The sequence below is a fragment of the Chiloscyllium plagiosum genome, unplaced genomic scaffold (assembly GCF_037043375.1).
Source record: "Chiloscyllium plagiosum isolate Xiang-an unplaced genomic scaffold, Cpla_swu_hap1 HiC_scaffold_3, whole genome shotgun sequence".
Classification (NCBI taxonomy): domain Eukaryota; kingdom Metazoa; phylum Chordata; class Chondrichthyes; order Orectolobiformes; family Hemiscylliidae; genus Chiloscyllium; species Chiloscyllium plagiosum.
In genome coordinates, this window is record NW_028270141.1 from 44,545,647 (window position 1) to 44,677,037 (window position 131,391).

General features: G+C 40.7%; 2 protein-coding genes across 3 annotated transcripts; one reads left to right on the forward strand and one right to left on the reverse strand.

Annotated features, from left to right (window-relative positions):
• Nucleotides 1-1,550: 1,550 nt before the first annotated feature.
• spast (spastin) lies at nucleotides 1,551-87,229 on the reverse strand. 2 transcript variants are annotated; one of them, XM_043680713.2, is made up of 17 exons: nucleotides 86,782-87,229; nucleotides 76,669-76,752; nucleotides 56,109-56,192; nucleotides 47,533-47,628; nucleotides 39,040-39,230; nucleotides 31,416-31,555; nucleotides 30,577-30,670; nucleotides 28,997-29,071; nucleotides 19,196-19,267; nucleotides 18,292-18,367; nucleotides 18,057-18,148; nucleotides 13,145-13,224; nucleotides 11,654-11,696; nucleotides 10,969-11,048; nucleotides 5,535-5,605; nucleotides 4,535-4,575; nucleotides 1,551-4,244 (listed from the first exon to the last, which is right to left on the reverse strand). In XM_043680713.2, exons 1-17 carry the CDS (start codon nucleotides 87,101-87,103, stop codon nucleotides 4,116-4,118), a joined length of 1,770 nt encoding a protein of 589 aa, XP_043536648.1. In that variant the 5' UTR covers nucleotides 87,104-87,229; the 3' UTR covers nucleotides 1,551-4,115. The 2 variants fall into 2 exon arrangements, with proteins under 2 accessions (XP_043536648.1, XP_043536657.1); XM_043680722.2 differs by lacking the exon at nucleotides 47,533-47,628 and having other exon boundaries at nucleotides 86,782-87,222.
• A 23,681-nt stretch (nucleotides 87,230-110,910) lies between these two features.
• Nucleotides 110,911-122,932, forward strand: dpy30 (dpy-30 histone methyltransferase complex regulatory subunit). Its single transcript, XM_043680732.2, has 5 exons — nucleotides 110,911-110,943; nucleotides 118,633-118,679; nucleotides 118,784-118,831; nucleotides 120,184-120,326; nucleotides 122,625-122,932. The coding sequence occupies exons 1-5, from the start codon at nucleotides 110,934-110,936 to the stop codon at nucleotides 122,695-122,697; spliced, it is 321 nt and encodes a 106-aa protein (XP_043536667.1). The 5' UTR covers nucleotides 110,911-110,933; the 3' UTR covers nucleotides 122,698-122,932.
• Nucleotides 122,933-131,391: the final 8,459 nt, after the last annotated feature.

Consider the following 131,391-nt stretch of genomic DNA (forward strand, 5'->3'; position numbering starts at 1 on the left):
GTTTTGATTGGAGCTCTCAAGACTGAGGTCGTTAAATTTGAGCTGGGTATGGGCATCAAGAAAAGGTGGGCAAATAAAATTCTGCTACAGATAATCCTTACTTTGGATGCATGTAATTTGATTGATAATACAGGCTCAAGGGGCTGAACATCTCTTCCTGTGGTACAGCTTCACCAGATGTTTAGGAGGCATATTGAGTGCATACTAGCAATCACACGGGGCACTGTTGGAGACAGGATTTGTGCAAGTGCTGGAAGTAACTGAAGAGTGGCAGTCAAGAGTGGGGTGCTGGAAAAGCACAGCAGGTCAGGCAGCATCTGAGGAGCAGGAAAATCAACATTTTAGGCAAAAACCCTTCATCAGGAATGAAGAAGAGTGGCAACTGCTTTGCAACATTAAGCTGAATGTTAACGGTGAGTATCCAGACAATAATTTGAAGCGGACTAAGGGAATGTCAAAGGTGAGAGACTATTCGGGACTTCATAGGAGGCACAGCCAAGAGTGTTAGGAGATCGAGGGAAGGGTCAGTGCAAGCAAAGAGGTAAGCAGCTATTTGCAAGAAAGAGCACTTGAGAGAATGGACTGCATTCAACTTAACTTTGCCAACATTCATTAACAAAGACAGATCAGGTTAACATGAATAAAGAAGGAAATGAGCAAGTGAAGATGGCCTTGTCTGTGAACAAGAGCCAGAGTTTACAGAGACAGCACTGAATAAGTTGGAGTGAAGACAGCAGTATATTAATCAGTGCACACAGCAGCATTTCATAGCCAACAGAATTCAAGGAGGGAATACTACCTAGTTCAGGCTCAGTGAAGATCATTCATCCAATGCTAGCTCTTCAAGTAGCTTGCTCTCATCTTACTTGCTCTAACTTTTCCCCTCTTTTGTATATCTTTCATTTTCAAACTATTTATCCCATTCACTTCAAAATGATGTTTTTAGCATCTGTTTTGTGGCAAAGCATTAGATGTTCATACATCTCAAGGTCAAAATGTTTTCATGCTTTCTGTTCGAATCCTCCATCTAAATCCCATCATGGGATCAACAGGCTGTGGAGAGGTACAAGAGTAGGGGGAAGGGAAGGGATATTAAAGCAACAGCTCAGATGCTTCCACTCCATTCAAATCAATGTCTTCCTTCACTTTGATAATGAAGGAACAATGACACCTGCAGGAGCATTTATGGCAGTACAGATCGTTTTAATATTTTAAGAGTGAAAACTGATGTTTGTAAAGTTTGAAGTTGCAGTTTGTGTCACTGGAGTGTCAGCAAACACTTCAGTTGTATTAGCTTAACTCATTTCCTCTGCATCACCATGATGATCTAATTTTGTTCAACAGCTCTTCAGTGTGAATTTTTACAAGATTAAAGGCACAGTAAATGCTGTTGTTCAAACACTGGGCCATTTCCTCTTGTTTACAATAGTTCAATGCTACTTGCATTATCAGTCTAACTGGTGCAGACATTTCATGAACTGTAGCAGTTCTCATGTCTGACAGGCCACTTCAGTTGTACAATAAAAAAAAAACAAATCTCACAACTTCCAAACATTGAACCAAAACTTTTTATTTCTCAATATATTAGACATAAAGAAACAATGGATCAAAATAAATTGATCATGCACATGAATACAAAAAATAAAAGTAAAATTGCCAAAATACCACATTTACAAATTGGGACATATCACTTTTCCCTATACTGGTTTCAGCAGTACCAGGGCACTGAAATGACAAGTGCTTAAATAAAACAAACTGAATTTTTGCCTACTACTGAACACCACACTCACATTTAAACTCCTCACTCATCAAATTTAATTCAATGATGTACAAATCTGTTAAAACGTCATCAAAAAATTATCAAAGTTAGAAAGAACCCACAAGTTAGTTAATTGCTTTTTGCGAGTTATTGACAAGAACTCCAGCAGTGTAGGGTTGCAGTTTGTAAGCTCACTGCTGCACAAATTTTCAATGGAAGAGAGTTACAGTTTCAAACCACAGATTAAACTGAATAGTAAGTACAGGGTGTTTACCTTCAGGCTGTTTAATATTTCAGTGTTCTGAATTCTAGGACACTTTTCATCTCAGCTCAGCATTCACTCTCAGTGCCTTTGGGTCCTGCATTCAAACAGTCTGCAGCACAAGAGCTTTCAATGCTTATAAAAAGGGCCCTTGAAATTGTTTGGTCTGATGTTACACAGTAAAGGGACCAACTGAGCACTGCATAAATTAAGGTACAAGCGAATAGTTGATCATTTAAGAAATACACAGACATTTTGCAAGGTAGAATTGGTACAAAGGTCATTTAAACCTGTAAGCCTACTCAAGAAAAATTCACAAACCTTCCAGCTTAGCTCAGATATAATCTCTATCATGATCCCCAACCATTCACAGGTGCAACTTAATTTGCAGAATTAATATTTTTCCGCTTATTAACTACTTTTGTCATACTAATATTTAAGGGAAGGCCATAGTGGTTTCTGATAATCTCATTAATGCTTCACTACAGGATCACTAAGGGATGTTCAAGAATGAAGTAGATAGCCTGCTAAATGGTCAAACCCAGGGAACTGTCATATGACTAGGCATGCATATTTTAGGCTTAAGGGTAATGCCTCCCTCTAGGAGAGAAAGCCTCCAGTTTATAATACCTTTCACTACCTCAGGACAACCCAAAGCAAAGCAATCTCCAGTCAATGAAGTGCTTTTTGAAGTATGCTTACTATCAAAAGACAAGCACAATGTAATTTCTATTAACAAAGTGTAATAGCTGGAGCATTACATTCAGCAAGACTGAACAGAAAGGCTGTTATTTGATGAGGGGCATTGACCAAGTGACCTTCATGGTAATATAAACATAATGGCTTGCAAATAAGTAGTCTTCAGAATACTTATTTAAAAACAAGACAAGACTGATTCATTCTGAAATAGTTTAAAGGAAACGGACAATTTTTCTGGTGGTTTCTTTATATACGCTTTTTTAAGCCAAATTGAGACAGCAATTTGAACACGGCACAGAAATGCAATGGGCAGGAAATACACATTGTGTGTTTTTTTTTTAAAAGAATGACTGCCAAATTTCCTGTGGAATTGCTCACTGCAAATTACAAGATAGTCATATCAAGCTTTGTATTTACATAAAAGATAGAGACAGTGTCTTTGCCTCAAGATTGCAAAAATCTGTTAGGATCATTTAACTCACTCAAGTCCTGGATTCACTTGTGTGAAGAAAAGAGTTATTCAGAAGACTAAGTGAATTATTAGTTTGAATATACTGATTTTATCAATAACACTGTTCATCACACATGATAGGCAAGTGACACACTAAACTGGAAGTTCAAACACATCCATATTTTAATATTCCTCAAAAAACCTGTTTGGCTTTTGTACCAAGACTACCATAAAAGGCTGCACTGAAATATTTAACCACTGAAGCAAAATGATTGGCGGATTTGTTTTAAAATCAAGAGACCAGCTACTTGATATTAGGGGGAAGAAACATTACCAACATCTGGCAAGCACTGCAAATGGTCTTCTTTCAAAGAATCCATTTCCAAGTGCACAACTATCAACTTATTTGGCACTGCTGAACAGGTTGAATAATGTCAGGAACAAATTATGCTGACATGCCTAACAGAACAGATTAGGCATGGAGAGCTAAAGGACCAAACACGCTAGGGCAAGCAAATGTACTGCAAACTTAAGGCACAAATCTTCCTACTGTTGTGCTTCTACCATGTATACTCTGAACAGGGACCGACTTGTTTACACCAGAAACAAAATATACAAAATCATTAAATATTTTTATCCATTGCTAGAGCCTAAATTCCACCTTCACTGACAACCAGCTGGTCCCAGATCCAGAGGTACAAAGTTTCCTGAAACTCAATTTTAAAAAGGATATAGCACGTTGATAGAAAGGATTTCATTTTGTAAACTTGTCCCATCAGTTTTAGCATTCCTGATTCTGCATTAGAATCTGTGATGAAACAACTCTGGATGCCCTGTGGAAGGCCGGAGGTGGTGCATGCCAGTTGGTATTGACAACTGATGTAGCACTCTGATCAAGGAGAGTTCCTTACAGCAGTGATCAGAGCCTGTCCTGGTTTGACACGTCACGAATTAACAGCAGTGTCTCCGTATTCCTCATTCCAGCGTTTGTACCCCTCTAGAGTCTGAGGGCCGACACTGCGCTTGATCTTCCTACGTGAATCTTCAAAGTCTGACAGTCTGATCTTTCTCACCTTGACAGACAAACAATACAAGGTACAAAGTCACATTTGGTTAAGGAGCAAGTAACCATACACAACATTCGCTTTCCGCTCAAAATTACTGCACGCCATTCTTATCTTTTGCTTTGCCTCCTTAAAAACACATTGTAAACCATCAGTTAATGACGGTTCTTATTAGCAAAACAGCTAAATGTTCAAAATCCCCATCTCCAAAACGCTTCTAGTATACAAAAATATATGATACTAATACCAAAGATTTTACACATGGAAGTGTTTTAATCTAGGGATTGATGTGAACTTACCTCACTAGCAGCCATATTTCTCACTTCTTCTGGCTTTAGCTCTGAAAGGAAAATAAAAACCCATCAACTCTTACTTCAAACCAGAGTAAGTGAAACAAAAAATAAAAAGCACTGACAAATTGATCTCTGAAGTGGTCCCAGTTGCAAACAACTATTACCTTTCAATAGCAATAATGGATGAACAATAAACACTTGCTTTGTCACACCCATAATTCACAAAATTAATTTGAAAAAGAATGGATATTGACATCCGTACATCAGCTGAGTAGGAGGTATGCCAGGATTGAAGATTTCAATGTCATGGCAGAAACAATAGCAAATGAAGCCTCCCATGTACTGCAGAGTTGATTCTCCAGTAAAATACAATTCAATGGGAAACAGTTACACAATACAAGTTAACAGGTAAAATCTTAGTCATTTCTAACAGTTTCAGGTATCAGAATTGGAGGATAAAGTGCTTTTTAAAAGGCAGACATGGATCAACTGAAGTAGTAATGTATCCGATTCTGGGCACTATACTATTGGAAGTCAGTCAAGACCTTTACAATGATGCAGAACACGTTTACTAGAATGGTACCACAATAAAATGATTATAATATGCACAGAAACTGGGAAATAGGGGAGTTGAGTGCCTTAGAGTAGAGGAAACAAAGGAAACTTCAGTGTTCAAAATTATGAATGGTTTTAATGTAACAGATGAGGAGAAATGTTCCCAGAGGCAGAAGTATCACAGATCAAGATAATCAGCATACAAACCAAAAGAAGAAGAGGAAGATTTTTTTTAAAAAATGCTGTCAATCATGATCCTCTAGAATGCGTTATCTGGATACAGATTTATTAATAAATTTCCAAAGGCAACCAGAGAAACATGCAAACGTTGAGAGATTAAAGCACAGGAATGGTATTGATGGGAACAGGGAAGAGCCAACACGGGTATCTTAGGTAGAATGAACGACCACTTACTATGGTGTAGCTTTCTAGCCTGTAACACATCACATACCTCGAATTGGACCCAGTGCTGCATCCTTTGCTAATGCAGTCAGGTCACTCCCTGAATACCCTTCTGTTTGCCTGTAAAGAGGAGTGCGTCAATAAAATATACATTCACATATGCATGGAGCCCCTGTTGAAAATATTCAGTGTTTTGCATTAAACAGAGATCAGAAAATACATTACTAAAGAACATTAGAGGATTTAAAAGGAATAATACAGAACTGTGTTCTAGCACAAACTATCGCATGTCAGTCAAAAGCAAAATACTGTAAATGTTGGAAATCTGAAACAAAGATTTGCTCAAGAACCTAGCAGTCTGGCAGAAAAGTCACACCAGACTTGAAATGTTAACACTGTTCCTCTGTCCACAGATGCTGCCAGACCAGAGGTTCTCCAGCATTTTCTGTTCAGTTTGATCTTCAATCAAGCTGCTCCAACAATATAAAACTAAATATCTGTCTCAAATAGAACATAAAAGCAAGGCAGAGTAGTTAGGAGAAGGGAGTCAATAGTTTGGATGGGAGAGAGAAGTATTGAGTGGCTTGTTAAAGGAGGAAAACAAAGTGAGAGAATTAGAGAGAAAGGTTTAGGTTGCTGAAAGCTTAGTGAATACATAGGTAAGATTCAGAGAACCAGAGTCTGGGAGGTTGAGTCAGAGTTCACACTGGAATGAATGTATCAATATTGGAACACATCAGAAGATTTGCCCAGAAAATGTTGTCCCTAGAATCTTAAACCACATTAGCTATATAAAAAAATGGAAATATATCAGGACTCATCTAACTAGCTGATCACTTAAGAAGTCTTGCTATTGTTTCAGATATTGATGTATTTTAATGTTTAACCACCCTATGTGCACATGTCATGCACTACGACATCCATCATCTTCATTCCAGAATGCAATCAGGAATTCAGTATAATTGGAACCTTCAGTGATTTGTGGGGAAACGTGCTGATAGTGCCTCATTAAAAGATGATTTTTCAGTTGTCTCAGCCAGATTTGGAATGATAGCACCCAAACTTCTGCCTTCACAAGTTACATAGGAGCATAAGCATTAAATAAAGCTACACTGTTAAACATGGTCTTTTTCAGACCTCCAAGCTCACCGATTTTAACCTGGAAAAAGCAATAGCGTTAAAGGGGACTGAACTGTCTGGTCATCGTTTGCCAAAGTCTGGGCATCTTTGAAAGTTTTACTTATATGGAATTCATGGGATAGATTCTGGCTATGAAGAGGATTGTAGAACGTAAGATTTAAAGGCATCCCATTTACACCAATTTCAATCTAGATAATGTTGGCATATTGAAGAAGTTGAAAGCGGTGGGTCAAATTTAGATGGAAATACAAACGTTTGCTTCAGAGGTCATGATCGATTTAACAGTTATACTTCTATTTCTTCTTTTTAAAAGAGTATAGCAAGGCTGACAACTGCTGCCTGTTTTATATAATGTTTTATTAACCATAAAGGATGATTTCAAAATGTCTCTTAACAATTCTGAAGATGTCACAAACCTTTGAGCTGTTTTGACTTTTGCACTCTACTCACCATGTTGAGCAATCAGGTATCCTTACATTGCTCACTGGTTAATCTCAAAAAAGGTAGAGTGCAAGACGGAAAATAGGGAGGGGAGTTCATTTGGTTCCTTATCCATCATCTACATCTTAACTCCATCTACCTGATACAATGGACATCCGTCTCAACTGTTGGTTAACATTGCAAGCATTAAATTGTCACACAGGACCAAATAGAACTCAAGCCTCATTGTTCATCTGGATGACTTAGAATGCATGGTTTGCAACAAAAAGGTTTTGTCTGACTAAATGTTAACTCCAGGAGCAAAGGAAACATGACTGCAGGTAGAGTCAACTCTGGTCTACTGAGACAAAGTGAAAACATCACTGAGCATCACACTCCAAAATCCCCAAGTCAAGGGACGAAATAGAGATATTGGTGAGAATGCCTACTATTCAAAGATTCCATAATTTTGAAAACTAGACATGGAAACTGTGACTTTGGATTGGAAACTTCCATTGCACAAAAGGGAGAAACCAGAAAGCCACAAGCCAAATCAGTTTGATACTAATTGTGGGGAAATTATTGGAATCTATTGGTGACAGAATGACCAAGCTTTGGATTAACTGGTCAGAACAAAGAGTGGACTGCAGATGCCAGAGATCAGAGTTGAAAAGTGTGGTGCTGAAAAAGCACAGCAGGTCAGGTTGCATCCATGGAATAGGAGAGTCAACATTTCAGGCATAAGCCCTTCAGAGACAGATTGTGAAGAATACAATAGACTTTACCATACAAGTTACTTTTCTTGAGGATCACACCCATACATAGATAATAGCAATGAATAATATTCTGTAAAAGAGATTAGCTGCAAAAATTAAATTGTGCACCCTTATAATTTAGATAGCCAATTATTTGGAGGTAGGAGCTGAGAGTGCGGATAACTGGATTGTTCACGGATACTGGCAACCTGTATTCTCTGCAGATCAATTATGGGATCTCAGCAGCAGACAAGCTATTGAGCTGCCAGAGGAAGTGGTGGAAGCTGGTGAAATTGCAACATTTAAAAGGCATTTGGATGGGTATATGAATAGGAAGGGCTTGGAAGAATAGGGGCCGGGTGCTGGCAAGTGGGACTAGATTGGGTTGGGATATCGGGTTGGCATGGATGGGTTGGACCGAAGGGTCTGTTTTCATGCTGTACACCTCTATGACTCTATTTGATACTAAGCATGAAAAAGGGACAAGTCATGGCAGGAGAGCTCAAAGCTGTGGTGTGCTGCCTTGCTCTACTTAGGAAGACAGGCACATTTCCTGTGCCCAGAAGTAGCAAGTTTGCAGGAAGAGTTTCCAACTGCAGCTTCTGGAAGCCTGGGTTTCATGCTGGACCAGTGGCTGGTTACATTATGGAGCAAATGCAAAACGGAAAAAATTGTAGAAAGCACACAGACGGGTGGTCACACCACAGGCTGAAACTCCACAGGCAAAAAAGGAATGGATGACCACCTGGCAGAGTAAAAGGACAAGGCAGGAATTGCAGAAATCCCCTGTGACCATTCCCCTAAAAACAGTCTGGTAGGTTAGTCAGCGTGGACTTGTTGGGCTGAAGGGCCTGCTTCCATACTGTTGGGAATCAATCTAATACTGTAGGAAATCTAATCTAGAAATGATACGCCAGAATGATATATTGCCTCCCTAGTGCTAGGGTCAAGATGTCTCAGAACAGTGAGCAGTCAATGGTTGCAGTACACATTAAATCCTATGTCATCGGTACCAACTTTTTTTTTTAAACAAAAGCCTAAATGCAAAATATTTGCATTTTAGGAAGCAAGTCAAAAAGTAGGACCTCAAAATCAATGCCAGTGCCACTTTCTACTGAGAGGAGAAATAGCAGGACATGCTGAATGAACATGTGGCTAAAGTTACGATGGGAGTGGGAAGGTTTCGGATTCCTGGGGCTTTGGGACCAGTACAAACTGGAAGGTTACATCTGAGATTAATACCCGAGGGAAACTACTTGCAAAAGTGGTTGAGGAAGGTTTAAACTAAATTAGCAGGGGAATGGGAATTTAAGCAAGATTGGGGTGGAGGTGTCCAGAACTAGAGGGCATAGGTTAAGGGTGAAAGGGGAAAGATATAAAAAGGGACCTAAGGGGCAACGTTTTCATGTGTATGGAATGAGCTGCCAGAGGAAGTGGAGGAGGCAAGTGGTACAATTGCAACATTTAAAAGGCATCTAAATGAGTATATGAATAGGAAGGGTTTAGAGGGATATTAGCCAGGTGCTGGCAGGTGGGACTAGATTGGGTTGGGATGTCTGGCCAACATAGACAAGTTAGACTGAAGGGTGTTTCCATGCTGTACATCTCCATTTCTGTTTTTGTCTTTTGGCTAACAAATACAAATAGAGAAAAAGGGGAACAAGAGAAGTGATGGGCAGAATCAAGGGCCAGAATCAAACAAGGCCACAGTAAAAAAAGAAGTGGGAATGGGACAAGGAACATTAAAAAGACAAGGCTTTGTGCCTGGACGCATGGACCATACAAAACAAAGTAGAAAAATTAATCATACAACCAGATGTAAATGAGTTGGTATGACTACAGGGTGACCACGGATGGGAATTGAACATCCAGGGGTATTCAATATTCAGAAAGGAAAGATAAAAAGGAAAAAAGGTGAAAAAGGTTAAAGAGGACATAAACACAATATTGCGGAAAGTCACGGAAAGTAAACAGACAGGTGCAGCAGGCAGATAGGCAAACTGTACGTTAGCTTACATAGCAAGAGGATTCAAGTACAGAAACAAGGATGTCTTGTTGCAATTGTACAGGATATTTTTGAGGCTACATTTGGAGTAGTGTGCAGTCTTAAGACTCCTTATCTGAGGAAATTAAAAATCACAACACCAGGTTATAGTCCAATAGGTTTAATTGGAAGCACACTAGCTTTCGGAGCGTCGCTCCTTCATCAGGTGGTAGTGGAGGGCTCAATCCTAACACAGAATTTATAGCAAAAATTTACAATGTGCTATAACTGAAATTATACATTGAAAAATTGATTGTCTGTTAAGCCTTTCATGTTAGAATACCATGTGTAAATCACAAAACCTTTTTTTAAAAAGTTGCATTCTCAGGTTAGCTGTTAACAATGGGGATAGCTAGACAATATGTTGAAGGTGCAACATATTGTCTAGCTATCACCATTGTTAACAGCTAACCTGAGAATGCAACTTTTAAAAAAAAAAAGTTTTTGTGATTTACACATGAAATAAATGAAACTATCATGGTATTCTAACAGATGAAAGGTTTAACAGAATCAATTTTTCAACGACCAGCTATCCCTAGTAGCCACACACGTAGACGACAAGCAACATGAATTTGACTGGGACAACACTACCATTGTAGGGCAAGCGAAACAAAGAACATCCAGGGAATTCCTAGAAGCATGGCACTCATCCGCAAACTCCATCAACAAACACATCAACCTGGACCCAATATACCGGCCACTACAGCGGACAGCTGAAACTGACAACCGGAAGCGGCAGGGACAGGCCACTATAAATGGCGGAGGAAACACCACAGAAGCGCTTCACAGGAGGCTCCCAAGCACTGAGGATGTCACCTAGACAGGGGACGAAACGTTTGCAACAAAAACTTCCAGATCGGCGAACAGAACCACAGCAACGAGCACCCGAGCTACAAATCTTCTCACAAACATTAAATAGATTTGATAGGGTAGATAGAGAGAGATTTTTCCTCCAGTCGTGGAATCGAGAACAAGGAATTAGATCAAAGCCAAGCCATTTAGGAGTGAATTAGGATAGCTTGCACCTCAGTTATGGGACTGCCAAAAAGTTAATAATATGAAACAGAACAAAAATACCCAGAAAAACTACTCACACAGGCAGACCTTAATTACAAATGACTTACTTGGCCAGATGTTCAAGGTCCTTTCGACTTAGCGGATTCCCATGTTTGGCCAAAAGATTTGTAATCAGTAACAGCCGTGTCTGCAGAAGAAGGGAACAGGGAAAACAAAATGAAAGTTGCTCTGCAAAACTCTTCAGAAAATTAATTACACAAATTATACGAGATACTATTGCAGTGTTCCTTAGTTGAAGAATTTATACAGTGAACACAGGGAGAGAGGGCTAAAATAGTGAGTTTATTAAACATTCATTAGAACTGATTGGTTCCCATAATCAAGAACATAAAATCTTAGATACATTTACTCCAACCCAGTACTCCAAAGTTCGCACAACTTGCTGTTCAGGCAACATCACCCAAGGCACACAATGCATCCTCCTGCAAACAGGTTTGTACGCCCACATTATGCATTTTATTTTTAGACAAAAATGCATGAAACAAGCTAAAGAGGCGAGTACAAAACAAGCTTTTTTAAAATTAGTATTCCAATAGTTAAAAGGTCATCCTCATATCTAATAGTTCAATTATAATATTAGGGTTGGTTAAAGGATGAGCCAAATTTACAAATCTGTCCAGTCTAGGAAGCCATGACATTCTGTACCATATATATGAGTGGGTTATCACAAGTGCACATTGATAAATACACAATTTTAAACCAGGCTAAAATTTTTGTAATGCTTTCACATACTTTCTCATTTGGTAGTGAGACGAACACCCTCTTTGTAAAACGTCTGCAGATAAGAATGGAAAAGATTATTTGCACATAATTACAGAATTGTTTTATATAATCTAGTTAATTTGTTTTGTATAATACGCAATGAACTCACCTAAATTATCTTCATTGTAAATCCAAGTATTCATAATCTAAGCACAGAATGACTCAGCAGAGCAAGGAGCAATTTGATCCACTGTGCCTGTCCCTGCACTTTCAAAGAGCTACCTAATTAGTAGCATACTCTTGATCATTCCCCATAGGACATCAAATTGGTTTCCCTTCAAGCACATTTAATTTCCTTTTTAGAAATTTCTGAGGAAAGGACATTGGCAATGTTATAACATTGGCAATGTTATGACATTGGCACAGTGGTTAGCACTGCTGCCTCACAGCGCCAGAGACCTGGGTTCAATTCCCGACTCAGGCGACTGACTGTGTGGAGTTTGCACATTCTCCCCATGTCTGCGTGGGTTTCCTCCGGGTGCTCCGGTTTCCTCCCACAGTCCAAAGATGTGCGGGTCAGGTGAATTGGCCATGCTAAATTGCCCGTAGTGTTAGGTTAAAGGAGTAAATGCAGGGGTATGGGTGGATTGCGCTTCGGCGGGTCGGTGTGGACATGTTGGGCCGAAGGGCCTGTTTCCACACTGTAAGTAATCTAATCTAATATGGAGAACAGTGTACAATTATGGCTACTAATCTACCCCAGGCACTGGGGACAAAGCGGAATTCAAACTGAGACAAGACAAAAAATTTCTAAACGTGTGGATGATAATGGAACCGTGTAGGTTAGATAGTCTTCAAACTGTTTTCACAGCTTGGTGCAACATCGAGGGCCGAAGGGAAATACTGTAATGTTCTATGTTCTAGAGTACCTACTGCATCAACTGAAAAGGGTTAATAAGGTCATGGTTTACTGACATGTTGGGAAGACAGCACTTCTAATTGTGTAGTACTCCTTCAGTACTGCACTGTAAATGTTAGCTTTGATCCTGGTCTAAAATCTTTAATTCTGACTTGAATCCATGTCTGTGACTCAGGTGGTTATGATACAACTGAACAAAATGAAAGACAATTTCAAAAATGGACAATTCAGGAAACTGTACATTAAGGTACCATGGTTTGCTTTAACATCAAAACCTACAGAAGTCAAATGTACAGCACAGAGTTTAAATTAAATGTAAAAAGCAGCTTTGTTAGTTAAGTTGCTGCAACAAAAAGATTGAGACATTCAAACATTTGTTGATAGACATGCAGGCAGATTAAAATACACTTTTATCTCCAGGTTCAAAAATAAACTAATATTGAGCCAAAGTATCAAATGCTCAAAGATTGCTTAGAAAAGACATTTCTCAGCTGCAGGACTTTCCATATAAATCAGTGAAATACACATTTAAAACAAAACATGGTGTTTTTTCTAAATTTGATATCCCTAGTCTCAGTGCTGTGGGGGCACAGACTACTTACCGAAGGACAGCTTCATCTAGCTCCTGCGGTCTATTTGTTGCACCCATTACTAAAACTCTGTCATCCCCACTGGACTGCACCTAAAAATAAAGGAGACCTTGTAAAATACTAATATATTCAGATAGCTTTTTTTGAATGGATTTTAATGTTTCTGATGATATTCAAAATATCTGAACGTAACTGGAATTTTTATTTTGTCATTACTTCCCGGTAATGAAAAGATTCACCCTTCCACATGTTGTGTTTTAAAAAAAGGCTTGCATGATATTTCCATTTTTAACTAATTAATGACAGCACATATGTAACATATGATATCAGAAATTCAAACTCATGCAGCAGTGAGGCAAGGCATCAGCTGGTGCCCATGACTTTTTCCCAGATCATCATTGAATGATGCCAAGCACTCCATTGCTGGAAAAAAACAGAAATGGGAAGAATGACATATTTCCTATTGGTCAGATATAAATCATGTTGCTGCTGTATCAGAATTCAAAGACTAATAGGTAAGTTTATTTATAAAAAAATAGAAAAGTTACATCAGGAAGCCTTTTGAGTTTGGTCTTGAGATATGGATGCTGTTGGCAATATTCATTCCTTGTTGCCCTGAGACAATGATGTTGGGCCTTCTTCTCAAACCAGTGGTAAATATTTAATGCAATAATAAAAAACAAAACTGGTTAGGTTACTTTAGAAAGCAATCAAGAGTCAACCATAGAACATAGAACAGCACAGCACAGAACAGGCCCTTCAGCCCACGATGTTGTGACGACCACTGATCCTCATGTATGCACCCTCAAATTTCTGAGACCATATGCATGTCCAGTAGTCTCTTAAATGTCTCCAATGACCTTGCTTCCACAACTGCTGGCGGCAACGCATTCCATGCTCTCTCAACTCTGTAAAGAACCTGCCTCTGACATCCCCTCTAGACTTTCCTCCAACCAGCTTAAAACTATGACCCCTCGTGTTAGTCATTTCTGCCCTGGGAAATAGTCTCTGGTATCGACTCTATCTATGCCTCTCATTATCTTGTATACCTCAATTAGGTCCCCTCTCCTCCTCCTTTTCTCCAATGAAAAAAGTCCGAGCTCAGTCAACCTCTCTTCATAAGATAAGCCCTCCGGTCCAGGCAGCATCCTGATAAACCTCCTCTGAACCCTCTCCGAAGCATCCACATCTTTCCTATAATAGGGCGACCAGAACTGGACACAGTATTCCAAGGGCGGTCTAACCAAAGTTTGAGAGAGCTGCAACAAGATCTCACGACTCAAACTCAATCCCCCTGTTAATGAAAGCCAAAACACCATATGCTTTCTTAACAACCCTGTCCACTTAGGTGGCCATTTTAAGGGATCTATGTACCTGCACACCAAGATCCCTCTGTTCCTCCACACTGCCAAGAATCCCATCTTTAATCCTGTACTCAGCTTTCAAATTCGACCTTCCAAAATGCATCACCTCGCATTTATCCAGGTTAAACTCCATCTGCCACCTCTCAGCCCATCTCTGCATCCTGTCAATGTCCTGCTGCAGCCTACAACAGCCCTCTATACTGTCAACGATACCTCCAACCTTTGTGTCGTTTGCAAACTTGGTGACCCATCCTTCAATCCCCTCATCCAAGTCATTAATAAAAATTACAAACAGTAGAGGCCCAAGGACAGAGCCCTGTGGAACACCACTCACCACAGACTTCCAGCCGGAGTATTTTCCTTCTACTACCACTCGTTGTCTTCTGTTGGCCAGCCAATTGTGTATCCAGACAGCTAAGTTCCCCTGTATCCCAATCCTCCAGACCTTCTGAATGATCCTACCATGGGGAACCTTATCAAATGCCTTGCTGAAGTCCATATACACCACATCCACAGCTCGACCCTCATCAACTTTTCTAGTCACATCCTCAAAGAACTCAATAAGGTTTGTGAGGCATGACCTGCCCCTCACAAAGCCGTGTTGACTGCATTTAATCAAGCCATGCTCTTCCAGATGGTCATAAATCCTATCCCTCAGAATCCTTTCTAACACCTTGCAGACGACAGACATGAGACTTACTGGTCTGTAATTGCCGGGGATTGCCCTATTTCCTTTCTTGAAGAGAGGAATTACATTTGCCTCTCTCCAGTCCTCAGGTACGACTCCAGTGGAGAGCGAGGATGCAAAGATCTTCGCAAGTGGCGAAGCAATTGCATTTCTCGTTTCCCAAAGCAGCCAAGGACAAATCTGGTCTGGGCCTGTCGACTTGTCAATCTGAATTGTTTGACAAAATTTTCAACACATCAGCTTCCTCTATCTCTATCCATTCCAGCATGCACACCTGCTCTTCAAAGGTTTTATTCACTACAAAGTCGTTCCTTTCGTAATAGACAGAAGCAAAAAACTAATTTAGGGCTTCCCCTACCTCCTCAGACTCCACACACACATTCCCTATGCTATCCCTGATCGGCCCTACTCTTCCTTTGACCATTCTCTTATTCCTCACATAAGTGTAAAAATGCCTTTGTGTTCTCCCTAATCCGTTCTGCCAAGCCTTTCTCGTGCCCCCTTCTGGCTCTCCACAGACCATTTTTGAGCTCCTTCCTTGCCTGCCTGTAATCCTCGAGAGCGGAGCTTGACCCTTGCTTCCTCCACCTTATGTAAGTTACCTTTTAACGAGAAGCTCCACCGCTCTCGTCATCCAGGGTTCCTTTATCTTACCACTTCTTGCCCGACTCAGAGGGACATAATTATTCATCACTTGCAACAACTGTTCCTTAAAACAGTCTCCACATGTCTATAGTGCCTTTACCATGGAACAATTGCTCCCAATCCATGCTTCCTAACTCATGTCTAATCGCATCATAGTTTCCTCTTCCCCAATTAAATATCCTCCCATTTTGCCTAATCCTTTCCTTCTCCATAGCTATGTAGAATGTGAGGCAGTTGTGGTCACTATCACTAAAATGCTCTTCCACCACAAGATCAGATATCTGCCCCGGCGCGTTTCCGAGCACCAAGTCTAGAATGGCCTCTCCCCTCGTCGGCCTGTCAATGTGCTGAGTTAGGAAACCCTCCTGAACACACCTTACAAAAACATCTCCATTCAAATCTTCTGCTCGAAGGAGGTTCCAATCAATATTGGGAAAGTTAAAGTCACCCATTACAACAACCCTACTACGTCCACACTTTTCCAAAATCTGCTGACCGATGCTTTCTTCCATCTCCCTGCTGCTATTTGGGGGCCTGTAGTAAACCCCTAACGAAGTGACTGCTCCCTTGCTGTTCCTAATTTCCACCCATACTGACTCGGTAGGCAGATCTTCCTTGACAATGGAAGCTTCTGTAGCTGTGATACCCTCTCTGATTTGTAGTGCTACACCCCCTCCTCTTTTCTCCCCCCTCCCTATTCTTTTTAAATGCTCTAAACCCTGGAACATCCAGCAACCATTCCTGCCCCTGAGCAACCCATGTTGGTACAGGGCAGATATCACCTATACACCAAATCAAACAATAGGCTTCCTTCCCTAAAGGCGGCAAAGCAAGTCAGCTGGGTATTCATGACAATTTAACCAACTCATGTTCATTTTTATTGATATTGGCTTTTTATTACCAGATTTCAAATTCACAAACTGGTGATATCAGAGTTCTTATTTTCTGGATTACTGATGCATAACATAACTATTACCATCCACTTAAGAATAAACCTATACACCACTGAGCAGCACTAATTTTAGGTTTGCTTTGGTCCAAAGCAATGCAGGTGACAGACAACTAAGAGGATGAAATCACTGATATCATGTCAATCTTTTTGAAGTTCGGCACACACCATCTCTTCATGAGAACAACAGTATCATATAGAGCAGTTAAGGGTCTCTGGTTACGTATTGAACAATTATTTCAGAGAGCGTGGCATGGCCTGTGCTAAAATATCAAAAGTAGCCTTCAGAAACATTGTTCCAGTGAGCAATAGGGCAATCTGGGACATAGGCTCCCCATCGTAGATAACAGAATGAGACAGTACTGATTATTTCAAAACAGAAATAGATACATAATTCACTGAATTGCCTTCAGTGGATTATTCTTTTTTCATTTCTCCCACATTTACAACTATGGTACGATTTTTCTTACTCTGATAAAGAAGTTGGAATAGGCCAATCCCCCTCTCTCAATTACATTGTCCGCACTACTGGACTTCAACAGAATAAAAATTGAGAGATTGTAAAACAGGCTGCAATATGCCGTTTCAAGACATCGGAAACCTCAATCCCGAATAGTGTAGGACATGGTTAGTCACTGCCTTCCGCCAAAATGGAATAGAGATTGTTGTAATTTTGAATTGGAAACACATGACAGAGGTCTTTCAATAATTCAGAAAATTCCACAATTGCAATGGGCCAACAATTCCTTAGAAGCGGAAATTTGCTGGACTGGAAAATGAATTAGGCCCATAAGGTCAAAGTTAAATAGACTGCATTTCACTAAAGATTATATTCTGCTCTGTACAAGAAATAAACTACTGTCATGGTTTACAATTAACCTAATTCGACTGGAGTTTTAAAATCAGACTGCCTTCTTAAAATGTACATATGAGCATGCAGTAAGTTGTACACTTTGGAGGGGGTCTCATTTCTACAGTCTCAAGGTCTCAGTCATTAGACTGGTACTGGCAAAGGCAAACTATAAAGTTTGTTACAGGAGTGCTCAGTGACAATGAACACAAAAAGTACATTAAAACCTGGTCAACGTACACAAATAGCATCCAAGTTACAGAATATTACCCCTCTTTGGCCTCCTTATCATCAGTGACTATCTTCCTTGGTGATCCAAACTGGGTCAGTTTCACATCTCTCACTTGTGGTAAAAACAATACTATAACCTTTGAGTCATTCTGCCCCTAAATATGAACATATTATAATGGATGGCCAACTGTACTCACCCCATCAAATTCTATTAAAAACTCTGTTTTTAAGCGTCTGCTTGCATCATGCTCTCCTTCTCGCCTCTCACAAAGAAGGCTATCTATTTCATCTGAGAGAAAGATCAATACATTTATGAACAAACAAATCTCACGTTGTCAGATAGAATTTGCAATACACTAACGTACAGTACTACCAGATATAAACAAATAATGCTAATGGGTACAGATTTTTAAATGCTGGTGCTGCACTCACCAATGAAAATGATGGATGGCTGAAGCTCTCGTGCTGCTGAAAAGAGAGCTCTCACCAACTTTTCTCCCTCTCCAACCTAAAATAGAAACAGCTTCTAAGGAAGTGATCAAACAATTTAGTTCTATCAACTTACCAAAACATTAATATGGAAAACTGTTTTAATGCATAAAAGTGAAATTAAACATTCAAAAAGGGTGCCGAAAGTTAAATGCTTTATCAGCTACAGTAAAATCTGTTTAAATTTTACATCATTGAAAAGTATTATCCATGCTTTTGAACCAGTGGAATCAAGTGTTGACTTTTTTGTTGCGAGAAAAAAAAAATCCCTTAGTTGGAAAACTTCTGGATTCAGTTTCACAGAAGACCAAGCTGTGGTCAGAAGAAGAGTTTCTCCTAGAGAAAGAAGTTAGCTCATGACAGGAATAGGTTACTTCAGGGTCAAAATTTCATTCAAAAAATTCCAGACTTGGTTAGGGGGTTATATGAAGCTAAGTTGAAACTCAATTGTGTGAACAATTAAAGAAAAAGCTATCATGCTATCAAGACTAGGAATCGAAAGAAAATTAAACCTGTAGAAAATGATAGAAAATGGAACTGTGATATTAGAGTTCTATAAAGTGATAGTGTTGGGATAGATGGAATTTTGTTTCAGTATTTCAAAACTGCAATTATATGTAAATAACTTGGTTTGTTCTATTATATCTTCATTTCTTTTGTATGATAAGCTTTTGTTTTATTGTCAAAACCAAACCTGCAGCTATGTGTACTTATTCTTCTGTGAAGGACCACATTAAATAATAAAAAATGTTCTATAGGCCAGATTTCAGTTTGGGGTCTGATGTGTCCAGTAATAATATACAGTGGGATCATAACACTACATTTGGACGCTGTCAAAATTACTCACGTATTTGGAGGTTAGACTTGCAGCACTGATATTGAAGAATGTTGCATTGGATTCGGAGGCGACAGCTTTGGCCTACATTGAAACAGAAGAGGTGACTGAGAAACGATAAATGCTTCACACGCAACACATTGACAAAAGCACGCAAATGCCCTTTGATTGAAATCTCTAACTAAACCTTAAAACTGCAAAAGATAAGCCTATTGGATCACATTTACTGATGACCTAGTTAAAACCAATGGCAATGAACACAAAATCGCCTTGTTCTTATGAATAGGTCAGTAACATTATGTAACATATTAATCGAGCAGGACATCATAGCAGCACCAGTAACTGAGTGCAGACACCAGCTTTGACTTTCATTTGATGATTTACTCATTACAGATTTCCTTAAAGTCTTTAACCTATATAAACAAATGTGACAGTGCATGGGTAGTGAGGTACGATTGGCTGTTTGGAAACCAGATCTGGAGGCTGTGACAGTAGCACCCAAGAATTGGAGTGTAAAATCCTGACTTTTGAGATTTGTAGATTTGTTAGGAGTAGAGAGTGAGAATAAGAAATCTGATTTGGTGGGTAAGGTTGTGTAATTGGTTCCTAGTTTATTGTTTGTCATTGGCAAGGATTACAACAGCAGGAGAAGCTGGCCTCCTTCAGCTCCTATATGGGAAATCAGAGACATTTCCAGCATGCATGGTGACTACAGATGCAGGAAATGTGTTCAGCTGCAGCTCCTGATTTGCTGCATGGGGTAGCTGGAGCTACGGATAGACTCACTAAGGAGCAGTTATGATGCGGAGTACATCATCGACAGCGTGTTTAGCGAGTTGATCACACCACAAGAAAGAACTACACCAACAGAAAAGCGCTGGAAGACCACCAGGAAGATGAGTAAAGCATGGGCAGGCAATACAAGAGCCCCCTGTGGATCAAAGTATAGACAAGCAGTATGATAGGGGACTCTACAGTCAGGGACATAAATGGTGTTTCTATGACCGTGCGTGAGACACCAAGATGGTCTGTTGCCTCCTTGGTGCCAAAATCCAGGATGGAATAGGATATTTTGAAAGGGGAGGGTGAACAGCCAAAGGTTATGGTCCATACTGGTATAATGACATAGGCAGGAAGAGTCACGTGGTCCTGAAAAGGGAATTTAGGGGGTTAGGTATAAAGTTGAAAAGTAGGACCTCTAGAGTTGTAAATTGTGTGATTACTTTGTGCCAGAAATAATAAGATAATACAGCTGAGTGCATGGCTAAAGAGCTGATGTAGGAGGGCGAGCTTCAGATATCTAGACCATTGAAATCTCTTCCAGGGCAAAAACTAGTGTGGCAGCAGGGTGGAAACCAGAGCAGTAGATCAAGCATGTGGAGTGATTGAGGAGAAGGTCAACATTAAGTCAAGTAAGACTAATAGGAAGAACAAAAGGGGAAAGTGAGGACTGCAGATGCTGGAGATCAGAGCTGAAAATATGTTGCTGGAAAAGCGCAGGTCAGGCAGCATCCAAGGAGCAGGAGAATCGACGTTTCGGGCATGAGCCCTTCTTCGGGAATGAGGAAAGACATTTTCCTCATTCCTGAAGAAGGGCTCATGCTCGAAACGTCCATTCTCCTGCTCCTTGGATGCTGCCTGACCTGCTGCGCTTTTCCAGCAACACATTTTCAGCTCTAATAGGAAGAACAGGCAGGGCCAGGTTAATGAACAGGCAGTCTGCTATGCATTTATTTTAATGAAAGGAGTATAACCAGGTTTTCTTTTGTTTTTTTTATTATTAATTTACTGCATGAAGCAGCAGCTGGCTAGGCCAACATTCATTGCCAACCCCTAATTGCCCAGAGGGCAGTTAAGAGACAACCACATTGTTGTGGGTTTGGAGTCACGTGTATGCCAGACCAGGTAAGGATAGCAGTTTCTTTCCCTAAAGGACATTAGTGAACCAGTTACAGCCTGGATGAGTACATGGAACTATGATGTTATAACCAATACAGAAACTTGGTTGAGAGAATGGCAGGACTGACAGCTCAATGTTTCAGGCATGTTAGAGAGAGATGTAAAAAGGGGTGGGGGAGTTGCATTAGTGATTATGGAAAATGTCACAGCTGCCGTTAGATGAGGTCTTGGAGAACTCATCTACTGAGGCCTTATGGTTAAAATTCAGGAATAAGAAAGGTACAATCAATATGATAGGGCTCTACTGTAAGGATCCCAATAGCCAGCAAAAGATAGAGGAACACATATATAAGCAGGTCATGGAAAGGTGTTAAAAACATCAAGATTGTGACTGGCACTCCCTTAATGCCAGGAGTTAGAGAGGGCAGAATTTGCTAGGGGCATCCAGGATGGGTTCTTTGAATAATATGCAGATAGTCTAACTTAGGAAAAGGCATAACAGACCTTGTACTGGGACTGAGCCTAGCCAGGTTATCAAAGTTTCAGTAAAGGAACAATGATCATAATTCCTTAAATTTTAAGATAGCTATAGATAAAGATAAGAGTGATTCTTGGATGAAAGTGCTAAATTAGGGGAAGGCTAATTACAACAGCATTAAGCAGGAAACTGGAGAAATTAGATTGGGGAATGCTGTTTGAGGATAAGTCTACATCTGACATGTTGGACCGCTTTAAAGACCAGTTAATTAGATTTCAGGACCAGAATGTTCCTGTGCGGCTGAAAGAAAGGGATGATAAGGTTAGGGAACTCTGGATGACAAAAGCTACTGAAAGTTATGAAGAGAAAAGGAAGAACATACAGAGGAACCTCGATTATCCAAACGAGATGGGTGGGTACTATTTCATTCAGATAATTGATTAATCAGTTAATTGATTTCCTCTAGGGCTCAGTTTTCTGTGAAGTCTGTCCCAGTTCAGGTGACTAGGCAGTAGCACACTGCACATGTGATCCCACCCCAACCCAGTCTGCCCTCCCACCCACCCCCAGCCCTGTCTGCTCCCGGACTGTACACCAACAGGAAGATTATTGCTGCTTGTGTGGGATAAGCCTCCAAATAGCGCATATGTGCGCGACACACACACACACACACACACACACACAGATAGGTCCCACCTCTGCCCTGTACAGGACAATTATCTGGGGAAGGGAGGTTTAGAGTTCACACTTGCGTAGAACTCCAGGAAAAGTGTGGGGAGAGAGGGAGGGCGGGAGGTCAGTCATTTGAAGACGGTGCCTGGACTGTCCTCAGCAGCATTTCAGTGAGCAGAGTTAGTTTTTAATCATTGTACCTGTAAACAAAAGACACAGCAGGGTTAAAATAGTTTTTTTGACGTAACGTTTCTATTGAGACCTTGAGATCCCCTTCGGATAATTCAATATTCGGATAACTGAGGTTCCTCTGTATAAGGTTTAGGAAACCGAAATCGGACAAGGCCCTTGAGGAATATAAAGGGAGCAGGAAAGAGCTTAAAATGAGAAGTGAGGTGAGCTAAAAGGCACCATGAAATCATCTTGAATTCTTGAAGTAGGATTAAGGAGAATCCCAGGGTATTTTATACATAAATTATAAGCAAAAGGGAAGCTATGGAAAGGATAGGTCCACTTTAGGACAAAGGTAACTTCTACCTGGAAGTGGGTGAGGTCCTAAATGAGTAGTTTGCATTGGTATTCACCAAAGGGAACAACACGGATGACGGTAAGGAGGATGGGAGAGTGGGATATTAATATTCTAGGGCATGTTAATATTAAAAAAAGGTGGGTGGTGGATATCTTGAAAAGGTATAGAAGGTAGATAAGCTCTGAGGACCTGATGGTGTTTATTCCAAGACACAGAAATTAGCAAAGGAGGAGATTGCTGGAGGCTTGACACAGATCTTCATATCTTCTTTAACCATAGGTGAAGCCCCAGAAGACTAGAGAACAGCCGACATCACTCCTTTCTATCAGAAGGCCAACAGGAATAATCCAGGAAACTTCTAGGTCGATCAACCTTACATCAGTTATAGGGAAATTGGAGAAAATTCTTAGGGACAGGATTTACTTACATTTGGAGAGGAATTGGCTTATTAAGGATAGTCATCATGGCTTTGTGAAAGGAGGTCTCGTCGCTCAAGTTTAATAGAGTGTTTAGAGGAAATAACAAAGATGATTGTTGAGGGTAGGGCAGAGGATGTAGTCTACATCGACTTCACTAAAGCATTTTACAAGGCCTCTTAGGGTAGCCTTGCCCAGAAAATTAAGTCACATAGGACTGACAGTGAGTCAGCAAGTTGGATACAAAATTAGGAGACGGTGAGATCTGCAGATGCTGGAGATCAGAGTGGAGTGTGTCGCTGGAAAAGCATAGGAGATCAGGCAGCACCTGAGGTGCAGAAAAACTGGATACTGGGCAAGGGGTGGGGGAAAGAAAGGCAGCAGCACGTTTAAAAAGGTGAGAGGGGGTAAAAGTTTAAAAAAGGAAGAAATGACCAAAGGAAGTGGATTTTCTTTTTGAAACAAAGGGTGGCAAGTGCCTTGAACCCGCTGCCTGGGGAGATGACAAAATCAGTTACAGTAGCAATGTTTAAGTGGCATTTAGACATGAACAGGCATGGAATAGAGAGATACAGACCATGTGCAGGCAGATGGGATTAGTTTAGAATGGAATCATGGTCAGCACAGACATACTGGGCTGAAGGACCTATCCCTGTGCTGTTGTTGCAATAATGTACATGTTATGATACTTCTGAACAGAGGCAGAATACCAGGAAGCAAGTTATTTTCCAAGAACAGCAAGATGCACTAATATGGTGTTTTTAATACAGTAACTGTTTCAAAGGTGTGTTACAGGAGCTCACTCCAATACAGTGTTCCAGGTGGATAATCTTGCATTAAATTGCACTTTACGACCAGACTTCACAGAAGTGTTTTATAACTAATTAATTGCTTTTGGAAGTGTAGTCACTATTGTAATGTAGGAAATATGGCTGCTGAGCACTGATCAACAAACTGCCACAAATAGCAAATGATAATCAGATCTCTCTTTTCTGTGTTGCTGACTGATGGATAAATGTTGGCCAGAACACGGGATAACTGGCTCTTCAAAACCAGCACCACGATTTTTCACATTCACCAAGTAGGCTGATAAAACTTCAGTTTAATGCCTCATCTGAAAGATAACACCACCAGAGTGCAATTTCTCAGTATCACCTTGAACCTCAATTTCTGTGCTCAAGCTTTTGAGTGGGGCTAGAACTGTAACCCTCTGATAGAGGTGAGTGAGCTACTAATGGAACTATGACTGATACTGTTAGCCAAGTTCTGTTTTCATATTAATTTATGGAATATGGGCATCACTAGCTGGGCCAGCATTAGTTGCCAAACCAGAGTTGCCTCTGAGATTATACAGATGTGGTATGGTAAATGACACCCTAGGATAGTTAGGAAGGTCAGAAAGGAAAATGTAGCAGAGTTGCATTACTGGTTAAAGATGATATAAACACAGTATTGAGGAAAGATATGTCAGACAATGTAGAATCTGTACGGGTACAGTTCAGAAATATCAAGAGGATAAAAACACGAATGGAGGTAGCATACAGACCACCAAACTGCGATGATGCTGGAAATTGCATTAAATAGGAATCACAGATGGATGCAGTAAAGGAAGATCTGTAATTAGGGGCAACTTTAATCTGCCTATAGATGTGAGAATCAAATTAGTCACAATACCACAGTGGAGGAATTCCTACAGTGCATACAGGATCGTTTTCTGGACCAACATGTTGAGGAAGCAACTAGAGAACAGGCCATATTCAAATAGGTGTTGTGCAGCAAGAAGTGAATTACTGTGAATGCAGTTGAGACACCTCTTGGGGATGAGTGACCATAAGAGAATTCTTCACCAAGATGGAGAGATAGTTGATTCTGAGACTAGGGTCCCAAGTTTTCATAAGGCAAACTGTGATGGTGTAAAGCATTTTAGATGGCTACGGCAGATTGGGAAAGGTCACTGAAAAGGAATCTCAGTGGACTGGTAATGGCAAACATTCAAAGAGTGAATGGGCAAGTTGTTTTATTATTGTCCAGCACAAGAGTGCAAAGAGAACAATAGTCAAACCAGGGATATGAGAGAAGTCAGAGATGTTTTTCCATCTAAAACTAATCTATAAAAATTGGGCAACAAAAAAAAAACCCAAGGAATGGAAATAGTTTAGAAGTCAGCAAAAAAAAAAAGGACCAAGGGATTGATTAAGAGGGGGAAAACAGTACGAGTATAAGGTTGTGGGGAACATAAGCACTGACTAAAACTTTTTATAGGTATTTAAAGAGAAAAAGGTTGGTGAAAATTAATATTAGGTCCATTACAGTTAGGAATGGGAGAATTTTTAGTAGGAAACAACAACAGCTGACAAACAAAATTCATATTTTGCTTCTATGTTCTCCTTTTTGAAAACAAATAACATACCAGAGATTATGCGATACACAGGGTTTAGGGAGAGGGAGGAACTGAAGCAAATCTGTATTCATAGAGGAAAAAAAAAAGTGTTGGAGAAATTGATGGGATTGAAGGCTGATAAGCTCCCAGTGCCTGATAATCCAGAGGTCAGTGTATTTAAGGAAGTGACCCTAGTAATAGTGGATGCATCGGTGGTTCTTTGCAATCTTTAGCTTCCAGAATAGTTCCCACAGATTGGAGGGTAGCTCATGTAACCCCACTATTTAAAAAAAAAAAGAGGGGAAAGAGAAATCAGGAAAGTACAACAAATCTGATGTCTGTAGTTGGGAAAATGCTGGTGTCCATCATTTTTATTTGATCTGATATATTTATTGTCACATGTATTTGTTATAAAAGTGAAAAAGTCTTGTATCGTGTCACCGCTCTCTGGTGCCATCTATAAACACAAAAATAAATCAAAACATGGAATACAAAAACAGGAAATTAAAGAAATAAAGAAAAAAACGTATTCAACTTCTTGATTGTGTCCTTCTTGTTAAGTGCTCCGTCATGCTTCGCTGTTCCAATGGAATAAAAGTTGCCACTCTTTTGCCTCCACTGATGCCCTTGTAACTGAGTCCTTACTAGACCTCGCCAATTCAGATGCCATCAATGCTGCAGAGTACCTCATCAGACCAAACTCGACTCAGTCACTGCCATGAATCTGCTTCAGGCTCATCTCGCTGATTCAGCTGCTGCTGATGCAACCGGGTCTTGTACTGGGCCCCAAACTTGCCTCTGCTACCACCTTCATTTGTGCTAGATGCAGATGCCTCTGGGAAATCAAAACTCCAGACAGAGTGTGGAACTCACTATCAGAGAAAGTGATGGAGGCCAAAGCATTGTGTGCTTTCAAGGTGGTAGATCAAGCTCATGGCTAAAGGAATCAAGGGATATAGAAAGAGGGGAGGACTAAAAAGGTACTGAGCCCAATGATCAGCCATGATCATATCAAATGGCAGAGCAGGCTTGGAGTGGAATGGCCCACACCTGCTTGTATCTTCCATATCTCTACACAGAAGGTAGAGGAGAGATGCCTTCTTGAACTGCTGCAATCCATTTGTTGTAGGACCATTCACAATATTATGATGGAAGCAAGTCCAGGACTTCGAACTAGGAATATCAAAAAGGAACTATAATATATTTTCAAGTCAGGATGGAGAGTGGCTTTTCAGGGAACTTGCAGGTGGTGCTGTTCCAATGGATCGACTGTCTTGTCGTTCTAAGTGGTAGCGGTCATAGTTTGAAAGTTGCTGCCAAAACAGCCTTGGTGAATTCCTGCAGTGCATCTTGTAAATGGTATGCAATGCTGCTACTGAACAATGGTGGAGGCAAATGGATGTTTATCTATGTGGTGCCAGTTAAGCAGGCTGTTTATCTTAGACGCAGTCAAGCTTCTTGGAGCTGTACTCATCCAGCTAAGTGGAAAGTATTCCATCACTCTCCTGACTTGTGTCCTATAAATGTTCGACAGACTTTGGGGAGTCAGGAGGTGAATTACTTGGTACAAGATTCTGAGCCACTGAACTGCTCTCATAGCTTCAGTATTTGTATGACTAGCCTGGTCAGATTCTGGTCAATAGTAACCCCTCATGTTGATTGTGGGGGATTCAGTGAAGTGAAAAGGTGATGGTTAGACGCTCTTGCTGCAGATGGTCACCGTTTGTCATGGTGAGGTGTGAATATTAGTTTCCACGTGTCAGTCCAAATCTGGATATTGCCCTGGCCTTGCTAGATTTGGACATGGATGGCTTCAGTATGAGTCACTGTGAATGATGTTGAACATCCCCGCTTCTGACTTAATAATAGAGGGAAGGTCACTGACAAAGCAGCTGAGGATGGAGTCGTCAATAAAGTTTAACACTGAAAAAAGCACAGCAGGTCAGACAGCACCCGAGGAGCAAGAGAGTTGACATTTTGGGCGTAACCCTTCATCATGAAGGGTTATAGCTGAAACATAGGCTCGCTTGCTCCTCAAATGCTGCCTGACCTGCTGTGCTTTTTGCAGTGTTACACTTTATTGGTTCTGACTTCTCCAGCATCTGCAGTTCTCCTAGTTGAAGATGGTTGTCAGTCAAGGAGTACCTATGCTCAACTCACTTTCTTTCTGTCTCAGAGGTGAGAGAGCTACCCACTAAGCCAAACCACAACTGGAAATGTTGCACAAGTAAAACACTTTACTTCAGTTCACCACGATACATGTAACCAGCTAGTTAAATCATGACAAATAAGCAGCCATTTCCACTGAAATCCTTTTCACTGGCAAAGACCCTACACAAACTAAAACACAATTTGGTCTCCATAGCTAGTTTCAGAAGCATAATGATCTGAAATATGGATGGCATCATAACTCTGTTACGTACATCTGTCAAGAATTATTTCAGCCATTACTGCAGAGTGTAACGATATAAAGGAAGGCATTCTAACCATATAAAAAAGAACGAGGTGAGCTCAAACACACTTTTGGCAAGAATGAGGCTTCTACGCAAGAGCTTCAACTGCAATTCTAACAGAAATATTCATTGAAAATATTCTTGCACCAAGGAACATGAAGGGGTCCAAACAGTTGTAGTTTCAAGTTCCACATCAGTAATTTGAGCCATAAAGTTTAAGCAGAGATTCTAGTGCAGCACTGAATAAGTGCAAATTGTTGCTTTATCTTTTTTATTCAAATGGAAAAGTGATGTTTATTAGTTTGCCTTGTAATGTAAACATAAAAGATCTAAAGATATTATTTTGGTACTAGGTATTATTATCCGATTATCATCGCATTGCTCTTTGTGGAACCTGCAGTACCCAAATTACAAAATAAAAGTGATATTTCTTTGGGTGCAAAGCACTCAGATATCCCAAGATTATGGAAGCACTGTATAAAACAAACTCATTCTCTCTTCTGCATTAGCCTCATTTCTACAGTCATAGCTTTATTAAACAGCTATAAAATTCATTATAGCTTTGTATACATAGATTAAGTTGAAAAGTATCTTTTGCACTATAAACTTACACTACTGTGCTGAGATGAAGGAGTAATTTTGCTCTTCCTCTACTCTCTATCAGCTCAAAAAGGTGTCACAAACAATTAAAGTTTCAATGTATTTTGCTGGCTATGATTTGCAGAGTGAGAACATAGAAGTTTGATTCTGTGGTGTTTGGATTGTACAAATAGCAGCTGTTCACCCTTGATCATGCTAACAACAATTTTGATTCACAAGACCAAACTGTGACACAATGAAGCATGGCTTAACACTAAAGACTTACAGCATTTGTTACAAGTTAAACCAAATCAGGAAATAGATGGTACAAAAGATCATACATTAAGGATAATATGGATACATCACGGCTGTGGATATACAATACCATACACATAAACCTTACATACCAGCATTGTCTTCCCATTTCCTGGTGGGCCAAATAGCAACAATCCCCGAGCAGGAGCTCTAAGACCAGTGAACAACTTGCATAAAGAAAAAGGCAGAGAATAAAACAGGATTAGAAAACTGAAAAGTGAACCATTTTGCATATTAGAAATGTCCAATAACAGGTCATTAATGAAATAACCTCCATTGGAAAACAAAAATCTTTAACATAATATGAAAATAGCATCCTTGAAACATTGGAGTCATTGAACTATTTTAAACTGCAGGCAAACAAGGCAGTTGATTCGTGCACAGCAAACGTAATTGTATTGTGGAAACCACTTCACTCCCTTCACTACCAGAACAAAGACTGGTTCTCAAGAGGAGGTTATTTGCATGCTTAGTCATTGGAATATGCCCAGAATATAAAAGGGATAGGGCCCAGTCAATAAAAACACATAGTAGCATAACACAATGAAATCCCTTATCTTACTGGAGTTCCAACTGAATATCATGTATAAACATAAGATAATCACTAATAATTCCAAGAGATTCAGGAGAAACCTCCTTACCTAGTGTGTGCTCAGAATGTGGAACACATACAGTAGTTGACGTGAATTGCATAATTATAATTTAAAAGTAATATAGATAAATAATTAAAGGTCAAAATGACAACAAGGATATGCTTTTAGGATTTGACGAAGAGGGGTGGAAAGAGGCTCTTTTGGAGCATAAGCATTGGTAAAGTTGGTTAGGCAAAATGGCCTGTTCTTATACTGTGCATTCGATGCAATTATACATGAGAACATTCTTTAAATAAAATTTTGTTTTAAAAACCGGATGTTTTGAGAATGCCTTCAACATAAAACCAAAGTTACCAAGAGATAATGATCGTGCAGCTGACTAATAGGATCATGAATAGATATTCAACAACAACCTTCAAAAAGAAAACTGGAAAAAGTGATTGAAGCAGAAAACAAACTGCAGGGATATTAGAAAATACAAAGGAGTGGATTAAATGGATTTTTTGTTTTTAAAAAAATAAAAACTTGGTAGAGACTTCAAATGGTCAAATGGAGTAATTTCCCTTCCCTTTTAAGGAACAAAAGACTACTTAAAACAATGTTTAAATTTTCACCCATTTCCTTTTGTTGGATAGAGGGTACTACCTTTTTCTCTTCACTACATGATCACCCATTACATATGGTAAACTCCGTATATGTTCTGCCTTAGTTTTATGTTCTATCCTCAATTGAAAAAAATCCCCTTTTGGTTGAAGGCTATAAGCATTCCATAGACTAGGATATTATACAATTGCAGCTCAGTTTCACATGGGCATGAGTCCACTGCATGAAACCACTTATACAGTGTACTTCTAAGACCACTTGTGTGGTAAATATAAATAAATCACAATAATAGTAACTTATCTAAGGTTGGCCTCGACGGGAATCTCACTTAGTTACAAATGCTTCTGAACATGTGGGTCAAGTCAAAATTTAAGATGGGCTATCTTGAATTACCTAAAATTTCAAAGTATGAAATCAAAGCAAGACAGCGAGCAACAAATACCACAAAGATTTTCAGGTGCATGCATTTTGCTTACCTCAGGCCTAAGAGATGGAAGAATGACAATCTCTTGCAATGCTTGTTTTGCCAGCTCTTGCCCAGCAATATCTTCAAAACGGACAGATGGTGCACTAAGTAAGAGATGTTATACTTCCATCAATTCATCTGCAATCACCTAGGCTCTTCAGTCATTTTTCTTTGACCAATGATTGCCTTTGAATACAGGGTCCATCCTCTCTCTTTCTCTCTCAACTCCACCGATTCGCTTACTCCCAACACATCTACCAGAATATTTCCACTAATACTACCAGGCAGCACAATTCTGTCCAAACTCAAACACCAAAAGACATGCATTACGATTTTGCAGTATATATTAAACGGCTAATATTTTCCTCGACTTGTCTCTGATTCACGATTCAGTACATGCTCCTAAGTTTCTTTACATCAAACCTACTGATATAATTCAGCAACTAGTGATGGGTAATTAATATTGACCATGCCCATAACTTTATCCCGTGAATTGCATTTTAAAGTACAAAATACCAGGTGTCACCAACACTGACTAGAACATCACTGATCATCTTTGTAGAGTACCAAAGAATCTTTAGAACTACTTAAGTTGAACAAGACCTTGGCTTAATTCTATCTGAAATACACCAACTCTGGTGGGGCATCACTGTACTGAAATTATACACTATATGAAGTACAAGACTTGGCCTATGTTTTAACTGTCATTAGATGTACAAGTAGGATAAGACAGCTAGATACTTTTCAAAACTTTGAGAACTAACATCAAATATTCATCTGATGGAAATAGTTTTGTATTTTCCACTTGCATGCATAATGCAACCAATATCAATGACAACACAAATTTACCTGTCCACAACTTCATTCAGAATTACGTTTGCCAGCTTGCTATCGACATTTCGAAAATTTTTCAAATCCATCTTCTTTCGAGGAGTTGCACTAGGAGTGGTCGGTTTGTTTGGTCTGATGGTACTTTTTGTACTTGTAGCCTGCAAAAAGTGCAATTTCGAGCACATGACAAACCTTGAAGCAAGTGGTTAAGGTTTCAAAAATGAAAGATTCAGGCTAAGTGCAAATCTCTCTGGCTCTACACTGTTTTCGTAAACTCCTCCATCCATATAACCCTCCCTCTCTCAAAGCCTCTATCAGACCTACAACCCTCCATCTCTGGTGATGAAAGGCATACGTATGAATATTTTAGAAATAAGGATTTGGATCTTAAAAGAGGCAGGTGGAGGTGAGTAAGTTCTGTGAAGATATTTTTGTTTTAAAACAAGTCAGGAAGTGATTTGGAACAAATGACCCAAGTGTATCAATTCCAAGAAAGCATGTGATGGAGAGAACACTCACTCGTAAACAGATGGAATGTTTGTACTTCCTAGCTTACACCAGATCAGAAAACCATCAGTTTAGATTTGACTTCTAAACAGCAGGCTCAGTCAGTTTCAGAAGAATCAGAAAAAGTTCAGTTCAGAAGGGAGGGTCGTTGAGGCAGAAAACCTCAACCTTTAAAAAAGTACTTGGATGAGCATCGGAAGTGCCATAACATTAAAGGCCACAGGCCTAGTGCAGGAAAGTGGGACAAGTATATTTTTGGCGGTACAGACTTGATGGGCTGAAAGGCCTCTTCTGTTCTGTCTGATTCTATGATTGTAAGGGGAAACAGTTTTTTCCTAACTGGAGAACCCAGCTTTAGTTGGGGTGCCAGTCACTAAAGATGAAGGGTTTTACTTTTGTACGGTGGATGTAGGTTTGCTCGCTGGGCTGGAAGGTTCATTTTACACCCAGAACCTCAACTTGAGCTACATACCTTCTCAAAACTTGCTAACTTTTGTACTGTTTCCAAGCCATGAGAGTTTGGATAGAAATCAAGGTTTTAGAACTAAAAAAATGTTTTAGACTCAAAAGGAATTGTAAAATTGCATCCAAAAGCCTAGGGAAAGAAATTGGAAGGAGGCATTTAGGGAAAACTTGAACAGCTGAGATAGGGGTGACAGTTCTCTGGAACTCTACCTACGAAAGAATAGTAATAGGGAAAATGTTGAAACTTTGTTTTGCTGTTTTTGTTACTATCTTTCTACCTTTTTAAGATCTGTTTGATTTATTTCCCCCTTTTTTATGCTGGATTGTTAAAGAACACCTACAGCCTTGTGTAAATATGTTTCAGTGGCTGATCACTGTGGTAAACAACTGAAAATAAATGCAATTTATCAGGTTTCATCCCAGGATTAGACCTACCCAGTATTACCATCAACTGAATTTGTAATATTCTCTCTAGAAACCACAGCTGCCTTCAAGTCTGTAACATCTTCCAAACCCAATACTAATCAGGGAAAGTCAACATGTTTTGTGAAAGAGAAATTGTGTTTGATAAATTTACTAAATTTCTTTGAAGAGATAGATTAAAAGGGTGGATTAAAAGGGAACCAGTACATGTATTTGCATTTCCAAAAAGCATTTGATAAATTGTTACATACAAGGTTATTACAGAGAAGTTCAGAGTGTTGTGGCGATATATTAGTATGTATAGAGGTTTGGCTAATTAAAGGAAACTGAGTCAGATTCAGTGAATTATTTTCAGATTGAAAAACTGCAATTAGTGGAGTGCTGCAGCCTCAATTATTTCTGATCTATATTAATTTTTTTTTAGGTGAAGCAACAGAATAATGCAGCCAATGTGCTAATGAAACAAAGGTAAACAGGGAAATAGGAGAAAGTGAGGACTGCAGATGCTGGAGATCAGAGCTGAAAATGTGTTGCTGGAAAAGCGCAGGTCAGGCAGCATAGACGTTTTGGGCATGAGCCCTTCAGGAAATAGGGAAATAAACTAGAGGAACATAGAAAGATCTACAAAAGAATAGAGTGGGAAAACATTAGCAGGTGAAACAATGTGGGAAAATATGAAGTGATCTACTTTAACAGGAAGATTAGAAAAGCAAATCTTTTAAATAGGGAGCTGTAAAATGCTGCAATATGTAGGTATCTTTCTGTTCTTGTCTATGACTAACAAGTTACCATGTAGGTATAGCAAGTAAGTGGGTAAAAACAATGACTGCAGATGCTGGAAACCAGATTCTGGAGTAGAGTGGTGCTGGAAAAGTACAGTAGTTCAGGCAGCATCCGAGGAGCAGGAAAATCCGACGTTTCGGGCAAAAACCCTTCATCAGCAAGTAATTGGGAAAACAAATGGAATGTAGCCCTTTACTAGAAGGAGGATGGAATATAAAAATAGGGATTACTTGCTACAACTGTACAGATATTCATGAAACCACTTGGAGTAGCGAGAACAGTTTGTCTTTTTGAGGAGGAATATACTTGCATTATAAGATATTCAGAGGAAGCTAAGGAAGGCAGATTCCTGGGATAAAGGGACTCTCTTAGGAGGAAAGGTTGTGTAGGATGGACTTGCAGTTTAGGAAAACAAGAGGTGATCTTACTGGAATACACAAGATTTGGAGGTTGATCAACATAGTAGATGCTGAGAGGATGCTTTTTCTTGGGGAATAATGAATTGCAGTGGGGGAAAAGTCTCCCAATTAAGGAAGAGAGGAAGAAGAATTTCTTCTCAGAAGATCATAAAGTCTTTGGAATTCTCTTTCACAAACAACAGGGGAGGTTGGGCCATTGTAGATGTTCAGGACAAAATTAGACTTTGATTAACAGGAGTTATTGAGAATTATGTGGGACAAGAAAGTACTACAAATGGGATAGTGGCCTTATTCAGATTCATTTAGCGCAGAAAAGGCACTTCAGCCCATTGAATCTACACAGACATAACCACTAAAAGTGCAATAATCCCAATTTCTTGCACTTGCCCCCATATCCTTGAATATTGTGATATTTGAAGTACTCATCCAAATATTTTTTTTAAAAAGGTTGTAAAGTTTCTGGCCTCCACTACCTTCCCATTTCTACCACCCACTAATGAGAAAGGTTTTTTCCCCAAATCCCCTCAATCTCCTGACACTCACTATAAAATAATGCCCTCTCGTGATTGACACTTCAATCATTGAGAACAGCTGCTCTCTACCTCACCTTATCCATGCCCCTCAATTTTACACACAATCGTGTCCTCCCTCAGTCTTCTCTATTCTAAGAAAGCAATCCAAGCCTATCTAGTCTCTCCTTATAGTTCAATTTCTTCATCCCCAGGCAACATCCTGGTGAACCTCCTCTGTACCGTCTCTTGCACTATCATATGCTTCATGTACTGAGGTGACCAGAACTGCAGACAGTACTCCAGTTGTGGCCTGACCAACACTGTACTACTGCAACATTATCCCCCTTGCTCTTATACTCTATGCCACAACTGACATAAGTGTCTCATATGGCTTCTTAATTACCCTAATCCCGTGCTCTGCTGACTTCAGGGACCTGTGAATAATTACCCCAAGATTCCTCTGCTCCTCCTGGCTACACAATGTCCTGCTATTCATTAAATACTCCCTCAACAGCTTTCTGCTTCCAATCAGGATTAAATACCATCTGACCAAACCATGTATATCTTCCACTAACCAACATCATCTTTGCTATTAACCAAACAATCTTAGTGTTGTCTGCAAATTTGCTTAACATTCCCCCTACATTTTCTTATTAGACAGTGCAGTAGGCTTCATAAGCCAAGAGATCTACTGCTATTTCTATTTTCTATGATTTTATAAATCTTCTCTTGCTTTGTAACCACATCCAAATATACAACCCTACCATCCAACCTCTCTACATTCAGACCTACAAATGTCCTTTATTCTGAAAATTCTTCCACTCTATAACCCCCTCTATTATTTTTCCAACACTCCCTTACATTTCTGGATTTCTTCACCCATCACTGGTAGCTGTGCAGAGGCCAATTAGGCCCCAAACCTTTGGGTTCCCTTTCTAAATCCCTCCATCTCCTCCCCCAGTCTCCTCCTTTAGGACAGCCCTTAACTATGCCATCTTTAACCACGCTTTGTCACCTTCTCCTTCTGTGTTTGTGAGACAAATTTGTCAGAAACACATTCATGTTCTGCTTGAACACTTTACTCTTCTAAACACTATCACTCCACTTATAAATGCAAATAATTGTTATTCTCTTGAAGTTAAAATGTGAAGACAGGTTTTTCAGATAATTATAGGAAATGTTCAGCATATTTAAATGAACAATGTAATCTGTTCTTACTTTGATTAATCCTCCAGAATGCTGATATCATAAAACCCTTTACTTCCTTCTTCCTCCTTAGATCCTTGTATTCTCAAGAAATTAGCCATGTCTGAATGCTATTAATTAAGCATCAATTACCACTTTCAATGGAGCATTCTTCATTGCAGTTAGACCAAACTTTTATTGCTTCCATTATGTTCTACAGCACAGGACCACAAGACAAAGGAGAAGAAATTAGGCCATTCGTCCCACTGAATCTGCTCTGCCATTCAATATGATTGATGGTTTCTCATCCCTATTCTTCTACCTTCTCATCGTAACCCTTGAACTCCTTGACAATCAAGACCCTTCTTCTCTCAGTCTTAAATACAATCAATGACCTGGCGTCCACAACCTTCTGTGGTAGTGAATTCCATGGATTCATCACTCTGGCTGAAAACGTTTCTCCTCATCCCCGTTCTAAAAAATCTTCCTTTACTCAAAGGCTGTGCCCTCGGGTCCTAGTCTCTCCTACCAATGGAAGCATCTTACCAACATCTACTCAGTCCAGGCCATTCAGTATTCTTTAAGTTTCAATTAGAGACCCCTCTAATCCTTCTAAACTCCATAGTTTATTGACCCACAGTTTTCAAAAGTTAAACATATGTTAAGCTTTTCATTCCTGGAACCATTCTTGCTGACCTCCTCTGAACATGCCCCAAGGCCAGTACATCCTTCCTGATATATGGGGCTCAAAACTATGCACAATACTCCAATGTGATCTGACCAGAGCCTTATAGAGCCTCAGAAGTACATCCCTGCTTTTACATTCAAGTCCTCAAAATAAATGCCACTTGCCTTGCTAACTACTGACTCAGCCTTGGGAGTTCTAGTCCAGGATTCTCTCAAGTCTCTTTTCACTTCAGATTTCTGAACTTCCTCCCCAATTAGAAAATAGTCCATGCCTCTATTCTTCCTACTAAAATGCCTGACCTCTCACTTTCCCACATTGTACTCCATCTGCATTTCTTTGCCCACTCTCCTAACCTATCCAAATCCTTCTGCAACCTCCCTGCCACCTCAATTTTACCTGTCTCTCTTCCTATCTTTGTATTGTCTGCAAACTCATCTAGAATGCCCTCAGTTCCTTCATCGAGAGATCATTACTTTATAATGTAAAAAGTTGTGGCCCCAATACTGAGCTTTGCAGAACACCTGTCAGCAGCTGCCATCCTGAGAAGGACCCTTTTATCCCCACTCTCTGCTTCCTGCCAGACAGCAGAGCTTCTATCAATGTCAGCAACTTGCCTCTAACACCATGGGCCCTTCACTTACTCAATAACCTCCTGTGTGGCACCTTGTCAAAGGCCTTCTTGAAGTCCAGGTAGATAACATTCATTGGCACTCCTTGGCCCAACCTGAGCGTCACTTCCTCAAAGATTTCTAGCAGAGTTGTCAGGCATGACCTCCCCTTGACAAAACCATGTTGACTTTGCCCTATTTTACTATACACTTCCAAGTATTCAGAAATCTCATCCTTCACAATGGATTCCAGGATCTTACCACAACCCAGGTTAGGCTAATTGGTCTGTAATTTTCCGTCTTTTGCATTACTCCCTTTTTAAAATAGGGGTGTTACATTAGTGATTTTCCAGTCTGGAACCCTCCCTGATTCTAGAGATTCCTGAAACATCACCAGTCATACCTCCACTTTCTCTTCAGCTATCTCCCTTGGAACTCTAGGGTGTAGTCCAGCTGGTCTATATCTGGTGATCATTGTATCTCTGATTTATCAAGTTTACCATGTCTATTTCCTAAGGCATTTTGAGCATCCATATAAAAAGAATTAGCATTAAATATATTGACAAGCTGACAGAGAGGTGAGACCATTAGAAAGCTCTTTTAGTAATCCAACATAAATAGGGTGGCCAAATAGTTCTTCCTGTGATTCAAGACAGCCCACACAATTGAACTGAACTGACTACATAGTTCATTAAAATATATTAAAGGCATCAGAATATTAAAGCAAGTTACTGACATAAAAGAGAATTGCCAAACTAGAGAAAAGCAAATGGCATTGACAATACAAACATTTAAAAAAAAAGCCAACTTTTGTTCAAGTCAAAACTTTGAAGGCTGTTTACCAAGTGTGCTTTGAAAGACTTAAAAGGTTTCGTGACTTAATATTTTGTAAGACTATAGTGAATTGCCCAGTCAACGTGCATAAAAACCCATCACAAGTATATATATGACAAACCAGCTGCTGAGTAAATACACAAACCGTTTCCACATTCAAGCCATTTTAAGCCTTGGTTCTTGCCAATCCTTGAAGACATAGGGGTGCACCCAAGCACCCTACTGAAGTTTAACTGACTGTGAATGTGCAAGGAGGCTCCATTTTAACAGTGTTAACTTTGATATAAATTAAATAAAGCTCTTAAAAATTGCTTTAGATACAGTACAGAAGTGTAAACAAATTATTTCCCACTTCTCTGGACAGAGCCAAAACCCTGTCACATGCTTTCCATCCTATCTGCTCACAGCTTTCTCCCTCTTCCAGTTTATGGCTCATTTCATCCCAACCATGACGCATGCAGTGATCCAGGACAGTGACTCCACCCTAACCCATGTTTCTTCTGTTTCACTGTCACCCATGTCTATTGTCACCTTACTTAATCAGGTCTACTGATTCCACCTGTTATCAGTAGTACTTGTACTGTCATCAAATTATTTTAGATCAGTAATGGGTGGCAGTGGTTAGCACTGCTGCCTTACAGTGCCAGAGACCCGGGTTCAATTCCCACCTCAGGTGACTGACTATGTGGAGTTTGCACATTCTCCCAGCGTCTGCGTGGGTTTCCTCCCACAGTCCAAAAATGTGCAGGTTAGATGAATTGGCCATGCTAAATTGCCTGTAGTGTTACATGAAGGGGTAAATGTAGGAGAATGGGTCTGGGTGGGTTGCGCTTCAGCGGGTCGGTGTGGACTTGTTGCCCCGAAGGGCCTGTTTCCACACTAAGTAATCTAATCTAATACAGACTTAAATGTTGTATAAACTCATCATCTTATGTTTGGTGTAACCTGGTTCTTCCTAAAATGTATTTTTAACCAGCCCCCCTGCTTCTTTACAGCTTGCACGTACAATGTACTGTTAAGCTGCCTGCTACTCATAACAAATACAAGGTTAAAAAGGTTCTTTGCAGCCAGGCAGTGAAGGGTCCCAAGCCCTAGAAACTTGCCTACCCTCAATGTCTCTTGCATTAATAAGTCACATCAGACAGATAAATCAGTAGAACAGGTATTATGGGTGTGTATAAGCATGACAAAGAGAAGACAAATGCCCTGTTTTGTTACCTTAGCAGTAGAGGTACTGGGTTGGGCTGGCATTCGTGAACTTCCAGTACCGTTGGAGATTCCACTATGGCTCTGGGCCCTCTGGTGACCACGTTGCCCTGGGGACGTGATTTTTGCTGTGTACTTGGAGCGGGGTAGGGAATTACTCGTGTGGGTCAAAGGATCCTTTTTCTTTGGGACAGCTCCACTTTCTAGAGACAAATAAAGACAATTGGAGTCAGAACAAAGACCATATGATCAGCGGTATTCTAAATATACACAGTCATCTACAGTTACTCAATTTACTGCAAAATGTTACAGTAAGAGCATGTGATAATGTTCATTGCTCACAGGATGCAGTTTAAAAAAATCTAAACAATATTGCAGTACAGTTTTGTAGCAGTAGATGGTGATGTGAGATACTCTTGCCTTTCATAAAATGAAAAAATTCAGCATATATTTTTACAAATGTAAAATTTTCATTTATCCCTTTTAAAGTAACCCAGTCAGTCAAGTTTTTAAAAAATTAAAATGTAGCTAAAATCTGGCTCTACACAGACCTGAGGCATATGGCCAATCAAATGAGTTGCTAAGCAACTCAAACTTGGCAGTCAAATCAAGTTTGCCAAAAGGATGAGCAAAGTCTAAGTGATAATGTTCTATTAATGAATGCTCCACAAAGTTACGGCTGTGTCTGACAGCCAGAAGCCTAATGAAGGCTTGTCCAGAAAATGATCCTGGAGCAATCCCTTAATCAAACCTACACTACACTTACCATCCCTATATTGGTGGTCAAAAGTACAGTGTACCAACCACAACAGCTTAACTATCAACAGCTCAATTATTGTGCTGCCCAACATCATAAGCCACTGGAGCAGGCAATAAATCAATCTGCTTTCAATCATCTGTATCCTCATACATTAAGCTCATATCCATATTTAATATTATCTTGAGTCTTCCAGATGCTTACAGGAAACTGACTGATGTGGTACTGAAGGAAGTAAAAGAAACCTTTGTTTAAACCAACCTGGGGGAAAAAAAATCATGAACAAAAAAGAGGATTGGTCCCAAGAATGTCAATCAATACAAATGTGTACTATAGAACAGTACAGCACAGTACTGGCCCTTCGGCCCTCGATGTTGTGCAGACTTTTTATCCTACTCGAAGATCAAAGTAACCTACATACCTTTCATTTTACTATCATCCAAATGCCTATCCAACAGTCGCTTAAATGTCCCTACTGTATCTGACTCCACTACCATTGCTTGCAGTGCATTCCATAACTCACCACACTCTGTGTAAAGAACCCACCTCTGACATCTCCCCTAAACCTTCCTCCAATTACTTTAAAATTATGCCCCCTCGTGACAGACATTTCTGCCCTGGGGAAAAGTCTCTGGGTCTCCACTATTTCCATGCCTCTCACCATCTTGTACACCTCTATCAAGTCACCTCTCATCCTTCTTCCCTCCAATGAGAAAAGCTCTAGATCCCTCAACCTTTCTTCAGAACACATGCCCTCCAGTCTAGGCAGCATCCTGGTAAATCTCCTCTGCACCCTCTCCAAAGCTTACACATCTTTCCTATAATGAGGCGACCAGAACTGAACACAATACTCCAAGTGTGTTCTAACCAGGGTTCTCTTGAGCTGCAGCATAACCTCACGGCTCTTAAACTCAAACCCCTGCTAATGAAAGCCACCATACGCCTTCTTAACAACCCTATCAAACTGGGTGGCAACGTTAAGGGATCTGTGGACATGGATCCCAAGATCCATGTGTTCCTCCACACTGCCAAGAATCCTGCCTTTGACCCTCTCATCTGCATTCAAATTCACGCTTAGGTGCAAAAAAAAGCTGTAGATTGGTGATATTGGGGTACTTCAAATCAGACAATTACCAACTTGGGAAATATTAGAAGTAGTGAGTGGAAATTCTGAAATATGAGTGAGAGTTTCTTTCATCAGTGCGTTCTCAATTCAATATGGAAGGAGACAGTGCTGGGTCAGGTGCTGAAAAATAGGTGGGCCAAGTGCATCAACTATCTGTGGGGGTATAAGAATAACGTGATCAACATTTGGATGAATAATAGAAGAGGACAAAGACAAATCAATGGATGTTCCGGTATCCTCCCATAGTCTAAAGATGTGCACATTAGGTGGACTGACGATGCCAAATCACCTATAGAATGGATGGGTTGGTATGTTGGATGCTCTGCAAGAGGTGGTGGAGATTGGTGGGGGGGGGGGGGGATTGATGGGCCGAATGGTTGGCTTCCAAACTATAGGGACTCTATGAAAAGTGGAATTTCTATGTTGTAGGTTACCATCAACGGCATGAGACAGGATTGAGTTAAAATGGCTCATCAGGGAAAACAATGGACGATTTTAAGGTGGGGATGTTTTAGGTTTGACCTAGATACATCCTAACAATGGTAATGATAGTGAACCAATGCTGGATGAAAAGGAGTGAGAGTCAATAAAATGTGGTGCTGGAAAAAGCACAGGTCGGGCAGCATCTGGGGAGTAAGAGTTACTGTTTCAGGCTTAACCCTTCATCAGAGCTGGTTAGAAAACAATGAAATACATGCCAGGTGAATTTTTGAAGCAAGAATGAGGCCAAATGCAATAAGCTGAGGAAGAAAATAAAACTGTTCAAAGAGAATTAGAATAGAAAGGCACTCAACATAACAGAAACCAAAATCTGCAAGAGAGAGGCTGAGTAAAACCTTGTAAGGACAAAAAGGGTAATCCGTGTAGAGATGCAGAAGAATCATCTAATACCTTTTATCTTTATTCATTCATGGGATGAGGGCATTGCTAGCTAGGCAGCAAATCCTGTCCATTTCTAATTGCCCAGAGGACAGATAAGATTCAACCACATGGCTGTGGGTCTGGAGTCACTGTAGACCAGAGCAGGTAAGGAGGGTAGTTTCTTTCCTTAAAAAAGACATTAGTGAACAAGATGGGTTTTTTCAAAAAATGACAATGGATTCACAGTCATTAGATTCTTCATTCCAGATATTTATTGAATTCAAATTCCACTAAAATGGTATGGCAAGATTTGAAACCAGGTCCCCATAACACTGTCTGGATCTCTGGACTAACAGTCCAATGATAATATCACCAGGCCATCGCCTCCTCTTGAATACTGCATGAGTATTTTTTTTCCCCTAAGAAGTGCAGTCTGCAAACTATTGTTTAGAAAGGGGTTCAAAGGAGGTTTACATGAATGATCCCAGGGATCAAGGGTTTGTCACGAGGATCTTAAGGACTTTGGGTCTGTGCTTGGTTGACTTCAGAATATGGTGCGCGAAAGGGGGAGGAGCAAGAGCAAGCAGCAAGAAAGACACGAGAGATCCGATTGAAAATTACAGAACAGAGGCCTGGATAGTCTGGACAGGGGAAGCTGTTTCCAGCAGGAGGAGACACCAGGATTCGACAGCACAGCCTCAGAATGAAGGAACAACCTATTCGAATTGAGGGGAGGGAGAATTTGTTCAGAGAACAGTGAATTTGTGGAATTCCTTGCTGCAAACACCAAGCCATAGAGTACATTTAAGACAGAGATAGATAGGTTCTTGACTATTAAGAGGATTAAAGGTTATGGGGTGAAAGCAGAATGGGATTGAGAAACAGATCAGCTATGATCAACCAGCAAAGTAGATTGGATGGATCAAACGGCCAAATTCTGCACCGACGTGCTACGGAGGTTAATATTTCAGAGATAAATGTCTCAAAAGACTAAACCAGAAAAGATGACTATGTTTTGAATGGGTAACCTGGTGGATCTGACTAAAATCCCAGGTTGCTAAGAGGAAGTGGGAATGGAGATAGTGAAAGAACTTGCCGCAACCTAAGCTTCCCCAGATATGGGGGAAGCACCACATGATTGGGCAGTGGAAAATGTGATATTCTCTGAAGAAAAGATAGAAGGACATCCCTAATAACTATAGACCAGTCAATCTAACAGCAGAAATTAGACATTAGAAATAACAAATAGGCAAAAAAAAAAATCAAAAGCTACTTGGAGAGGTAGGAATTACTTGAGGAGAGCCAGACAGTTCCAGGAAGTAGATTATGCTCGACCATTCTCATTTGATGAATTAACAGTAAAAAGTTTGATTAACAGAAAGCAATATTTCTAAATGGCTTTGAAAACAAAGTACGAAGTGAAAAGGTTGAATAATTAAAATAAGACCCTTGGAAAAGAAGGGCTGGTGTCTGCCTGGATTAAAAAATGGCTTAAGGACAAAAAAAAAACAAAAGTAGCAAACAACTGTTTTGTCAGACTGAAGGAGGAGACAGGCAGCAACGTTATCCATGGTTTAGTCCTTGTGCGAATGCATTTCTTTTTATGGTGTATATAAATGATTTGAATATTGCGACAGAGAGCAAAATCTCAATCTTTTTTAACGAAACTAAACTTGGACAAACTGTAAAGATGACACAAATTAACTAAAGTAGGATGCCGAAAAGGTAGTAGAATGAGCAGTTAGCAGATGGAATTTAATAGAGTTGAAGTGATTCATTTTGGCAGAAGTAATTTTAAGGATATGCAGCGATACTGATAAAAGATACATACACATAGACTTCCTAAATAGGAAGGAGGGAGGTCTACAGCACAGAAAAATGTCCTTCTACCCTTCAGGTCGGTTTGAGTCAAAAAAACAATGACCTACTGTTCCAATCCCATTTTTCAGCACTTGGCCTACAGCTTTGTATGCTTTGGCATCGCAAGTACACATCTAAATACTTAAGATATTATGAGAGTGCTTGCCTCTACAACATTTACAGGCCTAAGTTCCAAATTCGCACCCACCACCCTCACTGGAAAAACATTCCCTCACATCCCATCTAAACCTTTTGCCCCTTACCTTAAGGTTAGAGATATGTTAGAAATTTAGAAAATGGAGTGAGCAAACAATGAAGAGTGTATACCTACAGATATGGAAGAGCTTGTGAATGTGAAGTGGGGCAAGATAATGATAAATCAGAACAAAAAATTTAATTAGGGAGGTGGGAGGGAACTAATAACTCAGTTAAGAAAAATTGTAATGGATGCAGTGGACATAATGTGGAGCAGAATAGGAATGGTGAGCAATTTGAGTTTTATGGTAAGAAGCTGCCATATGAACTGTGGTTCTGGATTTCAACAGTGAAGATAGAGCAGGCATACTCGTGGTAGCATTGCAGCTTCAGGGAATTTTAAAAAGAAAAATCATTGTATGACTTTTCAGTTCAACATTAAAACCTGCATTACTTAAACTCTGGTGACCAGGATTTTCATCTTGTTTACAACAGTACGGAATTGTTTTCTCCTCCACCGTACATCTAAAATAGGTCTTGCCTTTCCCATCACCTCCTCCAGAGGATATCAACCATCAGATATGTCGACATTTTTACATTGTTGGAACAGTTCTGAAACAACTGCTGTGTTAGCACATTTAAAACCTTTCCCTTTCCTGACTGTTAGCTAACAGTCTCTTGACTTCAATTTCACTTTAATGAAACTTTCTGGAAGTTTAACAGCAACATTTTTGATTCAACAGGCTAATTAATAACATTGGAACACATTGGGCAGTACGGTGGCTCAGTGGTTAGCACAGCTGCCTCATTGCAGCAGGGACGCAGGTTCAATTCCAGACTCCTAGTGTCTGTGTGGGTTCCCTCTGGGTGCTCCGGTTTCCTCCCACAATCCAAAGATGTGCACGTTAGGTGACTTGGCCATGCTAAATTGCCCATAGTGTTCAGGGATGGGTAGGTTAGGTGCATTAGTCAGGGGTAAAATGTAGAGTAATTAGGGTAAGGGAATGGCTCTGGGTGGGTTACTCTTCAGAGAGTCAGTGTGGACTTGCTGGGCCGATGGGCCTGTTTCCACGCTGTAGGAATTCTATGAGAAATTATATGAAATTACCCTACACATCACAAATGGTGTATAGGCAATATGTTTCTCTAAATTGCACCATTTATAATTACACAAGCTGATCTACTGTACTATTTAAACCAAGATGTGATACACAAAAAAGCTTTCACAACTTATACAGATTTTTTGATCAGCCTCTGTAGTTTGTCTCAGTAATAGCCAATACACATTAAACCTGTATACATGCATAAAACGTACAGATGTTTTGGTAAACAGAAAATGCTTTGCCTAAAATGAAAGTATATTATAAACAGAATGCAAAGTGGCCAAATAAGAAAGCATTAATTATATTTCTTGCAAAGTTTAACCTAAAAAAAATTCTATTCTCCTAACCACTGAAATATAGTCACAAAAATTCAATGATCTGGACCTTTGTGCCTGTACCATCTTTTTGAAAAGGAAACCAGTTAGTCCTACTAACACTTTTTACCCATTACCCTACAACCTTCTATCCTTCAAGTTTCTGGTAATTACAGGTTGCAAAGTGCCAGTACCATTTTTGGAAATCCGTGACTATCCTTGAATGGAGTGATTTATCAGGCCATTCTAAAGGTCAGATAAGAGCCAACCACAAAAAGGTCATAATGGCTAAGGACTGCCAAAATTTCTTTCCTAAAAAGTCATTAATGAAATTTAAAAAAAAAATAACATTGTTAGGCAGTCACAATTATTGATATGATCTTGAGACATGAAATGAAATCCTATGTTTGTGCCTTTGGACAACCACTTCAATAACAAGCGTAATTTTACCATTCTTTTTGTAATTTACTATTAACCTGCATCCCTTCCACAGGCAGTGCATTCCAGATCATAACATTACATAAAAATTATTCTTCTAACCTTAAAATATGGTTCCTCTGGTAACTGACCCTTCTGCCACTCAAAACAATTTTTCCTCATTTAGGCAACAATAACCCTTCATGACCTTTTTGGTTTGTACTAAAGCTCCATAAATAGGCATTTCTAACTTGCTCCACTGGATCTTCAATCATATAAAATTACTTCCAGCTCTCCCTTAAATTCACTTAGTCCATCTCAGACTCCTCCCTTCCCTTTCTTGACCTCTTAATTTCCATTTCCGGTGACAGTCTACAGACAGACATTTACTATAACCCACAGACTCCCACCCAGTATCCTGCAAGAACTCCATCCCATTTTCCCATTCCTGTCACATCTGCTCAAATGAGGAGACATTGCATGCCCAAGCATCCCAGATGTCCACTAATTTTGAACACTGTGCTTGCCCCCACCTGTCAGTCAGCCCTCCACTCCCCCATCCACTATTCTAAATATCTCCCTCCCCCCACCCCAACCCCACCACCCCACCCCAAAACATAAAGGTAGGATACCCCTTGTTCACATATACCATCCCATCAGTCTCCACATCCAACTTATCATCCTTAAACACTTCCGCCAACTCCAGTAACACCCCACCAAGAACATCTCCCCCTCCAACTTTCTGCTTTCTGCAAGGACCATTCCCTTCATTAATCCTTGGTTCTTGCCACCCTCTCCAACAACCCCTTCAAACACTCCAGGTACCTTCCCTGCAACAGTAAAAGATACAACATCTGCCAGCACACCACCCCCCTCACCTCCATCCAAAGCCCCAAACAGTCCTTCCAGTTGAAGGAGAGGTTCACCAGCCTCTCCAATTTAGATTACTTTATCTAGTGCTCCTGATGTGGTCTTCGGTGTCAATGATGTCAATCGGTGAGAACACATGTAAACTCAGGGCACGTTTCGCAGCCCAGCCTGCAGGGACCAAACTGACCTCCCAGTCACTACCCATTTTAATTCCCCTTCCCACTCGCTTTCCAAAATGACCATCTTCAGGCTTCCTCCACTGCCACAGTGGATAAGACCAGAACTTGGAGGAATACCACCTCATCTTCTGCCTGGGCAGCCTACAGCCAGAGGACTCAACACAGTTCTCCAATTTCAAATATTCTCCCTTCCCATCACCCAACTCCCTCTCCAGCTCCTCCCTTCCAACTACCATTCTCCCAACCAACCAGATTATACCCTCTACCTGTGCTCCCCTACCCCGACTTCACCATTCCACCCCTCTCCCCACGCACTCCCCACAGACTCCCTCCTTTTATCTGCAGCTCCCCTTACACCCACCCTCAGTCCTTAAGGATTGACTTCTCCATCTCCTGATGCTGTCTGGCTTGCTGTGTTCTTCCATCCTCCTGCTTGTCTACCTTGGATTCCAAATCTGCCTTTTTTTTCCTGTCTCTATATAAAATTTCAATAACAGCCATCTGGTTTTCTGGCAATTGCTTATCCTCACAATGTGAGGACACTTTGAGGTTGATCCCATTTGCCCAGCACAGAACAATAAGCAAAGGGGAGAACATTAATACTATTGCTTTACTATCATCATTCAATTTAAATGTGGCATCTCTCCTTGTGAACATGACATTGTCAAGTTGACCCAGAAATATCATCCTTTAATCATATGGAACACTCTGCATACAATCTATTTTCACAAGGCAACTGCATTGGAATATACATTTTTTTTAATGAAATCAACTGGTTTGCCATCTAATAAAACCATTGTTTTGTTGAGCAGAGGAAACCCACCTGACTGGATCCGTGCACTAGGGCACGGCGGGCCCGAGTTGTCTCTACACACCTCCCTCTCGGGCTTGGAAAACCTCGCGCATGCTAGCATCTGCTCTATACAACACAATAAGTGGGCACAAACAACAACAAAAACAAAATAAGTACAGACAGAGTAAACAAGTTAAATAGATTGTGCTAGAGAAAGTTTTGAAGTGAATGGATATAATATTAAAATAACAAACTTGGGATGAGATTTCACACAGTTCCTGTCAACATTAAATTTTGAAGGTTTAAAGGGTAGCAATTAAGAAACAGCAGAAGCTGATCAACGACCTGCATTTTCTTGCGACAAATAGCATTCTTCCAGCTTATGGGCAGGGTGCTAGGTAAGAGTTTTTCCAAATTAGGATAAGAAAATCAGAGGATGCCACAAAAAGGTTTTAATTTTCAAACCCTCATTTTGTGCCAATAGTCAATTCTACGAAGGATTCCCGACATCACACGCCCCCCCAAAAAAAGTTTCAAACCCATTTTCAACCCCAATTGAAAGTTTATCACCGTCTCTTCTCAAATGTTCTACAAAAACACCTTGCCTCATACATTCTGGGTTGAGTAAGTGCATTGCTTACACTATCGTCTAGAAACTCTACACATACTGGCTCTAATTTAATTCCTGAAATTTCATCAGGGCAAAAACACGGAACTCGCCACCCAATACGATAGCTGCAGTCCAGTTGGTGAAGTTGTTTAAGAAGGTCCACTACTAGCTTCTCAAATATAACAAACTTGCAAGCACCACCCACTTCCTGAGAACAGTCATTTGGTTGCAACAGTAGGGCATCCAAGCACTTACAGGCCTACAGAACTTAGAATACCTTAATTGCCAGCTAAAAAAGTAGAATGAAACAAATTGTGGATTTAAAAAGTTCTACAGCTGGGCAGCTGGTTCAGAATAAAAATAGCCAGAAGTTTTTTTTTCCAAAAACCTTTGAGGAAGTTATTTGAGAGAGAAAAAAATCAAACAGTGCCAGGGAAAAAAACATTTGGATGCTGCTTTGCTGCAGAATCACAAAAAAACTTTTTGACACCCTGCTGTCTGCTCCACATTCATTGTAAATCAGAGGTACAATACACCTTCATGAAAATGCAGGTTTAGCTTCAATGCTAGGCATAGCACCTTTCATCTTAAGGCTTTAAAGACTACTTATGTGAATACACTTTGCTTTGAAAATCCCAAGGTTTGGTCCCTTAAATCCTTTTTTATAAAGAAATTAGTCAAAAATCCTGAAACATGACAGGACCATTTGGTAGAAAACAAAGATAAGAGGGAGGGTAGTGATGATCTACTGTTGTATACCTGAGAGAGTCTAATTAGAAATAGTGGATAAATAAACCAACCTGCAGAAACTTTTCAAAGATACCATAAATCAAGAGCTGTTCCTTTACCAAAGCATACATTTTGAAGTGCTGTCTTAAATGAAAGCTTGCTGGCACTTTTAAATGGAGGTGAGGAATTAAATCATTTTATTTTAAGAGTTAATGTGAATTTTCCACCTGGTTCAGCTTCCAGCCACCTCGGTCTAAAATTTCCTGAGATATTATACTTGCTCACTGCCACATCCCATCCCAAGTAAAGCACAAGTCCAATGTTGTCTTATTTTGCAGCTTGCAATAGGGACCAAATCAGGAGAACATAAAAGTTTCATCTTTTGCTGCCTTGCAAATTGAGCCAGTATTGGTTGCAAATCACTTTGGGCTGTCCTGAGGTCATTAAATGCACCACATAAATACAAGAATGAATATACCCCAAATATTTACTGCCAAGGAAGTCACAGTCATAATGGAGGAAATATGGTGCACAACAAGATTCCACAAACAGCAATGTTATAATGATCTAATAATTTCTGTAAATGTTGAATAGGGAATAATATTTGCCAGTAAATATACAGAAGTATGGGATTTAACAAACTGCAAACTAATTGCAATCAACTGACACCATTTGGATTTTGAATAGCAGATAATGATTATTGAAATTAATCAAACACCTAGTTAGCTAGACCAGAGCTGGTGTCCTCTCAAATGATGACATCATTTTCCACATGCACACCAATGGTATCCAGTTTCGCCTCACTACCTCAATCGTCCTATTGTTTCTAAACTGCTTTTCTTATCTCATACTAGACGAGAGATGTCCTTAAGTTAAATATTGGAAAGACTGAAGCCGTTGGACTCCAACACAAAGTCACACACTCCCCATCAAATCCAATCTCTCTCTAACAAGGTCTGAAGTTGAACCAAATGTATGGCACCTAGAGGTCATATTTGACCCTGCAATTGGCTGCCAATCACATGTCCACGATCAACACTACAGCAGTTAATCTTTTACTAAAGTTATCATCCATGCCTTTGTTCCCTCCAGACTTCCCTTTCTAACGTACTCCTGGCTTGTCTCTCTCACTCAGTCCTTCCCGAACTAAAAGGTCATCCAAGTTTGCTGTCCTAACATGCATGAAATTCTACTAAGCATCACGGACTCATGTTGAGCAACACTTCAATTTTAAAACTTTCATCCTTGTTTTCAAAGATGTCCATGGTTCATCCTTTCTCGTCTTTGTAATGTCCTTCAGTCCTATAACCATCCAAGATCTATGCAATCCCTTAATTCTAAAAGGTCTTGGTCTTTCTCAATCAAAATCACTTGAGGCTGATAGTTGTACCTTCTGCTGTCTGGCCACATGTTCTAGAATTCTTCTCTAAAGTTCTCAAACTCTAGCTCACTTTCTTCCTTTAACCCATCTACTTATTTGGGCCATCTGTACTAATATCTCCATATGTGACTTGATGTCATTTACACAAGATTAAGGTGCAACAAAATCAAAATGTACAAGGGGCACCTTAAATGTACAACTAGGTAATGCAGCCTAAAATCAGGAAGCACCTTTTTGTGCAAGGGTAAGTGACAATCTGGGACACACTGCCTTTTAAAAAGAAAATTTGACCAACTGTGAATTTTAAACTGAAATGAATGAACTATTTTTAAAAGGAGAAGGCTTGAGGTTTACAGAACTAAGATAAGTGGATGGATTTATGGTTTATCTGAAGCACAAAATAAATAAATGGTGGAACAGGCTTGACAGGTTGAATGCCCTTTTTGTTTTGTTCCTATAATCTTCCTTTGTTCCAAGCAAGAATACCAATTTCAGTTCAGAAAGCATTGTTGTCATAACTTCCATTTCCATCTTTCAATTTACAGTGTATCCTCAATGTCATTAAAATGATAAATAATTTAGCACAGCACAACAAATATCTCCAGTTCTGACATTTAATTTCACATTTTTGCTATTTTTGCTCCAGTGCTTTTGTGTAAGCAGCTCCAAAGGTTGCAGAACTAACTTTACTGGTCTTCTAACCAGATGGAAAAGATATATTCAGCGAAAATAAGATAAGAGCCCAGAGTGTCATGGCCACGGTACTGGCATTGGCTGACCGGCAGAAGGGGTCTTTTTCAGAATAGCAGCTGGTGACTCCTGGAATTCCAGTTGTCTGTGTTTGGACCATAAAAATTCACATTATACATTAACGATCTAGACAAAGAAACTAAGGCCATTGCTGCCACATTTACAGATGATACAAAGATAGGTGGAGGGACAAGTACTGATGAGGAAGTGGAGAGGCTGCAGAGAGTGACACATATGCAGTCAGTTTCAGTTTCCCTTCCTACTGGTTAAATTTAATTCATGGATAATGCTTCCATTACAAATTAACTTCTATCATTTTCTCTTCATTTCAAACAATTGTTGATTTAAAAAAATGGGTCCATATTTGATTAATAAATGATGTGCAACTGAACACGAAAAGCTTTTCATGGTCTACTTCCCCCTACCGCTGGTCATTGTTTGGTGTAGCAAGGGTCTGAATACTGTCAAAACAGAGCTGAGACAGCAGCCAGAATGTTTTAATTCTTTGAGCATTTTGTATCTATACTGAGGGGCAAGCTATTGGGATATACAGTTATATGCTGCACATAGAGGAGTTAAAGATTAACTACTGTCATATCCTAAAGCAACAGACTTAGTGAGATAAACAGGATGGTTTGAAGTGTCACAAGGAGAAAAATGTGGTTTGCCTCTGGCTTTCAATTTATGTATGCTACAGTATTTACAAGAATTGCTCGTCAAAGGAAATATTGATTGCTGCTGACATCAGCCATGAGTGTGACGGTGCAATTATGCAAGCTAGAGTAATAAATAAGGGTACAAGGATCTAATAACAATAATATAAATTATAAAGTGTACTATCAAAACTGCAGCTCTTCAAACAATTTGAGTGGACTTAAAGATTAACCTGAGCCAAGCAGCTTTCAAGTGTATTACTACTTATACAGTACATTAATGATAGGGCCCTGGGGAGTCAGACATACAGCACAGAAACAGACCCTTCGGTCCAACTTGTCCATGCTGACCAGATATCCTAAATTAATTTGGACTCATTTGCCAGCATTTGGCCCATATCCCTTCAAACCCTTCTTAGTCATATACACATCCAGGTGCCTTTTAAATGTTGTAGTTGTACCAGCCTCTACCACTTCCTCCAGCAGCCCATTCCATACACGCACCACCCTCTGAAAAAAGGTGTCCCTTTGTTCTCTTAAATCTTTCCGCATTTACCTTAAACCTATGCCCTCCAGTTCTGGACTACCTACCCTTGAAAATTCACCCTACTCACTATTATAGCCTTACAAACAGTATGATTAGACTTAATAAGGCACTTAGCTGTTCCCCCACTGTGAGGAGCTCCTGATATGGAGTTTCTCAGAGGTCAGCCTTGACTTTCACTGTTTGTTCATTTTTCTTAGACCAAGAGATACTTGAAACTAAACAGCAGAGGCAGTCAGCTGTGAAAGTTCACTGTCTGATGCTGCCGAACAGAAAGACCAGTTACATACTTCTTTGAAAATTGCGTCACAGGTAGACAGGATGGTTAAGAGAGCATTTAGCATGCTTGTCTTCATTGATCAGAATGCTGAGTATAGGAATTTGGATGTCATGTTGCAGCTTCTAGAATACTGCGTACAATTCTGGCCACCCTTCTTCTATAGGAAGGATGTTGATAAACTTGAAAGGATGCAGAAAGGATTCACAAGGATGTGACCAGGACTGGAGGGTTTGTGTTATAGGGAGAGGCTGAATGGGCTGGGACTTTTTTCCCCCTGGAGAGTTGGAGGCTTTACAGAGATTTTATAAATCATGAGGGGCATGGATAGGGTGAATAGCCAGGTCTTTTTCATCGATTGGAAGAGTCTAAATAAGAGGGCAAAGGTTTAAGGTAAGGTGCATTTTTCATGCAGAGAGTGGTGCGTGCATGGAACAAGTTGCCAGAGGAAGTGGTGGAGGTGAGTACCATTACAACATCTAAAAGGCATCTAGATGGGTATATGAATTGAAAGAGTTTAAAGGACCAAATGATGGCAAATGGAACTAGGTCAGGTTGGGATATCTGGTTGGCATAGACAAGTAGGACTGTAGGGTCTGTTTCTGTGCTGTATGACCCTACAACAACTACTTGAGCAAATAGACTGTTTTCAAAGGATTCAGGAACTGAAGGAGCATGGTTTTCAATACTTCTTCAGGAGGTCTTATAAGATAAAACTAGAAATCAAAAAAACTCTGGCAGCACGGTGGCTCAGTGGTTAACACTGTTGCCTCACAGCACCAGGGACCCGGGTTCAATTCCAGCCTCAGGCGACTATCTATGTGGAGTTTGCACATTCTCCCAGTGTCTGCGCAGGTTTCCTGCAGGTGCTCCGGCTTCCTCCCACAATCCAAAGATGTTCAGGTTAGGTGAATCGGCCATGCTAAATTGTCCATAGTGTTCAGGGATGTGTAAGTTAAGGGATGGTATGGGGCAAATGTAGAGTTATAGGATAGGGGAATGGGTCTAAGAGAGTTAATATTTGTAGGGTAGGTGTGGACTTGCAGGGCCAAATGGCCTGTTTCCACACTAGGGATTCTGTGATTCTATGAAAAAATAATTATTTACAACACAGATTGATGTGCCTGAGACAAGATGTGCCTTTAAGAAGGATTTGTTCTGTCCAGTTTCTCTTGAAGAGGTGTTATAAACCTGGTGAAGAGGTGTCAGCTCCAAGGCAAACAGAGTAAATAGCTTTGAGGTTTTTTTAAAATTAGACAAAAGCAGCACGAGTAGGTCAGGTCAGGCTCACACAAACCTAGGGTTTAGTTTTGCTTTTAATTGTTGAAGTTGAAGTTTTTAGAGTTGAGGAGGAGAAAGTGAGGACTGCAGATGCTAGAGATCAGAGCTTACAAATGTGTTGCTGGAAAAGCGCAGCAGGTCAGGCAGCATCCAAGAAGCAGGAGAATCGAAATTTCGGGCATGAGCCCTTCTTCAGGAATGAGGAAAGTGTGTCCAGCAGGCTAAGATAAGAGGTAGGGAGGAGGGACTTGGGGGAGGGGCTTTGGAAATGTGATAGGTGGAAGGAGGTCAAGGTGAGGGTGATAGGCCGGAGTGGTGGTGGGGCCAGAGAGGTCAGGCAGAAGATTGCAGGTTAGGAAGGCAGTGCTGAGTTCGAGGGATTTGACTGAGACAAGGTGGGGGGGGGGTGGGGGGGGAATGAGGAAACTGCAGAAATCTGAGTTCATCCCGTGTGGTTGGAGGGTTCCAAGGCGGAAGATGAGGCGCTCTTCCTCCAACCGTCGTGTTGCTATGGTCTGGCGATGGAGGAGTCCAAGGACCTGCATGTCCTTGGTGGAGTGGGAGGGGGAGTTGAAGTGTTGAGCCACAGGGTGGTTGTGTTGGTTGGTCCAGGTGTCCCAGAGGTGTTCTCTGAAACGTTCCGCAAGTAGGCGGCCTGTGTCTCCTCAATATAGAGGAGGCCACATCGGGTGCAGCGGATGCAGTAAATGATGTGTGTGGAGGTGCAGGTGAATTTGTGGCGGATATGGAAGGATCCCTTAGGGCCTTGGAGGGAAGTAGGGGGGGGGGGGGGGGGGGGGGGGAAGAGAGGCTTGCATTTCTTGTGGTTGCAGGGGAAGGTGACGGGAGTGGAGGTTGGGTTGGTGGGGGATGTGGACCTGACGAGGGAGTCACGGAGGGAGTGGTCTTTTCGGAACGCTGATAGGGGAGGGGAGGGAAATATATCCTTGGTGGTGGGGTCCGTTTGGAGGTGGTGGAAATGACGACGGATGATACGATTTTTGGAGTTAAAGATACTAGATACAACTCTCTGCTGTCACAAAAAAGTTTGAGTTCTCTCTCTGCTGCTAGATTAATGCTGCAGGTGTTCTTTCTCCTGCACTGGAGATAGCAAGGCAGGAAAATCTGTTTTGCTGAATTTGCCTTTTTTCAAGGCTGTGTTTATGGCATGCTGCTATATTGGAACAATTGATGAGTAATAGTTAACATATTACTTTGTTAAGTATTTGAATACAGTTATGCTGATTTTTCTTTTGTTTATATTCTAATTGTACTGTAGAATAAATTTTGTTTTGCTTAAAGCCTAGTCGCATCTGGAATAAAGTACTTTACACTTGCCCTTAAATAAGAGAAAAAGTTAGGGCCTCGGCTATTTCCTTGAAATGTTTTAAGGGGGTTTGGTCTGGTTCATAATACACCCAAGTTGTCAATGAATACAGACCGTTCCATTTACTCCACCTTCAAATGCTTACTTGAAAGATTTCATTATGATGCATAGAAGAAAGGAGGTTGACTGCAGTTAATGACTGTCACTAGCATTTTGTTTTTTTTTTGCAAATCTCTTAGTTTCTCTAATACATAATCAGCAGGTGGTTAGGAGTTAACAATGTCAGCATGGACTGGAATCACAAAAAGGCCTTTTAGTGGCAGATCAGGCAAGTTTCCTTCCCTATGGTGCATTTAGCAGTTGTTACAAACTTAAAATAACATTGATGGATAGAAGATTGGCATGCAGGATGACCATTCTTCCAGGTGAAACAAGCATGGTGGCATGAAGGAAAACAAAGTGAAGGATTGAGTGTTAGAACTGATGTAAACAGACTAATGGGAATTACAGGGGTTTCAATACAACTATATATAAAAAAAAAGTGAAAAAGAAATAACGTGGGATGGAAAACAGAAACAGGAGGTGGTTATTCAGACTTTTAAGTGAGTTCCACCAATGTATTTGCTCAGAGCAGATCTTGTGTTAACTATCGCTACCATAGCTCCATACCTCTTCTTATTCAAGAAGAAAAATCCATCAATCTCCGTTCTGAAAAACTTACAGTTCACCCTCAAGCTAAGCCATGCATGTGTTAGTGAGCATGGGTGTGCAGTTTGTGTATACTGACATCAATTCCTGAACAGGCTAGCAATTTTAAACAGGTTATATATCCCTTTGTTCTGAACTTTCCAACACAATAATGGATTTGACTGATGACGAAAAACTAATGACGTTAATTATTATACCCTTTATCTTTTACATTTAGTGGTATAAAGATTAGTGTATGCAACCAGTGCTCAATTAAAGTCATGCATAAGATAAATCTATTTATAAAATCAGCAGTCACTGACACATAAATCAACTTTTTTTTTTAAAAAGGAGAAGTATTACACACCCAGCAATTCCAGACGATCCTTGGCCATAATCAAGTTGGTTGTCATTTTGCTTTGTAGGCGCCTGGCTCGTTCAATCTGCTCACCTGGAAGGGAGATCATTGGATATTTAAAAGACAAAGCCAAACAAACATTGAGAATTACTGTCACATAACACTTAGGTACTTGTCAGTATACAATTAATATAGAACATATTCAGGATGCTCAAGGACCAAAGTTATCTACAACCTTAGGCAATTAGGAAACAGAGTGCAATTGAGAAATTAGCTAGCTCTGACAGGACATTATATTTTACTTAATATCCACAATGCTCAATAAGAACTGCTCCTACCACTTACATTTCTTTATTTTCAGTATCAGAAGCCCAAACCACCACATATCACTCCAAACTGCCTAATTAAAGTTGTGTAATTCCCAACTTTTTGTATTGTGTCTACAGACAAAAGCAGGAATTCAGTTTTCCTCAATCTCATCTACATTCCCACCTTTAACAATATGTGCATTTGTATGCTGCATATCTGCTTCTGTATTTCAATTGAAATTTTACTGTCAAAGAAATTTCCTTTAAACCTTATTCACTTACATTGTCTTCAAACCATCTGTGTTGGCTACATTCACCTCAGTTCCTGTGCCATAATAATCCCTTAATATGCATCCTTACCAAATGATTTTTGAAAAAAAAAGACATCAACATATGAACCACATTACCTTCACTCAGCTTCCTTAATAGTTCAAGCAATTATTTAAGCTTGATCAAATATAAATTTGTCTTAGAAATCCTAGAAATTTAACCATGATTAGCTTCCATCTCTTTAATTGTTTAGCAACTTCAATTCGTTGATTAATATCGGACGAAACACTAAAGGAGCCAGTAATTTTTAAAGTCTTATTTGTTTTGGAGAAGTCAGTCGCACTTGTTACTTTCTAGTCTTTAGCTATACTTTATCTGTTTTCCATTCTTAAAATTGCACAGACATTCATTTCCATGGAGTTTCCTGGATATAAAATCAAGTCTCAGTTGTAGGTTAATCTGCTTCTTCAGAACCACTTCATGGAACAGTTACTTTCACTATCTAATTTAACAATGTATAAAGGATTAGAGCTAACTTCTTCGCTGTTCACAAGAAGTTCACTTCTTACTTCCCTCCCAGAGAGTCTTTTACACTAATATTCACATGCAAGAGTTGAAAGAATAACCTCTATTTTGTCCAAAGACGTGCAGGTTAGGTGGATTAGCCATGCTAAAATCGCTCAGTGTTCAGGGATGTGCATGGTAGGTGGATTAGCCATGGGAAATGCAGTGTTACAGGGGTGCTCTTTGGAGGGTTTCAACACTGTGGGGATTCTATGATTTTGGAACTTTACTATCTTTAATAGTGCTATCTTATTTTGAGCTCCACAAACAATGAATGCTAAGCATATCATATTAGGATTAAATTAATAGTTAAATAATGCAAGCATACGGCAGCACGGTGACACAGTGGTTAGCACTGCTGCCTCACAGCGCTAGAGACCCGGGTTCAATTCCCGCTTCAGGCGACTGACTGTGTGGAGTTTGCACGTTCTCCCAGTGTCTGCGTGGGTTTCCTCCGGGTGCTCCGGTTTCCTCCCACAGTCCAAAGATGTGCAGATCAGGTGAATTGGCCATGCTAAATTGCCCGTAGTGTTACGTATATGGGCAAATGTAGAGGTATGGGTGAGTTGCGCTTCGGCGGGGCGGTATGGACTTGTTGGGCCAAAGGGCCTGTTTCCACAAGGTAAGTAATCTAAATCTAAATCTAAATCTAAATCAATAGAGCAATCAAGCCCATTCTAGTAAAACATTGATCTTTAAATTATATATATTCATCAAATGATGATCCACAGACGGTGGAGTGAGTTCAAATATTCACAAACATATAGAGTCATAGAGATGTAAAGCACAGAAACAGGCCCTTCGGTCCAACCTGTCCATGCCAACCAGATATCCCAACCCAATCTAGTCCCTCATGCCAGCACCTGGCCCATACCCCTCCAAACCCTTCCTATTCATGTACCCATCCAAATGCCTCTTAAATATTGCAATTGTACCAGCCTCCACCACATCCTCTGGCAGCTCATTCCATACATGTACCACCCTCTGCGTGAAAAGGTTGCCCCTTAGGTCTCTTTTATATCTTTCCCCTCTCACCCTAAACCTATGCCCTCTAGTTCTGGACTCCCTGACCCCAGGGAAAAGACTTGGTCTCTTTATCCTATCCATGCCCCTCAATTATATGTGAAGAAAATTTTCATCTTCATACTAAGTTAGTAAATTTTTAATTCTAAAACTCTGACCCCTAGTTCTGGACTCCCATACATGGAAATCTCTTCAATCAAGTGTATCTGCAATTTTTTACATTTCAAACTCCAGGGAATATAGGCTCATTCAGTGTTCAACTTTTCCAAAACAGTACAACTGCTCAGTAAACAACCCAACTCCATAACATGGTCTGATGCAATATTTTTAGTCTCAAGCCATTGAGACGCTGAGCTGAACACATTGGACAAAATGGTAGCAAGAACTGAAGATAAATCCTAACAGAACACTTGGGCGAAAGGATTGGATACTTTGAATGAAAAATAATTGGGACTGCACTCCAAACCGTAGGCATATGCTTAGGTTCAAAGAGCTAAACAGAAGTGTTTTGTAAAGCACACCATCATAGATAATGAGGGGCCAACCTATCTTTGGTGAAATATGTTTCATGTCAAGGTGTCTAACACATTAGAAGATCACTTTGCCCAACAATTGGTCCACCACTCATTCATTGCATCACTGTTCCCATGAATATTTGGGTGCAAACTAATCTCGGAAAATGTCAGAATATATTTATTCTGGGCACCCTACAATTCTTGGTTCTGAGCAATTTCCACCTTTACACCCTAATCCTTCTCTAATGGCAATCCCAGCTATTAGGATAAATAGACAAAGTATTTTCCCTGGGGTCGGAGTCCAGAACTAGAGGGCATAGGTTTAGGGTGAGAGGGGAAAGATATAAGAGAGACCTAAGGGGCAACTTTTTCACGCAGAGGGTGGTAGGTGTATGGAATGAGCTGCCAGAGGAAGTGGTGGAGACTGGTACAGTTGAACATTTAAAAGGCGTTGGATGGGTATATGAATAGGAAGAGTTTGGAGGGATATGGGCCGGGTGCTGGCAGGTGGGATTAGATTGGGTTGGGATATCTGATCGGCATGGACGGGTTGGACCGAAGAGTCTGTTTCCATGCTGTACATCTCTAGGACTCGATTACTTCATTACCTTTCACTATGGATTGCCCATCATTGGTTTTTGTTTAAACAGTCAGTATCTTTTTCTTTAAAAAAATTTAATGGAGCCTTATACCATTAGTTATTTCAAGAATTAGTACACACACACACACTTATTAACAATAGTTCAAACATTGGATATATAATTTGTGAAGAACTTACCATCCAAACTGTCAATTGACTGACTGCACTGAGTGGTAACTTCAAACACTGATGTTTACATTTGCAAGGACATTCATGGCTTTCTCCAGAGGTCCCCAGCATCACAGCTACCAGTTTTTCAGACAATTTGATTCACTCAGCATGATATCAAGAAATGCTTGGAGGCTCTAGATGCTGCAACTGCTATGCATCATGAAAATAGTTCAGACGTTGCCACAACCTAGGCACATTGTGTACAGCTGCAACACTCATCTATCCAGTGTAAAATTGCTCAGGTATGTTCTGTACATAAAAAAGCAGGACAAATCCAACCCAGTCAGTTACTGCCCTATCAAACTAATCTTGATCAATACAGTGACAGAAGACATCTTCAACAGTGCTATCAAGTAGTACCTATTCAGCAAGAACTTGCTTACTGACTTCCAGTTTGGGTTAGACCAGAACCACTCAGCCTTATAACCTCATTATCGTCTTGGTTCAAACACGGACAATAGCAGAATTCCCATGGTGAGGTTTCAGTGACAGCCCTTGACATCAAGGCTATGTTCGACAGTGTGGGGCATCGAGGAGCCCTAGCAAAACTGGAATCAATGGAAATAAAGGGGGAAAAACTCTCTGCTAGCTGTCGTTATACCTAGCACATGAAAGATGGTTGTAGTTGTTGGAGGTCAATCATCTCCGCGGAAGTTCCTCTGGATAGTTTCCTAAGCCGAACACGCCCCGGCTACTTCATCAAATCTTCCCCACTTCTGACCTTTATGACGGAGGGATGTTCACTAACGATTGCACGACATTTAGCACTATTTGTGACCAGTCAGGTACTGAAGCAGTCCATGTCCAAATGCAACAAGACCTGGTTGGTATCCAGGCTTAAACTGAAGAGTGGCAAGTGACATTGGCACTACACAAATGCCATCTCCAATAGAGAACAAGTTAAACATTGTCCCTTAACATTCAATGGTATTACCATCAACGTCCTGGGGTTAGTGACCAGAAACTGAACTGGACACACCATATTACATTACAAAGAAGCTCCCAATCCGTAGCAAGTAACCCTGACTCCCCAAAGCCTATCCAGCATCTATAAAGGCAAAAGTCAGGCGTGTGATGGAATACTTCCCACTGCCTGGATGAGTGCAGCTACATCAACACTAACTGGACAACATCCAGGACAAAGCAGTGCTTGATTAGCACAACATTCGCCCCCTCCACTACTGACGTTCAATAGCAGCAGTGTGCACCACCTATAAAATGCACTGCAGAGATTCATAAAATGCTCCTTAGATAGCATTTTCCAAACACCAACTACTCAGATCTAGAAGGACAAGGGCAGCAGATAAATGGGGGCATTACCACTTACAAGTCCTGTCTTGTAAATACCTCATTATTCTTTCAATGTTGTTGGGACAAAATTCTAGAATTCCCTCCCTCATGGCTGAAAAGGTTTTTTAAATTTGTTTCAAAAGGAAAACACCCGAGTGGCCAGTGACAAGTAGTGCCCTTCACATCAAAGGGTAATGCTCACACTCCTGCTTATTTTGTTATATATATATATATAAATTCCCACACTACCGCCTAACTGCGGTAGTGCTTATTTTTTCCCCAGCACCCATGGTGTGTGTGTGCAGGTGTGAGACAGTGAGAGACACACAAGGCGTACGAATCTTTATTCAATTTGCATCACCAGGAAGATAGGAAAACACCCGAGTGGCCAGTGACAAGCAGTGCCCTTCACAAAAGGGCAATGCTATGTGATCAAACAGTGAAGGGGAGGGCAAGGACTAAATCAAAATAAAGTTGCAGGGGGAAATAATGCACTCCACTCCCTGCGGCACCCACCTCTCCCTGAACAACTCCAGGGTGTTGGTGGACACAGTGTGCTCCTTCTCCAAGGACACCTGGGCTCTAACATAACCGCGGAAGAGGGGCAGGCAGTCGGCCCTAACGACCCCCTCCAAGGCCCGCTGCCTGGACCTGTTTATGGCCAGTTTGGCCAGGCCCAGGAGCAGATCCACGAGGTCTTCAGACCTGCCTTCCCTCCTCCATACCAGTGGCCGAAGATCAGGAGCATGGGACTGAAGTGCAACCAAAAGCAGAGGAGGAGGTTTTTAAGAAAATCAAAAAGGGAGTGCAAACGCCCACACCCAATATACACGTGGTCCACAGACTCCACAGCGCCACAGAACAAACAGTTGGGCTGGGAGTCCATGAACCACCGCAATCTGCGGTTGCAGGGGACTGCTGCGTGCAGCACCCTCCACCCCAGATCCCCGAGAGAACGGGGGAGGACTCCCGCGTGGAGAACCCTCCACTGGGGATCCCCAGCGCCCGGTGGCAAATGGGCACGCCAAGGCATGTTCAGGCGGTGGATGAGGGAGAAGAGGTGGACGGTGTGCAGCAGCAGTCTATACAGGGCCTGCCTTTTTACTCCCTGAAAGGGAACAAAATTAAAATTCCGGAGGTGGCTCAGGTTGTGGGGCACGAGCTCCCGCGGGAAGTACGGGACCTTGGGGCCAATGTGAAATTCCGTCCGGGCTGGGGTGAGCGCAGACGGGATCCCACCGCACACTTGAGCGTTCTCCAACTGGTGCACTACGTCGGGTCCGAGCACCTCCGTTTTAAGGCGTCGGATGGCGACGTACTGGACGCTCGCTATGTCCTGCGGCAGGGTCCAGCCCAGGCCCACAGCACACCCCCCGACCCTGGTCACCCTTGCCGCCACGGCCCTCCCCTCTGACAGCCACTCGAACCCGCGAGTACGGAGGTGCGGATTCCTGAGCAATGGCTCCCTGACGACAACTGCTACTCCTGCCCGAGGGTAGGCGCGACGCAATTCGACCATGTTGCAGACAGTGATCAGGTCCTGGTAAAAGACAGGCAGCGTCTTGAGGGCGACCTCCAAACCGTCACGGTCGACGAACAGGAGCTGCGTGTCGTAGTTGAGGTTGCGCACCTGACGGAAAGGTTTTTTTTTTTAAAAACTGCTGCTGCGGAAGTTCTAAACTTGCCAACAAAGGAATACCAGCTAATAAGGAACGAGGACCTATTGAAATTGCATTGTAAATAAATGTGGAATCTCTGGAGATTAAGGCTGTATTTGTGTACCAGCTATTATAAATGGAAAAATAGCATATTATAATGAAGTGTGTCAATTAGATTTTAGATTAGATTAGATTACTTACAGTATGGAAACAGGCCCTTCGGCCCAACAAGTCCACACCGACCCTCCGAAGAGCAACCCACCCAGACACATTCCCCTACATTTACCCCTTACCTAACACTACGAGCAATTTACCATGGCCAATTCACCTGACCTGCACATTTTTGGACTGTGGGAGGAAACTGGAGCACCCGGAGGAAACCCACGCAAACACTGGGAGAATGTGCAAACTCCACACAGACAGTTGCCCGAGGCGGGAATTGAACCCAGGTCTCTGGCACCGTGAGGCAGCAGTGCTAACTACTGTGCCACCGTTCAAATTAAATCGGAGATTGAGATCAGAGATTCAGTACAAAAGGTAGCAACTGCCATGTTAAAGTCTTCAAGCTTTGTTCATATATGATGTAAATGCATGAGCTCACCAGTCTGTAGAAAACATGACTATGATAGGTTTAGGGTGAGAGGGGAAAGATATAAAAGAGACCTAAGGGGCAACATTTTCACGCAGAGGGTGGTACGTGTATGGAATGAGCTGCCAGAGGATGTGGTGGAGGCTGGTACAATTACAACATTTAAGAGGCATTTGGAGGGGTATATGAATAGGAAGGGTTTGGAGGGATATGGGCCGGGTGCTGGCAGGTGGGATTAGATTGGGTTGGGATCTGGTCAGCATGGACGGGTTGGACCGAAGAGTCTGTTTCCATGCTGTACGTCTCTAGGACTATGATGATGACATTTTGCACAAAAGTTTGTCAGGTATTTTGAAAACAAAAATTGGTACAAAATAACAGGCATATAAGTACTGTGGTGCCTGCTAAGTTAACTTAAAGCCGAAGGAAAGTATTAAACGGCACTGATCAATTTTTCTAATTCGATTTTGGTGTGAGGCTAATACCATATATGATGAAATGATACTTTCCACACTTGTAATAACCTGACTGTATCACTCAATTGAGTTAGTGAAATTGTAAAAAGGAGTCCCAAAAACCAAAAATTAGCCCTTATAAAAATGCTTTGTTTCTCTATTCATGGGGTCAAAATTGAAGGGGGATGTCATGGAGTATCCGAAGTTGAAGGAAATTAGAAATGGTAAGAGCAAAGCCCTTTGGAATTTGTAAACAAGGATGTGAATTTTAAAAGATGCTCTGATCAACCATTTATAGTCAGCAGGTTTAGGGTGGAGATTTAGGACAAAAGCAAAGTTTTGGATGATCACAAGTGTACAAAGGCCTGCCATGGACAATGCTGCCCATGTAAAAATAGGGAATGTTAGTAATGAAGCAGATTGTGAAACTGAAAGTTCAATCCAAGGTCAAATTGACAACAACTGAAGCTGAGCCAATGTGAGGATTGGAGTCAGCAGTTACAGGTTAGAATTTGAGAGAGATCAAAGGCAATGGCTTTAGTTTTCCCAACATTTGGTTATAAGTAAATGTCTGTCATTGCAGTACTGTAAGTCAGTCAGACAAACCGTTTGACAATTTAGTCACATCTGGACGTCAGCTGGTAGATGTGGATGCCAAGTGCTTTCACGTGATATTGAGAAAAAGGGAAATAGATTACCAAAGTCATCTACTTGCTCCTCCTACTTGCTCTTGGAGGCAAGGACAGAGCAAATGGAAAGAGTTCTGCAAATACAGAACCAAGAAACCAAGAGTTAGCTTTCCATTCCAAGATTATATCCAGTACTGTTGAGTAGTTTTGCTAGATGAGAGGGTTTGTGGTCCAGACAAATTTAGTGGTCAGCAATTAAACCAGATGTTCATTAACATTTGTGCCTGAGATATGAGATTTAAAAAAGACATGAGGGTTTTTTTAAACTAGAGGGTGGTTTGCATGTGGAATGAACTTTTATAACATTTATAACAGTTATAACATTTAATAGATATTTAGATATGTACATGAATAAGAAAAGGTTTGGAGGGATATGGGTCAGGAAACTGCAGGTGGGACTAGTCTAGCTTGTGATTATGTTCAACTTGGACTGGTTAGACTGAAGGGTCTCTTTCCATGCTGTATGACTATGACTCTGAGATAGTACAAGATAAATGAGCAGCTTGAGAAAGAGTAAAGGCTTCAAATAATGATTAGGCAAGGTGGAGAATGATGACATGGCTGGCAGATCATTAGCTCCAAAAAGTGTCATGGTAAGTAACTTGTAAATAGGAGCTGCTGTAAGCCATTTGCAGCGGAGTCTGTCCTATCATTGAGCACGATCATGGTCAGACTTCAATCTTCACTTCACCAATCTACCCTATCCTGATATCTCTCAATTCCTTCAATATCTAAAAACTTAGCAATCTCATTCTTGACATGCTTAAATAAAAGAGCATTCACAGTTTTCTGGGATCAAGAATTTCAAAGATCCACAACCAGAGAGAAGAAATAGCACTTCATTTCAGTCCTAAACTCCTCAGTGAGGGGAAAGTCCTTCCAGCATTTACTCTGTCAAGCCTCCGTGTGGTCTCACTAAGACTCTATACACTTCCAGTTAGTCTTTTTCACAATCATGGTCTAACCTTTCAAACTAAAAAAGTTTAACACTCCTTCCCTGTTGGTTGCAGTACCTGCAGGTTAACTTGGAAAAGGACACTAGTCCTTCTCATTGCCAATATTTCCCAGGTAGTCACTACTTAAGGTTATTATTCCGTATTACTGTGCTGCCCCCCCAAAAGCAGTTACCTTTACACTTTCCAATGTCATATTTCATCTACTATGCTAGACAGTATAGATTTGAAATTAAATGAGGAAGTGTTTTCAGAAATCAATGCAATGGTGGTGGTGGGGATGGGCAGCTTGAACCTTTAATGGAACTTGAGACTGGGCAGGCAAGCTTTGGTCAAATTGAAACTTGACTGGAGTTGGATTTCAGAAAGCCAGATCAGACATCAATGGGCAAGCAGAGCTGAAGATCAAAGACAGACAAGGGTTACAGTTCTGGAAATCAATCTCAGACGAATGTCAGACACATCTTGAAAATAGTGTAGAATACAAAAATATGAATTAGGTCAGGAGTAGGCCCTCAAGCCAGTTGTTGTTCAATAAGATCCTGGCTGATTGGAGTTGAAGCCACAGTCCACTTTATTATCTAGCCCCAACAACCACAGTCTCTTGATTCATAAGAGAATCCATGTACATTTACCTTGACGTTGAGCAATTCTGCCTCCACTGTTCTCTACTTCCACTATTCTCTGTGGAGGAGTTCCAAAGACTCTCCACTTTTAAAGAGAAAGTAAATCTCATCACCATCTTCAACGCAAGAGAGTGTGTGAGACTGCTTAACAGCTTAGAAATAGCAATGAAAATTGAATTTACAAGATGCCACAAATGACAGAATGCAGGGTTCCCAACAGGTCATAGAATCAAAAGAAGATCACAAACATAGGCAGGGATAACCATAGGGGGATACAAGATGAGAATCAATTTTAAAATCAAAGCATTGCCGGTCTGGGACCCAACATAAATCAGTGGGTGAAAGAACAAAAGGCAAGTTGGGATACAGCAGGGAACTTCAGAGGAATTCATATTTACGAAGAGTCAGCCAGGTGAGCACCAAAACAGTCACAAGTGGTATGGGTGAGGTATTAACTTGCACTAAACTGAGGCAAAGACAGAATGCTATTGATCCCTATCAGCTTCATACTGATGGCAAGAAAATTTGGTCAGAGGCTCAGTTCAAGGTTGAATAGAATGCTGGTGTTGCAAACAGTTTGCCTGAAGCAACAACAAGTGGCAAGGGACCAGACTGTTTTCAGAAGGTGCTGAGACAATGCCTTGCATCTTCCAAATATGTAGTTGAAAAAACATCCATCTCACTCAGAATTGGATGTTAGGAAGTAGCATAACAAATCAGTTACAGCGCATGTGTCAAGATTGCTTGGTTACAATCTTATTCATGTGGAAACTGACATTGTATTCTCAGATGAAAGGTTGGGGGGTGGGCGGTGGCAGAGAAACACATGAGGAATAGGAGGCATTGATGAAGATCTTGGAGGATCCAGTGGTAATGGGTCTGAAGTGGAAGGAAATGACTGATTATATTTCAATAGTGCTTCTTGGCTGCGGAGTGCTGAAGGGTACCTTAACAGTGACTTTCACCAAGTAAGTACAACATCAGTTTCCTCAGGGCAAATATTTCATTATGGACTCGGGTGGAAAAACAAAACTACTCTTGAAACAAACTCTAACAAGCCATTATCATCAGACACTACAAGTTTTGTATTCTTTCCTCTGAAATCCATGCTGGCAAATATGTTGTTTATAAGTGGGCGGCACGGTGGCACAGTGGTTAGCACTGCTGCCTCACAGCGCCAGAGACCCGGGTTCAATTCCCGCCTCAGGCAACTGACTGTGTGGAGTTTGCATATTCTCCCTGTGTCTGTGTGGGTTTCCTTCAGGTGCTCCAGTTTCCTCCCACAGTCCAAAGATGTGCAGGTCAGGTGAACTGGCCATGCTAAATTGCCATAGTGTTAGGTAAGGGGTAAATGTAGGGGTATGGGTGGGTTGCGCTTCAGCGGGTCGGTGTAGACTTGATGGGCCGAAGGGCCTGTTTCCACACTAAGTAATTTTTTTTTAAAAATCTAAAAAGTCCATTGTAAACCAAACCTTACAGGAGGTTGCAGTTTACAATGATTGTTATGCTTGTGATAAAGTTAGGAACAGAAGTCAGCCATTCAGCCCCTTTAACTCCAGTCACTCAAGATCATGATTGAAACAAGAGATTCAAAACAAACCAGTCAGTCAATCTATTCCAACAACCTTTAATTCCTTTATCTAATAATACACTACATGTGCTTTCAAAACATTCAATGCGATCCTTCCCACCATCTTGTAAGACAGAGTTCCAAAGTCTCTCAATGCTCAGAGGATATTTCTTCCTATTCAATTTTGATGGCATTAGGCAAGAACTTTCAAAAGCTGATTGGAGGCAGATGTTCGCAGATAAAGGGATGGCTGGAAAATGGGAAGCCTTCAGAAATGAGATAGCGAGAGTCCAGAGAAGGTATGTTCCTGTCAAGGTGAAAGGAAAGGCTGGTAGGTATAGGGAATGCTGGAAGACTAAAGAAACTGAGGATTTGGTTAAGAAAAAGAAGGAAGCATATGTAAGGTATAGACAGGATAGATCGAGTGAATCCTTAGAAGAGTATAAAGGAAGTAAGAGTACACTTACGAGGGAAATCAGGAAGGCAAAATGGGGACATGAGATAGCTTTGGAAAATTGGATTCTTTTTAATTCTAAGGGTTTTAAACAAATATATTAAGGACAAAAGGGTAACTAGGGAGAGAATATGGCCCTTCAAAGATCAGCAAGGCAGCCTTCGTGTAGAGCTGCTGAAAACGAGGGAGATACTAAATATTTTGCATCAGTATTTACTGTGGAAAAGGATATGGAAGAAAAACAATGTAGGGAAATAGATGGTGACATCTTGCAAAATGTCCAGATTACAGAGGAGGAAGTGCTGGATGTCTTGAAACAGGTAAACGGTGGATAAATCCCCAGGACCTGATCAAGTGTATCCTAGAACTCTGTAGGAAGCTAGAGAAGTGATTGCTGGTCCTCTTGCAGAGCTATTTGTATCATCGACAGTCACAGGTGAGGTGCTGGAAGACTGGAGGTTGGCAAACTTGGTGCCATTGTTTAAGAAGAGCAGTAAGGACAAGCCAGGGAACTATAGATGGTGAGCCTGACATCGGTGGTGGGCAAATTGTTGGAGGGAATCCTGAGGGACAGGATGTACATATGTTGAGAGGCAAGGACTGATTAGGGATAGCCAACATGGCTTTGTGCGTGGGAAATATGTCTCTCAAACTTGATTGAGTTTTTTGAAGAAGTAACAAGGAGGATTGATGAGGACAGAGCAGTAGATGTGATCTATATGGACTTCAGTAAGGCGTTCAACAAGGTTCCCCATGTGAGACTGATTAGCAAGGTTAGATCTCATGGAATACAGGGAGAACTAGCCATTTGGTTACAGAACTGGCTCAAAAGGTAGAAGACAGAGGGTAGTAGTGGAGGGTTGTTTTGCAGACTGGAGGCCTGTGACTAGTGGAGTGCCACAAGGATCGGTGCTGGGTCCACTACTTTTTGTCATTTACATAAATGATTTGAATGCGAGTATTAAAGAGGTACAGTTAGTAAGGTTGCAGATGACACCAAAATTGGAGATGTAGTGGACAGCAAAGAGGGTTACCTCAGATTACAACAGTACCTTGACCAGATGGACCAATGGGCTGAGAAGTGGCAGATGGAGTTTAATTCAGATAAATGAGAGGTGCTGCATTTTGGGAAAGCCCCAAATCGTAACAGGGTTTACACACTTAATGGTAAGGTCCTAGGGAGTGTTGCTGAACAAAGAGACCTTGGAGTGCAGGTTCATAGCTCCTTGAAAAGGTGGAGTCGCAGGTAGATAGGATAGTGAAGAAGGCGTTTGGTATGCTCTCTTTGATTGGTCAGAGTATTGAGTACAGGAGTTGGGAAGTCATGCTGCGGCTGTACAGGACATTGGTTAGGCCACTGTTGGAATACCGCATGCAATTCTGGTCTCCTTCCTATCGGAAAGATGTTGTGAAACTTGAAATGGGTTCAGAAAAAATTTACAAGGATGTTGCCAGGGTTGGAGGATTTGAGCTATAGAGAGAGGCTGAAGAGGCTGGGGCTGTTTTCCCTGGAGCGTCAGAGGCTAAGGGGTGACCTTGTGGAGGTTTACAAAATTATGAGGGGCATGGATAGGATAAATAGACAAAGTCTTTTCCCTGGGGTCAGGGAGTCCAGAACTAGAGGGCATAGGTTTAGGGTGAGAGGGGAAAGATATAAAAGAGACCTAAGGGGCAACTTTTTCACGCAGAGAATGGTACATGTATGGAATGAGCTGCCAGAGGAAGTGGTGGAGGCTGGTACAATTGCAACATTTAAAAGGCATTTGGATGGGTATATGAATAGGAAGGGTTTGGAGGGTCCAGGTGCTGGCAGGTGGGACTAGATTGTGTTGGGACATCTGTTTGGACCGAAGGGTCTGTTTCCATGCTGTACATCTCTATGACTCTGACTCTCATCCTAAAAGAGCAATCCTAATTTTTAAATCAAGTCACCTCTCACTTTCCTGAACTCGAGGAAACAAATCCAGCCTATTGAACCTCTCCTCTCAACAAACTCCTCATTTTGTGTGCGAGAAAGTCAGGCCTCCAGATGTCTGAGAGTTGAGTGTGGTGCTGGAAAAGCACAGCAGGTCAGGTGGCATCAGAAGAGGAGGAAAATCAATGTTTCAGACATAAGCCCTTAATTAAGGTTTTTCTGATGAAGGGCTTCTGCCTGAAATGTCAATTCTTCTGCTCCTCTGATGCTGCCTGACCCGCAGTGCTTACTCAGCACCACACTCTTGACTCCTCATTTTGGGTATTTATCTAGTAAAGCTCCAATGCATTTACATTGTTCCTTAAGTTTAAAAAAGATCAAAATTGCTCACAGTATTCAAGATGTGGTCTTGACAATGCCTGTATAAGTGAAGGATAAAATCCTTACTTTTATGGTGAATTTCTCTCAAAAAGAATAGTACATCAGCCTGGACTCTGAAGAGCTGCTATTCAATGTTAAGATTGTAACTCAAGGTTAAGTAGCAGTTACGAGAAGCACAAAATTGCAAAGAAGATCAAAGGCTGATTATTGTTCCTTTCCCAGATCTTTCATCTAGGTGAACATTTAAATGTAAGAAATTGTTGCATACTGGTTACTCACTTCCCCCTTGTAACAAGTTTTGGTACAACAGTCGCTTTTTCCAAATCAAGTACAACTAACCTTCATACTTATGGACTGCAACACTTCACTCAGCTGTGGCATTGCCAATAAATGTGTAATTTTGTATAAAAAAAAGGCATCAAATGATACAGATTTGAAGGGATCAGATCAGTGATGATCAGAGTGGAATTGCCTTGAAGGACTGTATGACTTACTTCAGTAAATATATGCTTAAATCAGTAATAAATAGCACGAGTAAGATCCTGCAGGGAATGGGTGTTCTGAAATTTGTACCTTTGCCATAATCAGATTCTTAGAAATGAAGACCAAGTCAAATGCTTCAATCATTTCTCAAGTCCATTTGAAACATAGGAACAGGAGGCCATTCAGCTTTAAACTACCATCCCATTATTCACATTGCAGTACATTATGTCCAGGACATCAATACATTAAAATTCTGAAAACAAGTGAATTGTAAGTCTGCTGCAAGCCATGTAATCTTTGGAATTTCAATCTCCAGAATCTTAAGCACATTAAATATATGAACATTCACAGCCAGAAATTCACATGTGCCTTTGAAGTCAAACCATCAACAGAATAACATCAGCTCTTCAATTGACTTGTCTTACTGTTTCATCATGGTCAAAAACATTGATAGTCATTGAGAGCCATTCATATTTATCTAACACTCAATATTCACTATAATATGGTAGCTTCCCTTACCCAACTCAGCTTTTAATGTACGTTGCATCGTGAGGATGCAATTTTGTTGTCTGCCTTTAAAATAACAGCAAGAGTTGTTTTACAGATAGTGTTCCATCAAACTAGCGTATGTCATTTGACTTAAGTTAATGACTTAAAAAGTGGAAGATTGTCTCCTTCCAACCTCTTTCAAATTAAAGTTTACCGAGGCACCAAACTCCTGGAAATTTAACCACAGAAAGTCTTGTAGCTTACGCAGAATCCGCTGCTTTACAAGAATGTAACTTCATCTACAGAATCAACTCTAAGAAATTACAGGACTGCCATGAAAAAAAAAGACTGAGACAGTAATCCAATGCAAACATATTGCTTTATCTTCACCTGCATCTGACAACCATGCTGAGGGATAAATGAGTGAAACATTGCATTTAAACATCCAGGATAAGCTTGCGATATTACATAAACTTCATTTTAAAACTCAAAAGTTTGTTGTTGGGAATAATTTCTATGGAATAGTCCCTCTGTGGGTAAGAAAACACAGGTTTTTTTACACACAAACACTGATCTTGAGCAATAAAGAGGAACACTAATTCTGTACATGACTGAAAAAACATATTTAATGTGATGTATGCATTTTTCCCATCCCTGACTGCTGAGAAACTGCAAAAAGATAACAGGTCTAGTGACCCTTCTTCAGAATATTAACTCTACTTTCTCCCCACAGATGCCGCCAGACGTGCTGCTTTTTTTCCAGCAATTTCTGTATTTGTTTCTGATTTCCAGCATCTGCGGGTCTTTGTCTTTTTGCTCATAACTTGAGCGGCTTGAGGAGGTGGCAGTTCTGAAGGTATGTAGAAAGAGGTAGCATATATCTTATGTTTTTATGTCAAAAGGTTATGAATATAGCAATTTGGCAAGATAAAGAATATTAATTTATAGGATTTTTTTCTGCCAGGGACAATCCTTCAAAATCTGATTGTAGCCTTTACAATATGGGAAATTCTAATTTGCTTACATATTCTATTTAAAGTTCCACATTTCAGGAACTTAATTGGAACATTAAACAAGGACTTATTTTATGCAGTGTGGGAGAATCAACAACAGCAAGGAAGCCTCCAAGCAAGAACAACATTATAAAATACATCTTATATTGAATTTGGAAGTCAGTCATATAGCACTAAAAGAGATGCTTCGGTCCAACTCATCCACGCCAAATGAAGTTTCCCAACTAAACTGGTCCCAATTTCCAGTGCTTGGCTCATATCCCTCTAAACACAAATAGCAAACGTTTATGTCCAAATATCTTCTAAAATGTTGTAACAGTATCTGTACCTACCAATTCCATTGTCAGTCATTCCACATTCAAACCACTGTGTAAAAAGGTTGCCAATCAGGTCCCTTCTAAAATCTTTCTCCTGTCATCTTAAAATTATGCCCTCTAGTTTTGATCTCCCCTACCCTAAGGGGAATATCTTTGACATTTACCTTATCCGTGCCCCACATTATTTTATAAACCTCTCTAAAGTCACAACTCAATCTCCAATGCTCCAAGGAAAAAAGTCCCAGTCTCTCCTTATAATTCAAACCCTGCAGTCCCAATAACTTCCTTGTAATTTTTTCTATGCCCTTTCCAAGTTAATAATATTCTTCCTACAGCTGGGCAACTAAAACCGTACACAGGGCAAGACAACTTCCTCAAAACATATTTTTTCATGACAAAATGCAAGGAAAAGCTAGCATAGTTCTATAAATGCAAGACTGAATGAACTTCTATTCTGACTGTTCTTTCTATGACCTTAGACCAAAGTAGTCGTAACCAATTAATACTTTTAAAGGTGTATTTTAGGGAAACGTAGCAGTCAATTTGAACACAGCAGAGTCCTACAAACTGCAATGAAAATTGAAAGATAATATGGAGCTAGCACAGGACTAAGTAATGGCCTCAACTTAAATATTGGTCAGTGCACTGAGCACTGGAATGGGGAGGTCATGTTGCAGCTGTACAAGACATTAGTTAGGCCACTTTTAGAATAGTGCGTGCAATTTTGGGCTCCCTCCTATAGGAAGGATGTTGTGAAATGTGAAAGGGTTTGGAAAAGATTTACAAGATGTTGGCAGGGTTGGAGGGTGTGAACTACAGGGAGAGGCCGAATAGGCTGACGCTATCTTCCCTGGAAGATCAGAAGCTGAGCTGACCTTATAGAGGTTTACAAGGTCATGAGAGGCACGGATAGGATAAATAGGCAAGGTATTTTTCCCAGGGTGGGCAAGTCCAAAGCTAGAGGTCATAGCTCTAAAGCTGAGAGGGGAAAGATTTAAAAGGGAACTAAGGGGCAACGTTTTCAAGGAGAGGGTGGTGCATATATGGAAAGAGCTGCCAGAAGAAGTGGTGGAGACTAGTACTATTACAGCATTCACAAGGCAACTGGGTACATGAATAGGAAGGGTTTAAAGGGATATGGGCAAGTGCTGGCAAATGGGACTGGATTTATACAGGATGTCTGGTTGGCATGGGCAAGTTGTACCAAAGGTCTCATTTCCATGCCGAATATCTCTATGACTCTAAATCTTGTTCTTTCAATGGTACAATGAGATTATCTATGCCAGAGAGATTGAACCACAATTTAATTTTCAACCATAATACATTTCTGATAGGTTACATTTTCACAGTGCATAAAGTGTATGAAAATTTTGCACTTAAGTGCTCAAATCTTGAGATCAAGCCAAATTAAAAACAGTCAATGGGTTAAGGCCAAAACTACGGTCTGAAATCCAAAGCAAACTAAGCTGCCGCATGAGATAATTCCTAAAAGGTAAATTGGAAAACTTGATTAATTGATTAAGTAGATAAGCTACAGTTCACATCTAGACAGTTAATTCACAATTAATGCTTTTAATCCCTTAAGGGAATGTATCTCATTGAAAAGGTGTTTCAACCATGGCTAACAAATTATTGGAAGAGGTTCATAGTTCTGTCAAAAAGAGGAGTAATCCTCAGGAACTTGGCTTTGTAGTAGAATTAAAGAATAGCTAAGAAATTAGTCAGGTCAGTCAGAATAAGTTAAAGACATAAAAATGGTATGTAAAAGCTTCAACAGGCAAGGAAAGAGTTTAGCAAAGTAAATTTGGGTCACTTAGAGACCGAAGAAACAAGGATTAAAATGGGGAATGAGGAAGTGGCAAAGTCACTAACCTCACCAGAGAAGACAGTAAAAATTCTAGAAGTAGCAAGGAACACAGGCAGATTGAGGAACTTCAAGAATTTACCAGAAGCAAATAAACAACACCATAGAAATTATGAAACTAAAAGTTGACAAAGTCCGCTGGGCCTGATGGACGACAACTCAGACGGTCGGTCGGATGGACAGATGGGTGCGTGTGCATGCTCTTAAAGACAGTGTTACAGATAAATACAAAAGAATTGTCCCTACAGATTGGAAGGGAGCAAACATACCACTGCTGTTCAACAAATGAGGGAGAGTGAAAACAGGGAACTAGGGACCAGTCATCCTATAGTTAGCAGTAAACAGAACACTAAGGATCCATTATTAAGGGCTCATGGAAAATAATAACAGCAAAATCAATGCAGATTTTTAGGTAAAGAGAAACTGTGTTTCACAAATCTTTTATGGATTTGTAACCAGCAGGCTAAAATAACAAGAAATCAGTGGATATTTTTAGATTTTTTTAAAAAAATTTACTATTAACCTATGATGTGCTTGTTTAAACAAAGTTTGAACTTTTAGGATTAGCAATAACATATTATCCCCAGATATAGGATGGATAAAAGGCAGAAAACAAAGAGTAAGCATAAAAGGATCATTTTCAGATTAGCAGGCTATGAAACTTGTTGAATACCTCAAGAGTCAGTGCCTAGGTGTCAGCCAAATGCAATCAATATCAAAGACTTAAACTAGACGGAGTGTAACATGTCCCAGTTTGCAGACTGTAAACTAAGTGGGAAAGAGAGATTTAAGGAGGCAGCAAATAGGCTGTGAAGTGACAGATTAACTGAGTGGGCAGGAAAGAGCATAATGTTGAAAAATGTGAAGTTAGAACAGCAGAATATTTATTAAATTGAGAAAGACAAGAATCTTTGGAGGAAGCTGGATGCCTTTGTACACAAATAACCAAGTTAACACCAGACGGGCAAACAAGCAATAAGGAAATGTTACATTAGACATTATTGCAAAACAATCCATAAAAGAATAAAGCAGCTTTATTTTAAGTATGAGGAATCATGAATACGGTGTACAGTTTTGGGCTCCTTATCCAAGGATGGATATAGAGAAAGCAAGGACTGCGGATCAGAGTCAAACGTGGGGGTGCTGGAAAAGCACACCAGGTCAGACAGCATCCAAGGAGCAGAAGAATCGCCATCCCGGGCATAAGCCCTTCATCCTCATTCCTGACGAAGGTCTCTTGACTGTAACTGCGATTCTCCTGCTCCTCGGATACTGCCTGACTTGCGAGCTTTTCAAACACCACGCTCTCGACCAAGGATGGATATAGTTCCCTTGCATGCAAGGTTCACTGGGTTAGAATCCTGGAATGGGGATGTTATCCTATGAGAAAAGATTAAGTAGACTAGACCTGTCTTTTCTAAGATCTTAAAAGAAAAGAGGTGATCTTATTGAAATATAAAAATATTAATAGGATCAACACCAAGATAAAGACTCCCTTAGCTGAAGAGTGTTACAGCATCAGGATAACAGGTTGACCATTTATCACGAAGGAAACATTGCTTAATTCAGACGATTATGAATCTTGGAGATTCTATCACTAAAGGCTATGAATGCTTAGTTTGAGTAGATTCAAGATGCAAATCATTAGATTTTTTGATTAGACAGGATGGGTTAAGTAAACAGAAAAACAGAATAGGGTCAATCGATTGAATGCTTTAATCCATTTTTTAAAAACTTTTTATTTCAGACATCACACATGCATACAGAGGAACCCCATTACTCTCTGCCAATGTCAACTTAGCTTTCACTGGCTGCTCACAGTAAAATTGTCCACCAGGGATCATCTCTTCTTTTAATCACTATGGCAGGATTGTAATAATTTCCTCTGTGTGGGTTGCATGACATGGGGCTCCTGGTCACAAATGTTCAACTTAATAAAAAAAAAGCAAAAACACAGAAACAAAGATGATACAGCACAGCATGCAGATATGTAGCACTGAGTTAGCATGGAGAAGGTAACAATTCTGAAGTGATGAGATGCCCACGGTTTGGAAGAACTGCTATAAATGTCTGATTTGAAGTGATATTTAAAATTGACAAATGTACAGCTTCCATCCAGAATAAATTCCAATTATTCAAGATGACAGAGCACTGAAATCTTGTGCCAAAGTCTTTCCAATCAGCCATTCACAACCTCCTCTTCACTTCTTATTCCCATTGAACCTTACTTGACTTCCAAGCCACCTGGGGAGACAACTCAAAACCACCTATTTTCTTCGCACCCTCAAATCATTACTGCAACAGATTAGTATTTTAAACATACATGCCTTACCTGATCCAGAAATCTGGATTGCAATCCCATGCTCCAGTTCTGCAATCCCCTTCTTATACCATTCTACAGCTTTTTCCTTCTGTCCTGGTAGAACAAAAGAACAGAATGACAGTCATTGTCTACAAACACTCAAAAATAGTACTATTAAATTTACCTTGGCCTTTTTCAGGATTGAACACAATGTGCTGTTTTTACTTCTATGAAGACTGGCACACATTTCAATATTGTGAGACATGTAAGCCTATTTACATTGTTCAGTCAAACTTTTAACTTGCCTAAGCATGCAGTCAGGACTATACAAATCTAGGGTAAAGTAATTTTTGTGAGAAAGTAACGGAAGAGGAATCAAGGCATTTGAGTACATGAGTACATGAGTACATGAGTACATGAGTACATGAGTACATGAGTACATGAGTACATGAGTACATGAGTACATGAGTACATGAGTACATGAGTACATGAGTAGAAAGTGAGGTCTGCAGATGCTGGAGATCAGAGATGGAAATGTGTTGCTGGAAAAGCGCAGCAGGTCAGGCAGCATCCAGGGAACAGGAGAATCGACGTTTCGGGCATTAGCCCTTCTTCAGGAAAAGATTTCCTGAAGAAGGGCTAATGCCCGAAACGTCGATTCTCCTGTTCCCTGGATGCTGCCTGACCTGCTGCGCTTTTCCAGCAACACATTTCCATCTCTACATGAGTACATGCACAGACGACCCAAACAATGCCATGCAGTTTCTTAAAGCCACAGAAACTTGATGCAGTCATTTATGTACTTAGAAGCAAATTCCGATAAAATCTAAGAGCCCACTCAAGTGGGCATGATATCCAAACAGCAAACTTTCTCGGCACCAATCAGCCCATGAGGCTTGGGTTCCTTCATTTACACTAGTTTCTGCTTCTTACTCTCAACAGCATCTCAAAGTGTGTGGGTCTGAAGATATGAAAAGTACAACTAAAACGCATGATGGATACATCACACATAAAAAAATTAGAAGAATCACTTAATACTTTCAGGTTGGGACATATATAAACTAATGGGAGCACTGAATGCTGTATGTGGTCTGTGGTGCTTGATTTTAAGCACAAAAAAAATTTAACTGCCAAGAAAGCATAAAAATGTCAAGATGCAAACAAACAATGCTGGCAGGAATGAAAGGAAGGGAAAAGAGCACAGCTGGTCTTCAAGCCACTATGAGATTATATATTTTGCACGTAAATTCCAAAACTGATCTATATCTCTCAGCTCATCCATAAACTTTATGACACAGCAATATAGGGCAGCTTTAAAACATGCCAACTTTAAACTACTGTTTATGTTAAGGTAGCCAAACCTCTAAATGCACCATCCGATATTGTGACTACAACTCTGAATGCGAAGTCCCAATGGAATCAGCTTCAATTCATTAGACCACATGCTGGTCGAAGTCCTAGGAACACACACAGTGTGAAGGCAAAATGCAGTCTTCAGATGAATTGTTCTGAATTTGCTCATGGAAGTGCACATTATTAGCAAAGTCTTCATTAATTTACCACCCCTATTTACCCTTGAGAAAATTGTGGTGAACTGCAGTCTCAAACTACCTCAGTCCATTTGGTGACAGGAGTTGCACATCACTAAGCAGGAAGTTCCAGGATTTGTAAGTGTTAAGTCGTTCTTTGGTAAAACAAATCACTCAGCAGGTCAATTTCAATCACCAAATGGTTTATTCCACACTGGCAGGGAATAAGTCACGGAGATCATTGAACAAATGAAATCATACCCTTCCTATACTTTTACTTCAGCCCATCCCTGCTGGCTACAAACCAAACGCAATATTAACTGATCACATACATGTCAATCAAATTAGTAATTAGGCATCATTCGCTGTGTGATCATCTCATGATATTTACTAGACACCTTATCTATTTTCCCTGGACCTTCACAATCAATAATATCAGTGCTCAGAATTTCCTTATCGCACCTACATGCCTGGTTTGTTTCTTACAGCAGTGAGTTACTCCATGCAGCTATCTGTGAATTGAAATGATAAGCCCTCATGAGTAGGCTTAAGGTCTGTGGTTGCAGTAACTGAATAAATGCAGGAATGTGGTCAAGCTGATCAGGTCCCACAATGCCTCACATTCAATCAACAGCACACCATTTTATAACATAATAATATATGGATATAGGTAGTTGCCTCAACTATGGTCAACTGCAACAGAAGGATCCAGGACAATTAAGCAACAATATATTTCTCATTATGAGTGGTGTGACTTGTAAGGAGCTGTCAAAGGGATATTGGCACATTGCGACAGTACAGATTCTAGACAATGCACATTAGTAGCTACTGTGTGGCTGATGTGGAAAAAATGAGAAGCTAATCGCTGCCCCTTGAGATTCAATGGCGTTACCATTGCTGACTCCCCAACCATCAACATCCATGGGGCTACCAATGACCAGAAACTCAACGAAACCCCATCATATAAAATACAGTGGCTAGGAATGTAGTAGTGAGCAAACTCACCTCCCTAGTCCCCAAAGCCTGTCCACCATCTATATGGCGCAAGTCAGACAAATGATGGAAAATTCCCCATTTGCCTGGATAAATATAACTCCATGGACATCAAAAAGCTTAAACACCGTCCAGGACAAAGAATCCTGCTTGATTAGATTACTTTCAGTGTGGAAACAGGCCCTTCGGCCCAACAAATCCACACCGACCCTCTGAAGAGCAACCCAACAGACCCCTACACCGAACACTACAGGCAATTTAGCATGGCCAATTCACCTATCCTGCACATTTTTGGACTGAGAGAAGAAACCGGAACACCTGGAGAAAACCCACGCAGACACAGGGAGAATGTGCAAACTCCTCAAACAGTTGCCTGAGGCGGGAATTGAACCCAGGTCTCCAACGCTGTGAGGTAGCAGTGCTAGCCACTGTGCCACCCACCAATTGATTGTTTGTGAATGTTGTGCCATTCAATCACGCCACCAGTGTATTCATCTACAGGATGTACTGTATAAAATCACCAGAGAAACTTAGACAGCACCTCCTAAACTCACAACACTTCCATCTAGAAGGATAAGGCCTGCAGATACCTGGGAACACCAACACAAAGTTTCCCTCCAAGCCCCTCACCGCCCTGACTTGGAAATATAATCACCATTCCTTCACTGACACTGGGTCAAAATCCTGGCATTCCCTCCCTAATCACATTTCTGCCGATGATCTTGGAAGGTTGGAAGTTTTGGTAGCCTGGAGCAGAATGGTGTGCATGAAGTAGAAAGTGAAGTGAGATTAGATGGTAAGGGATAACTAGACAAGTCCACTCAAATATAATTTGGACCCTCCAGTCCATTACTTTTCAAAAGCAAATCACATTCTCAAAAGCTATCCCAAATGCTTCAAAATCCCTTTGCCTTAATTTCCCTATCTGTTCCACTGTTCAATATTAACAAGTTGTGTCTCAGCCATATGTTCTTAAAAGGTAACTCCAGAGCCTTTCAAATCTGCCCAAACAGGATTCTCCTGTCTTCTAAAAATATATAATCCCCATAAATTATTTCAAGTAGTTATCAACTCTGCCCATTCTTTCAATTTTAAATATTTCCATCATGTTACAATTCTTCCAAAATAATTAATTCAATTTTTTTCAAATATGTCTTCTCAAAACAAGTAACATGCTACTGAATCAGCGTTGTTACCCAAGTATCCACTCATCTTCATGTTTAAAAAAAATTCCCCACCACTCAATTTCCTATGGCACTGATAAAATAATTTTGCGAATGCCTTCAGCCATAAATGCATCTTCTCAACTAATGTGGCACTGACAGTGGCATGCTGCTACATTACAAATTTACAGAAGATGTTGTCCTAATAAATACGAAATAAAAGGGCTCTTGGGGCACAATGATAATGGGCTTACTTCTGGGCCAGAAAGTTTGGGTTCAAGCTCCAGAAGTGTGCAATGTACTGTAACATTTTTGAACAGGTTGATGAGAAAATACCAAAATGTGGAATAAGTAACAAAAGGCATAGGATTTAAACATTCTGAATACATAAAGGCCTGGTTAGGCAACTGCTCTGCCCACACCAGAAGAAATGACAGAAGGGTATGTGCACAGCCCAGACAATCATGGAAGCCAACCTCCCAGCCATAGATGCCATTTACAGTTCTCGTTTCCATGAAAAGATTGCCTAGAGCAAAGACCCCTCCCACCTCAGTGGTGCTCTCCTATCACCTCTCCCGTCATGCAGAAAATACAGAAGCTTGAACATGTAGCTACAGATTCAACAACAGCTTCTTTCCTGCTGTTATTAGACTGATGAATGGACTCTCTAACTTCAAATAATGTCAATCATGCTTTGCGTACCTCCTGTGCAGTGTAACCTGTATGCCTCACTAAGCACCCTTTGATCTCTATGTTCTTGTTTGCTATGATCTGCCTGTACTGCTCACAAAGCTTTTCACTGTACTTTGCATTGATTTATTGTAGTCACATACTAATATAAAACCAGATTGTGGCATAGTCCAAGTTCTGGCACAATTACCCTGGTACTATACTAGTAGATAAATGAAACTAATCAGTTTCTTTATCACCTTCAGTTAATTCTGCTCTTCCATTTACTAATTACAATAGTCATGTACATAGTTAGCATATAAGAGATGGACTTCCATTGCTACAGCATCTTATACAGAGGACATCCTAAAAATCACTAAAGCTAATCAAGTACTTTTGAAGCATAGACAATATTGTAAATGCAGCAGCAAGGTTACACAATGGGGTCCCATATACAGAAATGTGATAATTGAGCAAAACAAATGTCAGAAACAGATGACAAGGATTAAATGCTGCCCAATAATTACAATACAATGCTTGTCCAGTTACATTGTGTCATGAGCTGCACACAGACAAAAAAATTCAACTCAAACTTTATCAGCTTTCATGAGATTTTGTCCAGCTTACTGGATGGAGACATTTAAACCATTGCTCGGAGAGACAAAATAGAAGTTGCAAAGCTGAGGCACAGCAAATCAGTAGCCTTTGTTATCCATTTTTGCAACTAGAACACGACAATACATGAATAGCAACAGTTTTAAACAACCTCAGGATATGCTGAGGCATTTTACATCTAATAAAGTACAGCGAGTCCTTGTTTAACATTGCCCCATTTCTCAATGCCGAACCAAAAGAATGCTAGGTTAATGGGGTCAACAGTCTTGCTGAGCATCATGAGATTTGAGGTCACAGAAAATCCTGAGACACCAAACAGCTCCTATTTGAAGGAGCATCTCAGAATCAAGCCCTGCAACCATGGTCTGTACCCCTCCCCTGGCTGCATATTGCAGGACTATCTCCATGGCAGATCTTTGGATGCTCCCTCTCTTCAGGCTGCCAACATGCAGCTTCTCTCTATGCCCAACCCTGGACTCGTGGATTTTTTTTTCCCTTCCTAACCTCACATCTCACCAAACCTCCACCTTTGCTGGTTCGGTCTCCTGAATCCAAAGCAAAGGCAAAAACGTAGGCGAGAATGGTGCAGAAGTGCCAGGTTGGAGCTAATATAATCCAGGTATTAAGTGATTGTTGAAGCTGATCCACCAGCCTCTTGTAAAAGCCACTCATTTTTAGAAGCCACAGGCACGGCAAGGGTTCAAGAGAGGGAAGAGACAAGCTGGTGCATTAAAAGAAAGCATCAAAGCTTCACTGTCAGCTAAAATTTAGAGAATGGGGCATGTTAGACGCTCAGGGAGGTGGAGAAACAGCAGTAACCAAGACATTTGAGAAGCATGATCAGCAACAAGCAGGAGGTATTATAAGTAAGAATTTTTTTAAAAATTGAGAAGTTATTTCATTTCCAATATAGACATTTAGCAATGTAAAGCATTTCAACCTGCACAGTATAATATTTTAGTGTTTCTTTCTGAAGATTTTATAGAACTTAACTCAATGTTACACCTAACGCTGCAATGTCCAGCAATGCAGTCACAATTTTATACGCGTTCTCTCTATAGTAATGCAGGAATTTACTCCATGCACTGTCTAATTAAATGTGTGCTAAACACAATAGATGAACAGTCTCCATCCACTAAATTAAACTCCAGTTTTCAGCATCTCATCCTCATTTTCCTCCATAAGCTTTGAGGAACTAGGTAGATCTATGCCAGATGTCTAGAGACTGTTGTCTCATCATAGGCAAGGGTAGAACAATGAAAAATGGAAAGGAACCACCACTGGGGCGAATTCAGTTTTGATTTTATCATGAAAGATTCTGCTGGGACCTCGAGTGTACTTTCTTATTGTAAACCCTACTGAATATTTTTACAGCAGATTTCATTGCACTGTTGATTAATACAAAGTCATAAATATTGCTGAATAAACTCAAAGATTTGGATGCAAACATAGGATGTACGTTCATAAGTTTACAGATGACAGCAAAATTGGAGGGTGGACAACAAAGGAGGTGACTCTGGAGTATAACAGGATCCTGGTCAGATGAGCCAACGGGCCAAAGATTGACAGGTGGAGTTTAATTTAGGTAAATGTGAGGTGCTGCATTTTGCAAAGGCAAATCAGGGCAGGACTAATACACTTAATGGCAAGGTCCTGGGAGTGTTGCTGAACAAAGAGACCTTGAAGTGATGGTTCATAGTTCCTTGAAAGCAGAGCAGCAGGCAGACAGGATGGTGAAGCAAATGTTTTGTATGATTGCCTTTATTGGTCAGTGCATGGAGTATAGGAATTGGGAAGTAATATGTTGCGGCTATACAGGACATTGGTTGGGTGAGGATTCTCAGTAATCCGTGATGGAGGTCTGGAAAAGGTTGTGGCTGTCAGACCTGCTCTTTTTTTGAAGTATTTTAGGTGTTGGAGCTGATTTCCTTCGATTCCAGGAGCAGTAATTATTGTTTAACAAGCTGTTGCATTGTTTTGGAACTTTGGGGAGAAAAAAAATTCAAAACAACAGCACTTTAAATAGGAGGAAGAGAGACAAAGGCAGAGACCACATGGTCAGTGAAAGAGAGAGAAAAAAAACTTACACTGCTGTCTTACACAGCAGTGAATCTGCACAACTACTGCCTTTGATGCTTGAATTCAAGTATTTCTGAACTGAGTGAATCCAAGAAAAATTAACAAACAGTGATTATAACAGCTGACCTTGGAAGAACCCATGCAGGAGCAGTTAAATACTTGGTTTCAAGTGTAACCTTTTTTTGTAAATCTACAACAGGGAGTAGAGAGTTTTTTTTGTTGATATCGGTCTCTTCATTAAAATTTAAAAATATGGCTAGGATAGTGGGACTGGAACTGGAATACCATAGCAATTACAAAGACATGGCTCAGACAGGACTGGCAGCTTAATGGGGGGGGGGGGGGGGGGGGGGGGGGTTAGCAGCAAGAGAGGAGGGGGAAGTGATATTTTTGGTAGGGGATAACATTATAGCAATACTTAGAGAATATTCCTAACAAAACATCCAGGGAAGTTATTTGAGTGGAACTGAGAAATAAGAAAGGGATGATCATCTCACTGGGATTGTACTACAGATGCCGCCCCCACCCCCACCCACGTCAGCAGGAAATTGGGAAAAATTTGTAAGGAGATCTCAGTTATCTGCAAGAATAATAGGATGGTTATAGCAGGGGATTTTAACTTTCCAAACATTGACTGGGACTGCCATTGTGTTAAGAGTTTAGATGGAAAGGAATTTCTTAAGTTTGTACGAAAACATTTTCAGATCAGTATGTGGATGTACCTACTAAAGCAGGTACAAAACTTGACCTATTCTTGGGAAATAAGGCAGGGCAGGTGACTTAGGTGTCAGTGGGGGAGCACTTTGGGGCCAGTGACCATAATTCTATTAGTTTTAAAACAGTGATGGGTGACAGACCAGATCTAAAAATTAAAGTTCTAAAATCAGCAGAAGGCAAATTTTGACAGTACTATATTAGGCAAGAACTTTCCAAAGTTGACTAGGATGGATGCTCGCAGGTAAAGGAACAGCTGGAGAATGGGTAGCCTTCAAAAATGAGAGAACAAAGGTCCACAGACAGTATGTTCCTTTTAGGGTGAAAGGCAAGGCTGATGGGTGGAGGAAATACTGGATGACTAGAGAAATGGAGATTTTAGTCAAAAAAAGGAAACAGATGTCAGGTATGGTAGCAGAGAATCCTTAGAAGAGTATAAAGGCAGTCAGAGTATACTTAGGAGGGAAATCATTAGAGCAAACAGGGGACATGAGATAGCTTTTACAAATAGAGTTAAAGAGAATCCATGGGGATTTTATAAACACATTAAAGGACAAAAAGGTAACTAGGGAGAGAATAGGACCTCTCAGAGTCCAAAACTAGATGGCAAAGGTTTAAAGGTGAAAGAGGAAAGATTTAAAGGGGCAGCTTTTTCAAGCAGAGGATGGTGCATGCACAGAGCAATCATGGAGGCTGGTACAATTTCAACATTTAAAAGGCATCTGCATATACATGAATAGGAAGGGTTTATAGGGACATGGGCCAAATGCTGCCACGTAGGACTATATTAACTAAGGATATCTGGTCAGCCTGGACAAGTTGGAGTGAAGGATCTGTTTCCATGCTGCGTAGCTCTAGGACTCTAAAGTCTTAAGTGTCATTCACTCCTTTTATGATGGTAATTCTATATTTAACTTTACAAAATATCTTTTATTCTTAATTCAGTTTCTACCTTAAACCTGCATGTCCAACTCTTTAACTTGTTGTAAAACTGTTAAAAATGAATCACCTTTCGGCTTTACTGTAAGAATTTTTTTTATCTAGTTGACTGCTCAGCTTGCTAATCTTGGACTTTAGTTGGACCTAAATGATACCAATGCAGCACGGTGGCTCGCACTGCTGCCTCACAGCATCAGGGTCCCAGGTTAGATTCCAGCTTCGCACATTTTCCCCACGTCTGCATGGGTTTCCTCCATGTGCTCCGGTTTCCTCCCACAGTCCAAAGATGAACAAGTCCGGTGAATTAGCGATGCTAAATTGCCCATAGTGTTAGGTGCATTAGTTATAGGGGAAATGGGTCTGGGTGGGTTACTCTTCAGAGGGTCAGTGTGGACTGGTTGGACCGAAGTGCCTGTTTCCACACTGTAGGGAATCTAACCTAAATATGGGAAGTCTACCTCTCAGAACTCATTAGATCATCACTTTCCTTGAGGTCAGTCATAAGCACCACACTTTTGACTTGATGCCTGGTAAAATCTAGACCAGCACAACGTTTTGACATGGCAATGCAACTTGACACGTTAAGGTGTGCACTGCTTTACAGTGAAATGTTATCTGATGCTGTAAGGCTTGCACTACATTACAATGTAGCACACACAGTAATGTACACACATTTCAATGCAGCAGCATGTAATATAGTAAGGCATGCATATTATCATGCATCATGACAGTAAGGCATGAAATACATAATGTACTACAAAATGTATCCCATTACCTTGCAACACCAAAACATGGTAATATGTATAAAACGACACTGTAGTGCCTGTAGCATAGTAACACTACAGGTTAATGTGATAGCTGAAAATGTGCTGCTGGAAAAGCACAGCAGGTCAGGCAGCATCCAAGGAGCAGGAGAATCGACGTTTTAGGCATGAGCCCTTCTTCAGGAATTAGGAAAGTGTGCCAAGCAGGCTAAGATAAAAGGATGAGAGGAGGGACTTGGTGGAGGGACGTTGGGAATACGATAGGTGGAAGGAGGTTAAGGTGAGGGTGATAGGCCGGATAGGGGTGGGGGCAGAGAGGTCGGGAAGAAGATTGCAGGTTAGGAAAGTGGTGCTGAGTTCGAAGGTTGGGACTGAGACAAGGTGGGGGGAGGGGAAATGAGGAAACTGGAGAAATGTGATAGACAAATATAATACTAGCTACACTATAATGCATTATATAATTTAATATTCTAGTACAGAATGCATTATAAAACAATAATTGTATTACAATGCCAGACCGTTACAATGTGATGCATACTAACATTGCAAATAAACACTATCCTTTTGGTTTCTCACATGGGTCAAAGGGGTAGGGCGCTGACCCAACAACCATTGCAACTGTCCAACAAAAGCCCTCCCCCTAATCTGTCCACTCTAAGTGCGGGGAACCCTGCTTACCTTTGTCGTCCTCGTCGATTTTGAGAGCGGTGGAGATGTAGTCGAACGCCAGTTTGTGGGACTGGCGGATTTGCTCGGGTTCCGCCGAGGTGATGGACGGGGCTGCCTTGCGCGATGCCATCGCGGCCAGACGCTGGCAGACGTAGGCGAAGAACAGCCAAAGGTGGAAGGCCAGGAAGCGCAGGAAGCTGAAAACAGCAATCAGAGGATACGCAAAGTAGTAAAGGTTTCGCTTGTGAAGCGAGAGTCTGTCGCTGGTGCCGTCGGGCGGCACTCGCACCGGTCCCTTCTTCTTTCTGCCTCGTCCACCCGGAGTATTCATCCACCCACCCTCTGTCCGCCATCACCCACAGGCACAGCGCAGGCGCGCCAGCCGCTCAGTATTGTCCCGGCACCCTCCAATCAGCTGGGCAGGTAGCCGCGCCGCTATCCAATCAAAAGACCGGCTCTTCACCAGCTATCCAATGGAATCAGCATGTTACCGCGATTCCTGGTGTGGTAACTAACCAATCAGAGTCCAGGACAGCGGCCGCTCGGTCAATCAAAACAAACCATTGGTGGGTCAGGCAGCTCTGTGCAAAAACAGATGGAAAAGGCGTCCCCACCAAACACCTTCACTCCCGAGTTCCTCAGCAGTGAATATGATCGCAGATTAGCAACCAAAAAAAAATGCAGGGAGTAAATGAGACAAACGACGCAGGAGAACAAACAATGAGCTTGGTAAAGAGCAACTGAAGATTAAATATGAATTGAATTGTTAGCTTGAAGCATAAAAAAAGGAAAGAAATATGAAACAGTGTATGAATAAATGAGTAGGGTTAAGTAAAAGAAAATAAAGATCTGCATTTATATAACAAATTTTTAATATATTAGTGGTGCTAAATGGAGTAACAGAAATTATTGCTGTGTAATTGAAAAAAATATTCTACTTCAAGGCAGCACTGCTACAACAGTAGTGTCTACCCGTGGGCAAAAATGCCCAGGCTGAAGTCCCACCTGCTCCAAAGGCATGTCATACCATTACCTGAACATCTAAAAGTAGGGTTTCAAGGGTTTACTGCTCATTTTCTGAACTGGACATTGCACCACTTTTCCTGCCTATTGCTCAAGTAAATAAGTCTTAGGGATCAATAACAAACCAACAACCAGATTAACAGATTCACTGTACAGGCTCTATCATTAAGGAACTGAAGCTAAGAACTAGCAACTGCTGGAAATTTGACACAAACACAAAACATGCTTGAGAAGCTCAGCAGGTTTGGTAGCATCTATGCAGACAGAAACAGATTCAATGTTGAGTCCAATATTTAACAAAGTTTTGACAAATCAATATACAGTGCAAAATATAACATAAAGGGGTTACAACCAGTTTTGACATTGATATATTAAAACAAGAAAGATTTTTCTCCTTGAGTTATTTGCAAACACGTCTGTATTTCAGACATGAAAAAGCACTGCTTGAAGAATAGTTTCTCTTTTGGGTTCAGTCTGGTGCTCATATAAAATTAAACTGAGGATGGTGCTTCCCAAACTATTTTCAAAACAATTCCTTTTTTGAAAATTAATGTTACTACAAACATCAGGAAAGGAAGTGGCATGGTAATATTCAGTATATAATCGTGAAACTTTGGGCATTACCAATTAACATACAATTTAAAATGTCTATGCCCTTAAAATACTTTGTAAATTGACATCATATATACTCATGGAGGGGTCAGCTAAGCTTTCCATTTTTCTGAATGACAAGAACACTCAGTGAAACCCCAAACAGACCCCACACTAACACATAGTAATCAGGCCCTCTCCACACCCCTCACATTCCTCTCTCTCCTAGTGCACTTAACAATCCATGCACTGTATTCAACCTGGACAAAGTGAGGACTGAAGATGCTGGAGATCAGAGTCAAAAGTGTGGTGCTGGAAAAGCACAGCAGGTCAAACAGCATCCGAGGAGCAGGAGAATTGACGTTTCAGGCATAAGCCCTTCAAGACGGCTTATCAGCATTTCTGATGAAGGGCTTATGCCCAAAATGTCGATTCGCCTCCTCGGATGCTGCCTGACCTGCTGCTTTTCTAGCACCACACTCTCAACACTCTTCTTTGCCTTTCACATTGTTTTCAGCCCCGCTTCGCCACTCCACATACTGTAACCAGTGTCACTTCATCTCCCTTCAAATATAGTAATCAATATCTTTACCGCTGTTCCCTGCCCACCCCCTCCCTCACAATCCACCCTTTAGGCCAAGTTGTTAGTGGGTACAAAAGCAGTATCATTATCGCTGGCTAAAGATCTTGTCCAATGAGCTGACAGTAGTAGAAACACAGTAATGTTTGAAGCCACGACTTGCCTTCCTTGTTCACCTGTATGACTCCCTAGTTTTTCGAACACTCACACACTCTTTGTTGATCTAGGCCTAGACCAACATAGAGCACAGATATCCTGAGCCCACATGGCACTTACTGCTTGAAGTGGGGGTTGCAACCCAAATTTTGGAAATTGTTGCTGCAGACATATTGCCAAGGTTCTGTCAATTACAGAGTCATAGAGATGTACAGCATGGAAACAGACCCTTCGGTCCAACCCGTCCATGCTGACCAGATATCCCAACCCAATCTAGTCCCACCTGCTAGCATCCAGCCTATATCCCTCCAAACCCTACTTACTCATATACCCATCCAAATACCTCTTAAATGTTGAAATTGTACCAGCCTCCACCACTTCCTCTGGCAGCTCATTCCATACACATACCATCCTCTGTGTGAAAAAGTTGCCCTTAGGTCTCTTTTATATCTTTCCCCTCTCACCCTAAACCTATGCCCACTAGTTCTGCACTCCCCACCCCAGAGAAAAGACTTTGTCTATTTACCCTATCCATGTCCCTCATAATTTTGTAAACCTCTATAAGGTTTAGCCTCCGACACTCCAGTGAAAACAGCCCCAGCCTCTTCAGCTTCTCCCTATAGCTCAAATCCTCCAACCCTGTCAGGCCAATAGGACCAGATGGGCCAATAGGACCTTACTATTAAGTGTATAAATCCTGTTACGATTTGCTTTCCCAAAATGCAGCACCTCGCATTTATCTGAATTAAACTCCATCTGCCACTTCTCAGCCTATTGGCCTAGCTGGTCCAGATCCTGTTGTAATCTAATTAACCCTCTTCGCTGTCCACTACACCTCTAATTTTGGTGTCATCTGCAAACTTACTAACTGTATCTCTTATGCTCATATCCAAATCATTTATGTAAATGATAAAAAGTAGAGGACCCAGCACCGATCCTTGTGGCACTCCACTGGTCACAGGCCTAGAGTCTGAAAAACAACCCTCCAACACCACACTCTGACTTCTAACTTTGAGCCAGTTCTGTATCCAAATGGCTAGTTCTCCCTGTATTCCATGAGATCTAACCTTGCTAATCAGTCTCACATGGGGAACCTTGTCGAATGCCTTACTGAAGTCCATATAGATCACATCTACCGCTCTGCCCTCATCAATCCCCTTTGTTACTTCCTCAAAAAGCTCAATCAAGTTTGGGAGACATGATTTCCCACGCACAAAGCAATGTTGACTATCCCTAATCAGTCCTTGCCTTTCCAAATACATGTACATCCTGTCCCTCAGGATTCCCTCCAACAACTTGCCCACCACCGATGTCAGGCTCACTGGTCGGTAGTTTCCTGGCTTGTCCTTACCACCCTTCTTAAACAGTGGCACCACATTTGCCAACCTCCAGTCTTCCGGCACCTCACCTGTGACTATCGATGATACAAATATCTCAGCATGAGGCCCAGCAATTACTTCTCTAACTTCCCACAGAGTTCTCAGGTATGCCTGATCAGGTTCTGGGGATTTATCCACCTTTACCTGTTTCAAGACATCCAGCACTTCCTCCTCTGTAATATGGACTTTTATCCTTAATGTATTTGTAAAAGCTCTTTGGAATCTCCTTAATTCTATTTGCCAAAGCTTTCTCATGGCCCTTTTTTGCCCTCCTGATTTCCCACAAGTATACTCCTACTTCCTTTATACTCTTCTAAGGACTCACGCGGTCTATCCTGTCTATACCTGACATATGCTTCCTTCTTTTTCTTAACCAAACCCTCAATTTCTTTAGTCATCCAGCATTCCCTATACCTACCATCCTTCCCTTTCACCCTAACAGGAATATACATTCTTTGGATTCTCGTTATCTCATTTCTGAAGGCTTCCCATTTTCCAGCTGTCACTTTACCTGTGAACATCTGCCCCCAATCAGCTTTCGAAAGTTCTTGCCTAATACCGTCAAAATTGGCCTTTCTCCAATTTAGAACTTCAACTTTTAGATCTGGTCTATCCTCTTCCATCACTATTTTAAAATTAATAGAATTATGGTCGCTGGCTTCAAAATGCTCCCCCACTGACACCTCAGTCACCTTCCCTGCCTTATATCCTAAGAGTAGGTCAAGTTTTGCACCTTCTCTACTAGGTACATCCACATAATGAATCAGAAAATTGTCTTGTACACACTTGACAAATTCCTCTCCATCCAGACCCTTAACACTATGGCAGTCCCAGTCGATGTTTGGAAAGTTAAAATCCCGTACCATAACCACCCTATTATTCTTACAGATAGCTGAGATCTCCTTACAAGTTTATTTCTCAATTTCTCTCTGACTATTAGGGGGGTCTATAATACAATCCCAATAAGGTTATCATCCCTTTCTTATTTCTCAGTTCCACCCAAATAACTTCCCTGGACGTATTTCCAGGAATATCCTCCCTCAGCACAGCTGTAATGCTATCCCTTATCAAAAATGCCACACCCCCTCCTCTCTTGCCTCCCTTTCTATCCTTCCTGCAGCATTTGTATCCTGGAACACTAAGCTGCCAGTATTGCCCATCCCTGAGCCATGTTTTCGTAATTGCTATGATATCCCAGTCCCATGTTCCTAACCATGCCCTGAGTTCATCTGCCTTCCCTATTAGGTCCCTTGCATTGAAATAAATGCAGTTTAATTTATTTGTCCTGACTGTTTGACTTGCTTCTGTTCTCAGATGTACCAGTCTCTCTGGATCCCACCTCCCTCCCCCCCCCCCCCCACCTTACTAGTTTAAACCTCCCGAGCAGCTCTAGCAAATCTCCCTGCCAGTATATTAGTCCTCTTCCAATTTAGGTGCAATCCGTCCTTCTTGTATAGGTCACTTCTACCTCAAAAGAGATTCCAATGATCCAAAAATGTGAATCCTTCTCCCATATACCAGCTCCTCAGCCAGTCATTCATCTGCTCTATCCTCCTATTCCTGCCCTCACTAGCTCGTAGCACCGGGAGTAATCCAGTTATTACTACCCTCGAGGACCTCCTTTTTAAATTTCTGCCTAACTCTCTAATCTCCCTTTAGACTCTCAACCGTTTCCCTTCCGACTCTCAACCGTTTCCCTTCCTATGTCGTTGGTTCCAATGTGGACAATGACCTCTTGCTGGCTCCTCTCCCCCATGAGAACACTCTGCACCCTCTCTGAGACATCCTTGATCCTGGCACAAGGGAAGTAACACACTATTCTGTTTTTTCGCTGCTGGCCACAGAAACATCTGTCTGTACCTCGGACCACAGAATCCCCTAACACAATTAATCGCTTGGAAGCCAACGTACCCCTCGTTGCATTAGAGCCAGTCTCAATACCAGAAACTTGGCTGTTCGTGCTACGTTACACTGAGAATCCATCACCCCCTACATTTTCCAAAACAGCATACCTGTTTGAAATGGGTATATCCATAAAAGACTCCTGCATTAGCTGCCTACCTCTCTTACCTTTCCTGGAGTTAACCCACCTATGTGACTGTATCTGAGACTTTCCCCCCTTCCTATAACTGCCATCCATCACATATTGTTGCTGTTGCAAATTCCTCATCGCTTCTAACTGTCTCTCCAACCAATCCATTCGATCTGATAAGATTCGCAGCCAACAGCGTTAATTTAAAAATCACACAACACCAGGGTTATAGTCCAACAGGTTTAATTGGAAGCACACTAGCTTTCGGAGCGACGCTCCTTCATCAGGTGATTGTGTTCTCCGAATCAGAACAGCATTTATGTCAGATATAATCCGCAGAAACCCTTAAACTCTCTTTAAACTCCCAATCTGACAAGAAGTACATATCACTCTATTAAAGGCCATTTTTGCTCCTTCACAATCTACAGACCCAGAAATGAATACCGTCTTATTCCTCTGCAAACACTGCCCCAGGTTAAATTAATAGTTATGGCTTATATTATTCAAAATAATATTCCTAGGTTTGTGTGGTTTCTTTCTCTGTGCTACTGTTTACAAGTTCAGTGCAACATAAGCTCAAAATTAATCATTTGCCGTTTTAAAACAATTAACACATCGAACTTTTTTTTTTAAATCCCAAATGCATCTGAATACGTTACCACAGCTGCATGTATGGTGGCCAACTGTACAGAAATCAACTCAAAAACAGTCTAACTTAACTTTTGCAAAATTAAAACTCAGCCATTCTCTAATTCAACATATTACTGTAATTAGATATACAACTTTACAGTCACCTTCACTCTAATCAGAGTTAACATTGCACACCCATATTACTCTATTGGTTCATGCAATGTCCGAGAGTTGCTAACCATGACTCATAGAATAGGCTAGTAGAAGATGCAGGCCTGAAGAACAACTTTACCAAGTATGAGGGTCTGAACTCACACAGGTGCTATGATTAAGGATCACGTTCTAGTTAACTGAGTTAACTGGCCCTACCTGATTATACCATTAAACTAAGCATAATAATTATTTTGGACATATCTAGAATTATCATTCTCTGCTTGCACTAACACATCATCAACTGATTAGACCCAGCTGATGGACTCAAGTATATGAGAAGTTTAATCCACAAAAATGTATTGAAAGTGGTCAGGCTACAGCAGCTGCCTGCAAAGCCAAGTAGTGTTTCTGCTTGTCCTCATCTGAGTTCCTTATTACTCTGAGGATTAAAGTAAACATCAACTAATGTTATAATGTAAGGATTAATTCTGACATATGGCACAATAGGCCAAGTGGCCTTGTTCAGTGCTTTCATTCCATAGGAAAGAACATTGGAATAAAAGTAACACATTTAAGCTTAGTTTGTTGTTCAATTAGACCATGCTCTGTCCTTAACTGTTTGTTTAACACTTGGATTACCTCAAATATCAATATTAATATATCTACATACATCATTGTATCATTATATATCTATATATATCAATATCCTTGGATTACAAAATCTATGAAATTCAGTTTTGAAATTTGAGTTTAATTCAATCAGATTGACATATTGATTGCTTAATTCTGTTAAACAGTTGTTTTATCTAGTGTTTAATCCAAAAATTCACACTCTGAAAATAACCACCATGGTATATTTAATATTCAATCCTATCTGAATTTCCTAATAGATGTTTAATCCCAATTGAAATACTCTGTGATATATCAGCACATAGATACTGAATTATTTATGAAGAAAATATATGACTTCCATTCATAAAGTACCTTTTCAGGCAGCCATATTGTTCCAAAATGCTTTATAGCCAATGAGTCATAGAGTCATACAGCACAGAAACAGACCCTTTGGTTCAACTCACCCATCCCAAACTAAACTTGTCTCGTTTGCCAGCATTTGGCCCATCTCCCTTTTAACCTTTCCTATTCATGTAATTGTCCAAATGTCTTTTAAATTCTGTAACTATACATGCGTCTACCATTTCCTCTGGCAGTTCATTCCACATATGAATCACTCACTGTGTGAAAAATTTGCTCCTCAGGTCCCTTTTAAATCTTTCTCCTCTCACCTTAAAATTAAGCCTTTTAGTTTTGAACTCCCCAAACCTGGGGAAAAGATCTTTCCTATCCACCTTATGTATGCTCCTCATGATTTTATAAGCCTTTATAAGCTGGTAGCCTGGTTTCCTCTACCTTTCAACTTTTCATTCTACTTTTCAAACTTTCATTTTGATCTTTGAAACATTTGAGTCAAGGCTGTATTGGAGATCAGTAACTAAGATAGCCTGGTATATCCAAAATTGAACACAATGAGCAAGTCATTCATCCGGAGGTTTTGCTTAATGTATTGACAATGATCAAGAGAGTAGTCCAATAGCGAGGTAACAGGCTGGAAGTGTCCTGCTTTTTGTGTATAGAATATATCTGGTCAATTTTCCACATTGTTAGACAGATTTTTTTTGTTGTAGCTTACTGGAACAGCATGGTTAGGGTTGAGATGTGTTCTGGAGCACAAATCTTCTGCATTTTTGCTGAAGATTGTCAGAGCCAATAGCCTTTGCAGCATTCTGTGTATGTAACTGTTTCTTGATATCAAATGAAGTGAAGCAGATTGGCTGAAGAGCAGAAGATTGTTGTGAGTGCTTCAGACTTACATTTTGCACTGATTTGTTGGATTCTTCCATCATTGTGGGTGGGGTCATTTGTGAAGTATACTCCTCCAATGACTAATTTAGTTGTCCATCATCATTCAGAACTAGATGTGGTAGGACTGAGGAGCTTAGATCTGAACCGTGGGTTGTGAGATTGCTTAACTCTGCCTGTCATCAAGGTGACATTTCATATGTCCGTGCTGCTTTTGGCATGCTCTCCTGCAGTCTCGATTGATACCCTGGCATGAGGGTAATTGTAAAGTGGAAGATATGCCAAGTCATGAGGCTGCAAATTGGGTTGGAGTACAATTCTGTGTTGATGATGGCCCACAGTGTCTCATGAATGTCCAGTCTTGAGTTGCTAGATCTGTTCAAAGTCTATCCCATTTAGTGATTGTGCCATACAACATGATGGAAGTTATTCTCAACTTCCAAGAGTCGGTGTGGACTTGTTGGGCCGAAGGGCATGTTTCCACAATGTAGGGAATCTAATCTAATCTAATCACTATGCCGCCACTTTTGCTGGGCCTGTCATACTAAGAAAGAAAATGTCTTGTATTCTAAAGAATATTGTATAATAGACTCACTGAGATGTACAGCATGGAAACAGACCCTTTGGTCTAACTCATCCATGCCAACCAGATATTCTACATTAATCAAGTCCCGTCTGCCAGCATGTGGTCCATATCCCTCTAAACCCTTTTAATTCATATACCCATTCAGATGCCTTGTAGATGTTGTAATTGTACCAGCTTCCACCACTTCCTCCAGCAGCTCATTCCATCCACGCACAACCCTCTGCATGAAAAAGGTGCTCCTTACCTCCTTTTCAATGTTTCCCTCTCACCTTAAACCTACGCCCTCTAGTTTTGGACTTCCCTACCATGGGGAAAAGGCCTTGACTTTCACCCTATCCATGCCAGTCATGATGTTATAAACCTTTATAAGGTCAATCCCTCATCCTCTGACACTCCAGGGAAAATAGCCCAACCTATTCAGCCTCTCTCTACAGCTCAAACCCTCCAACCGTGGCGACAGTTTTGTAAATCTTTTCTTAACTCTTTCAAGTTTCACAACACCTTTCCTACAGTCGTGAGACCAGAATTGAATGGAGTATTCCAAAAGTGGCCTAACCAATGTCTGCCACAGCCACAACATGACCTCCCAATTCCTATACTCAATGCACTGACCAATAAAGGCAAGCATATCAAATGCCTTCACTACCCTGTCTACCTGCTACTCTGCTTTGAAGGAACTATGAACCTATGCCCCAAGGTTCCTTTGTTCAACAACACTCCCCAAGACCTTACCACCAAGTGTATAATGTCAGAAGTTGCAAAGTTCTTCATAGCCAATTAAATATTTGAAGGGTACTTATTTTGAAAACATTATGAAATATGTGATGAGCCAGCCCCCTTAAATAGTAATCAAAGGTGTTAGTTGAAGGATAAATATTATGTAGGGGACCAGGAGAACTCTGTTCTCTTCATCAAATAGTGCCATAGAATCTTTTACGTCCATGTGCAGACTAAGCAAATTTGTGGTGTGTAACAACATCCAATTTAATAGATCAATTAAAGCAAACAGTTAAACAATATAGGACACTATTGGTGTAAAAGAAGAAATTAAAGGAGGTTAACCATGAGGCAAAAGTCTGTTCAATGTCCTGGTGCCTTGTTTGGTAATGACAGTGACAGAGTATAAGCAAAGCAACAGCCAATATGTACATTTGACAATTCTTTTCCCTCTCTGAAATAGTGACAGTCCTTCTTGAATAAGTTTGTTTTTATAAATGAACTAGAGAAAACTGGAAATGGAACACTTGAGTCAACAGATTGTCACCACCTTTCAAGAGTATATACAAGAGTCTTATTTTGCTGAACAGTTGTGTAGAAAAAGCTTTTTGAAGTTGTTCTCCTGGTACTATCAGTCAGTGTATCAGATGTGATTGCCGATTGGTTAAAATCTCGAAGTTGTTTCATAAAGATTGTACATTTGTTTCATTAGTATTCCATATAATTTGTATTGGTGTTTGATGAGCAACAAAATCCTCCTATATAACACTGACCTACAAGTGCCACTTACTACCTAGTTTAATTCTATCAGTGTAATCTTCTACTCATTCCTCCCTCATATATTTATCTAAGCTCTATTAAAATGTATTTATCCTGTCATCTCAATGAATATGCAAGTTTCACACTCCAACAACACCATGTAAAAATAGTTCTCTTGAGTTTCCTGTTCAATTTATCAGCGACTATATTCATATCTATAATTTTGTTTTCACCCACTAGCATAGAATCGGAATCCCTACAGCATGGAAACAGGCCATTTGGCCCATCAAGTCCACACCGACCCTCTGAAGAGCATCCCACCCAGCGCCAGCCCGCTACCTTATCACCCTGCATTTTCCATGGATAACCCACCTAGTATGCACATCCCGGGACACGAAAGGGCAATTTGGCATGGTCAATTCATCTAAACCACAGACCTTTGGACTGTGGGAGGAAACTGGAGCACGTGGAGGAAACCCATAGACAACATGCAAACTCCACACAGACAAACCTCCAAGGGTGGAATCAAACTCAGGTCTCCAGCACTGTGAGGTAGCAGTGCTAACACTGAGTCACTGTGACGCCCCAATAAATTTCAATCAGGTGCTTGGTGTAGCTTGTTCCCTATGGTCTACCTTGACAAATGTTTCCATAATCTTAAAAATCTACTTCAGGTCACTCCCAAGCCTTGTTTCTTTCAATACATTTAGCAGTGCAAATGTATGGCACAGGATGAGGGATCAGTTTCCTACCTGTCATTTTTCATGTGTTTACTGCTAAATTGCCCGTAGTGTTAGGTGAGGAATGGGTCTGGGTGGGTTGCTCTTCGGAGGGTCGGTGTGGACTTGTTGGGCCAAAGGGCCTGTTTCCATGCTGTAAGTAATCTAAATCTAAATCTAAATCTAAAATGTTTTAACAGAGAATTTATTTTTTGTTCAGATTAGAGAAAATCCGAGGTGTAAATATAGCTGTTGGATTCAATTTCAGTAGCTGTTGCTGAGATTCCACAGATTTTTACAGACTGGTTGGTAATAAATACTAGGCAAAAGTGAGCACTGTAGATGGTGGAGATTAGAGTTAAGATTACACTGGTGCTGGAAAAGCACAGGAGGTCAGGCAGCACCCAAAGAGCAGGAAAATCTATGTTTCGGGCAGGAGCCCTTCATCAGGAATCTTTCTGCCCAAAACGTCGATTTTCCTGCTCCTCTGGTAATAAACACTGCTGATTAATGAATACAGTCTGACTTAAAATGATAAGATGTTATCTAAGTCTGCAGCATGCTCACAATATTCTGGACACATTCCAACGGCTTTCTAGAAGCCCGAAACAGAGCCAGAGAATACAGCTATACCAGATTGTACTACACAGCATGAACCAATAGAAACCTGTTCATGAGCTTGCACAGTTCAAAGGAGCTTGTTAATATTCATTACAAACAATATTTTGTAATAAACTAACACGGATAATATACTAACAGCTGTAGCAATGAACTTAGTGCTGATCCCTATTTGACCCTATCGATATCCTTTTGACCTGTTAATTTAATAGAATGAAACTGGACAGAAGGAGGCAATTTGGCTCATTGCCCTGAGACATCCAATTATTCCTGACATTTTCCCCAAAGCAAAGTGATTATTTTTCAAGTTGTTGTCCGTTTCTCTTATTATATTTATTACTGAATTGACTTCCACACCTTTCAGGTGCTGCATTCCAGACCAAATCAGCTTGGAAGTCCATATATACATTAGCTGCACTGCCCTCATCCACTCTCTCCATTACTTCATTAAACAATTTGACCAAGTTAATAAAACAATTGGCCTTGAGTAAATTTGTGAAAGCTTTCATTTATTATCTGACATTTTTCCAAGTGCCAAATTCCAGGAATTTCTCTTCACAATCCCCCCCAAAAAGATTAGACTGATTGATCTTGTACTGCTAAGTTATTCATTCTCCTGTGTTTTTGAACAAAGGCATAAATTTTGCAATGCTCCAGCTCTCTGGCACCACTTTCATTTTCAGGGCAATTGGAATAATTAGGCCAGAGCTTCTGCAATTTCTGCTCTGGCTTCCATCAGCAACCTAGAATATACCCCATCTAGTCCAGATGATTTTCTTCTTTGAATTCTGTCAGCCTTTTAATTACCTCCACTTTATTCTGTTCGATATGTCTAATATAAATTTAGACATATTCTGTTTAAATCTATAGGCAGCAGAAGACAGAGAAGAGTCTGGAGACAAAATAAACACAGAATCAGGGATGCTGGAAATATGAAACAAAAATGGAGAGAGGTAGAGAAACACAGTAGGTCTGGCAGAGTTAATATTTCAAGTTCAGTGACCCTTAATAAATATTAATTCTGTTTTCTCTTTACAGATGCTGCCAGACCTGCTGTGTTTAGAGTGATAGAGATGTACAGCACAGAAACAGACCCTTCGGTCCAACTCGTCCATGCCAACCAGATATCCCAACCCAATCTAGTCCCACCTGCCAGCACCCAACCCATATCCCTCCAAACCCTTTCTATTCATGTACCCATTCAGGTGCCTTTTAAATGTTGCAATTGTACCAGTCTCCACCACTTCCTCTGGCAGCTCATTCCATACACATACCACCCTCTATGTGAAAAGGTTGCCCCTTAGGTCTCTCTTATATCTTTCCCCTCTCACCCTAAACCTATGCCCTCTAGTTCTGGACTCCCCCACCCCAGGGAAAAGACTTTATCTATTTATCTTATCCATGCCCCTCATGATTTTACAAACCTCTATAAGATCACCCTTCAGCCTCCGACGCTTCAAGGAAAACAGCCCCAGCCTCTTCAGCCTCTCCTTATAGCGAAAATCCTCCAACCCTGGCAACATCCTTGTAAATCTTTTCTGAACACTTTTGCACAACATCCTTCCGATAAGAAGGAGACCAGAATTGCACACAATATTTCAAAAGTGGCATAACTAGTGTCCTGTACAGCTGCAACATGACCTCCCAACTCTGACGAATAAAGGAAAGCATACCAAACGCCTTCTTCACTATCTTATCCACCTGGGACTCTACTTTCTAGGAGCTATGAACCTGCACTCCAAGGTCTCATTGTTCAGCAACACTCCCTAGGACCTTACCATTAAGTGTATAAGTCCTGCTAAGATTTACTTTCCCAAAATGCAGCACCTCGCATTTATCTACATTAAATTCCATCTGCCACTCCTCAGCCCATTGGCCCATCTGGTCAAGATCCTGTTGTAATCTGAGGTAACCCTCTTTGCTGTCCACTGCACCTCCAACTTTGGTGTCATCTGCAAACTTACTAACTGTACCTCTTATGCTTGCATCCAAATCATTTATATAAATGATAAAACGTAGTGGAACCAGCACCGATCCTTGTGGCACTCCACTGGTCACAGGCCTCCAACCTGAAAAACAACCCTCCACCATCACCCTCTGTCTTCTACCTTTGAGCCAGTTCTGTATCCAAATGGCTAGTTCTCCCTGTATTCCACGAGATCTAACCTTGATAATCAGTCTCCCATGGGTAACTTTGTCGAATGCCTTACTGACGTCCATATAGATCACGTCCACTGCTCTGCCCTCATCAATCCTCAATCAAGTTTGGGAGATATGATTTCCCATGCACAAAACCATGTTGACTATCCCTAATCAGTCCTTGCCTTTCCAAATTCATGTACATCCTGTCCCTCAGAATTCCCTCCAACTACTTGCCCACCACCAACATCACGCTCACTGGTCTATAGTTCCCTGGCTTGTCCTTACCACCTTTCTTAAATAGTGGCACCACGTTAGCCAACCTCCAGCCATCCGACACCTCACCTATGACTACCGATGATACAACCTCCTGCACTTTTTGTTTTTGTTTAAGGGTCTGGAGTCTTTGAGTTGTCTTTCTTAGAAGAGAAGCATACGAACAATGGGCAGATGATGTTGACAGGAGCAAAAGTTTCTATTTTCTCTATACCTTTTTCTTTTTTTGTCAACACAATGTTTCATATTGATAATATGGAAAGCCTATTCACTTTCTGGTTGACATTTTTCAACTCTGAATCTTCACCCTGATCTGTCTTGCTTGAAGCCCATGTGTGTACTTCCATTTTTGCAGATCTCTGCAACACTCCTTATTGATTCTACCAGCATGTTCTTTGTGTGGTTATGTTATGCTGTAGCCTCTGGGTGTATCTTTGGAACCAGGTTTTTGCAAAGGCAAGCCCAGTGTCCTTTTACACCGCATTCCAAACAAGAGTCTTTGGACTCAAAAAGCAAACTCAGTTTTTCTCTCTACACAGACCTGCCAGACCTGCTGAGTTTATTGAGTATTTTCTATTTTTATTTCAGAATTCCAGCATCTGCAGTATTTTGCTTTTACTTAGAGGTCCATAAATGCTTGATTGCGATATTTCAGGAAGAGGATGTCAGAGTACTCAGGTATCAGCTAATTGGAATCCTTCCAAACGTTGTGGTCAATTTGCATGGTACGATTGGCACTGGCCTTGTTTTAGCCCAGCAAAATTTATTTTAAAATTTATACAAGCAAATAATGCCTTAACATAATTCATGATCTCTCTTCACATCAAGTAGACAAGACAGCTTTTATATTCCAATTGCATCATGAAAAAGGCTTATACTCCATTTCCATTACTAAATACCTGTAATATCTAAAAGAAAACTTACATTAAATTTGCATTACTGAATACCTGCTATACCTGCTTGTTAAGCTCGTTCATTTTCTGTAATTTATATACAAGAACACCTAGATGATTCTTGTATCCTTTGCTACACTCACTAATTCAAAAGTAGTCATGATTTGGAGATGTTGGCGTTGGACTGGGCTGTACAAAGTTAAAAATCACACAACACCAGGTTATAGTCCAACAGGTTTAATTGCTATAAATTCTGTGTTAGGATTGAGCCCTCCATTATCACCTGATGAAGGAGCGTCGCTCCGAAAGCTAGTGCGCTTCCAATTAAACCTGTTGGACTATAACCTGGTGTTGTGTGATTTTTAACTTAATTCAAAAGTATTTTGCTTTTCTATTTCCCCTATCAAAATTGGATAATTTACAGTTTTTCCATATTATACTTCATCTGCCACATTATTGCCCATTCACTTGGATTGTCTAAGTCTTAAATTCTTTGTGTCCCTATTACAGTTTCGTTTTCAACTTAGTGTTGTACCACCAGCAAAGCTGTGTTTTTTTAAACATTGATGGTTGAAGAACCTCTTTTTAAACAGATTAGTGATCGCGAACTTGCTCGTTTAATTTATTAGGAAAAAGACAAATGCTGGAGATCACATCAAGTCAGACAGCATCCATTGAGAGAGCAAGCTAACATTTTGAGTCTGGATGACTCTTCATCAGAGCTATGTGAAGTATGGGGGGGAAGCCCTTATGCTATAGTTAGGGGGTGTGGGTGGGTGTAGAATGTTGGCAGAGAAAAAATGTTGGTAGTTCAGATTAAGTGATCAGAATGTGAGAATAGCAGAACAATGGTCTTCCTCCAAGACAACATCTCATCTTCAGATGAGGCACTTTATAGCCTTCTGGACGTAATATTGAATTCAACACCTTCAAATTGTGAACAAACTCCCATTTCTTCCCTTTCTTTTAGTTTTACTTGTTACATTCTCTGTCATCATGTCCTCTCTTCCCTCCCCCCACCCCACTGTGACTGTCTTCCCTTTCAAGTCTGGCAGTTGTATACACCATCGTTCTGCCATTCCCATATTCCAATTACTTAATCTGAACTATCAACATCTTTTCTCTGTCAACACTCTACACTAACCACCCCCAACACCCCCCCCCCCCACCCCTGCAAAATATAGCATAAATGCTGCTCCCCTCCACACTTCACTTCAGCTCTGAAGAGTCATCTAGACTTGAAACATTAGCTTGCACTCCATGGATGCTGTCTGCCTCTCTGTGATCTCCAGCATTTAATAAAAGCAAATTACTGCGGATGCTGGAATCGGAAACCAAAAGAGAAAATGCTGGAAAATCTCAGCAGGTCTGGCAGCATCTGTAAGGAGAGAAAAGAGCTGACGTTTCGAGTCTAACTGACCCTTTGTCTAAGCCTTTGACAAGGGTCAGTTAGACTCGAAATGTCAGCTCTTTTCTTTCCTTACAGATGCTGCCAGACCTGCTGAGATTTTCCAGCATTTTCTCTTTTGATCTCCAGCATTTGTTGCTTTCAGTACAGATTCCAGCATCTGCAGTCTAATTTATAATACTCTAAGCTCCTTTATAAATGTTAAATTCATGAATATCCTGTTACATGGACTTTGCCAGGACTGTCTGATATAACATTGATGTGATTGTTCTTTTGAAAACATTTACCTAGCCCTTAGCTGAAAGTTAACCTTAGAGGTTCAGCAAAATATCTCTTTAATATAAACAATTAACTGCAGATACCAGAGATCTGAAACAAACATAGAAGTTGCTGTAAAAACTCAGCAGGTCTGGCAGCGTCTATGGGAAGAAAGCAGAGTTAATATTTCAAATCCAGTGACTCTTCATCCAGCTGCGAGCAGCTAGGAAAACGTGGTATTTCTGCTAAAGCTGAATTTGGGAAAGGCAGGGGCTGAAGATGGATGTGAGCAGATAGGTGAATCAATTAGATTACCCTTCAGTCTTCACTGATCCAAAGAAAACAACCCAAACTTTTCCATCCCAGGCAGCATCCTGGTGAATCTGCTCTGCACACAACTTCAGTGCAATCACATCCTTCCTCTAATGTGGTGACCAAAGCTGCACACAGTACCCTAGCTATGATTTTACCAAAGTTCTATGCAACTCCAAAATGACTTCCCTGCTTTTGTAATCTATGCCTTAATTGATAGAGGAAAGTACCTTTTTCAGCACCCTACTAACATGCCCTTCTGCATTCAGAGACTGATGGTCAAACACTCTAAGATCCCTTTGCTAAACAAGACTTCCTAGTATCATGCAATTCCTTGGATACTTCCTTGTCAAATTACTCCTTCAAAAGGGTATCATTACTATGGACCAGACCAAACCCCCTCAAACTATATTAATAAGATAGTCTAGACCTTCACTTTTTCTTACTTTAAAGGTAAGTGGAAGGCATTGCATTCCAGATGCAATTTGTTTGGTCAAGCTACTCAACTTTAAGCAAAACACACTTTATTTTACACTATTGTCAAAATACAGACAAAATAAAAAGAAAAGAGAAGAATTAGCTTAACTGTAGCTCTATCAAAATACTTAACCAAGTAATATCTATGTATTAGCTTTGAACAGACCACTTGTCATATCTGTTTTCATAAAAAAAACCTGGGACAAAATACACTCTTAAAGCCATAAACACCTCATCCTTTTCAGGATTACATTCTATCTGCCAGTTATCTGCCCATTTGACCATCTCGTTTATATTTTCTTGTAGCCCAAGACACTCAACTTCACTGTTAACCACCCAGCCAATCTTTGTGTTATCCACAAACTTACTAATCCAAACCACACACAGTCATCTATGTTATTTATATAAATGACAAATAATAGGGGGTCCCAGCATGGATCTCTGTACACTGGCTTCCAGTAATTGAAGCAGCCTTCTGTCATCACCCTCTGTCACCTACAATTGAGCTGATTTTGAATCCATTTTAACAAATTACCCTGTATCCCACATGCATTTGCTTCTTGATAAGTCTCCTATGTGGAACCTTGCCAAAGATTTTGCTGAAATCCATATAAACTACATCTATTGCACTACCTTTATCAACACATCTAGTCATCACCTCTAAAACTTTGCAATCCCTTTACATCTCCATTCCCCATCAGGATGGTCTTAGGGCTCTCCGCTTCCTTCTGGGAAATAAAGGCCTGAACTATTCCCATCCACCACCAACCTGGCTGAACGAGTCCTCACTTTGAACAACTTCTCATTTGACGCATCTCATTTTCTTCAGGTCAAAGTTATGTCTGTCTCTTTGTAGGGTAAGTGGAACATTCCTTGTTCCAGTGCTACTCAAGTGTATGCCCACAACTTTTTCTCCAGTACATCAATGACATCATGGGTGCTCCTTCTCTCTCTCATCTAGAATTGGAAAAGTTTATAAATTTCACTTCCCATTTCCACCTTGCCCTGACCATCACTTGGTCCATCTGTGATGTTAAGGGGTTAATTTGTTCTGCTGGCCTGCAAGAAATTGGATGTTCTGAGGGTAGAATGGTATGTTCCTCTGTCTTGCAGGTATTGCCATCGCCTATCATTCAGAAGCAAATTTACATTGTCATCTCCTATTCAGAATCAATACAAACATTGCAATTAAAATTCTGACTACTCCCTGTGGTTAAAAAAAAATGATTCACACCAGATCTTACCATTAAAGAATGATTTACACTACATTGTTCTGGAAATGGTTGCTGCATTGTGTCTTGTGTGACATGTGAATGTGAGGGAGTGGCTGGGGGTTGTCTTGTGAGAGTTACTGACTGTGATGTAAAGATTTTGTATAAAAGAAGGCTTGTTCCTTTGTTCAGAGATCTGCTCTTGACATGCTTCGCAAGCATTGCGAAGAGTGTTAAGTGATCTTCCAAAGCTTGTACTTGCTTACTATATTTTGGTTGTTCACAGATGTTGGCATATTGTAGTTGCATCAAGTGTGTAAGAATCTCAAGAAAAAAGAACCTAACACTGACTCCTCCTTTCCCTTCCTTGACATCTCTTTTTTGGGGATAGGCTGGCCACCACTATCTACTACAAACTCCTGACTCTGACAATCCTGCTTCCTGTAAATAGGTTCAAGCAGGAGGTTTATAGGGAATGTCAGGAAAAAGGTTTACCCAGAGGTTGGTGACAGTCTGGAATGCATTGCATGGGAGGGCAGTAGAGGTGAGTTGCCGATAAAAACTACCTGGATGAGTATCAAGATGAACACTATGGGTCAAGTGCTGGTAAATAGGATTAGATTGAAAGTCAGGTGTTTCTCACGTGTCATTGAAGACTCAGTGGGATGATTCTGTGATTCAAATACTCAATATTGAGGTAATAGTATTGGAGCCTGATCACTATCTCCCAAATCCTTACCCCAACCCCCACACACCAGGCTTTGTCATCACATGGGCTGCTACTACAACCAACCCATTCTCAGTCATTAGTCATTAGCAGCTTTTGATTTTCCCATTCCTTTGTCTGTGAGTGATTTTCACCTATTGTTTACTCCTCCCCACTCTCTCAGCCCTATCTTCAGTGTATATATCATTTTCCTAACTACAATCAGTTCTGAAAAAGGGTTACTGGACTTAAAATGTTAACTCCACTTTCTCTCCACAGATGCTTCCAAACTTGCTGAGTTTTTCCAGCAATTTCTGTTTTTGTTCTGTACAATGTGATAATGGGGCCAGGAGTACATATGAATGGGTGACTGTGCTAAAAGCAACCCATGTCCATAATAGGACCTGGTGTGGGGGTGGGTTAAAAAAAAGTGGAAGATTGGAATCGGGCTCTAAACTCAATGTTGAGTCCTCGAAACTGCAAGGTCCCCAAGCGCAAAATGAGATACTGTTCTTCGAGCTTGCATTGATTCGCTGGAACACTACAGCAAGCCTGCGACAGAAATATTGGCCAGGGAACTTGGTGGTGTATTGAAGTGGAAGGCAACTGAAAGCTCTGCATCATTTTTATCGACTGAACATAGGTGTTCTGCAAAACAGTCACCCAGTCTGTGCTTTGCCTCCCCAGAGTAGAGGAGATGTCTGTTTAAACCTTCACCACATGACCCATCTCTTCTCTTTCTGAATTGGGATTGGTCTTATTGCCTCCGGCTGGAAGTTTCAAGTGTGGCCTCTGACCACATGCCTACTTGTTGCACAGTTGCTGAGTGTTTCAGGGATTTGCCCTCCCATTTCAATATTTAGCAGCCTATCTGCAGTGGAATATTGTTCACACAGTTCTGCAACTGGGACACTATTGAACAAACAAAAATATGACTGATTAGCAGGGATAGGCTGCTGGGCCTCTCAAGTCTGTTCTGCCATTCATTTGTTCATGGCTGATCTGATTACTCCACATTCTATCTATAAGAACCTTTCATCCCCTTGCTTCTCAAGAATCTATCTATTTGAGAGAAAAAAACATTCTCCTTACTTTGGGGTTAAATGGATGAGCTCTGACTTTAAGAAAGTGATTCCTATGTCTAGATTCTTCCACAAGATGGAATTTTCTTTTCATATGAACCCTATAAAGACCCCTTAGGATTATATCTTCCAATCATAGTCACCTCCAACTTTTCTGAACTCCAATGGATATAAGCCTCGCCTGTCCAACTTCTCCACACAAAATAACCCAAACATTTCAGGTATTAGTATAGTAAATCTTCTCTGAACTGTTCGCAACGCACTTACCACCTTCCTTAAATAAGGAGATCAACACGGAAGCACAGTACTCCAGATATGGTATAACTGAAGCATAACATCCCTAATTTTGATTCAATTTCCTTTGCATTAAATTACAACTATCTATTAACTTTCCTAATGGCTTGCTGTATCTGCCTACAAACTGTTGTATTATAGCATAAATTCTAGAAGACATAGGCACAGCAGTGTTAAGAGAGTTACAAGACATCAATATATGTGATGTTTTTAATGTGATGGTACCTGCAGTCACTCTCTGTATAATAAAGTCAGTGTAGTGTGTTCAGTCATAGAATCATAGAGAAATACAGCACTGAAACAAACCCTTCAGTCCAACCCGTCCATGCCGACCAGATATCCCAACCCAATCTAGTCCCACCTGCCAGCATCCGGCCCATATCCCTCCAAACCCTTCCTATTCATATACCTATCCAAATGCCTTTTAAATGTTGCAATTGTACCAGCCTCCACCACTTCCTCTGACAGTTCATTCCATACACATACCACCCTCTGCGTGAAAAAGTTGCCCCTTAGGTCTCTTTTATATCTTTCCCCTCTCACCCTAAACCTATGCCCTCTAGTTCTGGACTTCCCCACCCCAGGAAAAGACTTTGTCTATTTACCCTATCCATGCCCCTCATAATTTTGTAAACCTCTATAAGGTCACCCTTCAGCCTTCAGAGAAAACAGCCCCAGCCTGCTCAGCCTCTCCCTATAGCTCAAATCCTCCAACCCTGGCAATATCCTCGTAAATCTTTTCTGAACCCTTTCAAGTTTCACAACATCCTTCAGATAGGAAGGAGACCAGAATTGCATGCAATATTCCAACAGTGGCCTAACCAATGTCCTGTACAGCCGCAACATGACCTCCCAACCCCTGTACTCAATACTCTGACCAATAAGGGAAAGCATACCAAACATCTTCTTCACTATCATATCTACCTGCGACTCTACTTTCAAGGAGCTATGAACCTGCACTCTAAAGTCTGTTTGTTCAGCAACACTTCCTACAACCTTACATTAAGTGTATAAGTCCTGCTAAGATTTGCTTTCCCAAAATGCATTTATCCATCTTAAATTCCATCCGACACTCCTTAGCCCATTGGCCCATCTGATCAAAATCCCTTTGTAATCTGAGGTAATTTTCTTTGCTGCCAACTACACCTCCAATTTTGGTGTCATCTGCAAACTTACTAACTGTACCTCTTATGCTCACATCCAAATCATTTATATAAATGATGAAAACTAGTGGACCCAGCACCGATCCTTGTGGCACTCCACTGGTCACAGGCCTCCAATCTGAAAAACAATCCTCCACCACCATACTCTGTTTTCTACCTTTGAGCCAGTTCTGTATCCAAATAGCTAGTTCTCCCTGTATTCCGCTGTGTGTATGTGTATGTAATTACAGCAACATCAGTAAGTACAGAAACATGATTATGGATTGAATTTTACCAAAATCCATTAATTGTCAATTTCAGGAATTTTCACGGAGGGGTGTTTCTCCATGAGTTCTAGCCAGTTGTCTCATGCAATTCTCTGCCACTCACCGGGTCAGTGCAGCGGCCATGGTCTGGAAGAATGCCCAGGAGTGCAGAAAAAAGGTTTATGACATTCTACAATCTGTATGCACATTACAGCTATGGTGTGTGCTCCTGCTATCAAGCACTCACCAGTGGTGGAAGTCCCTGTCACTGCCAGAAACATGTGGAATTCCTGGCACCAGTACCATTTTAATATGCAGCTGGGAACTGAGTCAAGCACTGTCACTCAGGAGCTGTCCTTGACGGTTTTCTGTGTGTGAACAAATGTCTCAAAGAAAGCTCAGAAAGAGAAGTTGGCTCCTTACTTCACCAACAGGGACTTAGATGCCATTCTGGTGGATGGGGTGGTGCAGAGGAATGCCAAACCTCTTTCCTCAGGACCACCATAGGAAAACACAGCACCAGACCCTGACAGTCTGGTCTGAAGTTGCTACCCAGGTCAGTGCATCACCCATAATCTGAACGAATACCCAGGAGTGCAGAAAGAAGGTTAATGACATTCTACACTATGCAAGGTTAAATACCATCATCGTCTCTCTACTACCTCACACTCACTAACTCTGCCGCTGTACCCACTTCCCACTAAGAGTCATGTATTGCATAAAACATCTTCCCTCACTCATTCTTAGCCATTCTAATCACTCAAGATGAATTATCCTGCATGGCCTCTGCACTACCTAATCAAATAGTCGGAACACCTATCACTTTTCCCCCACTTCCAACAGTGATGCCATCCACTTACATCTCACTCAATCGTTCTCTCTGTCTCAATCCAGGAGAAAACATCTCTTCATAATTCAGAGAGAGCTAAAATGGGTGGTGGAGTGCCCAATGTTCATCTCCTTATTAGGACAGGATCATGATTGCTCATGTGGTGATACGAAGATTTCCATATCCCACTAAGACCTGCTACATCTCCTGTATTTGGTTGATGCAGAAACACCCCAGGTAACTGCTGCTCAGAGGATTGCTGGAGACCCACCAACAGCAATATCAATTTCCTCCCTTCACCTCCTTGTCTTTTTCCCTCACTTTCCTTCTTTAAGACTCTCCTTAAGATGCACCTTTTTGATGAAACTTTTGTTCATCTGACTTGAGTGGCAAGGCACATCTCCTTACGTGGTGGGTGTCACATTTTGTATGAATCTCCTTCAAAGAGCTAATGTTTTAAAACTAATGTTTTACATTATTTAAGAAGCTACCTAAATGTTGTTTTACCCTCAAGCCTTGCTGATTTGGAACTGAACCGAAGTGCCCAGGCATCATACGTGCATTCAGCCTCAACTGAACTGCAGTTAATAATGTTAACGGTAAAATTGTTCCACAATTCTTTTAATTTAATAGTTTCCCCAGTCAACATTTGGCACTTAAAGAGGAGAAAGTGAGGACTGCAGATGCTGGAGGTCAGAGTTGACAGTGTGGTGCTGGAAAAGCACAGCAGGTCAGGCAGCATCCGAGGAGCAGCAGAGTCAATGTTCCAGTCAAGATCCCTCCATCGTTTTGCACTTCAAGCCAACACAGTGCTTTATACCGCCTCCAGGCTGCCAGGACTGAGCATGCGTAAACTGGGCACATTCTCCAATCCTGCCCGGGTCTCTTCCGAGCAGGTGTGTGGCCCCGCCCACCCACCAACCATAACCAATCCCCTTCGGTCCCTCAAAAAGGTGTAACGACCGGACCAATCAGAGCTTGCGGCCAATGGCGGCGGGGCAGTGGTGACCAATCGCCGAGCTCGTCTCACCGGGGACGGGAAGCAGTGTGTAGAAACGGTCAACAAACATGGCGGAAGGTGAGTGTTTCGGCTTCGAGCTAGGCCTCCTAGTTTTTTCCCCCCTAAAAATACAATTTGGTTGTTTGTTATACCTGTCCGGCGTGGGGGCGGCATTGTGAGCCGCTGGAATGGCCGAAGTGGCGTTCCCTGAGATGACGGTGATGATCCTGATCCTGCAGTAAATATGGTCGGGGCCGTCTCAGTCTGAGACCTCAGAGAGCCGCCGCTTGGCGTTTCTCAGCGCCGCATTAACTTCCCCGATCTATTTTTCTACACTCGACACCCGACCCGCCTACAGTCAGGTGTTTATTCCTGGTTTATGGTGTCGCCAGAAGCTTGTGAGGCAAAGGTGAATGCTCGGTAACAGCGCGACGATTTGTTGTTAGCAACAACTTTTATTGACTCGCACTGTCTCCTGATTTCCTCAGCGCCTTAGGAAAAGTTCTTGCCCGTGCTTTATACCCTTTTGTGCTCACTTATCCAATCTCTCTACCTCATTCCAGCCCACAAAGTCACCTCTTGTGTATCACACTATCAGTAGTTTATTCAAGCTCCAGTCAAAAGTTTTGCTGTGCTACTCGCTCTTCTAAGCTCTATGTTAAACCCTTCTTTTTTAACATTTCTTTGGACACGGCCCTATATGTCAATGTAGTGTCTCTGAATGGTTTTGGACATTGAAGGTGGTATGTGATTATCAAATATTGAAATGTCAGTTAATTAGAGTTTTTGTTTAATACTTACACGTAGATTTTGAGAGACTATGGTAGAGATGAAAAATCCTGACATCCTGACACAGTGGAAAGCTCTGTTTTTAAATTAGGTCCTGCCTTATTGCTATGATCACCTGAGTTACCAGTACTGAATAATGTGAGTAACCAGGTCACCATTATATTTCCATTGCAAAAGTCTTGAAAATGAACCCTATGAGTGGAGTTCTCCTGGTGTCTTTAAATCAGGCTGTGAGGAAAACTATACTGAGAGCTAAGACAGTTTGAACATTATTTTAGGCCTCTTTTTGTATTATGACATGTTAACCATCACCTTAAATTGTAATTTTTAAAATGTATTCATTTTTGTGGGATGTGGGCGTTGCTGGCTGGCAAGCATTTTTTGCCCATCCCTAGGGGGAAGGGCATCACAGTGACTCAGTGGTTAGCACTGCTGCATCACAGCACCAGGGTCCCAGGTTCAATTCCAGCCTCGGGCAACTGCCTGTGTGGAGTTTGCACATTCCCCTTGTGTCTGCGTGGGTTTCCTCTGGGTGCTCCTGTTTCCTCCCACAATCCAAAGATGTGCAGGTTAGGTGAATTGCCCATGCCCATAGTGTAGGGTACTTTTAGTCAGATGGAAATGGGTCTGGGTGGGTTACTCTTCGGAGGGTCGTGTGGACTGGTTGGGCCGAAGGGTCTGTTTCCACACTGTAGGGAATCTAATCTAATCTGGTTGCCCTTGAGAAGGTGGTGGTGAGCTGCCAACTTGAACTGCTGCAGTCCATCTGCTGTTGGATTCACCCACAATGCCATTAGGGAGGAAATTTCAGGATTTTGACCCAACGACAGTGAGGGAATGGCTATGTTTTTCCAAGTCAGGATGGTGAGTGACTTGGAGGCGAACTTGAAGGTGGTGGTGTTCCCATATGTCTGCTGCCCTTGTCCTTCTACATGGAAGTTTCTGTGGGTTTGGAAGGTGCAGTATGAGGATCTTTGGTGAATTTCTGCAGTGCATCTTGTTGATAGTAGCAGCAGTGCGTACTGGATGCTTGTGGATGTAGTTTCAATTGAGCGGGCTGCTTTGTCCTGGATGGTGTCAAGCTTCTTATGTTGTTGGGGCTTTACTCAGCCAGGCAAGTGGAGAGTATTCCATCACACTCCTGATTTGTGCCTTGTAGATGGTGGGCATGCTTTGAAGAGTCAGCTGGTGGGTTACTTGCTGCAGTTTTCCTAGCTTCTGACCTGCTATTGTAGCCATTGTGTTTCTGGTGAGTCCAGTTGAACTTCTGGTCAATGAAACTCCCAGGATGTTGATAGTGGGGGATTCCGTGATGATAACACTATTGAATGCCAGGGGGTGGTGGTTAGATTGTCTCTTATTCATGAACGTCATAGTCTGGCATTTGTGTGGCACAAATGTTACTTAACTGCTTGTCAGTCCAAGCCTGGATATTTTCCAGATCTTGTTGCATTTTAACATGGACTTCTGTATCTGAGGGGTCACGAATGGTATTGAACATTGTGGAATTATCAGTGAACAGCTCCACCTCTGACCTTCTGTGGAGAGGAGGTCATTGATGAAGTAACTGAAGATGGTTGGGCCGAGGACACTATCCTGAGGAACTCCTGCAAAGATGTGGCAGGACTGCAGAGCTTACATCTGACCCTCTGGTGGTTGGATTGCTTAGCTCTGTTACATGCTGCTTCTGGTGTTTGGCATGCAAGTCCTGTTTGGTGGCTTCACCAGGTTGACACCTCATCTTCAGGTATGCCTGATGTGCTCCTGACATGCCTACACGCTTCATTAAGTCAGGGTTGATATGCCGGGTCGTGAGGTTACAGATTGTGCTGGAGTACATTTCTGCTGCTGTTGCTGGCCCACAGTGCCTCATGGATGCCTAGTCTTGAGTTGCTTGATCTGTTCGAAGTCTATCCCATAATGCACTGTGATAGTGCCACACAGCATGATACATCATATTCTCAGTGTGAAGGTGGGACTTTGTCTTCACAAGGACTGTGCAGTAGTCACTTTTACCGATATTGTCATGAACCGATGCATCTGTAGCTGGCATATTTGTAAAGATAAGCTCAAGTATGTTCTCTCACTACTTGCCGCAGACCCAGTCTAGCAACTATCTTTTAGGACCCGACCAGCTCAATCTGTAGCACTGCTGTCGAGCCACTCTTGGTGGTGGACATTGAAATTTTCCCCTCTGAGTATGTTTATGCCCTTGCCGTCCTCCGTGCTTCCTTTAGGTGTTGTTCAACATGGTGGCGTACTGATTCATCAGCTGAGGAAGGATGGTATGCGGTAATCAGCAGGAGGTTTCCTTGTCCATGTTTAACCTGAAGCCATGAGACTTGGTGGAGTCCAGAATCAATATTGAGGGCTCCCAGAGCAACTGTCTCCTGAGTGTGCCGTCACATCTGCTGTCTGTCCTGCGGGTGAGACGGGACGTATCCAGGGTTCTGATGGTGGTGTCTGGGACATAGTCTGTAAGGTATGATTCTGTGGGTATGACTGTCAGGCTATTGCTTGTGATCAATAAGATCACAATGCATTCTACTAAACTCCAAAGACTAGAGGTTTGGTCAACCTCCACTGTGTTCCCTCTGTGAAAAATAAATCTTTCTTTTAGGTAAGGGAAGCAAAACTGTACACAGTACTCCAGGTACTGCCTCAATATCATCTGTACAATTGTGACATCTTTACTCTTATACTCAAATCCTCTGCGATAAAGACACACATACCATTTGCCTTCCCAATTTCTGGTCCTTCATGTTAGCTTTCATTGAGTTAGGAATTAGAGTCCTTCACTTAGTATTTCTCAAATGGAGAGTGATTACTCTGCGCCTCTGTTGTTCCTACCAAAATGGATAACCTCATTTATCCACATTATATTCCATCTGCCATACTGTCCACTCACTCAGCCTGTCCAAATCCTCCTGACAACATCCTCATAACATTACTACCTAGTTTGTGTTATCTGTAAGCCTGAAAATATCCCAAAATCCAAATCATTAACATGGATTATAAAAAGCTGGGGCCCAAGCACTAATCTTTATGGTATTTCATTGGTCACAGTTTGATAACCTGAGTGATCTTTTTATTTCTCGTCTTCTTTTCATTAAACACTGCTCTGTCTGTGAAAGACAACATACTGTGGGTACTGGGTATTTGAAACAAACACCACTGCAGAAACTCAGTGGATCTGGCAGCAACTGTCGACAGCGAAACAGTTAATGTTTTGAGTCTGAAATAACTCTTCAGAACTAAAAGGTGATTGAAAATTGTTTTATTAAATACTTTTGACAGGGGGAGCAAGAGGGCAAAAGACAAAGGGGTTGTTAATCGTGGGGGGGAAGCTGTATTAAGTGTGTAAATTGGTGTGAAAGGGAGTAAATGGGATCTTTTCAACTGAGTGACATGTCAACAAGACACAAACACAACATTGCTCTGGGGTAAGGGGATGGGAGAGAATGTAAGAAAAATGGAGCACAGGCATAATGCAGTCAGTTTCTGAAGTTATTCAGTTCCATATTGAGACCTCTAGGCTGTAAAGTACATCAACAGGAGATAAGTTGTTATTCCTTGACCTAGCATTGTGCTTCTTTGGAACATTGCAGCAGGTCCAGGACAGAAACTTTAGTATGAAAACAAGGTGGTTTATTGAAATGGCAAGCAACTAAGATATCAGGTTCCTTCCTACAGGCTGATCAAGGGTGTTCCGTTAAACAGACACCTAATCTGCATTTAGTCTTGCCAATGCAAAGGAGATTGCATTGTGGGCAGTGAATGCATTAGACCAGATTCAAAGGTAAAAGTGAGATGCTGCTTCACCTGGAAGGAGCGTTTGGGCCTTCGACAATGGTGAATGGGCAAGTGTTACATCTTGCATGGGAAGATGCCATGAATAAGTGAGGGAGGAATGGTTTCACAAGTGAGAATGGTCCCTGTGGAATGCTGACAGGGATGTGTTTGATGAAAATCGCAGAGAGTAGTGGAGTGGAAAGTTAGGACAAGTGGGACCCTTTTGTTGTCTGGGAAGGAGGGAAAGGGGTGAGGGTAGACGGGAGATGGGTGAAGGCCCCATTTACCACAACGGGGAGGAATTCTTAGTTGAGGAAAGAGGCAGTCATGTTGGAGGCAGTCCAGTGGAAGGTAGCATCATCAGAACAGATGCGACAGACTAAGAAATTGGAATAATGGAATGGAATCCTAACAGGAAGCAGGGTATCAAGAGGTTATTCCAAGTAACTGTGAGAGTTGATGGACCTCCTAAATGGGTATTGGTGGATAGGCGATCCTCCAGAAACAGTAAAGCCAAGGAAGAGAAGAATCAGAGATAGACCAAGTGAAGTTGAGAGAAGGATCGAAATTGGAAGCAAAACTGGTTAATTTTTCCAATTCTGGACAAGAGCAGCAAACAGTGCCAAAGGTATCATTGAGGTGTTAGAGAATGAGTCGTGGGTAGGGGCCTTAGTAGGACTGGAACAAGGAATGTTCCCTATGACCTACAAAGAACCAGGCATACCTGAGATTATGGCCACACTTTTGATTTTGAGAAAGTGAGATGAGTGAAAGGAGAAGTTATTCAAAGTGAGACCTGCTCAACCAGGCAAAAGAGGATGATAGTGGACAGTGACTGTTCCAGCCTTTTTTCACAGAAGAAGCTGGAGTGTTGCTGAACAAAGAGACCTTGGAGTGCAGGTTCATAGCTCCTTGAAAGTGGAGTCGCAGGTAGATAGGATAGTGAAGAAGGCATTTGGTATGCTTTCCCTTATTGGTCAGAGTATTGAGTACAGGAGTTGGGAGGTCATGTTGCAGCTGTACAGGACATCGGTTAGGCCACTGCTGGAATATTGCATGCAATTCTGGTCTCCTTCCTGTTGGAAGGATGTTGTGAAACTTGAAAGAGTTCAGAAAATATTTTCAAGGATGTTGCCAGGGTTGGGGGAATTGAGTTATAGGGAGAGGCTGAACAAGCTGGGGCTGTTTTCCCTGGAGCGTCGGAGGCTGAAGGGTGACCTTATAGAGGTTTATAAAATTGAGGGGCGTGGATAGGATAAATAGACAAAGTCTTTTCCCTGCGGTGGGGGGGTTCAGAACTAGAGGGCATAGGTTTAGAATGAGGGGGGAAAGATATAAGAGATCTACGGGGCAACGTTTTCACACTGAGGATGGTACATGTATGGAATGAGCTGTCAGAGGAAGTAGTGGAGGCTGGTACAATTGCAATATTTAAGAGGCATTTGGATGGGTATATGAATAGGAAGGGTTTGGAGGGATATGGGCTGGGTGCTGGCAGGTGGGACTAGATTGGGTTGGGATATCTGGTCAGCATGGACAGGTTGGACCGAAGGGTCTGTTTCCATGCTGTACATCTCTATGACTCTAAGCTTTCAGACTATCCTGTTGGAGAATAGAAGTGTTGAGGGATTGCACATCCATGGTGAAGAGGAGGTGGCTAGAACTGGAATCTAGCATGGAATCTTACATGGAATCAATGTAAAGCATCAGAAGAATCATGAATGTAGGTGGGAAGAGATGGGACAACAGCGGAGAAAGAAATAGTCAAGACAGAGAGAAATTAGTTCAGTGGGGCAGGAACAGTATGATACAATAGTTCTGTCATGGAGATCCTTCTGTGGATTTTGGAAAGGAGATAGAAGCGGGCTGTACAGAGTTTGGTGACTGAGATGGGAAGTGGGGGTGGGGGTGAGGTGGGGGCAGGAGAGTGAAAGAGAAGTCAGAAAATTATAAACATCAGTCTATTGAAGTGTATGATTAGGAACAAAGTGACTGAACACAAGAAATTGGAGCCTATTAAAGAAAACTAGTCTGGATTTATAAAGGGTAGGTTATGTAGAGTGGTAGAGATCTACAGCACAGAAAAAGGCCCATGAGCCCATTAGTCGTCTGTGCTAATTGGAAGCAACCACCTATTTTAATTGCATTTTCCAGCATTTGGCCCACAATCTTGTATGCCTTGGCAACATGTGTACACCTAAATACTGTTTAAATGTGATGAGGGTTTGTGCCTGTACCACCCCCAAAAAACAGTTTCCCATTGAGTGAAAGAAGAATTTCTTCACATATGCTCTAAACCATCTGCAGTTACATTAAATCTATGCCCCTGATCACTACAAAAGGGGAAAAATTCCTTCCTGCCAACACTGTCTGAGCCGTTCATTTTGTACAGGCAGTCCCCAGTTTATAAATGGATTCCATTCTGGAGTCTATTCGCAAGTCGATTTGTATGCGAGCTGGAACACAATGTAGGACAATATAAAGGGCATGTTCCTAAATACGGGCAATGTTTGTATGGTGAGACTTTAAAATTAAACCCTTGTATGTGATTGCATGTGTAAGTTTGAGCATTTGTAAGTCAGATGTTTGTAAATCAGAAAACCCCCTGTATGTCTCACAAGATGTGGGCTTTACTGGCTGGGTTACTAGCTGGGCTACTGCCTGTCTGTAGTTGACCTTGAGAAAGTAGTGGTGAACTGCCTTCTTGAACCTCTCCATGTCATTGCAGTGCAGGATTTGTTTCCTTGTTACTCTGTTCCTACGTCATTGGTCATGAGATGAACATCATAACTAGATTTTCTCCCTACCTTTTTAGGTATGTAGAAATATTCCTTACCCTACCTTTAGGTTGGCAAACAACATTTGAAATTCTTGGTGATTGCAGAGGATGCTATCAGTACACAATTATTATTTGTTTTGTTCCACCCACTATTGTCATCAGGTTCTCAGCCTTCATATTCAGTGTGTGAAGATGTCAGTCATAATCAACAGGCATATATGTTTATATAAGTGGAACATATCCAGTTATCAGAAAACAACAGTTGCATTTGCCAGAATTTGCTGACTGCTTATATAATTAAGATTTGCTGGACCTTCACCATAGGAATTCCTTGCCCCTGATGTACGTTGATGAAGAATTGTGCTGAAACATGATTTGATTTTATTGTCATGTCTTTACATCCTTAGAGCATGGTGAAACGCTCGCAGAACCAAACCTGGAAGGACAGATGCAGGTAATACTAGACTGGAATTAAGTGATACTCAAGAAGACAAATTTCTTGTCTTTATTTGGCTAGGACAAAAATTGTACTGTTCTCAGACAGTGTTTTTCTTTCAGATATCAGAAAATCCTCACGCGGAGTATGGTCTCTCTGAGAATGTGCAGGTACTGAACTGAGCCATGTGGCAGTTTACTGCAGAGGCAGGTTCACGCACAGTCACCCCTCTATGTATTGAAGCTTATCTGTGCAATTAAATTGAAGTTATCTTCAGTATGTTAACCTTTGTCAAAGCTTTCCTAATTTACTCCAATGGATTGTTTGCAGACATTCCAGCCAGTAAGTATGAAATAAAGCTAATATGGCTTGGGATTTTAAAATACTGTTTATAGTGAATGTTTGGAGGAAATATAACATTTTAATGCTGCACTTTTCTCTTTGCACCTTGTCAGATTCTATAAATACATTTGTATAAACTGCCAAGCATTTACAATTAGTCCCATTGTATTCACAGATTTACAAATGCCATTAAATAGAATTCAATTTGAATTAATTTAAATGCCGAAAACTCAGGAGTTTGCACATATGGCTGAATTATGGAATATTATAAATAAAAACACCTCCCTAGTTATTATTTTTCATTAAACTTTTCCTAGTCTCCTACTTAGACCTATGTGGCTGTCATTATTCCACATAGCACTGAGTTAGTCAACTGGTAGAATTAATATAGCTTGGTTTTTAAAATTGTGTTTCTGTGAATACTTAGAGGAAGTATATTAACTATTTTATACTCTGCACTTTTAAGGTTCTTGGCTATTATGACTGCCCTCATGGTCAGTTTTTCCTGATAGCTATTAAGTGAAGCTACAGCTGTAAAGTCTATTTGGGCAGTCTGATGCTTTAATGTAAAGTCCTTGCAGTTCATAGCCCAGTGATCTTTAAGTAAGGATAATATACTGCAGAAATGGGAAATCTAAATCAAAAATAGAAAATGCTGGGGAAACTTAGGTTCGATAGCATCTGTGGAGAGTGTGTGTTAATGTTTTACGTCCAATTTGACTTTTCAGAACTCAACTGATATTTGCTGTTTGTGTTCATACAGATGAGTGAGTCGAAGCTGCATCATGAAGAATATAATTTCAAGGGTTTGTTTTGGGTTACAGTGTTTTGCCACAGATTTAATTCCCTCCCCAAGCCACAAACTTTGTTATGATCTCATTCAACAGAAGGTCTACAATAGTTGCCCTAAGCCTTCCTCACTAATTAAAGTCTGAATAATATTTGCCTGGGAGTGCTTGCTGTCCCCTTGCTTGGAGAAATTAGTAGAAGGATAATGTAGGAGAATCATAAACTTCACTTTTAAAAAGCATAAAGAAATGTTTTTTGTATTGAACTTTGTTAGTGATCAGTGATAGCAACCCTATTTGAGTTAAAAACTGCATTAGGAACACTTTAGTTGAAGATTTACCATAAGGAATAAAGTGAAAACTTTTTGCTTTTTCTTTTCTAAATGGGATAGAGGATAGTTGAGAACGAAAAACTGAATGCGGAGAAAACATCTAAACAGAAAGTGGATCTGCAGTCCCTTCCAACTCGGGCATATCTGGATCAAACAGTGGTACCCATTCTTTTGCAAGGCCTTTCAGTTCTGGCAAAAGAAAGGTAAGATGCTTATGAAAAGTGAGTATATATGGCTCATGGGGTCATAGTTGTTTAAAATTCAGCCTTATGTGCACTAGTGCGAGGGCTGAGAGCATTCTTTCAGAAATTATATGATGTCCAGGAGCTTTTATTTCACATTACCTTGTTTGTGTTGTAAAATGAGGTGAGAAACAGTACCTCTGAATCCTATTGATGCTGTGAGAATCACTGAGGTATAGGTGCCATGGTAACAACCAGCATGTTTTTATAGAATTTAGCAATTTAACCATTAGTATGTTGTGGGGCCTATTTGATTGCTATGACTCCTGGATTTCACACTTTCCTCCATTTGTGACATTGTTGTTTGTTGTAGAATGTGTACAAGGGGTTACTCTGGAATTCATGGAGCAAAGTCCCACAATGTAGCTAAATCTGCGATTACCTTATCCTTTTGTGTTAACACCAACAAAATGTGCATGTTGAGACCTGCATAGAATGATGATTATAGTCATAGTATTGTTTTTATGCTGGAGGAAAGTGTAAAGAACTGCTGTTTCTGATCCAGATTAGTGACTAGAACTAGGGATACCAGCATAATTTCAAAATTTCCAGGAGAGACACTGATGTAGGGAGTAATAGCCTTCAAGGACAGACAAATGAAATGCAAGAGCATATTGCAGATGACATTCAACATAGCACATTGCGAGATGATAGTTTTTTTTGGTCGAAAGAATACATAATAAATGATACAATTTTTAAAAGTTGTGAATGAGAAGAATGGTCTACTTGTGCACAGATTATTAACCATGGAGGGACAGTTTGACAAAGCAGTCTATAAAATGTATTAGGTCCTGGACTTTTAATATCTATAAATAAAATGTAAAGTCAGGATGTTTTGTATGAAAGTTTGTACAGAACTCCTACGGAAGTATTATATCAGACTTTTTTTTAGTGGTTAGAATTTGGAAGTGACGGACGCAGATACACTTGCAGTTTTCACAAAGAAATTGTTAATGACTATTTTAAGAATAAAAGTTGTAGAGATACGGGGAAACAGTGAAGTAGAGGACCTAACTAGATTGTCCTTCAAAGAGAAGGCATGGACCTGTTGGGGAAAATGGCTTTTGTACTGCAGTATATTTTAGTGCCAGAATCTCTCTGATGTTAATTATAATCACAAAAATCCTTCAGTTCTTTTCATCCTATTTTATAATTAGGCTGCAAAGAAAAACTTATGTCTGCAACTGAACATTTGTAATACATGTAATAGGCTAATAGAAAACTGGGAGCAAGTATCCAATGTTTCTCTAATTTTGGGATTTTTCTAATTCTCTAGTTTAACTTTCAGAAAATAAATGTCAAGAAATCAATAGTTTCAGCCACTTTGAGTATTGCATGCAATTCTGGTCTTCCTCCTATCAGAAGGATGTTGTGAAACTTGGAAGGGTTCAGAAAAGATTTGAGGATGTTGAAAGGGGTTGGAGGGTTTGAGTTATAGGGAGAGGCTGAATAGGCAAGGGTTGTTTTCCCTCGAGGGGTGACCTTATAGAGGTTTATAAAATCATGAGGGGCATGGATAGGGTAAATTGGCAAGATCTTTTCCCTGTGGTTGGGGAGTTCAAAAGTAGAGGGCATAGGTTTAAGGCAAGAGGGGAATGATATAAAAGGGACCTAAGGGGCACCTTTTTCAAGCAGAGGGTGATGCATGTATGGAATGAGCTACCAGAGGAAGTGGTGGAGGCTGGTACACTACAACACTTACAAGGCATCTGGATGGGTTTAAGAATAGGAAGGGTTTCAAGGGATATGGGCCAAATGCTGGTAAATGGGGCTAGATTTATAAAGGATATCTGGTTGGCATGGGCGAGTTGGACTAAAGGGTAAGTTTCCATCCTGATTCGATGACTCTATCAAGTATTTGAAACTTCAACTTCAAATTGAGCTTTCTCCAAATTCCGTGAGAGCAACATTATACCCAACCTCTACAAGTTTGTCAAGCTTTGGTTATTTAGTTTAAGTAGTTTTGAACTTGAAGATTCCAAATGAATCTTTCCTCCATAATTCGCTGGGACTAAAAGCAAATTAAGTTAATCTCTTATCAAGTGTGACCAAAACATTGTTATCAGTAGTTGATGGTTTCAGATGAATCTAAATTGTTGCAACGACAAGACAATGAAGCAAATATCTTGCGCAGAAGCTTGCACTTTTCCATTTTCATATGAGCTAAGTTTGTGCATTGGTCATTCCTTAACATTAAGTGTGCAATTTTAAAAATCAGTTAATTTACCAACAAATGGTTTATTCTGCCTAATTTTCCAGACCTCCAAATCCTATTGAATTTCTGGCTGCATACCTTTTGAAGAACAAGTCACAGTTCGAAGAGAGAAATTAGCTTTTGCGGATAATGTAAAACTGAAGACTTCATCAGATCCATTGAAGTTGAGAAGAGGGAGGTGACTCTTAGAATAAAAGCAATTGAGAATAAAACAAAAACAAATGCAGAAGACCAGAATGTGCATGAAGTGGCCCATAATCCATCTAAAGAATGGTAATTGTGCAGAGCTCATCACCATTTTCTGTTATTTATGTAAACATTTGTGATGTTAAATAAAGCAGTTGTGTTTTTACATTGGTTCAGTAATGTGCAGTTCTTTGCTTCACTCTGACTTCAGAAAACTCTGTCTTACTAGACGTTTTCTTTTGCAACGAGTATCCAAGTGAGATAGTATTTGACGGATTAAAGAATTATGGTTAAACAAAATGATGGAGGGATGGATATGAAACAGACCTAAATTATCTGGGCTGGGAAGGAAACCAAACAGGACAATCCACTAACAGTGGGAAATTTTCAAATGAGTTGTATGTCCAGATTGAGTAATGATTGAATACTGCAGATGAAAGGAGATTAAGAAAGTGAACTGGTGAAAAGGAAGATTAAAAGGGATGAGAGAAGCTGTCCAGTGGCAAATAATTGAGGATATTAAAAATGACATAATTAGAGCCAGCTTAAGGATATCAAGAACAAAACAACTGGAGAGCAGCTAAGACCAATTAATTGAAAACAATCAAGTTGTGGAGGGTGCAGGCAAGGTGAAAATGTATAATTGTAAGTTTTACAGTGATGAAAGTTACCATTATAGCCATGAGGAGATGACCGCTAAATGTCAGATAACAAAAATATTTGGATATAAAAAAAGTTAAAGTATTCAAAATAGATGTTAACTGTCTTTAATGGAATGCATCCTTCTGTTAAAGTAAGCAAACTGGAAATCTCAATCCAATTTGTCAGTCTTCTGGTTATGAAATAATTATTACTACAGACTGGGACGTAACTAGTGCGATGCTTGTGCTTGAAGTGAAAGTAGAATAAATTGGTAACTATAGACCAATTACACAAATGTTTGTTGGGGATAAATCTCGAAGTTAGTGAGCATTTAAAAATGCACAGTGGAATTGTTTAGTCAAAACTTTGCATCATAGACCAACAAACACCAAACTACACAAATCCCATTTACCTAGCCTTAGTTTTTTTTTTAAAAATTGGAAGATTGTGTTGACAACTGAAAAATTGGACAGATGAAAGGAATGCAGAAATTCAGCATTATAACTTTTCAAAGGTATAAAATGTATTGTCGGAAGTTTTTCTGCAAAACTTATACATATGGTGTAAGGAAATAAAGCCAGATGGATAGCAAATTGATTGCCAGAAACTGATTAGGGATGATGGATGCTTCTCAGTTTGTATAACATAGTCTTATTGCCTTTTTTTTAAAAAAGACATATTTGGAATTAGACGTTGGGAACATAATTTCAACATTGTGATATACATACTAGTAAGGAATTTGGGATAACAAGAAAAGTTATAATAGACAGATGTTAAAAATTTATAGGCTACCCTAATGCCTTTTTAGCTTCAATTCGATCAGCATCTCCCAATAATTGGTTCCATTCCTAAATTCTGATGACAACTCACTGTCTAATCTTTACAGTATACTCAGCAGAAAGAAATGATACAGCACTCATGACATGCAAACAATATTATGCCCTTCAATCATGACATTGCATGTAACGCTCAAATCTTTGTGACCGCTTACGTTTTGGTGAAACAAGGCCAAAGCTCGACATTTTTTTCTTGGGCAGTGAATGACTACACAGAACAACCTTTGTGACTGGACTCCATTATCACAATTTGTAAAATTAATCAAACGTATGCTACATTTCTGTAAAACTTAGGTAATTTATAAATTGCTGAGTCCTAACCTGAAGCAGGACCAAAGCAGCCTTCAGTTTAAATACTTAATCCTCTGTTCGTTTCTGTGTACACAGGTTCAAAACATTAACATTACATTAATAGCAAGTCTCACTCTGTACATGGGGGAAATTAGTGGTTGGATCCAACAACAGCATGGTGGGTGGACAGATCAGGTGGATATTCTGGAGAGGAATTTGAATCCACAGCCTGTGGAGTTGAGCACTCAGCCAAGCTAAGATAACAGGAGGTAAGGACTATTTCAGACGGCCAATAATCAAAATATTTCAGTTGGTGGCCAGTTTTGTTTTTGCAATTGTGGCGTTATGAATTTCAATGATGCAGTACTAAGATACTCCTTGGCCCATTATGCCTTTGCCAGCTGTTTGATAGAGAATGATGGTTAGGGATGGTTTTCTAGAACACACTGGAGATACCAACATGCCATTTTAGATCTAGTATGAAAATATTGTCACAAAGCTAGTCCCTATTTCTTCTTTAAAAGCAGTTCCTTGGCTCAAAGATACTGTGTCCTTGAATTTTTTCAGAGGGGTAATAAACTAGGCCGGGCTCCGATCAGTCTGGTTTGGTATAGAGATTAAGGGATAGAGAGGTTTTGTTTATATGTAAATAGATGAGACTTCAAGCTAAAGTGGTCATGTTTTACAAGTGACCTCTATAAAGAAAGGGGAGTGGTCAGCTCTCTAGCTGAGCTGAGCAATTTAGTTCAGTCCAGAACTGGTTGGGAGTTCAACAGTGAGCTGTGTGGAAACTCTCTCCTTTTTATAGAGGGTTTGCTTATTGGGACTGTCGTGTATATTCCGAACAGCATAATTAAGTCTAGTTTGGATATACTGAGTCCTGTAGGGGTTCTTTATTCTATTCTTGGTGTTTCATTGTGTAATTTTATGAATAAATTTGTCTGTTTTAAATCTGGTAGTCAACCTCACTAATTTAATCCGGGTAATTTTCATTGTACACTCACCGAAACAAATTGCAAAGTTATGGTTTGGGCTGCCTGCTTAAGAATGGTTTGAGTGGTCTGGCCTAGTCCATAACAAAATCTAAGTAGTAATCCTGTTGTAAAAGAAAATTCAGGGGTTAGTGCCCACAGTAAGACAGAATTTTACATTGTTTTAAAGGAAGGTAGTTCAATCTGTAGCAAGGGTTTCAGATTTGAATAAGCAATGTGATGGAGGCATGAGGCACAAAGGCTGAGCTGGACTGGGAACAGACTTTAAAACACATGACTGTATATGGGTATGGACTGCCTTTAAAGAACTACTACATGACTTGCAGCAAATGTCCAAAAACTCAAAAGGTCAGTCAACTATTACAAACAAAGTAACTTAAGACTTCTTGTATTAAGTTCAGGCTAATAAAGTTGCCAGAAATTATTGTAATTCTGAGGATTGGGAGGTTTATAGAATATAACAAAGAGAACAAGAAACTAATAAGAAAAGGGAGAATACAATATGATATAATCTTTAAAAAAAAGACATGACTAAATGCTTCTGTAGGTAACGTAAAAAGAAGACATTTGCTTAAAACAAATCTGGGTTCAATATAGCTTGCTTTCTCTCAATGGATGCTGCCTGACCCACAGATCGCCAGCATTTTTTGTTTTCAGTATAGGTTCAATACAAGTAGTCAGGAGAAATTATAATGGGGAATAGAGATATGGCAGAGAAGGTAAATTATTACTTTTGTGCAGAGTACTTCCTAAATAGCAAGAGGATGGAAAGTGTAGATGTAAAATGGAAATAGGAGTCCTTGTCAGTAAGTCAATTAAGCAAGGCAAAAGTGAGGACAGCAGATGCTGAAAATCAGAGTCTAGATTAGAGTGGTGCTTTCAGCATCCAAGGAGCAGGAAAAGAGGGGTTTCGGGCAAAAGCCCTTCATCAGATTCATTCCTGATGAAGGGCTTTTGCCTGAAACGTCGATTTTCCTGGTCCTCGGATGCTGCCTGACCTGCTGTGCTTTTCCAGCACCACTCTAATCTAGTAAATCAATTAAGACAACATAGATTCAGTAAGTATTAGGAAGACCAATAGATGTTAGCCTTTATTGCAAGAGGATTTGAGTACAGTAGTGAAGTCTTGATTCAATTGCATGGGAGCTTGGTTAGACAGCACCTGGAATTGTATGTTGTTTGATCTCCATATCTCGGGACAAATATTGCCATGGAGGGAGTGCAACAAAAGTTCATCAGACTTATTCTTGGGATGGGAGCTTGTCCTATGAAGAGAAATTGGGCAAACTGGGTCTGTGTTTTCTAGAGAGTTGCAAAGAATGACAGGTTGAAACTGTCAGTGGAAACTACAAAATACATAAAGGGATAGATAGGTTAGGTACGGGTAAGACCAGGTATCCTAAATTAATCTAATCCCATTTGCCAACCCTTCCTATTCTTAGACTCATCCAATTCCTTTTAAAAATGTTGTCATTGTACCAGTCTCCACCACTTCCTCTGGCAGCTCATTCCATACATGCACCACCGTGTGTGAAAAAGTTGCCCCTTAGGTCCCCTCTAAATTTTTTCCCCCCTTACCCTAAACTGATGCTCCCTAATTCTGGACTCCCCCACCCCAGGGAAACGACTTTACCTATTTACCCTATCCATGCCCCTCATGATTTTATAAACCTCTACAAGGTCACCCCTCAGCCTCCAACACACCAGGGAAAACAGCCCCAATCCATTCAGCTTTTCCCTAAAGCTCAAGTCCTCCAACCCTGGCAACATCCTTGTAAATCTTTTCTGAACCCTTTCAAGTTTCACAACTTCCTTCCAAAAGGAAGGAGACGAGATTTGCACGCAATATTCCAAAAGTGGCCTAACCAATGTCCTGTACAGCCACAACATGACCTCCCACCTCCTATGCTTGATGCTCTGACCAATAAAGGAAAGCATACCAAACGCCTTCTTCACTATCCTGTGTCTCCACTTTCAAGGAATGCAAGGTATCTTTGTTCAGCAACACGCCTCAGGACCTTTCCATTAAATATATAAATCCTTCCCTGATTTGTCTTTCCAAACTGCAGCACCTCACATTTATCTAAATTAAACTCCATCTGCCACTCCCCAGTCCATTGGCCCATCTGATCAAGATCCCATTGTAATCTGAGATAACCTTCTTGGCTGTCCAGTACACCTCCAATTTTGATGTCACTTGCAAACTTACAAATCATACTTCCTACCTTCACATCCAAATCATCTGTATAAATGATGGAAAGCAGTGGACCCAGTACTGATCCTTGTAGCACTCCACTGGTCACAGGCCTCCAGTCTGAAAGGCAACCCTCCACCATCACCCTCTGTCTCCTCCTTCGAGCCAGCTCTGTATCCAAATGGCTAGTTCTCCCTATATTTCATGAGATCTAATCTTGCTAACCAGTATCATGAGGAACCTTGTCAAACGCCTTACTGAAGTCCATATAGATCACGTCCACTGCTCTGCCCTCATCAATCCTCATCATTACTTCTACAAAAAACTCAGTCAAGTTTGCGAGACATGATTTCCCACGTATGATGACTATCCCTAAAGTTCTTGCCTTTCCAAATACACGTAAATCCTGTCTTTCAGGAGTCCCTCCAACAACTTCCCATCACAATATCAGGCTTACCGGTCTATAGTTCCCTGGATTTTCTTTACCACCTTTTTTAAATAATGGCACCATGTTAGCCAACTTCCAGTCTTCTGGCACCTCACCTGTGACTATTGATAATACAAGTATCTCAGCAAATGGCCCAGCAATCACTTCCCTAGATTCCCATGGATCCACCTTTATGCATTTCAAGAAATCCAGCACCACCTCCTTTGTAATATGGACATTTTTCAAGATATCACCATCTATTTTCCCACATTCTATATCTTCCACAGTAAACACGGATGTAATATACTCATTTAGTATCTCCCACATCTGCTGCAGTTCCACACAAAAGTTGCATTGCTCATTTTTGAGGGGCCCTATTCTCTCCTTCCAGAAGACTGGAAGTTGGCTAACATGGTGCCATTATTTTAAAAAGGTGGTAAAGAAAATCCAGGGAACTATAGACCGGTAAGCCTGATATTGTGGTGGGAAGTTGTTGGAGGGACTCCTTAGGAGAATCTATAAATACATTAAGTACCCTTTTGTACTTAATGTATTTATAGATTCTCCTGAACCCTATTTGCCAAAGCTAGCTCATGTCTCCTTTTTGCCCTCCTAATTTCTCTCAAGTATATTCCTACTGCTTTATACTCTTGTAAGGATTCACTCGATCTACCTGTCGATACCTGACATATGCTTCCTTCTTTTTCCTTAACAAAAACCTCAATTTCTCGAGTCACTTAGCATTCCCAACACCTACAAGCCTTGCCTTTCACCCTAACAGAAATATACTGTCTCTGGACTTTTGTTACTCAGAGTGGTGTGAATTCTCTAACTTAGACAGCTCTGGAGGCAGGTCCTTGGGTATGTTTCAGGTGGAGATTCAGAGATCTCTGACTACTAATGGCATACATGATTATGGGAATAGGGTAAGTAAAAGACACTGAAGCATTTGATCAGCAACAATCTTATTGAACGGCTGCCTCCATTCCTTTTAAATTAGTCCCATTTTGCTCTCTGCCTGCAATTCTTTTGCCTTCAAGTATTTATCCAATTCTCCTTTATAAGTTGTTATTGAATCCCTTTTATTGTTCGGTGTATTCCAGATCATCTTAAGAGCTATTTCTCTCACAGCAAGTTATGTCAATCCTAACTTTATATACTGTTTTAGTATTATTTCATGACATGTTGGCATCACCGACAACATTTGTTGTCCATCCCCAAATAGCTGGAATTGATTGGCTTTCTGGGACTTTCACTGGGTAATTAAGAGTCAACCAGAATACCATAGGTCTGAAGTCAGATGTAGGTCTGAAGTCAGATGTAGGTCAGATGAGGTAAGGAGAGCAGATTTCCTTCCCTAAATGATATCACATGGGTTTTTAATGACAGTCAGTACATAGTCACCATTAGACATTTTTTTTAAAACTCCAGATTTTATTACCACTGTAATCAGTTTCTGCCCTTTTCTTCCATCTTTAAGAGACATAGAATCACAAGACTGTTACAGCTCAGAAGGTGGCTATTTGGCTAATGATGCATGCACCTGCTCGCTAAATGAGCATCATGCTGGTACCATCCTCCTGAACCTTTCCCCTTCCCCACATTATTTCTATTAAAGTACAGAAATTGTCTTATGCCCTCTTGAACACCTCAATTCAACCTGCCTATGCCACACTTCCAGGCAGTGCACGCTAACTACTCACTGAGTGAAAAGGGTTTTTCTTACATCACATTTACTTCTTTTGCAAATCACTTTAAATCTGTATCCTCTCATTCTTGATCTGTTTACCAGCACAAAAAGAATTTCCCAATCTACTCTGTCCTAATCTCTCATGATTTTTAAAACTTCAATCAAATTTCTTCTTTGCCTTCTTCTTTCTAAGGAAAACAAGTTTTCTAATTGCGTACAGTTCTGGACAATGCATTATAGGAAGGATGTGGAAGCTTTGGAGAGGGTTCAGAGGAGATTTACTAGGATGTTGCCTGGTATGGAGGGAAGGTCTTATGAGGAAAGGCTGAGGGACTTGAGGCGGATTTCATTAGACAGAAGGTTGAAAGCTGACTTAATTGAGACAGACAAAATAATCAGAGGGTTAGATAGGGTGGACAGCGAGAGCCTTTTCCTCGGATGGTGATGGCTAGCACGAAGGGACATAGCTTTAAATTAAGGGGTGATAGATATATAGGACAGATGTCAGAGGTAGTTTCTTTACTCAGCCTAGAATGCACTGCCTGCAACAGTAGTAGTCTCGCCAACTTTAAGGGCATTTAAATGGTCATTGGATAAACATGTGGATGAAAATGGAATAGCGTAGGATAGATCGACGTCAGATTAGTTCCACAGGTTGGCACAGCATTGAGGGCCAAAGGGCCTGTACTGCGCTGTAATGTTTTATTTTCTAATCTATCTTCAGAACTGAAATTTCTTATCCCGGAACCATTCTTGTAAATTCTACTGTGCACACCCCAATGCATTCACAATTTTTCAATTTTCAATCTCCAGTATGTTGCAGTTGTCTGGATACTTTTATGCATATTACCAATAGAGTTTTCCCCTCTTGCTAACTTGATTACTGATTTTTTTGAGATGATGTCATATCAAAAGTTACCACAGAAAATAAGTGTAGGTGACACCATATTGGTATGTATAGCAGTTGGCTGGCTAACAACAAAAAAGGTGCATAAATGGGTCTCAGATTGGCAAGATCTAAGGAGTGGTGTGCCACAAAGATCAGTGCTGTGCCCTCAATTTTTTTTAAATAATTTATATAAAAGGAACAGAATGTACAGATGTTACATTTGATGATGTTACAAAGCTTTGTAGGAAAGGAAGATATGAAGACGACAAAGGATCAAGATTGGTTAAGTACAGGTCATTCTGCTAAAACATGTATTTCATCAGTGTGAATTAGCTATAACATGATTGATGAATTGTGGACATTGTTTGGATAACACAAACTTTCTACAGAACGGGGTATAGCAATTTTCTATTAGCAATCTTTTACAGCGCAATTTTCTATAGCAGTTTTCCATTGCACGAGGTTGCAGAAGAACACAACTGTTCCGATACAGTAGAATGGCCTGTATGTGGGCAGAGATCTGGCAAATGGAATACAGTATGAGACACTGTCCATTTTGGCTGAAAGAATAAAAGGAAACTTATTATCTGAACAGTGAGAGATTGCAAAACTCTGAGATGTAAAGGGATTTGGGTACCCTTGTGCATGAATCATAAAAGGTTAT

Bases quoted from the DNA above. Each gene is read 5' to 3' on its own strand.
- spast (XM_043680713.2), bottom strand. From the start codon at position 87,103: ATGAATACTCCGGGTGGACGAGGCAGAAAGAAGAAGGGACCGGTGCGA. The intron at 30,671-31,415 runs GTAAATTTGTGT...TCTCTTACTTAG, and splicing joins CTGAATGAAGTTGTGGACAG to TGCACCATCTGTCCGTTTTG. The intron at 11,049-11,653 runs GTATGTGAAAGC...CTTCTTCTGCAG, and splicing joins TCTCACTACCAAATGAGAAA to ACACGGCTGTTACTGATTAC.
- dpy30 (XM_043680732.2), top strand. The intron at 118,832-120,183 runs GTACTGAACTGA...TAAATGGGATAG, and splicing joins GTCTCTCTGAGAATGTGCAG to AGGATAGTTGAGAACGAAAA. The intron at 120,327-122,624 runs GTAAGATGCTTA...CTAATTTTCCAG, and splicing joins TCAGTTCTGGCAAAAGAAAG to ACCTCCAAATCCTATTGAAT.